This window comes from Panthera leo, chromosome B3 (assembly GCF_018350215.1).
Source record: "Panthera leo isolate Ple1 chromosome B3, P.leo_Ple1_pat1.1, whole genome shotgun sequence".
Taxonomy (NCBI): domain Eukaryota; kingdom Metazoa; phylum Chordata; class Mammalia; order Carnivora; family Felidae; genus Panthera; species Panthera leo.
This window is the reverse complement of record NC_056684.1, coordinates 5,172,960-5,317,138: the sequence shown is the minus strand read 5'-3', so window position 1 is coordinate 5,317,138 and position 144,179 is coordinate 5,172,960. Positions and strand designations below refer to the sequence as shown.

Here is a 144,179-nt window from a genome sequence, read left to right as displayed (position 1 = left end):
GCCATCCGCACAGAGTCTGACATGGGGCTCGAACCCACGAGCTGTGAGGTCCTGATGTGAGCCAAAGTCCAGCGCTTAACCGACTGAGCCACCCAGGCGCCCCCCTTTTTCCCAGTTCTTATGCAACCATCAATCCAAAATGATTCAAAGGTCAAGACTGTACAGAAAAATACACATAAAGCAACCCTACCTCTGCCCCTACTGTGTAGTCCCCCTCCACACCCAAGTACCAATTTTGACTAGATCCAATTTATCCTTCCAGTGTTTTCTTCCTGAAAAAAAAAAAAAACATACACATTCATCGCTCTCCATATGTATGCTTGTACTCTTTTTTTTTTTAATCAAAAGGTAGCATATAACAATTTGTTTTCTATCTAGCGATACACGTTCTGGAGAAATTCACATGATAAACATAAACAAGTCTACAAACCCAATACAGTTCAGAATGAACATCAGTCTAAAGGGAAGGATGATGTCGTTGGGCCGAAACCAATGGCCGCTTGCAGGGATGTGGGACGGACCAATGAGAGCGGGTCTCCTCGCGGCTGTGACATGCCTACGGGACGCCGCCTTGTGCTGGGCGTGACTCAGTTCTCCCACTACTTTTCTCTATTTGAATTACTGCAGTGGTTCTGTTTACACAGCGGGCTGTTACATCATTTGGCCCTCACTTGGCTTCAACGCATCATTGACGCATTAAATCCGCCTCTGTTCTTTTCTTGTTAGCCAGCAGCAATTAAAAAGGACTGCTGGATGCCAATACAATCATAAACACAAATGCAAACTCGGGCAGTGAAATCCCGTGTCAAAAGGAGATTGTAAGGCGGTCAGGCCGACAGTAATGATGATGAAAATAATCATAGTGGCCAACGTGTACTGAGTACTTGCTATGTGCTGGCCCTGTGCTACATGCTGGACAAAGTCTTATGTAACCCTCCAAAAACCCCATCAAGAAGGCACTACCCATTTTACAGATGAGAACATTCGGCCTTGGAGGGATTAAATCACTTGCTCCGGGTCATGTGTACAGGAAGTGTGGAGTCAGAAGTTTGAACCCGTGTCAGGCTGACCCCAGTGACCACCCTAAGGGCTGGTGGCCGGCGCAGGGGGCTTCCTAAGCTCTTTGCCATCAGATCTTGGGCGTAATTGCTCACCTTGGCCAGGCCCTGCTGGGCTGGGTGAAGCAGGATATACGGGGGTCTGGAGCAGAGGGCAAAAGGGGAACGTGGGGGTCACAGTCCCTGATGGGACCTAGACTCCCAAGGGACCGTCCCCCTGAAGTTCTGCGCACCGAGCCTGTTACGTGACCCTGCCTCCGCTCTCTCGGTATCAGAGCGAATGAACACACACACAGATGCCAAAAATACCATTTGGAAGAAAACGATCTATGTCCGTGACTGTTAACAATGACACTTTGTCAGGTCCTGGCAAAGGAACGGATTGAGAGTTCTAAATGTGCCTTAGAGTCCCCGGCCGGCCCTGCTGGGCTGGGGCCGGGCAGGGCCCAGGCAGTGCCCAAGATAAGAGGCAGACTCTGTGGCCGTCACCTCCCCGGTGGCCTTCTGCTTCCCCCTCCTCTTGCCCCGACTTGCCTCACCTCCCAACCCCCGCCCCTCTTGCTGCTGCGTGTTTGTTCTCTCCCTGTCCCCGGCCCGGGACAGTCAGGCTGCTGGGGCTGACTCACCCTGAGGTTCACAGAACGAATGGCTGGGTCCTCTCTGTGTCTGGACACTCCCACCCTCTGCCAAAAACTCTTCCTTGAGAGGCACTCACAGGCCCGAGGCAGCCGGCTTGGGGGGGGGGGGGTGGGCGGGGGGTACCATTCCACGCCCACCTGTGCACCCTTCCTCAGACCCAGGCCTGAGAACACGATACCCTCTCCCTCCCCCCAGCTAGGCCCATCGAAGCCCAGCCCTTTCTGTGAAGCCTCTTACCAAATCACGTAGTCATTTGCTTTCCATTTTCCCTACGTCAATACAATTGCTTGTAAAACGAAGTTGCCCCATCTCTTCGGCTCCAGGTGATGATGGGCCAGGCACCATGTGACTTCCAGAAATGCTGGTCCCGGCGTGCGGCTCCCAGTGCGGTCTTCACTTGGCTCGCCAGGATTGGATCAGGGCATTCTTTTCATCTGGGTTTGAGCTTCTATTCGATCCCCACCAACCCTTTCCTATTTAAAAAAGTTGGCTTCTTGCGTCACCAAAGACATCCCTGTGCCTTCCCGAGGTCCCATCTCCCAGTTCTCCACCTGGCTCGTTTGGCTTCAGCGCACTGGCCTCCCTGCTACTTCTCGGTCCCTCCAACAGCACTCCCACCCCAGGGCCTTTGCACTGGCCATTCCAGCTGGACTTCTCTTGCACAATGCTCATCTCTCTCAGGACTTTGCTCGACCATTGCCTTCACTGCCTACAGTATGTTAACATGCAAATGCATGCTCCCATCTCCCTCTCCTTGCTTCATTTTTCTCCAATGACTTTTCAGCACTGGACATACTCTATATTCTCCTTACGGGTTGATGTATTGCCTTTCTTCCCTCACTAGATTGTCAGCTCTGTGTGGGCGGGGGCTTTGTCTGTATTGTTCACTGCTTATCCCCAGGGACTACAACAGTGCCTGGCACACAGTAGGCCCTCCATAAATATTTGGTGAATGAGGGGCCCCTGGGTGGCTCAGTCGGTCGAGCGTCTGACTTCGGCTCAGGTCATGATCTCACTGCTAGTGGGTTTGAGCCCCACATTGGGCTCTGTGCTGACAGCTCAAGAGCCTGGAGCCTGCTTCGGATTCTGTGTCTCCCTCTCTTTCTCTCTCTCTCTGCCCCTCCCCCACTGGCTCTCTCTCTCTCTCTCTCTCTCTCTCTCAAAAATAAATAAAATATTAATATTTGGTGAATGAATGGTTTCATTCATCGTGGTAGAAAACCTGAATCTACATAAAGGCACAAAGAAGGAAGAGAAGATGCTTTAGAATTTCCATTCCTTTCCAATGAGCTCCCCATCTCTGGAGGCGTCTCAGTGCAAACTAAGCACCCGTTCCCGGACGAGTTGCGGGACGGTGAGCGCTGCGTGGAGGTGAGATTCCTACGCTCTGCAAAATGCTCTCTGCCACTCAGAGGCATCCTCTGCAATTTAGAGCCACTGGCCAGCACAGGACTTTCCCTTTGGTGCCCAGCACCGGGTGGGGAGCCCTCTGACCCAGAAGGCCTGGGAAACAGGGTGGGGCGGAGTCACCTATCGGAGCCAAACAAGACTGCCCCAGGAGGAAATACAAGAGACCTGCAAACGGTGACAAAGGTGGACGGAAGCCGGTCCAGACGCTCACCGGCTGGACTGATTTGAGATAGGTCAGGCCATCCCCCCATCACCAGTCACGTCCCAGCCGCCAGCCACGATGTCTGGAGCTCCGGCACTGGAGAGACCACGTGAGCCACAGAAACCAGGCCCGAATTTGCGTGTCGGCCCTGAACGGGTCATGGGGGGACGGCGAGATTTGGTAATGGGGGCATTTATTTATTTATTTATTTTAACGTTTATTTATTTTTGAGACAGAGCATGAATGGGGGAGGGTCAGAGAGAGAGGGAGACACGGAATCTGAAACAGGCTCCAGGCTCTGAGCCGTCAGCACAGAGCCCGACGCGGGGCTCGAACTCACGGACCGCGAGATCGTGACCTGAGCCGAAGTGGTAATGGGGGCATTTTAGAAGCAGGGGCGCTGCCAGGAAAGGAGGCGGCCCGGAAGCCCTGTTCTCCATGACAGGAGTCCCCAGCGTCGAAGACATCAAAGGGAGCATGACTTCACGGATACACCCCGGCGCAGGTACTGGAGAGCCAGTTATCTGGGACAGGAAGTGGCTACGAGAAACACGCACCAAGGCAAAATCCCCTCTCGAGAGCTGCGTAATCTCTCCAAGGAGTCCATCTGCACAGAAACGGGGTTACTGGGGCACATCACCCGTGGGGCGCGTTCGGGGAACTCCTTGAGGGTTCACTTGGGACACTTGGGGGATCACAGGTACGGCAAACGCACAGCACACCCGCCCCCTGCGTCTGTCCTCGCTCGTGGCGGACCCAGCTAAGCCGTCGCCACAAGGCCGTGGGATCCTTCTCTCTACCGTGTTCCGGTCACCGCTAACCCACCGGCGCCCGCACGGCTCTCCGCTGGCGGAAGGGTCGTCCCTGAGGGAGGAGCCGACGAACTGTCTTCACCTCGCCTGCCCTGCGAGGATCACGGGGTCAGGATACCTCAGATGAGGAAACCGAGGCTCAGAGAGGGAGTGAGACCCGGCCAAGGTCACGCCGGACGCTGGTGGGGAGAAGCGGGTCCGGAGCGCTGGTCTTCTCCCTGCTCACCCAGAAGCTGTCACCTATGGCGGGACAGTTGGTGCGGGAGACACGGCACACGTGTATGTCCCCGTGTCCCCGTGCCCGGTGGAAGAAAGCATTCCGGGTCTATCTGCCACCAAGTGCAGAATGTGAAGTCCCAGGGTGCTTGGGTTGGCCTTACAAAATTTGGACTTTCTGGGCTCCCTGGGTCAGCAGGGCTGCGGTGGGCAGGTGTTGGGGAGGCCCGGTGCCCGGAACGTGGCTGCTGGCTGGACATGTCCTTTTGAACCTTAGTCCCTGGCCTGTGTCCGGGGCCAACTGCCCAGGACCCTCAGACAGAGGCAGCCTGGCCCAGTCCAGGGGACAGGGCTTGCTTTAGGGTGGTGCCCATCCTGGGCAGGCCGTCTCTGCTCTCTTGGCCTCACACGCCTGATCCGTCGATGAGGAAGCTGACCTATGACTTAACTTTGCCGAGCCTCAGTTTCTTCATCCATTAAGTGGGGATAATGATACCTCCCTGCCGAGATGTCACAAGAATGGGATGGACTAATTCTATAAAATGCTTGGCACAATGCCCCGCACATGGCAGGAGCTGAAAGAAGGCAGCTGGAATTACCTGAGGACTTGTCCAGCTGTGAGAGCCCAGCCTGTGACCCACACCGTCCTGTGGGAAACAGGCCACCTGACAACTGGCTCTCTAGTCACTGGAACTGATATACCTTGGCCAAGCTTGGAGGGTGAGAAAATGGATTTCTCTTGGATTTGCAGAGCGGCCCAGAAGTCCCCAGACGGCTGCCCCTGGTGCCCACGGTCTGTGGCGAGAGCTGCAGACAAAGGGCCCCTTACATTCGTGGGCCGAGTGGCCGGCTGGCTGGGGACCGGGCAGGTAGGTCAGGGGATCTCCTGCTTGGAAGCAGTTTCTGGCAAGGAGAGGCCTGTGACTCTCCTTACCTCTGGCTTCCCAAGGGCCCTTCCTCAGTGACCTCAGCTCCTTTGTGCCCACCCACGTCACACGGGCAATGCTGGGATGGGAACTTTGGTGGCACTGAGTGGGAGAAGGACGAGCCGGCTGTGCCTTTTGTCTGTATCGTGTTTTCAAACAACAATATGGCTCATGCTGTAATTTTATTTTCTTAAAAAAATTTTTTTTTAATGTTTATTTATTTTTGAGAGAGAGAGAGAGACAGAGACAGAGCGCAAAAGGGGACAGGCAGGGAGAGAGGGAGACACAGAATTGGAAGCAGGCTCCAGGCTCTGAGCTGTCAGCACAGAGCTCGACGCGGGGCTCGAACTCACAAACTGTGAGATCATGACCTGAGCTGAAGTCGGACGCTTAACCAACCTAGCCACCCAGGTGCCCCCATACTGTATTTTTAAAAGAAAAACAAAAAGAGGAACTGGTTATAAAATAGTACATATAAATGAAGTTCATATGCATGCACCGAAAAAGAACTAGAAGGAAATACACCAATAGGCTGAGGGCAGTTGTCCTGGGTGACAGGCTTGAGGCTGGATTTTTATTTTCTTCCCCGCGCCTTTCAACCTTCTCGACCGTGAACACGATTTGCTTTTACCATCAGGGTAGCAACAACAAAACCTGCTACCTTTAAACAGTGTCCACGGGGCCGGCTGTTTAGGCCCCAGCTCTGAGCAGGGGGCAGACTTTGTCAAAGCACCCGCCCTCCGCCCGGGGCTGGGGACCCTCAGGCAGGAGCGGGGCCAGGTCCACTCCTCCAAAGGGTGAGATCTGGTTCTCCGTCCCTCAGGCTGGGGAGACGCCTCCTCCCTCTGGCTCAGGGATCAGAGCCAGCCCTCTGATCCCGAAGGTGGCAGAGGTCCCGGCAGCCACCAAGCCGGCCCGCTGGCCGAGCCATAGTTTGGACTCCCCCGCCACCCCGGGGAGGGGGGTGGCGACTCCCTGCCTGCCGGGAACTGGGCCAGGCGGAAGGACATGGTAACGGTGACGTTTCCCCCACTTCCTTTTACCTGCTCCACTGTGTCTGCTGCTGAGTCAGGGTCCCTTTGGGGACTGACCAGAGGATGTGGCATGACACAGCAGGATGTGGTGACGCTTTGGGCGGCCCCCTGGGGGCCAGGCAAGAAGTTCCAAGGAAAACGAGAACATGAGCGGAGACATCGTGTGTCCCTGCACACATCACCTCTTGGTCCTACAGTTGGTTCTCTCTCTGCCTTGGCCGTGGGCCCGCTCTCCAGATGCTAACATCTGCGTGTGCGTCGGCCTGAGCACTTACCCGTGCGCCTGGCAGCAGCCTGTGAGGGGAGGGTGGCCGCAGACACCCCTGGGCTGGCCGAATGGCCCACATTCCCAGCCCTTTCTGTTCCATTGCTTCCACTCTAGACACACAAGAGCTTCCGAGTTGAAAATGCTCGTGGCCTTTCCGGGGGAACGTTCTTCAGGTACAATTGTTCCATGAGCTGCGGTGCCCCACCCCGCCTCCACTAAAGGACCGGCCACTGTGACAACCTGAAACGTCCCTCCCACATTTCCAAACACCCTGTTGAGCTGCGGTTCCGGCCCTTGGTTGAGAACCTGTGAGCTAACCCTCCGGTCTTCATCCTCACTGATGGTGGACTGCTCACGTGACCCCACTAGGGGCAATGAGATCAAGGGGAGGTCTTGGGCTGAAGAGATTTTCCTTTTTTTCTTTTTCTTTTTTAAATGTTTATTTACTTATCTTGTGAGAGACAGAGTGTGTGCGCGCCAACAGGGGAGGGGCAAAGAGAGGGGAAGAGAGAGAGAATCCCAAGCAGGCTCCACGCTAACAGCACAGAGTGTGAGGCGGGCCTTGAACCCGCAAACCGTGAGATCACGACCTGAGCTGAAACCAAGAGTCAGACGCTCAACCGACTGGGACACTCAGGTGCATCCGAAGTCGGATGCTTCAACGGCTGAGCCACCCGGGGGGCCCCTGGGCTAGCTCTTTATGCCTGTGCCTGGGTGCACTTTTCTTCCCCCGAGGGGAGCATTCCATTCCTTCTACCAGATTCTCAAAGGGTCCACAACAGAACGGGAGCCCTCCTGCCTTCATGTTTTCATCTCATTCATGTTGTAGGTAATACAGGTAAGCCCCAAGGAGGACAGTGACTTGCGGCACTGGTGACCGAGCTGAAGTGATCAGTGGCCTCACCTGCAGTTCTGTCCCCTCCTCTTAACCGGCGGCCCCTCCTCACAAAGGCCTGGCCTCGTGCGGCAGCCTCCTCGCGGCCTCCCTGCCTCTGGTTCCCCTGAGAGGCCTTCAGGGTGCTGTGATTCTCCCCCAACTCAGTCCCGGCTCTAAATACTAGGGTTTTCCTATGTCTATCATCTAAAAGTGGCCACAGAAATCTCTTCAATCCCACGTGGCCTGAAACCTCGCTCACGGGAGGTGGAGTCAGTCCCTCTTCTCCTTGAAACAAAGGCAGGCCTTTGCGGCTGCCTTGAGGAATAAACTGTGGCGGGAGCGATGGTGTGTGGCCTCCACAGCGAGGTCATAAAGATAATAAGGCTTCAGCCTCTCTCTCCCCAAGTCTCTCCTGACCTTTGAACCCATTGCCACGGTGCCAGGAAGTCCCTGGCAGGGCCTCTCGGAGGCTCTGGCCAATGCCAGGCCAAGGTCTCTGCTGATCAATCACCTCATAGGAGTGAAGGGCTTTCAGGATTCCAGCCTCTGCTTGCAAGTCTTCCAGCTGAGGTCCCAGGTGTGGCAGACAGATACAGTTCTCCCCTCTGGGCCCTGTCCCAATTCTTGGCCCACAGACTCTACGAGGCCAGTTAACAGTTGTTCCCTTGAACGGGAGACCCCTACGAGCTTGGGCTCAGAGGTCAGGAGCCACGGGCGCTGCCGGATGCTTTGTAGCAAAGGAGCGTAGTGACCACAGGGCTAAGAGAGGAGGGGGCCTTCCCGATCTCCTCCTCCAGCCACGTCTGAGGCTGGGGTCCACATTTGGTAGCAGCAGTTTTTTGTTTGTTTCTTTTGCTTTTTTAAAATTTTATTTATTTTAATGTTTATTTTTTGAGAGAGAGAGAGAGAGTGTGTGTGTTCAAGCAGGGGAGGGGCAGAGAGAGAGAGAGAGGGAGACACAGAATCTGAAGCAGGTTCCAGGCTCTGAGCTGTCAGCACAGAGCCTGACGCGGGTCTCGAACTCACAAACCACGAGATCATGACCTGAGCTGCAGTGGGATGCTTAACCAACTGAGCCACCCAGGAGCCCCTTATTTATTTATTTTGAGAGAGAGCATCGCATGGGTAGGGAAAGGGCAGAGAGAGAGGGAGAGAGAGAATCCCAAGCAGGGAGTCGATGTATGGGGCTCGACCTCACAAAACGTGAGATCATGACTTGAGCCGAAATCAAGTCTGACGCTTAACCGATTGAGCCACCCAGGCGCCCCTTGCTTGTTTTCTTTTAAGTTTTGCCAATCTGATGGGGGAGACAGAATATCTTGCTATTGTTGTAATCTGCATTTCTCTGATATCAGTAAGGAACAGCATCTCTTCTCCTGTGGTTGGCCTTATGGACTTTTTTTTTTTCTGTGAGACGTTTGCTCACAACTTTTGCTGACTCTTCGGTTGGGTTGGTTGTCTGTCTTTTCTGATTTGCAGAAGTCATTTACATGTCCTGGAAACTAATCTCCTGTCGGTTGTATGTATTATAAACATCTCCTCCCAGATTGTGGCCTATCTTATCGTGTTGGTTGTGGTATGTTTTTGTGTTGAACTGAAGATTTGAATGTAAATGTTATCAGACTCATTTAATATTTTCCTTTATGGCTGATACTTTTTGTACCCAGGATAGTCTTCCTTATCGAGAGGCATGAGGGGACTTTCCAGGTTGCTGGCTGTGTCCTATTTTCACGGCCTGAGTGCTGGGTACAACGCTGGGTTCATTTTGTGAAATTTTATCACACCGCACACTTATGACATGCACTTTTCTTTATGCATGTTGTTAATTAACAAAAAGTTTATTTAAAAAAGAAATCAGGGGTTCCCGGGTGGCTCAGTCAGTTAAGTGTGTGACTCCTGATTTCGACTCAGGTCATGATCTCTGGATTGTGAGTTCCAGCCCCGTGTTGGGCTCTGCTCTGACAGAGCAGAGCCTGCTTGGGAGTCTCTCTCTCCCTCTCTCTCTGCCCCTCCCTCTCTCAAAATAAGTAAACATTTAGAAAGTAAAAATAAATAAAAAAGAAATAATTCTTTCCCCTGACGTCATAAAAAGATTCTCCTAAAGCAATACCTATCAAAACAACACCAGCATTCTTCACAGAGCTAGAACAAACAATCCTAAAATGTGTATGGAACCAGAAAAGACCCCGATTAGCCAAAGCAATCTTGAAAAAGAAAACCAAACCAAGAGGCATCACAATCCTGGACTTTAGCCTGTACTACAAAGCTGTAATCATCAAGATAGTATGGTACTGGCACAAAAACAGACACTCAGATCAACGGAACAGAATAGAGAACCCAGAAATGGACCCACAAACGAACGGCCAACTAATCTTTGACAAAGCAGGAAAGACTATCCAATGGAGGGGTGCCTGGGTGGCTCAGTGGGTTAAGTGTCTGACTTCGGCTCAGGTCATGATCTCACGGTTCGTGGGTTCAAGCCCCGTTTCAGGCTCTGTGCTGACAGCTCAGAGCCTGGATCCTGCTTCAGATTCTGTGTCTCCCTCTCTCTCTGCCCTTCCCCTGCTCGTTCTCTGTGTCTCTCTGCCTCTCAAAAGTAAAAATAAAGATTAAAAAAAAAAAAAAAGAATATCCAATGGAATAAAGACAGTCTCCAGCAAATGGTGCTGGGAAAACTGGACAACGACATGCAGAAGAATGAACCTGGACCACTTTGTTACACCATACCCAAAAATAAACTCAAAATGGATGAAAGACCTAAACGTAAGACGGAAGCCATCAAAATCCTCGAGGAGAAAGCAGGCAAAAACCTCTTTGACCTTGGCCGCAGCAACTTCTTACTCCACACATCTCCAGAGGCAAAGGAAACAAAAGCAAAAATGAACTATTGAACTATTGGGATCTCATCAAGATAAAAAAACTTCTTCATGGTGAAGGAAACAATCAGCAAAACTAAAAGGCAACCAACAGAATGGGAGAAGATATTTGCAAACAACATATCAGATGAAGGGTTAGTATCCAAAATCTATGAAGAACTTATCAATCTCAACACCTAAAAAACAGATAATCCAGGAAAGAAATGATCAAAAGACATGAATAGATACTTGTCCAAAGAAGACATCCAGATGGCCAACCGACACATGAAAAAATGCTCCACATGACTCATCATCAGGGAAATACAAATCAAAACCACAATGAGATACCACCTCACACCTGTCAGAATGGCTCACATGAACAACTCAGGCAACAATAGACGTTGGCGAGGATGCGGAGAAAGAGGATCCCTTTTGCACTGCTGGTGGGAATGCAAGCTGGTGCAGCCACTTGGAAAACAGTATGGAGGTTCCGCAAAAAATTAAAAATAGAACTGCCCTACGACCCAGCAATTACACTACTAGGCATTTATCCATGGTATACAAGTGTGCTGTTTTGAAGGGACACACGCACCCCCATGTTCATAGCAGCGCTATCCACAATAGCCAAAGTATGGAAAGAGCCCAAATGTCCATTGAGGGATGAATGGATAAAGAAGATGTGGTGTATATACAATGGAGTATTACTCGGCAGTCAAAAAGAATGAAATCTTGCCATTTGCAACTACGTGGATGGAACTGGAGGGTATTGTGCTAAGCGAAATTAGAGAAAGACAAATATCATAGGACTTCACTCATATGAGGAACTTAAGAGACAAAACAGATTAACATAAGGGAAGGGAAGCAAAAATAATATAAAAACAGGGAGGGGGACAAAACAGAAGAGACTCATAAATATGGACAACAAACACAGCATTACTGGAGGGGGTGTGGGAGGGGGGATGGGCTAAATGGGGAAGGGGCAGTAAGGAATCCAGTCCTGAAATCATTGTTGCACTAGATGCTAACTTGGATGTAGATCTTAAAAAGAAAATGAATTAATTAATTTAAAAAATATTCTCCTGGAGTTTCTTCTAAACGTGTTAAACTTTTGTTACTCACAGTTAAGCCTTGAACCCACCTGGAGTGTGTGTGTGGCTTGAGGTGGGGATCTCATTTTACTTTTCTTCCATATGGATCACAACTGTCTCAACACCACATATGAGTCTTTTCCCCACCTGTTGGTGGTGTCTCTCCGTCACAAGCACATGTTCTCCTTCATGCATGGTTGTGCCTCTGAGCTCTCCTCCTGTTCAGTTCCTCTCTTCATAGCCTGATGCCAAAGCTGCTGTGCTCAGTTTCTTTAAAAAGCTTGAATAGCTGACAGGATCTGGTGGAGGCCAAGAAGGCGGGTGGGGTGTGGGTGGGGGCCTCAGAAAGATGGTGTGGCACCGTCGTGCCGACGAGTGGAGAAGGATTTTAGAGGCCAAGGCTGAGGGGTCAGGAGGTGACCCCAGCGAGGTAGGGTGGCTGTCCAAGCGAGAGGCGAGCAGCTTGGGCGTGGGTGGCGGCGGCCAAGTGGCTGGAGGTAAGGTGGACGGGACTTGCCGTGGGTTGGAAAAATTAGGATCGAAGAGGACTGCTTGGCTTTATGGGTAAGCCTGGGGTACGGCTGACAGGTAGGCCTCCCAAAGTGCCCTGATGGACGGAAGGAAGAGCGGGGGTAGGGGCAGGGTGAATGAGCAGGCCGTGCTGTCTCACCTCTGGCAGCTCTAGAATCCTCCGGGGGAGGGGGGGTTGAGCACCGCCCTCCTTGTTTCACACCATTTGCTGTTCTAGGGCACCTGTGTCACACCCCCCCAGCGGCACTGTCCTTGTGGGAGGCGAGGTACACCTTCCCTGCCCTGCGAACTCCAGCTCAGGGCTGGGCCTCCCAGAGTTCTGGTCCCAGGACCCTGGCTCATGGACGGCTTCCGGTCCCACAGGAGGCCCCGGGGCATCCGGGAAGGACAGAAGCAGGCGTCTAGGCCACGGGTCTGGCTCTGTCACTCGCTTCCCTCCTGGGTTACAGATGCGGCTGGGCGCGTCTCCACGTTATTTTGGGAGTCTGTGCTGTTTGCCAGGACGAGCCCAGGGGCCCGTGGCCCCACCTGGGCGTGAAGGAAGCACCGCTGTGGAGAAGCTGACAACCTCGGAGGCCCTGCTTGTGGGCGGGGGCTCGGACCTGGGCGTTTCAACCAGATCACTGCTCTGTTTACAGCCTGCTGCTGGCTCATCACCCCCAGTTGTTATGAAAACACCTTTGGTTCATAAAACGTGGACAGGGCATCTGAGCACTCGGGCTGAGTCATTTCTCTGAGCAAGCCGTCAGCTGGGGCGACAGTGTTGGCCGGGCCTGGCGTGGGGCCCTGTGTGGGTCTGTGTGGCGCCCGTGGACGGCCCCAGGTGGCCTGGCAGGGCCACTCAAGCCCAGGCCACGGGCTTCATGCACTGAATCAAGGCCGATTTTGAGCTCCTCCTTTGTTTTGTCACCAGGGTGGCTGAGGAGAACAGAGGGGCTCCCGGGGTCCTCGAGTCACCAGATAACTGAGCGGGCACGCGGGGGGGGGGGGGGGGGGCGCGGCGAGGAGGAAGAGAAGAAGAAATGGAAGGGGGCACCTCAGCTGGTGGGGGAGAAGGTCAGGCCCGGCCTGGGGCTCTGTCTGTCCTACCACAGCCCTGGCCAGAGGTGACCTCCTGACTGGGGGCCCAGATGGCTGTTGGAAGGGAAGGAGGAAGGAATAGAAGAAACCAGTCTTTACTAAGCACCTACTTCATGCCAAGCCCTTGGCTGGCTCGTTCTGCGGGCCTCGTGCCTGGTCGGAGAACCTTGGCCCCCTGCCAGCTGCAGGGCCTTGTGGGCCTGTGAGTTCACCTCCCGAGCGAGCTGTCCTCGTTGGCCTTATCTTCCTCATCTGGCCTCAGCTGAAGTGAGGGTCAAGCAAGATGACACAAAGACAAGTCAATAAACGGCACGTGTTTTTATAAGTAATAGTGACACAGTTACCACTGACTGAGGACAGACTGTGCCAGGCTCTATGTTGCAAGTCTTCCTCCCAGAAATTCATTTAACCTCCTCCCCGCCCCCCGCCAGCCACTTTGAGGCGATTTCTCTTTCTAGTCCTGTTTTGGTTTTTTTTTTTTTTTTTTTTTTTTTTTTTTTTAATGTTTATTTATTTTTGAGACAGAGAGAGACAGAGCATGAACAGGGGAGGGGCAGAGAGAGAGGGAGACACAGAATCTGAAACAGGCTCCAGGCTCTGAGCTGTCAGCACAGAGCCCGACGCGGGGCTCGAACTCACGGACCGCAAGATCATGACCTGAGCCGAAGTCAGACGCTTAACTGACCGAGCCACCCAGGCACCCCTTGTTTTTTTAATGTTTATTTATTTTTGAGAGAGAGACAGAGCACAAGCGGGGGAGGGGCAGAGAGAGAGGGAGACAGCACCCAAAGCAGCTCCAGGCTCTGAGCTGTCAGCACAGACGGCCTGACACGGGGCTCCGACTCACAAGCCGTGAGATCATGACCTGAGCCGAAGTCGGACGCTTAACCGACTGAGACACCCAGGCGCCCCTTTAGTCCCGTTTTATGGATGGAGCCATTGAGGTGCGGAGACGTTAAGGAACTTGTCGAAAGCCACACAGGAGCTCTAACGCTGGGGCCGGCACTCTGACACAGGCAGTAATGACGTCTGCACCACTCCATAAATCAGGAGGGCTGGATTAAATTGGTCTTTCTCATTGTGAATTTTCCAGAACCCTCATCTTTCCTTCATTTTTAAAGAGTTGCTTCGCCATCAGATAAGCACGGAAGACGCCGGGATGTTGCCTGCTCCTTCTGAGACATTCACGGGGGACTTCGATACGGTAAAGGCTGTCGGAAGTGCTGTGGTGAAAGGGGAGAAGCAAACAACCCGTTCGTGTTTAACCTAGTACTTCTGAGCTTGTTTGCTCTCAGGGCTGTATTATCTGAGGGGCCCTGAGTAAGATCAAGCTCAAAACCGACACACTTCCACAACCTGCAGGTCTTTGCCTGTCTTACAGCGGTGCTCCACGACCCCCTGGTTTTAGGCCGTTACTCCTTTGTTCGCTCACTAATTCATCTATTCAACCATCTATTCAACCTCAAGTGCTCCCTCACAATCAGAGGTAGACACAAGTGGTGATTTTAAGCATCTTACAAGACCGATGGGGGAGACAGAACGGTGTGATAAGGAGTTCAAGGGACTGGGGGCACCCGGGTAGCTTAGTCAGTTGAGCATGTGACTCTTGATTTCGGGTCAGGTCATGATCCTAGGATCGTAGGGTGGAGCCTGATGTCAGACTCCGAGCTCAGCGAGGAGTCTGCTTAAGATTCTCTCCCTTTCTGCCCCTCCCCTTCTCCAAAAAAAAGAAAGAAAGAAAGAAAGAAGGAAAGAAAGAAAGAAAGAAAAAAAAAGAAAGAAGGAAAGAAAGAAAAAGAAAGAAGGAGGGAAAGAAAGAGAAAGAAAGAAAGAAAGAAAGAAGAAAGAAAGAAAAAGGAAGAGGTGTCTGGGTGGCTTAGTCAGTTGAGTATCTGACTCTTGATTTCAGCTCAAGTCATGGTCACACGGTTCAGGAGATCAAACCCCAAGTCAGGCTCTGTGCTGAGCATGGAGTCTGCTTAGGATTCTCTCTCTACCTCTGTCCCTCCCCGCTGAGTGTGTGTGTGTGTGTGTGTGTGTGTACTCTCTCTCTCTCTCAAAGTAAACAAACATTAAAAAAAAAAAGTTCAAGGGACTGGGGGAGTCCAGTGGATGGCATCATCCACTCTGGGAGCCAGGGGGGCCTCCTGGACAAGATGGGGGTTCAGTGGCCAGGTGGTCGGGATTGCAGGGAAATATTTGTACACCTGTGGAAAAGCGATGCATTATCTTGACTCTTGGGAAACACCTCTTGGATTATCTGATTCCATTCTATGAGGGTTATTTTACAACTCTGCAAATTATAGATAAGTAATGCAAAATTATTCTTGTTACAGACCTGTGGACTCTGGCCCGTCTCATAGAACACCAACTGACTTCCCTCCCCAGTGTTGCCTTCATTTGCGTGTTCATTTCAATATTGCTGATCGATAATTGTGCCTGTTCTTCAGATTCTCTTGTGAACTGGTAATAACATGTGCCTGGTTCCCCCATTGATTTAGGAGTTTAATAAACTTTAACACATGTTCAGTTTTATATGACAGTCATGAGTCTGTGTCTTTTTTTAAGGGCTGATAATAAGAGGTTCCCTGGGCAGAGAGACACATGTGCAAAGACCTGGAGGCTTGTTCTCAGCACCAGGCAGTGAGTAACAGGTAGCCTGACCCGGATCCTTATCAGCCCAGACCATCAGGAGCTGCCGAAATGGGCTAATTTTTCAGCCCCGACTCATGAGAGGTGGGGGCAGCTGGAGTCAAATGAAAACACGCTGGTGATCACTTGTCAGGTGTTGATGTGCATATAACCGGGGACGGCATGACTCGGTGTCACGTTGATTGGTGTGTGTGCAGGGGAACTAAATGCACTTCTGTGGTGGAACCCATCACATCTGACGCTGCCGTTGAGGCAGGCATCCCTCACTCGTCGGGGAGCACAGGCCACTTTGTGTAATGAGCTCATTCTGTGCACAAATGCAGGCAAAGCTCACCAAGAACAGAGGGGAGCAGGGACACAACAGCCTTGTGTCTGAAACCTGGGGGGATTCCACAAACGCTTATCAGAGTTGCCAATCCTAGGTGCAAGAGGCCTTAAATCGATTTGCTAAGAGGCCTGAAATGTTCAAAAGAAGGCAAAAGAGGGGCGCCTGGGTGGCTCAGCCGGTTAAGCATCTGACTCTTGATTTTGGCTCAGGTCATGATCTCAGGGTTTGTGGGTTTGAGCCCTCCGTGGGGCTCTGTGCTGACAGTGTGGAGCCTGCTTGGGATTCTCTCCCACTTCCTGCCCCTCCCCTACTCATGTGCTCCCTCACACACATGCTCTCTCTCTCAAAATGAATAAATAAACGTAAAAAAAAAAAAAAAAGCAAAGAAACTGGCATCTCCAATTTGGAACGCTAGGAGATGGATGCAGCATCTGAAGGAGACTGGCTTGGGCTCCTCCGGCCTCACCTGGACTGGCCTGCAGGCCCTGGTTAGCTTGAGGCTCTGGGGTGGGCTCCCTCTCGATTTTTGGTGGCAGCTCTGGCTAGGAACCCTGTTTCTCGTCATTCCCACGGACAGGCCCTGCGGGGGGCGGAGGGGGGGGCCCTCAGCCAGGCAGGCACCAGCAGCTCCTGGCCAGTGTGACTTGGTCATGATGTTCAGTGACAGGCAGCACTGGGCAGCTGCCACCTGCTGGGCCCCTGTGACCCACTCTGCTGTCCCGGAACTCACAGTTAAGGAGACAGTGTCACGCTGAGGGATCGGGGCTGGGATGGGTGCCCCGGGAGCTGTAGGCACCAAGGAGGCCCCACTGGACGTTCCTACATCACCGGTGGGCACTGTGGTGGGCAACCGGGATGCCAGCCTGGGCCCAGGGGAAGGAAACGGCCGTCCTATTATAGTATCTGTCCATACTGGACTCTGAGCTCAACACAGACACCCTGTAGGGACCTCTAGGAACACAGGGGATAGAACGGAGGGGCCAGGGCCACGGCAGGACCCATTCCCCTGGGAGTGGGTGGTCCGTGGGCCCTTTCCTGAACCCCTCAGGCCTCCTGCAGGGAGAGGGGATGCGCCTAGTTCAGCTTCTTCCCTGGCAGGGAGCCCAGAGCCAACCCTTCTGCTCCCCTGAGCCCTACTTCCTTGTTTGATTTGCATAACCACCTGCCCAGACCAGCTCTGTACCTTCTGCAGTTAGGGCTGGAGCCCAGCACTGCCCCCCCCCCCCCCCCCCCCCGGCCAAAACAACGACAAGGACAACCACAACAACGGATCCACCTATAAAAGGAACACCTGTTGGGGTTCCTGAGCGGTCTCTCTCTGGGGAACCCGCTCTTGGGAGCTGGCTGGCTCTGGAGGGGTCCCTGGTGAGGGGCCCTCCTCGAAAATCTGCATCCTCCGGCATCTCACCTGTGGGACCTCGCAGAGCCCTTGGAAGATTTATTCTCCACACACTGCCGTGCAAAGGGATGTCCTCACAGCACTGCTCGGCTTTGCAGAAGGCTGGAAATAACCTGCATGTGCCACAGCAGGGGGTTGGTGATCCTGAGTGTCCGTGCAGCAGAGTCCTCAAGAGCCCTTAAAAAGATCAAGGTTGGGACATCTGGTGGCTCAGTCAGTTAGGTCTCTGACTCGACTCCATCTAGGCTCAGGTCATGACGTCACCGTTTGTGAGATCGAGCCCTGTGTTGGGCTCTGCGCTGACAGAGTGGAGTCTGCTTGGGAGGCTCTCTCCCTGCCCTCCCCTCCCCCTCCCCCATGCTCGCTCTCTCTCTCTCTCTCTCTCTCTCTGTCTCTCTCAAAATAAATAAACTTAAAAAAAATGGTGAATATGGGGCGCCTGGGTGGCTCAGTCAATTAAGCGTCCGACTTCAACTCGGGTCATGATCTCTCATTCCTGAGTTGGAGCCCCACATTGGGCTGTCTGCCTTCAGCAAGGAGCCTGCTTTGGATCCTCTGTCTCCTTCTCTCTCTGCCCCTCCCCCGCTCATTCTCTCTCTCTCTCTCTCTCTCTCTCTAATAAATAAGCATTTAACAAAGTTAAATTTTGCCTAGTGGGAAAGACAGGGGTGCAGACAGGGGCAGGGCCGGGCTCAGGGAGGCGTCGCGAGTCGTCTGCTGGCAGGAGATGTGCCCTGCCTGTCACATGCTCTGTGTGAGTGTTTCGGGTGTTGGGCTGGGCTCCCCAGGTCGCCCCCACAGCAGACGACACGCCCCTGAGAGGAAGAGTTCACGCCACTACTTCTGAGGGCGGAGGAGGCACGTCAGGCCACACCGTGGTGACAGCCACAGCCCTCATCCCTGCCTGCCCTGAGGTCCCCCCCAGCACTGCTAGCGGTGGGGTGACCTCAGTTCACCACTGGTGCTGGGACTTGCCCTGGAGACGCGCTCACTTGCCCTGCGAGCAGAGCGTGATCTGGGGGGCTCTGTGGGAACGGTGGACACTGGGTGGCGGTGCCTCCCCAGGCCCTGGGGGGTGTGGGGGGCCGAGAGGGCAGCTCCCGCTGGGACTCAGCCCTGTCTGACCCTGCAGCCCCCACAGACCTTCAGCTGGCTCCAGGAAAGTGAGACCTTTCTCCCCATTTCCTATTACTTTCCTTCCCTTACTGACTTGATGATTCCCCCTTTCACTTCCCCCTCCTCCTTCACACTCATTGTCATTCTTTTAACAAACCTTAAAATAGAAATGCGCACTTTTTACTCCTTTCAACGACCTCAAGAGGAAGACTTGACTGTGACCCTATGTGGTCACTAGGCCACAGGAATGAGTAGAGCCATGCTGGCTGGCCTGTGGGGAGCTCATAGCTGGTGGTGGCAGGTGCCTGCCCTCTGGGCTTGGGAGTATGTCGGGAAGGCTTCCAGGGGAGAGACCTGGGATCTGGGGCAAGGGAGGGCAGGTGGGAAAGGGATTCTGTTGGAGGAGAAAGCATGTGCAAAGGCCCGGGGGTGTGGGGAAGGGGAGCTTAGGCCAGTGGGGCTAAAGTAAGGGTGCAAATGGAAAAGGGCAGGAGTCAGGGCTCCACCCAAGAAGTGAGAGCAGATGAGGGTACTGGAGTCAGATAGGGCTCCCAAGTCGGGAAGGAGGAGAGCCTTGGCTGTCAGGCTTGTCCCAGACACTCGTCAAGGCTGGGCTGGGCCCCCAGCTGCCTGGGTCCAGTGTCAGCTAGAACACGCATCTGTTTCACTGGCTTAGGATCCTAGGACAGGGACAGGAACCCCTGGCAAGGGGGGCTTGGGAGACAAGCTCAATAGTTCTTCCAGGCCAGAGAGGCTGAATTCCTCGGGGAGCAGCTCACCTCTTCAGTTTTTCCGAGGATTTAGCTGCCTGGGTTGGGACCCGCAGAGACTCTGGGTCCTCACACTGTCTTCCTGAAAACGTAATTCACACTAGAGTGTCAATGGCTCAAATGAAATGTAGCAGTCCTCAACTCTGGCTGTCTAGAAGAATCATCTGAAGTGTGTGTGTGTGTGTGTGTGTGTGTGTGTGTGAAGGTAATGGCCACTGCTTTTATAAAAATAATACATGCTCGTTCTCAAACAAGACAAACAATACAGAAAAGCACAAAGAAGGAAGCAACGCCCCCCAGCCCCACTAGAAGGCCAGCTTCCTGATGTCAGGGTCTTTACCTGTTCTGTTCTCTGCTGTATTCCCATCACCTAGAACTTCCCCCTGACACAAAGCAGATGCTTAATATGGCTCATCATCCAGTGTTAACATCTGGGGAAATGTCATCTACAGAGAACTTTGCAGACATAAAGAAGTTAGGTAGACAGGTAAATAGGTCCAAATAATTAAACAAAAATTAATGTTTACTTATTTTGAGAGATAGAGAAAGAGAGAGGGAGGGAGGGAGGGAGAGGGAGAGGGGGAGAGAGAGAGAGAGAGAGAGAGAGAAAACGTGAGTGGGGGAGGGGCAGAGAGAGAGGGAGTCACAAAATCTGAAGCAGGCTCCAGGCTCTGAGCTGTCAGCACAGAGCCCGATGTGGCACCTGAACCCACGAACCATGAGATCATGACCTGAGCCCAAGTCAGACCCTCAACCCACTGAGCCACCCAGGAGCTCCTGGTCTAAATAATTTTAAAAGATGGGATTGTACCATACATGTTAGATATAAAACTAAAAGCAATTTTACTTGAGTTGAGCAGAAAAAAAAAAAAAAAAAAAGCTAAAAAATTGCTGAATCTTAGATAAGTTTTTACTTTCCACAGAAATATTGGTTCATAATGAACTTCTCTCCTGTTAAGAGAAAAGATTATGAAATTCATCAAGAGATTGGAGTCTTGGGGAAAAAATAATAAATGCTTCACTTGGGCAGGCTCAATCATTCCTTGGGATGCAAAAGGCGATCACTTCCCTTACGCATCTTGCCTGGGTTCCTGACTTTGATTCTAATATTTGCCTTTTGTCAAGGTTTCTAACACTTAAATTCTGTTCTGCAACCATAATTCTCCTAGTATTTCATCTCAGTCCTGCATTTCAATAGATTCCTTTCCTTTTTTTTTTTTTTTTTTAAAGCATATTATGTCCCTGGATTTTGCACCCGGAGTCATCTCTTAGTTGTACCAAGAGAAATTGAGAGAGACTTTGAAAGCCACTCACCCCCGGGGGTCCTGTATTTCGTCACCTCTGAGCAAATCTAGGTGGTAGAAAATGCAAATCATTCTGGTTCCTAGAAACGCAAATGCATTTTGCCTGGAGGAATGCAATTGATTGATGCCCTGTGGCTACTGATCAGTTTTGCACCCGTCTGCAAATTCATTTCGGGGGTGTTCTAATTTTCCTTTAAACCAGTTGGAACGTATTGCTTGTTCCCTAATTATTTAATGAGTTAAATACAATTTTTGACAGGTGCTCATTTTACACTGTATCAGAGGCATGATTTTGCCTTCAAAAACATTGACCCTTTTAACTCTCAGCTAGATTTCATTGCTGAGTAATTTTTTTTTTTTTTTTCCAAAGGCAGCCCGAGGGTGCCGTTTTCCCCTGATCCTTTCCGTGTTGCCTATAAATCCGAACAACCTCATTGGGCGTAATATTCTCGGCGCCCCCCCCCCCCACCCCCCCGCCCCGCTCCACACACACACCTTTGAAGACTAAGTTCCCCTGTCTTCTCGTATTGAATGTTGCTGTGGAAAAATGTGAGGCCAGCTTGACTTTTTTCTCCCCTTGTTCGTGACTTGGTTTTTCCTCCTGGGCACCTGAACAGTTGTTTCCTTTATCCTTAGAGTCCATTAACTCAGCCCGAGTCAGCATGTTCCTGATGCTGATCATACCGAATCCCTCTTGTGTCCCCTCAATGTCTAAACATTCTTCCGCATTGCTGTTGGATAATTCACTTCAAGGACCCCGATCCCTCTATGCTGGAAGGTCTGGGCTCCAATCTCTAATTGTTGGGGTTTGTCCTTTTTCTCTGACTTCACTGTGATGATCTTGACTTTTTCTCCATGCTGTTAGTTTGCTTTTCGGATGTGCGTGCTACGTCATGACTCGGTTTCTAGATGCGCAGGGGTCCTGTTCGGGTTCTCCATGTCGGTTGGTCTTCTGGTCTTGAGCTTGCTTTGCAAGCCCTGATGTTGTTCCTTGACTGTCTATTCTTCCCTCTGATTCATATGCTCATGCACTTTCCTCCAGTCTGGGGCTACTGGCTTCTTGGCCGCTGCCTTTGATCCTGGGCCCCTGCTCCCTCTCGCTTTCGCACCCTCCTGTGATTTCTTCCCTTTCCTGGCAGTTGGCAGGGTGGCCTTGCAAGTTCTTTTCATCTGCATGGTTAACTGGAGCAAGACCCAAGTCCTGTGTCCTACGGGAACCAGCCTGCGTCCCCCCCCCCCCCCCCCCCCGGGACGGCCTCGAGGGCTTCGTGGTGTTCAGCCGCCTTCTGGGTAGCCCGAGTATCCAGGCAGGGGCTGGTCTTTCCTGCCGCCCTCTCAACACTCTGCACCCAGCCGGGGGTGTGCCCTTCTCCTGCCATGGAAGGTCCTGGAGGCAGCGGCCAGAGACTCTTCTTGGTTTGTGGGTCATTGTTTTCATAAACTGTCATTGTTAGTTGTCTGTATGGGGGAGGGGAGCCCAAGCTCTCCCCTCAGCCTGCCCTCCTGGGCCGCCTCCTAAACATGTCAGGCTCCAGGTCCTGCTGCCGAGGCCTAGAGAAGCTGATTCCGTGGGTCTAGGTGGGACTTCTCCCTCCCCAGGCAGAGGGATGAAGGTGTCTAGGCCTGGGGGTAAGACCTGCTGAGTCATCTACCAGGGCCATTTGCATTTTGGTCAAATTAAAGGAAGACAGACGGCTCTGATTATGTGAAATCACGTGGGTCTGAATGTTTCCCGGTTTTAGAACGTCTAAGTGGGTGGGCAAATTGGATCACTCGTTCTATTGCTGAGGCCTCTGAGGCCCAGAGAGGGGAAGTGACTTGCCCAAGGTCATACAGCAAGTTAGCAACAGGCAGGTTTGAAGAAGTAGAAATGCCAACCCCAGACCTGGGGCCTGGGGATCAGGTAGCCCACCTCTGAGGGCAGGAAGGCCTTTGTCCGCGGCAGGAGGAACCCCCTTCCCATCTACTGGCCTCAAAGAGAGGAAATGATCGTGGCCCTGCTCTGGGAAACTTTGGCCAGGAGTTTCCCTGGCGGTGGGTGGTCGCCCCAGGAGGCACACTATCAAATCCCAACCCTCCCAGAAGGAGTGGCCCCCCTTCCTCTCATGCCTGCCCCCGCCATCCACCCACTGCTCTGGCAGCTGAGCTGAGGGCCGGGTGATGACTTAGGGCCAGGCAGCAGGTGCAGCGGTCCTGGTGAAGAAGCAGCAACAGAAAAGGCCGGGAATCTGGGACTAGTGCTGGAGAGGGCTCGGGTCAGGCCTTTCTGAGAGGGTTCCTCCATCTGCCAGGGGAAGGGGCTGCCAGAGCAGTTAGGGCCATGACTGGGCAGTGCGGCTTCACCCTCCGACCAGAGGGCCAGGGCAGCTGGGGTGAGCCACTCGGCGACTACTGGGTATGGTTGGCCCCCGGCTCTGTTCTCATCAGGCCCCACCAGCCTGGTGACATCAGGCAGCCTGAGGAGAATCCCGGGGCCACCCCCTTACTCCTTCCACGGCCCTTCACGACTCAGCTGGCTTGGGAAAAGAACAGGACGCTCTCCATGGGCTTGTGGCAAGGATTAATTCCTGCAAAGGCACATGGGAAGCAAGGCGCTCGGGTAACGGAGCCACTGAGCCCAAAATAGATCTATTCCACAAGGTAACAAGAAATACTTCATTGGAGTTTTTCGGTGAGGTGAGGAGGAAAAGGAATCTCACCGTTCACCACAGGGCTGCAATTTCGTTTCTCTCTGGGGGCGCTTCTGATCTTTTCCCGCTCAATTCCCCTCCCCCTCTCCCAACCCCCACCGTTGCCACCGTCCCTTCTACTGCTCAGTCCCAGCCCCCTCACCAGAAGGGGGCCGACAGCGGCCCCCAGGTGCGTCCCGGCAGCGTGTGAATCAGCGCTGAGGGTGTACACGGCAGGGGACACAGGGGAACCCCGGGAGGGAGGGCCGGCTCTGGATTCAAACTCAGGGGCCCCGGGCCGAACACATCGCCCCCATTCGTGGGCTTCCTGACTCTTCACAGCAACCCCAAGAGGAAGATGGGCCAGGCAGCTACCACCGGGATTCTGGCCCCAAGGAAACGAGAAGTTAAGGGCTCGTGTGGCTGACGAGTGCAGGGCCCGGACCCACCCCATTCAGAAAGTCATCCAACCACTTTTGTCTGAGCTTCGGCCCAGACTCCCATCATCCCTCCACATCCGTCCGGCTGGCTCCGAGGCTGCCCGGCCATCCCACTGTGCTATTCATCTGCCGGGTCTGTGACGGGGCCTGCCTCCCGGACAAGGCCGCACATGCCTCTTGTGACCCCCAGCCATCGTCCCCCAGTTTTGCCTGGGATCTTACGCTCCGAATTTCCTCTCGCCATCTTAGTGTGGCGAGTGAGCCCTCCTCCCCCTTTGGAGAAAGCCTGACTCTCTAGGAAGGAGAGGCTGGGCCGAGCTGCTCCCATCTCTGCCCCGGGGCCTTGATGCCTGTGTGTCCCGAGGAGTGGCTATCCTGTCCAGGCCAGGAGGGGTGGGGGGCGGGGTGCTGGCAAGGACTTCAGCCTCTCTGAAGTGGGTCTGTTAACAAATCAGGGGTGCTGGCCCCTTTGACAACCTGATGAAAGTTGTGGCCTCTTTCCCAGAAATCTGCACCGACTTACAAACGTAAACCTGACCATTTGGAAGGGGCACCTGGGTGGCTCAGTTGGTTAAATGACCAACTCTTGGTTTTGGCTCAGGTCATGATCTCACAGTTCGTGAGTTCAAGTCCCAAGTCGGGCTCTGCGCTGATAGTGTGGAGCCTGTTGGGATTCTCTCTCCCTCGCTCTCTGCCCCTGCCCCACTTGCATGCACCTGCACACTCTCTTTCTCTAAATACATACATACATACATACATACATAAATGAGTATTTAAAAAAACAAAACCAAACCCTCTTATAATTTAGGAGGTTATACATCCTCTGACCTCTCCTTGAGTTCTCCAGGGGTTCCTGGTCTGGATTAAGGCCTCCTATGTTACGGGGTGCTGTCTGCCAATCTCCAGGACCCCAGAATCTGGATGCTTCTGATGGCTGGATAGCTGGGTGAGGCCATACTTCAAGGAGGCAGCTTGGTTTGAAAGAACGATTTTATGAAAGGATCAGGTTGAAAATGGCCGAGCCCACTGAGTGAGAATGATGTCTGGATTATTCTGCAGTCAACTTTGGCACAAATATACACCACAGACGACAAATACGCAGAGCAGATCTATGCCAGGGTGACGACGCCCATGTTCAGTGGGTGCCAGGCACCGTGCTGCGGGTGGCTCATGCATTATCTTGTGAAGTCCTTCTCACGCTCGGTCCCACAGGGTTATGCTATTAGGAGCTCTCTGAGGCGAAGGAAAGCTAAGTAAATGACTCAAGGTCACACAATAAGTTGACCTGACTGGCCTCTGACCTCAAGTACTCTGACCCAGCAGCCATTTGACAGTCTTCCTTCCTACGAGCTGGTGAGACTCACCACCAGGGGAGGCCGGGCCCCATTCTGTTCTGAGCCTATTTTGTTTCCAGCTCGGCTGGATCCTGTTGGGTTTGGGCAGAGAGCAGGCTTCAAGTCAACACCGAAATGGTGTTTTTCTGGAAGGCCTCTGTAACACACTGGTGCCCCAGCCCCCTTGTCTGAGTCCCCAGTGGACCGTATCATGAAGTGGCATTTGCCTGGCCTGGCCGGGAGACAGAACTCCACTCTCAGGCAATTTTGGGTGGTAACGTGATTCCATTTGACCCCACAGGCTGGCAAGGCCTGGGAAATGTCAGCTCACACTTGTTTCCACAATTTCTAAGGGGGTTTCCTTTGCCCTCAGTATATCCTGCAAAGTGCCTACAGGGAATGGCCGTCCTGCTTCCTTGCTGCCGAGTCACTCTTTAGGGTGTCCCTCGGTGCCAGAAGGGGCTGTAGAGCCTTGGCTCCTGTGACACCAGACCCCTGTCTACAAAGGGCTCCCACCAAACAAGGCCGTTCCACTGTCATCTTTTTAAAAAAATTTTTTTAGGGGCGCCTGGGTGGCTCAGTCGGTTAAGCGTCTGACTTCAGCTCAGGTCACGATCTCGCGCTCCGTGAGTTCGAGCCCCGCGTCGGGCTCTGGGCTGACGGCTCAGAGCCTGGAGCCTGCTTCCGATTCTGTGTCTCCCTCTCTCTCTGCCCCTTCCCCGTTCATGCTCTGTCTCTCTCTGTCTCAAAAATAAATAAAACGTTAAAAAAAAATTAAAAAAAATTTTTTTAATGTTTATTTACTTTTGAGAGAGAGGGACAGAGCATGAGTGGGGGAGGAGCAGAGAGAGAGGAAGACACAGAACCTGAAGCAGGCTCCAGGCTCTGAGCTGTCAGCCCAGAGCCCGACGCGGGGCTCGAACTCACAAACTGTTAGGTCATGACTTGAGCCGAAGTTGGACACTCTACTGACGGAGCCACCCAGGCGCCCCTCCACTGCCACCTTCTTAAACACCCTCCAGACGGTTCTGACCCACCCAACAGGCACGTCCGACAACATGGATGGAGGTAGCCTAGCCATCACGGGAAACCAAGAGAGAAAGAGAGGAGAATGCCTTGCCCAAGGCCCAGAGCTAAAATTCCCAGCAGCTGAGGTCTGTATCCACCCTGAGGGCTGACCTCAGGGCACCGTCTCCTCTACCTGAGGCCAGTGGTTCTCAAAATGTGGGCTGGGGGTGACTGGCAACTTCGGCCTTACGGGGGGGGGGGGGGGGGGGGAGCTTGAAAGGACTGCAGACCCTCGGGCCCCAGATCTTCTGAATCAGAAACAGATTTAACTGGCCCTCCAATGATGCTGGAGCTGTTGAGAACCACTGGCCTAAGCCTCTGCCTTCTCAGCTGGAAGGTGGAGCCCGATACCAGTAGGAATGACTGAAATTTGAATTCCAACCCCTCTATGCATCTTGGTCCTTCCCTGAAGCCTGCCCCACACGTGAGTGACACCAGATACACAGGGGGCTAGAAACAGACACTGGTGATCGTACAAATCTTAGCACATGGTGAATGATGCATTGCCAAATCAATAAATGGGGAAATCGGCTAGCTCTTTGAGAATAACACACTAACAACCAAAAACGTCAGCAAACACACACAAAAGGGAACCTAAGTGAAAACCAAAGCCAGCTTCCACTTGTCTTGGTGAATCCAGAAGTGGTGAGGGAAGAAGCCTTTAGGGACTGGTCTGCCACTGTGCTCCACAGGCCCGGAACTGCCAACTGGACTGTGGGAGTCTAAGGTTCAGCAAGCCCTAGGCCCCTGTCCCCACTCTCCTACCCTATCCTCCCATGAAGAGGGCAGTCTAGGCAGGTGACTTTACAGTGGCTCTCTTCATCCATCCATCTATCTACCCATAACCCATCCATCCGTCTACTCATCATCCAACCATCCATCCATCCACCCACCTATCTACCCATCACCCATCCATCTGTCCATCTACCTATTACCCATTCATTCATCCACCCATGACCCATCCATCCATCCATCCATCCACCTCCTGTCCAACAAATGTTATTAGGCAACTGCTGTGTGCCAGGTCCTCTGGCCAAAACCCCTGCCTGGGGCCAAGCACAAAGCTAAGCTAAGAACTATGTTGGAAGTGATGGGGACTTGTGTGGCGAGGGTCCTTGCAGGCTGACAAGGGCCCCCTCCCCCATCCCCTGTGCAGCACCTGCTCCTTGAGTGGGAGTTCCTGCTGTGGTCCTTGAGGTCACCTAAGCAGGTGACCCAGCCCCGGGCACTTGTCCTCTTGAAGTCAGGTGGCAAAGTGTCACTTTCTGCTCAGGAGTGGGTTCCTGGGGGGGCTCTTTGGCCCTGTCACCCTTCCCAGAAAGTGAGGAAGAGAGCAGAGGAGGGGGTACAGGGGACCCGCGTGGGGCTGCAAGAGCCTGGGACCCGTGACCTGGAGGCTAGGTGGCCACTCCAGCCTCCACCCCATGCAAGTCCCACGCCACTGGCGCGAGCAGGCCTGGCTTGGCCCTGGGAGAGGGTGGCTACCATGGCCCCAGAGCCTGTTCTTAATCCATGGGGGTCCTCCCCCATAGCCCTTCTGGAGCAAAGCTGAACCCCATGGTGGCTGAGCGGCTGTCTCCTTGCTTTATGTGATTATAAAAATGATACAGAGCTTGTTGTAAAAGTCAATCAAGTCAGAAAAGTAAAAATCACCTCAATCTGGCCACTTTTACTATTTGATGAGCAACTTTTTACACACACGCACCCCTCTTTAGCCTGTGCTGCTCTGTAGCCTGCTTTCAAGGAAAAAAGAGCTATTGTTTCCAAGGCGAGGACTTCTGAGCCCCCTGCGCTGGTGTGGCCCTGTGGCCCCAGGCTGGGCAGTGTGACGGGAGGGACTCCCCGTGAGGCGGTGGCCCCATCTGTTCCCCAACAACCACTGTGGGTGACTCTCCAGGCATTGCCCAGGGCATTCACCACATGCTCTTCGATAAAACATAAATTAGCACAGAGCTGGATTTCTTCCTGTGGGGGGGGGGGGGGTGTGTGGCCTTTGAAGGATTACTTGCCAAGCTTGGGGGAGGCAGCGTGGCCGAGAGAACGTGCACACGCACACCCCACACATGGTGGGAGATCTGGAGCCCAGGGGGCTGAGGTGGGGCCTGCTCCAGGGGCCCCCGGTTGGCCCTTCGGGCAACAGAGTGACCTCCAGCCTGCGGGCGGTAGGTACTGTTGATATCACTGTACAGACGTGCCATCTCGCCGGGATGTCATCAGAGCACATCGGCAACCCCTCTCCCTGCCCATTCCCCCTGCTTGGCCAGTGGGATCGCTCCTGTGGCCTGTGACCCTGGAAGCTGCCATAGTCTCTCCCTGGAGCCAGAGCCTTACTGTGCGTCTGCTGGCGTCCAGCTCAACCGCTCTGGGCTCTTCCGACCCTGTGGTCAGCTCAGATCCTAGACCTCCCCTCTTCAGTGCCTTCCCCGGGCACAAGGCCACGCCCCTCGGTGGCGACCACCCGGGCTGGCTTCTCCGCCTCCCTCAGCCTGTCTTGAGCCTGGGCAGGTCCCCTGTCAGGTTACACTCTGTCACACCTCCAAGCTCTTTCGCCAGGGGCCTCCTTGTCCTGTTCTGAATTCCTACTCCTTTTTCAGGGCTTGAGCCTCACTTCTTGTGTCCCCTGGACTGGACTAGGCCTCACCTGGGGGGGCTCCCCCAGCTGCCCCAATACTGCTTCTCTTCTCCTCCTCCTGGGCTGTGAGAGCATCTGTCCCTCACTGACTGAACCCTGCTGAGGGCCGGGGCCATGCTTGAGTCTCTGTGTTCCTGCCAGCAGGTGTTTGTGGAGCATCTGACCACAGGGGTGCCCACCACCACCTTAGGACGCAGGGGCCAGGTAGGTGGTCCCTTTCTTTCTTGTGTAGGTGAGAAACTGAGGTTCAGAGAAGCCACGGGGCTTGCAAAGGTCACTCACCTAGCGTGGAAGGAGCAGGGCTGCTCAGCTGGGCGCGGAGGAGCCGGCGGTGACAGATGGACCACAGTCCCCGTTCTTGCCTTGCACACGTGCAGTGAGGCTCGCGTGGGCGACTTCTCTCTGGCACTAACTGTCAAACCACAGCTGCCGCAGACACTCACGCTTCTGACTTGAGGTTAGCTGGGTTACAGCCTCCCGAGGGTCACGAGAGGCTCCGGGTCCCTCGCTGGGGAGGCCCCAAGGTGCTGGGACCGGGCAGGGCTCCAGCCAGAGGCCTCGGCTCCTCAGACATACTTCCTTCCCGGCTGGGATTCAGTCTGAGGCAGGCTCTCCGGACCCTTCCTAAATCAGCGAAGGTCTGCTGGGTCAGGGTTCGCAGCTACCCCCCTACCTCCCATTTGGGGGTTCACTGCTCTGGGTTCTGCCCAATGGAGGGGGTTTTCCCGTGGGAGGCAGGGCCCTGCGTGCACCACTCTGACCCAGAGCTGGGCAAAAGGCCAGGGCGTGACCTTTGTGGGGCCTCAAGGCTCCTGGCAGTGACTGAGGACATGGGGCCAGGACAGGCTGACGCTTGCAGCCTGTGTGTGCGCCAGGCTCGGTGTGGGACCCAAAGGGGCAGAGGCCCGCTGGGGTGAACTCCAGCATCCTGAGTAGGTCTAGGTCTTCTGAGTCACCGACGGTCACTGACAGCCACCGAACCCTCTGTGGGATGGTGGAACCACGCAGTCAGGCTGTGAGGACACCAAAGGCCCAGCCTCAGGCCCTCATCCCTGCCTGGGGGAGGCTTCCCCTTCCCAGCATTCTGTGGATTCAAGTTTGGACTTCTGTCTACCCCCTTATCCCGTCCTCTGTCCTCCCCCAACAACCAGGAGGACAGGGGCCCAGAAGCCACCCCAACCACTGTGGGGTTTGGTTCCCTCGCCTTTCTTTCCAGCCAGCAGGAAGCACGGGCCTGGCTGAGGAAGGCCAGTGGTGGTGGGGGGGGGGGCCGGCGGAAAGAACAGGACAATGAGTGCGCAGCTGCAGACGTCGAGGCCTTGCCTCACGGCGAGAGGGCTGAGCCCGCGGACTGAAGCGCCGAGTGGGGTCTGGTCAGGGCTGGGTTCCCCTGAGCGCGTCCCAACAGCTGGCTCGTTCCGACCGTCTGGGAGGCCATGTGGGGGCCGTGGCAGCTGCACTGAGGGAGAAGTGGCTGTCGGAGCCTCTTGGGGACTCCACCCTATGCTCACAAGGGGCCCAGAGGCCACGGTCTCTCGCCCAGATGCCTCTGCCGGGGTGGGAGCCCAAGGTTGGATGAGACCCGTCCGTGGCTGCTGCCCGCCTTGGCAGCTGCTCAGAGGAGAGACCGGGGTAGGTGGGCCTCGGGGGCTTGGAGCAGGTCCAAGTCAGAGGAGACGCCGTTTCTTGGGAAGAGCCAGGGGGCCTGGAGCACGGCCTCGGCTTCCTCTTCTCGCTTCTGGAGAAAAACCGCAGGCCAGCTGTGCTAGCTGATAATTCTGCAGCTCCACGCCCGCAGGCTCCCCCAGGGGCCTGGTGTCTTAGGTGGTGGCGGCAGGTGGCCCTCGGGGCTTTGGATGGAAAATCGGGGTTGGGAGAGGAGGCTGGATTGTCCAGGGAAAAGGGCACAGACCTGGATTCCTTACGGTTTATGGTCTAAACGGGAGCACTTTCCAGAATGAAAGTGAGCGGTCTTAATTACACCAGGACAGCAAATGTAAACTGGGACTCTTCAGGGCAAACCAAGGTGCATGTTACCCTACTTATCGGCCACTTCCTAGCTGTGTGGATTCGGGCAATTATATAACCTCTCTGAATTCTGGTTTCTGCATACAAAAAGCTCTACTATCATGTGCTTGCCTCTCAGGGCTGTCGGAGGGATTAAAGGAAAGAATGAAATTACGTGAAGATTTCTGGAAAAGCCTTTGGCATAGAGTGGGCTTTGCTGGTCTGTTCTCCTCCTGTGAAGAAGTGGGGTCCCCGTCCTTAAAAGTAAGCAAGGACCTGTCAGCTCTTCGGGGTCCTCATGGCGGGAGAGCCTAGCGAGGGTGTGTATACAGCTGGAGTCGGATTCCAATCCTTGTGTCCTCCAGGGGGCTGACGGCGGCAGGTGGTGGAGCCCCAGACTCCGGCCCTGCCCTCATAACTTCCTGTATCTGACCAGGGTGGGACTCTGGCGGACTTGTCCCCTACCTTCCTTCCAGGCCGTGGTGGCTTCTGTGCACGTGGAAGCCCCACCAGGGCCCAAGAGCTTTGCTGACAGCGGCTCTTTGGCCGCCAGGAGCACAAAAAAGCCTGTGTGCTCCTGTCGTCCTGAGATTGCCCCCGTGTGGAAGCAGCCGCCTTCCCCGCAGGGGATCTGGGAAGGCTGGAGGCAGAAAAGGAGGACGCTGCTTGCATTTTCTGTGCCCGTTCCTGGGGCCGGAGTTAGGGAAGGAGACTGTTCCAACCCAGAATTTTTAAAGGGCTGAGTGCAGGGTGCCGCTCTGCCATAGGACCCTGGGTTGGTCACACGTCTCCAGGCCTCAGGTTCCTGCTGGGAGGTGGGGTCAGGGTCGGCTCTGTCCGCCTCAGCTCCCCGTTCCCGTGGCCGTGTCCATCGCTCTGGGAACCTCCGGAGATAGGGGCGCTCCCTCAGACACCTCGGTCTCCTGTGTCTGTCTGGGCAGAAGCAGCCTCAGCGAAGGAACGAACGCGTGAGGCCGGAGCCAGGAAGTGAGCCGCTATTTGTGGCGTCGGCGCTGTGCAGAGGCCGCCCCCACTCCCAAAAGCCGAAGCTGCTACAGGTGGAAGGGTGTGACCCGCCAGACGCCCTCGTGCGTCGCCCACACTCCAAGGTGGCCTTATGCGGGGAACACTGTCCCAGCAGCCTCAGCCACTGGCTCCTTTGTCCTCGGTTTCCTTTCTTCACCCCGAGAAGGTTCTGCTGGCTACTGGAGTCCGTGCTTGCTGGAAAGACGGTTTCTCTGAAGATGTCAGCTCCGGGGAGGTCTTGAGAATAGGGTACGGCCCTCAGCAGACTCCTGCCTGGCCAGTCTCCTCCACGAAACGTGCAGCCAGAGCCCCAGGTGGCAGTCAAGGAAACAGGAAGTAGGTGTGCAGCCCAGGGTTGCCTCTCAGGGTGGGTGCAGAGTCCACCTCAGTGCTGAGCCAGCAGGTGGAGGCCACGTGGCTACCAGCCAACTCCGACTTCAAAACCTTCGTCCCAGGCAAGAAGGCCTCCTCACCCCCAACCCTCCGGAGATCAAGGAGAGAAACTGGGACACCAAACAGGTCACCAAGGTTACTTACAGCTAAGAAACAAGAGGTTTCCAAAAATGAGGCACTAAAGCTCCAAAGAGGAGCTAAAATCCCACTTTAAGACTTGCTGACCAGGGGCACCTGGGTGGCGCAGTCGGTTTAAGCGTCCCGACTTCTGCTCAGGTCATGATCTCGCCGTCTGTGGGTTTGAGCCCCACGTTGGGCTCTGTGCTGACAGCTCAGAGCTCGGAGCCTGCTTCGGATTCTGGGTCTCAAAATAAAACAAAAATAAACATTAAAAAAAAAAAACCCCAACTTTCTGACCAATCACCCTATCAATGGAAGGTCTTGAAAAGTCAAGTCTCCCTACTATTAAACATAAACAGCTCCTATATTCTTACCAAGAGAATGTTTGACCATTCTCAACAATCCCAAAAAACCACTTTTTGTGCCAGGGGGAAAAAAAAAGGCGATTCTCTTTGTTTTTTGGTACAAAGAGGTGATTTTATTAAAGCACAGGGACAGGACCTACAGGCAGAAAAGAGCTGCCAAAAAATGACCGTTCTCTTGTTGACCCCAGATTTGGGGATCTTCTCCACTGTTGGCAATGTAACTTATATGTTTTGAAATTTTACTTACTTTCATTTGAAGGGATGGGCAGAGGGAGAGAATCTCAAGCAGGCTCCACGTTCAGCGCAGACCCCGATGTGGGGCTCGATCCCAAGACCTGGGATCATGACCTGAGCCGAAATCAAGAGCTGGGGCGCTCAACTGAGCCACACAGGTGCCCCAGTTTTAATTTGTATTTTTAACTGGGGAGATTAGGTGTTTTCCCCATATTTGTGGGCTACTGTATTTCCTCTGGGAACAGCCTACTCACATCCTTTGTTCATTTTTTTCTACCGACTCTTTTTTTCTTCTTAATGATTTATAGGCACTCTGCATTATTGACATTGTCATGTATTTTTTTTTTCCTATTTTCTCTGTCATTTGTCTTTTAATTTTGTTTACGTCTCCTTCTGCAGTTTTACACTTTCACAGTGTCCCACGCGTGTCTCTTCCTGCGGCCTCAGTGTTTCATGTCGTGCTCAGAATCTCTCTGAGATGATTCAGCTGCTGCTTCAGACGTTCTGAGAAACAACGGCCACAAGGCTTGCCGTGGCGGCAAATCATGCTTATTCAAAAGAAAACGTTTATTTTAAAAATAAGAACTGTCACCCCAAGCATTTATTTAAATATTAATAGTTACGGGTAAAAATTACAAATGGTACAACAAAACTAACAGCTTTATGTTCACAGATGGTGAGACGCTGACAAACGAGAAAGGAGATCTATGTACATGGAGATTTGGTTGTTATGAAAATGCATACGAAGGCTTAAGAAACGGTCTATTTATAGGCTTTGGTGGAGCCATAATCCCCAATTTTCTACTGGCTCCCGGTGCTGCTTGGGGACCAGGCAAAGGCGAACGGGGTCCAAATATGTTGGAGGGTTTACTTTTAGCAGATATCCTTCTGCACGTGGTGGACCCCCTAAAATGTGACAAAGAAAAGAAAACGAAAATGTTAAATAAAACCAAAAGCGAACAGTCTTCTTGCTCTTAACCTGCGCGGACCTATATAATCAGTCCGTGATTTTCCTTGGTCTTCCGTGTCTGTGCATTTGCTGCCCGCAGGGGCCCCTGTAAGGAAGTTTCTGTTACAGTTCGAGGAATGAAGGATTACTGCCCTTCACACACTTTTGCCTTGAATTTGTCTTAGACGTTTCTTAATTCTGTGACTTGAGATGGACAGCCCTCCTGTGCCTGCCCCCACCCACCCCTTTCACCGCTGATCGTCAAACCTTCCCTCTGGACGACGACATGGCCCAGATCCATATTCCTTAATCTATTCTGACCAAGTGAAGGAAGCGAGAATACTTCGGCTTACGGTCCCAAATGCCCGGACAACAGACACTCTGGAATGACTGTGACTGCCCAGTTCGGAGAAAGGTAGCTGCGTGGGCGAGTGCCTGCCCGCAGGGCTGTGAGCAGAGCACAGAGGGGCCTCCTCCTGGACCCGCAAGGGGGAGGCTGCAGATGTGGCTCCCCGGGGAGGCGCTTGGGTCTGCTTGCGTGTCAGGGCCACGTCACCGGCAGCCGGCTCTCTAGCCCACTCTCACCTCCTGCTTGCTGCCTTTCGAACCAGGCAGGAGCCCTGGCCCAGCCAATTACAGAGTCCTTCCCGCACCTCACTTCCCTCACTGACCCAAAGATATCAGCTTTTCTTTTTCTCCCCACAAAGAAACCAAAGGAAAGGGTCAGGGAGCCAGCATTCTACTAGGATAACAGCAGAAGCCTCTCCCTGTGCGGGCATTTTCCAAGGCTTGTAACCGCGCTGAGTCTATGCCCAGAGGTAATTCCATGGCATCGGGGTATCCAAGTGGCCTCCTATCTCTGAATTTGGGGGCCAGGGTCTGAGGACATTCTGGTAGGGCTGGGTGAAGAGTGGTTTTTCCACATTTTTAAACTCTTGCTGGAGGGCAGTTTTACTGCAGAACTGGCAAAGATCTGCTCCACCGGCAGAGAAGCAGCCTTAAATTTCCCTACGCTGATTTCCTGCTGAGAAATTAAGCCCTGAGCGAAAACCTGCTGTTTATGTTGATTTACAGAATGAATCTGCCAACAGCAGTTTCCATTTCACCCGGGCCATCCATTTTACTCCCACTCAGAGGGCCCGGAACACAACCGGTTCATTGTGTGTTATTCTGGAGATGTAAAACTCTGAGGGCGGGGTGGGGACTTAAGGTCTCTGGCAAAGAGCCACTTGTATTCTGTTGCTGCGCAGACTCCCAGCCAGGTGAGCAGACTGGAGACTGGGAAACCATCACAGCAGTTTAGTGCAAATGAGGAGAATGAAGCACACGTTCGAGGCTGCTACAAGGGCGGGGGGGAAAAAAAAAGTTACAAAACTCCGTGGTTTTGGCCAGTAGGGATTAGAAAAGACTCCCATTGTAAACACGCAAGCTAATTAACAACCAGCATCAAAATTGGTACTGGCGTTTGGGTAAGTGTGAGTTTTACAGTTTCTTCTTAGGTTAGCTCTAACCCACAGGGCAAAGTGCTTCACTCTTATAAACAGAAGTCGGGAAAACTGGAAAGGGAGCCAAGGGCAACGAACACTGAAATATGGGGTGCTCTGTCCGAACAAGTAAGAATGGTCAGATCATAATCATGTGTGAGGGATCTCCGTGGGCGACGTGCAGAAATGAGGGTGCTCGGGCCAGGCGTGGGCCAGCCAGAGTCCAGTCCTACCTGGGACCTGGAGCCCCGGGGCTGGGGAGAGGCTCACGCAAGCCTTCCCCTCGTCATAAACCCCAGGGGTCTAGACCAGATGCCTTTTACATTCTCCTTCTACTCCATGAGCTCCTGAGGAAATGGCTATTTCCCCAAACGGAGGAGTAAATGAGCAAAGTACAAAAATGTCCCCACCAAAGAACATCTGCTGGTCACTTGCGCACTAAAAGCCACAAAATTAAAGTAACATTTACTAATGCCTTTAGCTTCTGTACCCTGGCAGAAGGATTAGCATGTACAAGATGCTTGTTTATGGACTTAACAGGAAAATGACAATTTGGTAACATTTGCCTTCCTTCCTCTTCCCCCAGCCCAGTTTTGTTTTTTATTACCCAGAAGGAAAGGAGGTAGAAAAACTGCAAAGAAAAACACAACAGCTTGTAAAAGTTTACCGAGGACTTGTTCCCTCTTTTCTGTAAGCCCTTTGTGTTGGAATGTGCAGGTAGCTGGGGGCCGGGTTCTCCAGACTGATGGGAAGGTCACGGTCCCGCCAGACCTTACTTACCCACAAGGCAAAGGCAGAGGCTGTCAGAAGAAGGCGCTGTCAGGACCAGTGCAATTACCAAGAATAAGGACACTGCACAGATCATCACCCAGGACCCGACTCCCTGCGGGCGTGCAAACAGCGCCCCAAAGTCACCGCATCCCAGCCCAGGGGCCAGGCAAGTGTGGGGGAGGGGAGACACAACCCTTAGAGGCCTGGTTGACATGACCTTTGGGTTCACCTGCTGTGGCCTCTTCTCTGCTACCCTGCAAAGGTGGGGAGATTGGCTCTCCCCAGGTATAACCGAACTGGGAGCGTGGAGGACTGCCAGGTGGAGGCCCGCACGTTCTGTAGCAGTGAAAGTGGCATAGCAGGTACTGATGGTCATAAAAAACAAAACCCTTTGTTTACTCAGCCAGGATATGATTTATAATATTTTAGGTGGAAAAGTCCCTTAAGAAGAGCACTGATAAAAAAAAATACCCCCCCCCCCCCCCAGGGTAATGTCAAAACGGGAGATGTTCGTGCAGACTAGAAAACCGAGGCGATAATCAATTTAGGAGTAGAGATTAAAAAAAATCTGAAACAAATGTTTCTGTTTGGGCTCAAACCTTAATCATCACCCCATTAACTGGAGAGGCGACGTTTAACGACAGTCTGTTTTAATAAGAGCTTCAAAGCGAACCGGGGCCGCTCCGCTTCTGGCCGCTCCTCCCTGGCCCGCCACCCCACACACCGCAACGCAGGACGGACGTACCCTTTTGTCTTGGAGCCACCGAAACCAGTCTTCCTCCTCTTAGACCTCTGGGAGGCTGGCATCCTCTTCCTCTTTCTTTCATTTCTGGTCTTATTTGCAAAGTAGTGAGAAGATACGGGCATTTCCTCATCGGACTCCACAGGGGCATTTCTTCTGGTGCCTCTGCTGCTGCCCGGACTCACCCGGGGGGAACCGTCATCGGCTGCAAGCAGACAAGGCAGACGTTTACACGCGATGCTGTGCTGGCCCGGGTGCGCTGACTGATGGTCCCTGTGGACGGACACAACACAGGGGTGCGGTCTGGCGGACACCCAGCTGCTTCCCGGGGGTCCTCCTGCCACACGGGTTCCACAATTCTGCAAGAACTGAACATTTCTCTTTCATGTCACAGAGCCCCAAAGTCCTCAGTGGAAATTTACTTTTAAAGCAAAAAGAGCAGAATTCATTAAAAAAGCTTGAGATACCTTTTTTTTTTTTTTTTAAAGTAAACTCTACGCCCAATGTGGGACTTGAACTCACAACCCTGAGATCAAGGGTCACTTGCTCTACTGACTGAGCCAGCCGGGAGCCCCAGAAGTTTGTGACGCTCCTGAACTTAACTAGAGACGTCAGGTCTAGCTCATACTCTGTTGTGTATGGCCTTCGTCCCTGTGATCCTTCGGGCAGCTAATCCCGTGAGGCTCTTCGAAAAGTAGGGAGTGCTACATAAGACCAATTTACCATTTTACACGTGCTGGAAAAAGCGCCCAGTGGAAGAGAAACATAACCAACTATGTTCTGCACCTCATCTTTGAATGGTTACTTAGTGAACGAGTGTCAGAAAACCCTGGGCCCCATTTATATTCTTTAAAGTCAGAAACCACTTCTTTACGTTATAGCTGTAAACATTTCATATACTATGCAGGAAACGGGTCTGCATGAAAGCGCCACTTTGCAAAAAAGGTGGCTATTTCCACAAGCACTGGCACCCTAAGGCACCTAAAAAGCATAAAACCTCTCTGTAGGTCAACAGGGATCCCAGCTACATCTCCTTTCCTTTCCTTCCCCTTCCTTCCTCTTCCTCCCTCCCTTTCCCTTTCTCCTTTCCTCCCTCCCTCCCTTCCTCTTTCTTTCAGTTTTAACTAGGCTCCATGCCCAATGTGAGGCTTGACTGAATTCACGACCCTGAGGTTAACAGTCTGAGGTTAAGAGTCACAGCCTCTACCGACTGAGCCCGCCAGGTGCCCCCCAGCTCCATTTTCTGAAGGAAGGTATTTCCTGGCCACTCCAGCCACCCTCCTGCCTGGCAGGAAGGGCCCTAATCCCCGGGCCTCCTCATCCGTCCAACACTGGTTCACACGGGGAGGCAGCGAGGCTCTGGCAAAGCTGTCGTCCCGTCATCCTAGCTGTGGGACTTGGACATAAAAAGGCTGTGAAATGGGCGTAGTTCTGAGGATTGAATGATACAAAACAGGCAAAGCTCTTGGCACAGCGTCTGTCCCTCAGTAAGTGGGAGCGATCGTCACCACACTGTGGGCTGTTTCCACAGAGCAGCCCGTCTTATGTGGGCAAGAATCCCCTTCCAGACAAGTTACTACACTAAACAAATGTTAAGTTCCTACCAATATTCAAAGCAAGGCTCTTAATGGAATAATTACCATGCAGAGGAATTTTTTAAAAATCCCACTTTTCAGCATTTTGTTAATGGATAAAAAACGAATGAGGAGAGACAGAACTTGAAACACAGGCTCACTCATTTCTCATCCTGCTAATCTTTTCCATTAGCCTTGAGAAGAACCCCCAGCCATTTGTTACAGAAACAGGAAAAACACTGAACTTGGCTTGTCTTTTGCGTCTCACTGCATGGCAATATGCTGGAGGAGGGCAGAGGAACCGGCATCTTCTATAACAAAACCTTCCTCGTGCCGATCTTCTCCTAGTTAATCCTGTCTGGTAGCTCAGTGATGAGGTTCACAAGGAGAGGGGCGACGTGACAGGCCGCATCCTCGGGATCGTCTGCTAACAACAAGCTCACTTGGGCAGATTCTTTCCAGTAACGATGAGATTATCTAGCATTCCAACTACACGTTCATTTTCCCCAAACATTTAAACTCCTGAATTTTATCTTTCCACGTGTTTGTCAGATAACGTGTGCCTTCCGCAGATAAGGAAACCAAGCACAACGAGGTTATTGTGGCCTGCCAGGGATAGCAGAGTGCGACGGTGGCAGATTTGGATTTCCTTGGGCACTTGCCTTTAATAGAACAGGAACTCCTGGGCCCAAAGGTTCTCCTCTGGGCCCTATTCCCAGGCCCAAGGACTGGCACTCCCCGGGGGGCTCACCAGTGTCCTCTAAGAGGTGCCTGGCACATCACAAACACCGGGGGCTGCTCTGGGCACTTGAGCGTCAGTGTGACAGGGTGTAGGAGGCACTGACACAACCCAGAAACCACAAAATTCTAATTCAGTGACATGCGGTGCTTCACGTTAAAACAGGCTTTTAGAAAACACGTATTTAGCTGCATACTGCACCTGGCAATGTCCACTCCAAGTATTTCTGCAATATTGGAATCACTTCTGCGCCGTATTTTTCCAGTTTGTCTTCAGTAACGCCATCAATTTGAAGCAAAACCTCAGGATCGGAAGATAAAGATTCTGTGCATGGGCATAAAATTAGGAATTTAAATGACCACCCATGGAAAAGCCACTGAATTCGTGCTCATTCGCTCATTCAGCGCATGTCTGTCAAGTGCCAGCTAACTGCAGGGCACCAGGCACCCGGGCCAATTTTCTGAAAGGCAGTTAGTGCCAACAGAGGCGGCAGACAGGTCCAGAGGACAGGAGCCCATCATGCAATTCCAGTAGCAAAGGTGCGTGAATCTGGGCAGACGGTGGGGGACAGCACGGGACACGAGGCGGGGGAAACGGGAGGTGGGCACCCGTGCAGCGGGTCTCAGAGCTGAAGCACACTTTGCTGTCGTCCACTGTTCTCACAACAAAGACTTGTCTAGCTGCGACACTGATGCTCCCTGTTTCGGAGGACGCCCACATTTCCATTTCCGGCTCTGACTTCTCCCCTGCACTTTAGACACGCATATCCAACCCGAGGCCGTCACTGAATTCTTACTCCATCCCCAACCCAAACCCGTTCTTCCTCCAGTCCGTCCGCAGGTGGGGTGAAGCAAGTATTTGGACTGGAACAAGCGGGCCATTAAGAGTCCTCTGCAGACAGACGGCACATCAGCCTTGTAGCTGGACAAGCCCGTCATTTTAAAGATCGCTCTGGCTGCTGCATGGAAAATGAATTGTGGGGGAAAGAGTGGAACCTGGGAGCCTGGAGGAAGCCACCGCAGGGGCAGGCAAGGGCGCAGGGGGCCACAGTGTGGCGGTGCACTCGCACGGAAGAGGGGGATCCAGGGACACTGCAGAGGCTAGGTCTGCAGGATTTATAGATGCACGGGGCTAGGGAAGGGAGGAGGAGATCATTCCTACTATTCAACTTGAGCAAAGGAAAGAAAGGGCAGATCTCAAATCTGTGATTTTCACATCATTCCTACGTCGAGAGGAGAAGGGGCAGACCAGCAGGATCACGGAGGGTTAACAGAAGACGAAGTCGGACCGGCAAGCAGAAATGCAGACCCTTGAAAGAATCTGTCCCTTTTCTAGAAAGATGTTGGAGTTATCGGCCGACTTTGTGGAAGATTAAAATGTGCAGAATGTTCACCTCTGGAGTTAAGGAGGCCAGGGAGGAAACTACGCTAAGAGCCTACCAACAAAATGCCGTATTCCATCAACTCTGAGACACACTTTTCCACGCTGTGGCGTTCCTGAGGTCAAGGTGCAGCTTACAAGTGCTGACGGCCAGATGCCTACTGCCGCCTGCACACGTGAGGCCTGGTCATGGCTGTCCGGGCTGTCAGCATGTGTGCAGTTCACCTGCCCCACGAGATGTCCACCAGAGAGCACAGGACAAGTGACTGTGGATGCAGAGAAGCTCCGGGTAACGGGGAACAGATCTGCCACTAATAAAACAAGTATCTGTCTTTGAGGAAATGGCCACGATTCTGTACCTTCTTGCAAGCAACAGCCAAGCGCTTCGCATGCCCTACAGAAGGGCCCCCAGAGCAGACAGAGCAGGGTCACATTCGTGCTTCTGAGATGTGCCTCCGCCCGCTGATGCTCTCTGGCATCATCAGGGAAACGCCACCATCAAATCAGCGTGGGTGACACGGGCTTTGATTAAAATACTGGCGAAAAGAGTGGACCATGCTAAAAAAGACCGCGTCACTAACATTCTCAATGACACGAGGGCAAACAAAAGACATGGACGACTGAGTCAGAAACTGATTCCGAAGAGTCAGGCTTTGAATATGAACTTTTACAAGTACCTAAATCAACTTGCTTTGATTCTATGCATTTTTCATATATGCAGAGAATTGTATAATGATAAAAATCTATATGTAAATAAGTAAAAAACAATTCTTTCAATAAAAGCACCATGTCACCACTTAATTAGCACCTTTTTTTCTTCCTTAATTGTCTATAAAATAGCAGTGTCTTAACATAGACGGTGGCTCAGAGTTGATGAAATGCTGTCATGCCCTACAGTGGCAGGAACAGGAATGGAAATGAGAGAAGGTGTTGATCATGGGATTTTATGAAGGAAGCGTCCAGAAGGTAATGTACACTCATCAGTCAACTATGTGGACGCCTAATTTTACAGGAGCAATCCTATTAGGATCGGAGCTATGGAAATAACTCAGGTCAGCACGTTTTTTTCAACTGAAGACCAGCAGTGTGCTAGGGCCGGGTTCAAAGAAGCATAAAACATAATGTCTTTTCATAAGGAACTTGGCTCCTCGTGGCAAAGGCATTTGTGCATAACATGGCCAAACATCATAAAGCGGGCAGATAATGGACACACAATCAACGAGTGACAGTTGGTGGTAGAGATTATAAATATCCACATCCCAATGTCTGGCATTAGAGGAAGAAGTATAAAATTAAAATTATACTGTATGTCTGAATAACAAAGTATTATATGTAACTTAAAGGCTGTATTTCATCTTACATTTGTTTTTCTGAGCTTTCAATTTATTTATTTATCTATTTATCTATCTATTTATTTATTTATTTATCCTTAGTCTGATCTCTATTATTTAGAGTCTCTTTTTTTTCAATATATGAAATTTATTATCAAATTGGTTTCCATACCTGAGCCTTCAATTTAGAGATTAAATAATGAAAATAAACGGAGCTATATCAGAGCACTTAAAAAGTTTCATAGCAGGATTAACTTTTGGTTTATTAATTTACGCCACATAACAGAAGACTCACACACACCCACCTGCAAGCTTCTTGAGAGTGACAGTATTAAAAATATTAAAGTAATGGACGCCAAAAACTTTTCCCAGAGATTTGCAGACTTCCGTCAGTTCTCCAAGACATTTCTTAACTATCTCTTCCCTCTGAGACATCTTTGCCACCAAAGCTTTCTGCTTCTTCACACTGCTGGAGTTTTCCGTTTCCATAAAGTCTACCTTTGTGAGAAAGAAAGTGATCATAGGAGTGGGGACACGTGCGCTTGTATCCAAATATAGGCTTCGTTTAATCCTTAACTGCATTTTTTGGCTTTTGTTTTTTTGTATTTCGGTTATGCCAAGTAGATACTGGAGGCCCCTTGGGAACAGGGGCTGAGCACTTCTCCTCTGTCCATCTCCAGTACCTAGCACAGAACGGCTTCTTAATAAATGTTTACCTAACGAATACAGGATGATTCAGAGATCGGACAACCCATCGAATTCACTTTGACAGGTACTACATTACTTGGGTTCAATTTTAAGATCTCTTTCCAAGTTAAGAGGAACAGAATACGTTCACATAGGACAGCATATAGAAATTTAGCATCCATAAGCTTTGGAAAAGATCTTTTAATGTGCGGTAATATATTTTCTGCCCACTCACTGTAAGGTAATAAAGTAAAATAAACATTTAAAATACCATACCTTTAAGTGCCCATTTAGTACAGTTTCGGCTTTATTTCCTGGCACCATATAGGCAATCGGTTGGTCATTAGCATTGATATATAAGTCTTCATCCAAAATCTTGTCAAGTATCAACTTTTTAAAAAGTCTTTCGGCATTGTGTCGTGAATAAGTAGATCCCTTTCCAAATATCCCCGACTGAATTTTTGCACTCTTACTCCCTGGTAAGAAATCCCGAGAAGTTAGATTAGTAAATATAGGTACGTCAGAAGCCTCCAGTAGGAGAGGCTGAAAAAGTCATTTATGTGACAGTCTGGATAAATGAGGTAGGTAATCTCTTCCACAGGAAAACCCATGGCACAAATAAACGCCCGTTCCCATAAAATGGGAATATTTGAGTAGAACTCTAAAATTTCGATGGTTATATGTACTTTTCCTCATCTTTTTATGATCTGCATTGGCCGAAACCAGCAGCAAAATAAAGCTTATCGTTTTAGGCTGTGGCATTTATAGCTTATAACATTACATTAGAGCAAAGAAATCAGAGAGAGTTTATATAAACTTTAAGCACTTTGTATCACTGTGCTACATCAGGATAACTGTGCATTACTGATCCAGTGACAAAAAAACGTGGACAATCATTTTTATAAATACTGTCTCTGGTCCTGTCCTGAAAGCACTTCTCACTTACAATCCCAGTATTTAAGTCTCTATTTTTTGTGACCCTCACAGAGGAAGCCTTCCCAAACTGTAAAACAAAAGCACATCAGGGCACGAGCCTACACCCTTCCCTCCTCCTCCTTCTGGCCGAGAGCACCGCACTGGGCTGGGTCCTGGGTTTCGAATCCAATCTGCTGTAATTATTAATGTCTTCATTGTAAACACAACTTTATTATAACAATCTACTTAAGAAGTCTTGTGACACTGATTATAACCAGAATGAACAGTTACTTTGTAAAGCTTTAGCTCTACTTTAAGAGTTTCAAATAATTACACTGTAAATGTCAGATGGGCTTCTGGTCATATATACTCAACGATTCAAGTTTTTCTTTCTTCAGGTGATTTTGTATCCCTGAATTGTCACACTGCAGATCAGACCACCGCTCTGGTATCGGTGGGCTGGGTGACATGGGCCAGCCCTAGTGCTGGGGATAGCTAAGAAGCAGGAAAAAGAAGTAAGCTTTGAAAGGGGGGAAGGGAGGAAAGCACCTGGCTGGCTCAGTTGGAAAGGCACGTGACTCTTGATCTCAGGGTTGTGAGTTTGAGCCCTACACCAGCTGTAGAGGTTATTAAAAAAATAAATAAATTTAAAGAAAAAAAAAAAGAAAGCAAAGTGAAACACAACTTTCTTAATAACATGTAAGAGCTAATGAGAAATTGAGTATGTCAGAAAAACGTTTGATTTAGTAATCTAGGAATTTACATGGAAGGTGCAGAGACATAGTTGAAGCTGTACTTAAAACACCATTTACTGCATCCTTAAGTACAACAGAAAAAGATGTCCTTAAATAAGACTACTTAAAAAATACATTTTATCAATATGACAACATATATATTACTAAAAACTACTTTAAAAGAAAAATTAAGAAATGCTTATATATCTGATACAGAAGTGATATAAACTATATGTACAGTATGATAAGTAAGTGGTTGTACACAAACATGTTAAAATATTAGCAGTTTGGGGGCACCTGGGTGGCTCAGTCGTTTAAGCATCTGACTTTGGCTCAGGACATGATCTTGTGGGTCTGTCAGTTCGAGCCCCGAGACAGGTTCTGTGCTGACAGCTCGGAGCCCTGAGCCTGCTTCAGGTTCTGTCTCCCTCTCTCTGCCCCTCCCCGGCTTGCACTCTGTTTCTGTCTCTCTCAAAAATAAATAAACATTAAAAAAATCAATTATTTTATCTGCAACTCCTTGTTCTTCCTGACCCACCGAAAGAGGCCCAAACTAGAAGGCAAGAATCCACAAAAAGAAGATCAGCCTGAAAAGCAGCTTTGGTCCTGAGGAACAAGCACGTTCAGAAGGAACAAATGAGGAAATGAGAAAACCACCTTCCTATAGGCTAGTAATGTCTTCCTGTCTTCCTCCCTTCCTTCCTCTCTTCCTTCCTCCCTCTCTCCCTTCCTCCCTTCCTCCCTTCCTCCCTCCTTCCCTCCCTTCTTTCCTTTCCTTCCTCCCTCCCTTTCTGGCATGTGTGCACACTCGTGAGTCAGTGAGGGGCAGAGGGAGAGGGAGGGAGAGAATCCCAAGCAGGCTCCCTGCTGTCAGCAGCGCAGAGCCCGAGGTGGGGCCCGAATCCACAAACCGCAAGATCGTGACCTGAGCCGAGATGGAGCTGGACGCTAAACTCGCTGAGCCACCCAGGCGCCCCTCAGCTATTAATGCTTTAAAAAATAAATACACCTATTAATTGCTTTATCTGGTTTTTGAATTAAAGTAAGGCACACATGTGGGAAAAATAAAATATAGTACAGAAAGGTTTAGAATGAAGACCAGCATTCCTGTGTCCCACCCTCTTCTCTTCTGGAAGGCAATCATGTTTTGTGTTGTTCTTTTTTTTCTTTTCTCTTTTCTTTTTTTCTTTTTCTTTTTTTTTTTAGTAATCTCTACCTCCAGTGTGGGGCTTGAACTCACAACCCTGATTTGGAGCTCTTTGGACTGAGCCACCCAGGCGCCCCAGGCAGTCATGTTTTAAGTAGCTTTTGCTTTTAGCCCTTCTGGTGGCAACCTCCACAGGCAACCCTCACTCTTGCTGTCATCCCACCAGCCAGAGCCACTGCCTGACAATTTAGCTGCTGACCCCCACTGTGAAAGATAAAGCTTTATCTCATTTTTACCTCTCACTTTCCCTTGCCCCAGATTTGGCTAGTTATACATTAATATTGGTTCATGTATTGATTATTTTCTAACTTTATTTATTAAAAAAAATTTTTTTTAATGTTTATTTATTTTTGAGACAGAGAGAGGCAGAGCATGAGCGGAGGAGGGGTAGAGGGAGAGGGAGACCCAGAATCCGAAGCAGGTTCCAGGTTCTGAGCTGTTGGCACAGAGCCCAACGCGGGGCTCGAACTCACAGACTGTGAGATCGTGACCTGAGCCGAAGTCGGACTCTGCTCAACCGAATGAGCCAGCTAGGCGCCCCTATTTTCTAACTTTAGATAGAACTTCTGGCTACTCCCTCTACCTTCTACCTCGGAGGTTATTAATACCTCGAGTATTCCAAGTACTTTCTTTTATTTACTGTACTTATATTTTTATATCATCAAGATTAACACATCCTGTCCTGCGCCCCACACGTTGAAGTCTGTACATTGCCTCTAACTGTTGTAGGTTGTCAGCAAAGTTTCCGTCCCTACTAAGAAAGTCCTGACTCCTGCGTAACCCTCCGGAGAATGTTTACTGCATCCAGACAAATGGATCATTTTTTTGGTACATTTTATCAATGACTCAAAATCGTGTGACAATTTCCTTTGTTTTATATTTGACCTTGGCTCTCTTTCCATAATCTTTCCCATGGAATTTCTAAGTGCCTTTCTCTTTCTGTTGAGAAATAATATGCGTCCTTCACTGTTCTCAAAAATTTTCATTTCTTATTCCTTCTCTACACTGCTTGGGACCTGTTTTTCTTGACTTTCTCTTACAATCTGCACAGACTGTTCATTGGACCTGCTTCACAGCTGTGGATCTGGGCTTTCTTCCCCCTGGACCCATCGGTCAGCTTCCCTGTTTATGGTATCACTTCTTTGCCTTCTAGTCTCTAGGGTTGCTGATATTAATCTGATGCCAGTTTGGCTTTGGTTTCTTTCTTTCCAGTTTTCAGGATTATCTCTGAAGGGGTCCAGAATATGCCACTGTGGCATAAAAATTACCTTGAGCAGAAGGCATCTGAGTTCCTGAAATCTCTTATCTGTAAAAAGCAGAGACCTCCCCCCAAAACTCCAATGTCATAAATTCTCTCCCTGGGAGTAACCAGAGAAGACCGGTTTTTATCACTGGAGATGAGAAGGCTCCATACCACTCCTAAACACTGTCACAAAACTATCTTATCTCCCTCTCTTCTATTCTAAGGGCCCATTCATCTTTCCAAAAACACCCCCAACATTTGTTTTCCTTTAAGTGTCCTTTCCCCTCTTCCCCTTCCCCTATTAAGACGGTATATAAGCTCCAATTTTTAAAAAATGATTATATATTTCTGAGAGAGAGAGCGTGAAAGCAGGGGAGGGGCAGAGAGAGGGGGACAGAGGATCTGAAGTGGGATCCATGCTGACTGCTGACAGCAGTGAGCCTGATGGTGACCTGAGCCAAAGTCAGATGCTCAACCAACTGAGCCACCCAGGCACCCCTAAGCCCCAATTTTAATAGGCCCTTTGAGCCACATTTTGATTAAATCTGTCTTTTGTCAGTTTAATTCACACGCCCCCAAACATTAAATCTAACAGGGTGGAGGAAAAGTTTTTCTTCTCCAACATCACTTTATTCTTGGTATTCTTTTTATCCTTTTTTTTTTTTTTAATAAGATTTGTTTTATTTTTAGAAGGTGAGTAAGCTGGGGAGAGAGGGGCAGAGGGAGGGAAAGAGAGAGAGGGAGAGGGAGAGGAGACGGAAGAGAGGGAGAGACAGAGACTCCCAAGCAGGCCCCATACACAGCATAGAGTCCAATGCTGGACTCGATCCCATGACCCTAGGATCCTAATCTGAGCTGAAATCAAGAGTCAGATGCTCAACCGATTAAGCCACTCAGGTGCCCCATACTCTTGGTATTCTTAAATCTCATAAAGCATCTCCTTTGGCATTCGGTGGACATTTTAATCTGAAAGCTTTTTACTCTTTCATTCAGGGAAATTTGATAATTCCTTCTAATTCTATTTCAAAAATTTTGTCAGACTTCACATCTCCTAAGAAGTGATCTATATTTTTTCTCATATTTTCCATATATCTTTTTGCTCAAGTCTTAAAAGATTTTCTTGACTTTACCTTCCAACATTTCCACTAAATTTACTATGTCAATCACTTAGAGTTTTTAATAGCTCTTTCTCATTCTTTGTTTCTTTCCCATAAATTCTAATATTACTTAAGTCTTTGCGAAGAAACTAAATTATGAGTTTGCCCTCCCTTCTCCCTAAAGCTACTACTTATTTTGTAAATTGTCTCTGTACTCAGGGTCAAACACTTACTTGGTTTCTCCTTTGACTGTCCAGTTGTAGTTAACCTTCAGGGATCAGGTTAAACTTCTGAAGTGGTTTGCCCCCCGTTATTTTGTATCTATTTCCCCCTAAATCCCTCCAGTGAACAGAGACATCCAGTTTGCAGGTTTGCTTTAGGCTGGGTGGTCCCCAAATGCCGCTTGGGGGCTCTGCCCCCTAACTCAGCTGCCTTTCTATTCCTCGGGCACTTGATTTTTGTTTTGGAATCAATTCCAGGCTGGCATTTGATGGAGTTCTTTCGTGGGCCGACTTTAACTGCCCCCTCCTGTTTGTGGCTCCTCTGCTTGCACTCCCACCCCCAGGACCTGGAGACTCAGTCTGAGGCCTCCTGATAACGGGAGTTCTGCCTGGTTGAGAGCCCTCCTCGTCTAAGACTCTCTCCTTCATTAATTTTGCACGGTGGCTTACTGTATTTCATTCCGCTCGTCAACATGCTTCCATTCGTTCCCTGAAAGATCTGAAAAATCTTGAATCTCACGATGGGCTCTCTCTGGTTACCGATGCCCTTGTGAATCAAATCCCCATTTTATTTCCACACTATTATTTTGACAGGGCCTCAAAACAAACAAAAAAAAGAAGACAGATACTTCTGCCCAGGCTGCCGTCCGGAAATGGGAGTCACTCGACAGGCGACTCTCCAAGCAAGTTATAGTCCATTCATTCAGATGAGGTTGTATACGCGTTAATATTTTCTTTGTATCTATTTTTATTATTCCTATTGTTTTTATTGGCGTATCGTTGACATACAACGTTATATCAGTTTTGGGGGTACAACATAGTGATTCAACAACTATACACATTATGCTCCGCCCGCCACGACACCGACTGACACCACACGACGTTTTTACGACAGTATCGCCTTCATTTCCTGTGCTGTGCTTCTCGTTCCCGTGACATCTGCATTTTCTAACTGTAAGTTTGTACCTCTTAATCCCCTGTACCCACTTTGCCCTATTACTTGCTTCTCTGAATGTGAAAACCTCACCTTAGTAACATATAAATTCTACACAAATAATTGTTATCATTCATAAAAGCTGATTTTCTTTTGTTACTCAAGAAGTTTTGTTCTGAAATCCTTAAGTTCTACAAGACAGACAAAAGAGATTTTTTTCCACGTACTTGAGATGATTTCTGTAGATGTTCAATTTCAACTGCTGTAACTGCAACTATAAAACAGAGGACTTACCCAAGAAAATGTCGACCAGCATATTCATAGTAAATCTCCCAGAAGGACCTGCAGGGGGCTTGTTTCGTGTTCCTTGTGCTGAACTATGTTCTTGAACAAATCTTACAATATCTTTTACATCATCAGTCACATCTCTTGTCTTACAATCCTATGAATAAAAAGAGATTACTTTCGGTGTAATTAAGATGATAACCTAGACTGCTAGGGTTTAACAGTAACAACGGTAGTCTCACAACAAACCGTTTCCACACCAAAACCAAGACCAAAACCCAAGTTCCAAATGTTCTTTCTTTTCTAAGTTCTTACACTGACCCTGTGTCTAGAACAATTAGCACTCCACTATGTATGTTTTATTGCTGTGTTACAGACATACCTCTCATCTTTCAATTACCCGATAGCATGCTGTGGGTGGGACTGTTGTCTACTTCTTTTCAAACCCTTCATACCTTCTAGAACAGTGCTCCGGCATTTACTTGGATGGTGACCTCTGATCACTTTTGGGGCTTTGATGGCACAGTCAACCCTTTTAATGGTCTCGTCAGTTTGCTCTTTCCTTCTCACTGGTCTCCCAACGCGGCCTACTTTTTTAAGCCCCCGTTACCACAGGACCTGTCTGCTTCATCTATCCTGGCTCTGTAAACTCGCAGTACTAACCACCCGCTGTTCTCAAAAGTGGCATCATGCTCCTGGCCTCCGTCTATGCAGCCCCCTTACCTTCTAACCCTTGTTCATCTGCTGCAGTCTAACAACCTCAAGACAAACAGGTTTCTTGTCTTATTCTACAAATTAGTGGTGATTCTGAGGCTCTGTCTGGGACCGTCATGAAACATGGCCCTGGCCCTCCCCTTCCACACCATTCCTGCCTTGATTCTTGGTGACTCAGCAGACAGATGATCCCCCACACCTTGGCCTCTGGCATCCTGATCTCCTCTGCCCTAGTGACCCTGTCCTCTGTGAGTGCCAGGTGCTCACGTCCACGGTCATGCCCACCACCTTGGCCTCACTAATAACGGCAACCCCTTCATTCTACGACTGCCACCTCACGCCATCTAGTACATTCTGAGCCTAACAATCCACCGGGCCTGCCCATCCACGGGTTCCCATCAGACGATCTCTTGACTCAGCCTAAATTCCACACCGGTCATTACAATACTACTGGTCCACATAACTTCAACTCCCTGGCCCTTAGGCCACCTCATCACATTCACTGCTTGACACACAGTAGATCCAATTCTTCACCACTCCGTGCCTGTACCTCAGTAGCTGAACTTGGCTGGAGAAACACACGCAACCACGCTGAATGTCTGCGCTTTCAGCAAATGGCCACAGAGCTCAGGGGGACCCTGACCGCGGCCAGGTGATCATCATACATCCCCAGTCTATCACTCCTCTGCTCTCTTAGAGCAGGAGTCGGCATACTGTGGCCTACGAGCTGGATGCCGGTTTCTGTAAATCAAATTTTACTGGAACGTAGCCATGGAAAATCGATGTATTTATGGTTTATGTCTGCTTTTGGGCTAAGAGAGCAGAGCTGGGTACCCGTGACAGAGACCCTGATACCGAGGCGCACAAAGCCTGACGGATTTCCTCTGGCCCTTTAAGATAAAGTCTGCCAAACTGTCCTAGCCGGCCACTTCCCATTCTGCTTGCTCTTCAATCACTCTCTTATCCTGGCCGCTGCCGACCTTGCCTGCTTCTTCACTGAGAAAACTGAAGCAGCCGGAAGAGAGCTTTTGCAGATTCCTTCACAACATCGATCACCGGTGCCAGTCCTGCACGGCCTTCTCTTTCCTCCTGCTATTTCAGATGAATTCTCTAGGTTCCTGCCTAAAGCCAATCTCTCGACTTGCACATTAGACGCACCCCCCCCCACCCCCCCCCCACCCCCCCCCCCCCCGTCTATTCAAGGACACTGCTCCAGCGGTTCTCTCCTCTCTCCTCACGTGTCAACGTTTCATCCCGGACAGGTGCATTCCTATCAGTGCAGCCACGGGCTGCTTCCCCTGCCAGCTGCTGTTTCGTTTCTCTGCTCATCCTTGAAGCACAACTGGTAAGAGTTCTCTATATTCACCGTCTCCAGTTTTGCCCCCATCTACTGAAACTGGTCAAACAAATGCAAGCCGCCTCGATTCCCGTGGCGCTAAATCCACTGGTGTCTTCCTGGCCCCTTCCCTGCTTAGCTTAGCGGCAGGGTTTGAGTGGCTCGCACACCCTCCTTTCTGAACCACTTTCTGGGCGTATTTTTGGTTTTCCTCTGACCTTGCTACTTCTCTTTCTTGGTCACCTTTCCTTGCTCCTCCTCTTCTCCTTAACCTCTTAATGTCCCAGGGCTCAGAGGTTTGGTTTTCTTCTCTTCGGTCTAAACTTAAATCCCGGAAGATTTCATCTGCGCACGTGGCTTCGAACACCACCTATATGCCCAAATCCCTATGTACCACAAGCCTCTTTCCAGAATTCCTCAGTTAACAGACACACCTAACTCGATATACCATAAACCTAACTGATCCATCCTGCCAAACGTCCTGCCCCAAATGTCCTGGCTGGGGTGGGGGGGGAGGGTCACACCACGCCTCCAGTTACTCGGCCCTCCATTCGCTGCTCTGGCCTGCCTTTTCCTTTCCCCTTAACTCTTGGCCCTGCTCAGCTACACGGGCTCCCCCACTATCCCCCCAATGCACAGGTATGCCCCCCCGCCCCACCTTGGGGCCAAGAATGCCCACATCCAGGGAACTGCATCTTTGCAATAAGACTTCCCTGGGCCACCTTACCCAATACCGCATTGTGCCCCCCACCCGCTACTCCTGACTCCTTATACTGCTCTGCTTGACACGCACTTACGCTTTTGTATTCAGCTTCCCTCTGCTAGAACATAAGCCCCACGAGGGCAAGGATGCTTATATCCTGTTCAGCGATGCATCCCAAACTCCTAGAACAGCGCCTGACCCAGAGCAGGCACTCAACAAATACTTGCTAAACGAGAAGTGATTGGCAGCATCTACAGGGCAGGGCTGGGGGCAGGCTGAGGCAGGGGCGGCGGGGGGGTGGGGGATGGCCGCCGATCCACGATTCCACCCCAAGGGAGGGTACATCACCCTCTGCTCTGGCCAGCGCTGCAGATCTTTGTAACTACTTTATTCTTCACATGGTATCACGATTATGTGAATCCATGTCTGTCTGTCTGTCCCCCTCCAGTCTATGGCCCACACCATGTTCATCTGTGAATCCCTAGCACCTTGCAGACGTTTCTTTGTTTTGTTTTTTTTAATTTTTTTAACGTTTATTCATTTTTGAGAGACAGAGACAGCGTAAGTGAGGGGAGGGGCAGAGAGAGAGGGAGACACAGAATCCCAAGCAGGCTCCAGCCTCCGAGCTGTCAGCACAGAGCCCGACACGGGGCTGGCTCTCGTGAAGCACGAGATCGTGACCTGAGCCGAAGTTGGACGCTCAACCGACTGAGCCACCCGGGAGCCCACCAACGTTTCAAATAATGTGAAAATGCTCTGTTAAGTACAGAGACATTAAAACACAGAATCACCGGGGCGCCTGGGTGGCTCTGTCGGTTGAGCGTCCAACTTCGGCTCGGGTCACGATCTCGCGGTCCGTGAGTTCGAGCCCCGCGTCGGGCCCTGTGCTGACAGCTCGGAGCCTGGAGCCTGTTTCCGATTCTGTGCCTCCCTCTCTCTCTGACCCTCCCCCGTTCATGCTCTGTCTCTCTCTGTCTCAAAAAATTAATAAACGTTAAAAAAAAAAAAACAAACAAAAAAAACAGAATCACCATGATAGGTCAAATAAAGTACCTGATGAATGAATTTAACAACTTCTCACAGTTATTTTTAGGACAGACAATAGCAAACAAACTCATCTAGAAGCTACTGCTATTCATTCTTTATAGGTTTTAAATAACCAATTTATAGAATAACGTAATTGACCTGATTCAAATGCACGGTCCACTAGTTAGTATAACTCTTTTGAAAAAGAGTTCTTCCAATATAAATTGGAATTTGATTTAAATATTCTACCTGTACATGTCAGATCTTTTTGGGTTATCTACAGATTAACGGTATTTCTAAAATATTCTGTAACCTTTGGTACACATCTATAACCTTAGCATTTTGGACAGGTCCAGTAAACTTTTCATAGGCTTCTAATTTGAAAACTATTCCACAGAATTAATACTAAATGTTTCCATTCCAAATTACTATGGGGAAGAAGCCACCTTCCCCAGTTCAGTCCCCGGGGGCCCACGTACGGTAACCTAACTTGGCTAAATTAAGAAAGAAAAAACGAAGTCCTAGCAATTTCCTGAATTACAAAGAATTTAAAACTTTCTCATTTTACCTTGGTTTTACAGCAATTATCACAAGAAACATCTGGGTATTTCTTACAAAAATCAGGATTAAATCCATTTTCACCAAAGTAAGCCAAAAGCTGTATTCTCCTGCATTCTGTTATATTTTCACAGTAGTGCACCATACTATACAAATTGTTGAAGTGAGTCTCTCTTGTATGACGGTTTCCATCCTTCTCCACTGAAAGAGGTGAAGCACATAGTAAAGACACTTATTAGAGTAGAAAAATAGAAGAAAACACTACAAAAATGTTTAGAATAATGTAATTTTAAATCTTAAATGAAATAAAATTACTAGTAGCCATTATATATCAACATAACATCATTCTATAGTATAATCAACTGAGTATGTTTATCCCTCAAATTTTTAGTTTCATAGGAATAAATGAAGATTGTCATCAAGAGTGGCTGAACAATTTTTTTCAAATCTTCGTTGTTCCCAACAGTGAAAATCTGACTGAACTTTACTGTACTTATCAGACACTCATGTACTTGACTGCACGTCCAAAGTCAGCAGAGCACGGAACTATGGCGGCGGGCCGCACGCCTCCCTGGGCATCTGGGATGGAAGCAGTTAAGCCAGTGGCTCCAGAACCGTGCTGAGGAGCCCCGGGGTGCTGCGGTGAATACTGCGGGGTATTTTAAAAGTCAGGGAAACACAGCAGTACCTAACATCTCCTGGCACCACACAAAATGCTAGTCTGCGGGGCCGCCCCATGTTCGTCTCTGTGAAACTGAAGTGTTGGAGGCTGTTGGGATAAAAACAAGTACCTCCAGAAAACCCGTGTGAAACAGGAAGTAAGGGTAGCAGCATCTAATCTAATTTCAAGGTTTGAGAATGACGCACACATACTTACCATTGGCAAGCAACTGCGGTTAGTTAAGAAAGAAAATAAAATTTGTTTTTCTAGTTTACGAGTACTATTTTTTTCCAAAATGTTGCTAAGTGTTTAAGACTTTAAATGCTTATTAAACTGTTTGGACCTAACTTAATACAGGTTCTGTTTAAAAACACACATGGACACACTGAGTTTAAAAGTTTCATTTTTTCACCGAGAATCGTCTCGTTACATAGAGTGCAAGGGGCGTGGGCTTTGGGGGTCAGGCAGACCCGGGCCCCGACAGGGCGCTGCCGCTTACTGGCTCGCATCTCACCTCCTCGTCCGTGAAATGAGGGGAGAAATGGCAGCACCTGTCAGGCTTGTCGTGCAGCCTGAGCGAAGGGATATAATCAAGCAGTGAAGGTGGCAGCATACGGCGGGTGCCAAGCGATGCCCTCTGTCAGTATCGCTACCACTGTCCTTCCACTTGCCCCCCATCCTACTGCTGCTGCTGCTCACGGGGGCTCCTGGGGGCAAGTTACAAAACCTTAACGAAGCTCCCTTTTTTCATCGGACAAACTCTGCCTGAAAAGATAGGGACTATGAGCAAAAAAGGTGATACAATATTTGGCACGGTGCCTGGTAATTGTCACATCCCATATGTAGTATCTCTGGCGGGGTCCGTTCAAAAGCAGTCTCAAACTAGAAAACGTACTTAGGAAGTACATTTAACTAGCACAGAGTAATAGAAAAACGGGCAAAGGGCATAACAAAACTCTGAAATACGTATCGGCTTTGACCTGGCAAGTCTAAGTCTGGAAACGTACCCTATGTACACAAGCGCACAAACGCCCCAAGATACCCGTACAAAGATTTTGCTCGATGTTGCACTGCTGATAACGTGAAAACCAAGAAATAATCTAGGTCTCTATTCAAAGAGGACTGGTTAAGTGGACATGGAATAAACCGTACTATGGAATTCTCGGTAGTCAAACCACACGTGGCTACATCTTAGCGTAGAATGAAAACAGTAAGGTCACTGTACGTCTACGTAAGAAAGGCACATCCCACTCACATTGCAAAATACATGCACTTGGCAGGGGTAAACAGCAAATACAAAATACTGCTTATCTCTGATGGGGGGTGGGTGGGGGGTTGAGATGGGAGAGGGACATACGGGGGGTTTTATTTCTTAACCTGGTGGTACATGAGCGTTTGTTACTCCTTCCATTCTACCATTCTGCGTGTTTGAAATATGTGTTACACGCAAGGACGCATGCAGAGATTGAATCTGGAAGGACAAAGGAGACCAACAGCTGGGGTTCTTTCCTAGAGTAGAACTGTATACAAGCATGCTTTGGAAACTTTCTGCCTCATGCACGTCCATATACACACGCCTGCATCATTTGAGTTTTACATGACAAGCGTGTAATACTTGTGCGATAAAAGTGAACTGAAGTAAAATTTCCATATCTACATAAACACTTCTAGTTTTCTACGACTATTTGAAGGAAACTGGACCAGAAGTACCACAACAGCAGGAGGAGATTACTATCACGAGGCTGAAAAGGACAGGATGTCTCTACAACGGGGCTTGACTTACTCAAGATGAGTCTCTTCAGTCTGGTCACATCATGATAGGTATAGAACAGCAGGCAGTGAGATATTTCCCCATCTCTCCCCGCTCTGCCCGATTCCTGGTAGTAACCCTCCACGGATTTAGGGAGAGACGCGTGGATCACAAATCGCACGTCGGGTTTGTCAATCCCCATTCCGAATGCTATTGTTGCACAGATAACCTGATGGGAGAGCAAAAGCCTGTTAGACTCATGACAGACCTAAAGACACATTTTAATCACAGATGCCTCTAAAAGCTCTATCCTCTATTTTACTTTAAAATGCACTCTATACAACTATCTAGTTTCTTCCTTCCTTCCTTCCTTCCTTCCTTCCTTCCTTCCTTCCTTCCTTCCTTCCTTCCTCCCTTCCTTTCTCCTATCGGTAGAGAATCATTTATTCCAAGAGAAACTGAGATAACAAGGACTGGAGACAGGAGAGCATGAGACAAATACATGAGTGGAGAAACAGGTGAGGGCGAGGGTATGTGTGTGGGTACCTTTAGGGTAAAAAATAAGTACTTCTGCTCTTACGGGAAGTGATTTCCTATCTTACTTGTATATCAAAATCAACATAAATATACTCGCCAATGTTCAGAAGGATTCTGTATCATCTTAAAGACTAAAGAGAAGCACAATATAAATTTAAAAAAATCCCGCTGGGCAAAGTGACCCCAGTCGTCTTGACTGCTCTGGGGTTTGCAGGGAACATTTAAGCATCCTTGCTCATGGTGGTTGTCAGCGTGGTCTTCTACTTGGGGGTGGGGTATTTTCTACCCAAGTCAGCACTCTTCTCCGCTGGGACGCTAAACACACGTCCGAAGGACTCCAGGAAAATGGCACAGCTGGGTTCAGGTACTGCTTCACGATGTGCTTTTTCCTTCAACTTTGACAGTAGTGAATGCGCTAAATGTCTTGATAGAGAAGGTCACGTCTGGGAATATTCTTGGGATCAGTAAGACTTTGGACAATAAGCTTTCCCCTCACTGCTCCTCGATAAATTACTTCAACCACATCTATGAAGTCTTGCTTGGTTTTGAAACTTCCCACAAACTTAGTGTGATCAGAAGACCCCTAATTCACTTTCATGTGCTGCCCATCGAAGAAGAACACAGTAGATGGAATATAACTGATGTCAAAATAGCGCGTGTGAACGGGAGTTCGGTCCACATCTACCAGATACGTGGCAGCCATTCTACTCAGGTCAGAAGACGTCTTAGAAGGAATATCATCTGGCTGCAGACAGACAGGATCCTCATCTCTCCCAAACCTGAGAACCAACGCCTTCTCTGCAGTACTTTTTATTGCTTGGTCTTCTTCTTTTTTGCTAGTTAGCTTGGGCAACAGGAAGCTCACCTCGACATGATCCAAATGTTTATCCTCACCGTCACTCTTTATTTGTGCAAGGCACCTCCTTCTCTTCCACTCGAGGACTGTCCTCAACCCCGACCACTTCTCCGAAAGGTTGGTACCCTGGCAGTTCCCTTCTTCTACACCAAAAGCAGCGACCCTAACTCAAAGTAACCCAGGGGTTACTGCCTCCCGACTCTGGTGGACCACTAAAAAAATATATAACAACAATCTAGTTTCTTAAGTTGGTCCCATTATTTTGCGTGACTAATGTGAGATCTTCATATTGATAATTTGCAATTACTACTGAGACCCAAAAAGGTAAAGAGAGGCTCGTGTGGTGGGGTGGCAGGCACTTTCTCATGGATTTGGTATTGTCACGTAAGGGGCCAGACTCAAGAGCAATCAGTAACCTCCGAACGTGCTGCCACATCTAGTTCTCTTACGTTTTTTTTTTTTTCAATTTTGATTTTTTTTAATGTTTATTTTTGAGAGCGACAGAAAACAAGCGGGGGAGGGGCAGAGATGGAGGGAGACACAGAATCCGAAGCAGGCTCCAGGCTCTAAGCCGACAGTACAGAGCCCAATGTGGGGCTCCAACCCACGAGCCGTGAGATCCTGACCTGAGCTGAAGTCAGATGCTTACCCGATTGAACCACCCAGGTGCCCCTCTCTTACGTTTTTGATATGGAGGTATGAGGGGCACTGCCCACACAGCCGTAGCACCGAGGTCATGGTCATGATCGGGTCGCTCAGGAGCTCCAGGGTGATGACCACTGCCAGTGTCTCTGATGCTTCAGGAAACGTGGCAATGTCACCTGTGCCCGTGTTTACCATCTGTTTTTCCCTAGTGGGAGCAGCTGATCAATCACACACCAGCTTCTTTTCCTCAACAGCTGATTTCAAAGTAAAAACTTGTGAAATTTTTATTGGAACTCACATGGGTAAAAGTCTGAGAGTTGCTTATATTAGGGGGAAAAAAAAAGACTGGAGACCATGCATCGTGGCTGATGCAAATTACTTAGGAAAACCAAGGTGACAGTTGAACTTCAGGAGCTTCATAAATTGATTTTTAGTAAAAAAAACCATTTTCAAGAATAACCATGGCAGTTGCAAACTTAGGGCTTATTAACCCAAAAACATTACATCTCCAGGCAAAATTATATTATACAAATAAAGCTGCGAGACCAGTATTTCAAAAGCAACCAAACTACCTGGCAGCCAGACTGAGGCCGATGACATGATTTCGGTCACTGGGCACCAGGGAGAGGAACGGCATGCGGTGGAGTAGGCTGACAGCAAACGGGCGTGTTTGTCCACACTGGTGACGGCTGTGGCCTGAACTACAGGCTAGTCGTCCCCCCAGATCTATGGCACTTTTATCGAAGGAAATGTCCTTGGAGAGAGAAAGTCTGCCAGAGCCTCTAGTGGCTGAGAGCAGGTGGGGAGGCTGTGCAGAGTGGGGTGGCAGCCCACAGGCCCACAGGGCATGGTCTGCAGCGGTCCCACAAGTAGGGGGGCTCCCAAGGGCAAGTCTCCCAAGGTCAAGGTCTCCTGAGGTCGAGGGGTGGGCCAGGGGCAGTCTGCAGGCTCCCAGGGAGGTGACCCTGAAGCCAACTTCCCCTGAAAGCCTTTAGCCTTGTCACTGGGAAAACTGGCTTAGTCGAGCTGTTACTTCCTTCTTTATTTCTGTGTTGCTCTTAAAACGCCAGACTATAATAATTTCTTTGTGAAGAAAAACAATGAAGTTTTTATTCTATCTCACAAATCTAACAAGATCAAGGTTGTCCAGTGACTGTATTATTATACCTGAACGGTAAGGATTAGCTAGTCTGAAAACAAACAAAAACTCACCAATTTTTTAAAACCATATTTTTGATCAAGTGTTTTATGTACATATATACAAATACGTTATCTGTATGCATGTGTACTGTGGAATAGTTATACTATACGTAGAGATTTAAAGAACTTGAAAATATTTGGCTTTTTTCTCATCTATTTTTCTTTTCTTTTCTTTCTATTTTTCTATTTCTTTCTTTTCTATTTTTCTATTCAATTTTCTTTTCTTTTTTTTTTTAAATTAAAAAAAATGTTTATTTACTTTTGAGAGAGAGAGTGAGTGTGAGTGAGCGAGGGAGGGGCAGAGAGAGGGAGACAGAGAATCCCAAGCAGGCTCTGAGCTGTCAGCACACAGCCCGATGCGGGGCTCAAACCCACAAACTGTGAGATCATGACCTGAGCTGGAGTCAGATGCTTAACTGACTGAGCCACCCAGGTGTCCTTCAATTTTCTTTTTTATGGTTGAGATCTCACACTTCTGGATTCTATTTGTCCCTACGTTTTTCCATTGTTGACATTTGAACATTTTCAAATCATTATGAAATTCTTCACAAACCATTTTCAATGTCAGGAATGCTCTATAATGTACCCAGTCACTCTCTCAGGACATTTAGGCTGTTTATATAACACTATCATACAGTTAACAACATTGCAATAACCTTGTGTGGTGATAAGTGGTAAGTACAATCGTCAAATCACTGTGCTGAACTGAAAGTAATATAATATTGTCTGTCAGCTATATTTCAATTAAAAAACAACAAAAAAAATGTAAAAAAACAGCCATGTAAATTCCATGCCCATATTTCAGATCTGAGGCTCTTGTACAGTCTACAGTATTCTTTTCCAGAAAGGCTCTCAGGAGCACTGTAGGAAATTGCCTCTTACAGCATTGACCCCAACAGTTAATAGAAGTCTGCTAATACTAGAGGTGAAAATGGTCGCTCACTGTTTTTAAATTTGGATTTAATAATTAGCAAAGTTGCACTTTGGGATACATTTGTGCTTAGACTTTGCTGGCTCCTTTTTTCATTTTTTATTAAAAAACATTTAAGTTTATTTATTTATTGAGAGAGTGCGTGTGTGAGTGAGGGAGGGGCAGAGAGAGAGGAAGGAGAGAGAGAATCCCAAGCAGGCTCCTCACTGTGGGTACAGAGCCAGATGCAGGGCTCGAACCTGGGAATCATGAGATCGCGATTTGAGCCGAAGTCAAAGGTCGGATGCTTACCCGACTGGGCCACCTAAGCACCCTCAGCTCCTTTTCGATGTCTCTTGATAGCGTGGGGTAATTTACTATTTGAGATTCATGTCTTTATCAAAGTTTTACACTCTATGGGATGTTTTATTTGCTGAAGACATTATTTCCCCAGTTTGCTGTTGCCTTTAATTTTGCTCACCAACACGCAAGTGTTTAGGTATATAGGTTTTTAATCATTTCTATCAATTCCTTCCCTTTGAGCTCTTTTTAAGCTCAGGTTCTCTTCCAGCCAGGGCTCCTACATTTAAAAATACCAACAGCTTTACTTACCTGTGATTTTGATAGGAGGATCCAAAACAATCCCTCCCAGTAGGTAAGTGGTACCTCTGGTTGGATCACCCTCCTTTTTTAATTTTTCAGTGCCTTCCTTGCCACACACTGTTTTTACACGTTTTCCAGGTGAATTCTGGATTTCTGTGTCACCGATGTGTCTGTGATGTACTGCAAAGCCAGTGTTCATGTGTTTTCCTTTTCTTGCCAAATTCCTTCGGTTATTTAAACCGGGATATTCTTCCAGGCAAACTTTAGAAAAAGTCTATCAGAGGAATAATAATAAAAAAAAAAAAAGCCCACTGGAATTTTGCTGAAATATACAAGGTAGGGAGGACTGGCATCTGTGATTACTCCACTGACGACAAGGCAGTGATCTGCTTTCTGGACTTCACAATCTGAAAGTGCTCTTCCGTTGTGTTCAACACACGTGACAATGAGCTGGCTGTGAAATTCTTCAGTCCCAGGCTTCCCTTCTCTGATTCTGAAGACCGCGTGTCCTGCTTCTGTCATTTAGTGAAACAGTCTCAGGTCTGTCTGGTTTCTGTAGAGTATCTTATTTCTTTATCTTGGTGAATGTAATTTCTTTTAGCTCTTCGTTAATCCAACAAAGCGGTGAACTGTGTCTACGTTTACCTTTTCCCCCAGTGACACGGAAATAAAGCTTTTACATTGGTTAAATATTTCTTATGTACTCATTTAGAACACATCTGCCTGTTGTATCTACCCCAACTGTCCTGACTTCCTTCTTGGACACACTTATTATTCTTAGGCGGATGCCCTGACACCAACAAATACCATTTTCCTCTTTTCCCCTAATTTTAATCTGTTTTCTTTCCTTCACATTTTCAAGTTATTCGCTACCTCATTGATGCAAATGTCTGCACTGATCTGAACCATTTGTGTCCTGATACATAATTCTATTTGTTTTGCCTTTCGTGCATTTTCTTATCTGGATAAATTTCATTTTTATTTGTGCCTTCATCTCAGCCTGTAATCTTCCTATGGTAGAGTGCGTCTGGTTCATATAAGTCAAGTCTTCTGACATCTTTCCAAGGACACTAGGCTAATATACTCTAAGATTTCTTCTGTTTTCCATTAGAAAATACTTTTGAGAGATGTTTTTCCTCTAAATCTTCAGGGTAATTTCCCTTTTTGTGACCTGAAAACTTCATAGGCTAAAAAAGTTATTTAGTTGTTTTCCTCAAAGTCATCCATGTTACTGAGAAAGATCTATCCAAGGCCGGCACCTGCTGCTATAGGAGATGCCTAGAGTGTTCTTAGTTGTCTTCCTCTTGATCCACTTGGGTGATAAATCTGTCATCTCAGAAATCTCAACACCATTAGTTATTATGGAAATGCAAATTAAAATCACAATGAGATGCCACTTCACATCCCCTACGATGGATACAGTAAAAAAGACAATAATGGGTAGTAATAAGAAGGCAGAGACACTGGAACCTCACACGTTGCTGCTCGAAGTGTAAAATTCTGTAGCTGCTTTGGAAACAGTTTGGTAGTTCCTCAAAAAGCTAAACGTACAGTTACCGTATGACTAGGCAATTCCATTCCTAGGTACCCACCTGAGAGAACTGAAAACGTGTTCACACAAAACACATACACAGACGTTCACAGAAGCATTACATTATGCGCCAACAGCCAAAAAGCGGGTGCAACCAAATGTCTACCAACTGATGGATGGATGACAAACTAGGCTATATCCCTACCATGGAAGCTACTTGGCCACAAAAGAAATAAAGTATGGATACATGCTGTAATGTGGATAAATCTTAAAAACATTATGCTAAATAAATCAGCCACAAAAGAACACATACTGTATGATTTCACTCACGTGAAATGTCCAGGAACAGGAAAACCTATAGACAGACTAGCAGTGGTTAGGTTAGTGGTTGCCAGGGGCTGGGGGGTTGGTGGAATGGGGAGTGGCTGCTAATGGGTATGGAGTTTATTTTGGGGATGATGAAATACTCTGGAATTAGACAGTGGTGGTGGTTGCACAACCTTGTGAACATACTGAAAACCACTGACTTGTAAACTCTGAAAGGGCGAATTATAGCTGAATAAAAAAAAAATTTTTTTTATTTAAGAAAAAGCAACTTTGGAAGTCTCAAAAAGATGTTTTTAAATTTCAGTCTTCTTTTGATGTTTACGGTATTTATTTTTTATTTAGTTATGTTTATTTATTTCGAAAGAGAGAGGGAAAGAGAGCATGAGCAGGGGGAGGGGCAGAGAGAGAGACAGGCAGAGAATCCCAAACAGGCTCCACACTGTCAGCAAGGAGCCCGATGCGGGGCTCGACCTCACGAACCATGAGATCATGACCCGAGCTGAGATCAAGAGCTGGATGCTTAACCGACTGAGCTGCCTGGGCGCCCCGATGTTTACTGTCTTTAAAGTAAAAACAATTTTCATCCTGTGTGTGCACGTTTGCTCGTGTCCTATAAAAGATCATTTCCTTGATTTGTTTATTATAGAAAATGTTACCTGGCAACCATCCTGATTAATCCACTTGTGCTGTACTTCATCCCTGGCAGAATCGCTGAGGCCGGCGTGATAAGCAAGAGCAGCGAGACCATCCTTCTGTAAAGTGTCAGCCATTGTGTCGCATTCTCGCCTGGAGAGGCAGTAGATGATCCCAGAGTCATCTGCCGAGAAACCAAAACAGAGTTTTAATCGTAAATAACAACACAATTTTCATTGTGTTCGTAGAAATATGTGCACCGCGAGCAGACCTCCAGGGTATTGCTAGAGTAGAGGGTGGTGGTCACAGACGTAGAGTGATTCAAGCGACGAATTCACACGCACTGGAGAAGACAGGATGGGACCTTCCGTTCTGCCCCCAGATGACTCCTTAGGTGGGCCTGGAGGAAGCCCGGGCTGTTTCACACTGGCCGTGCAGCGGGAAGGCACCCTTCCACGAACATTGTGGGAAGCGTAAGGCAGTGTGCATCAGCCTTAGAAATGCTTCTGCCTTTTGACCCCGTTCCTTCTATGAAACTCATCTAGGAAATAAAGGGGTACCACGGCTTCTGCCAAAAGTTTTGTTTCTACTTTTGAAAGTTAGAAAAACTTCAATGGCCACCATCAGGGGATTAATTAAGAAAGGACATCATGAAAAAAACTATACCGTAATTATTAAGTGGTTTCCAAGTTTTCTGAGGAACCCTGACGATGTTCAAGGTACAGAGCGGGTTAAGGGTAGAAAAAGTGCACACACAGTACGCTAATGGAAAGAAACACACACAAACAAGTGCTGGAGGGAAGTAAACTCCAGATGGCCCCGGCGACTTGTCTTGAGGTGACTCTTGTCTTTTGCTTCTTTCTTTTTGTTGCTTTCTTGGTTTCTTCAAGGAGCACGTATTCTATGTGTCGTTTTGAAAACCACAAAATGAGAGGCGTTAAAGAAAAAGCCCTCTCTCCGTGGCAGAGCCAAAGGTGCAGACAAAAACGTGCTATCTATATTCGCCACCCGGGACAAGGGGGTCTGGAAGGGAAATCACAGACGACTTCTTGGTCTACCTCTCTGCACGGTCTGATTTGCTCAAACAAACACGTATACTAATTTTCAAAACATGAACCAGAGGTGGTCACCAAGAACAATTCTCTCTGGGAAAGGAGCAGGGGGGGTTACGTGGAAAACTACCACGAGTTTCGCAATCTCTCATCTTAGGTAACAGAACTCCGAGGCAGACCCTCGGGAGAAGCCCCTAACACAGAGACTGCTAGAATCCGTACCGACAGGGACCAGAGGAGAGACGCCGAAACCACGAACTACAGCACGGGTGTGTGTGTGGAGGGTCATCTCATATACTTCTTCTTAGGGTTTATTGTTATCAAACCAAATGGGATTTTACAATTTCCAGCAGGGAGGCAGTTGTGATTTGCTGTTCTATAAATAGCTAGTTAGTGCTACTGTCATGGGAAAAGCGATGTTTAACATGCACACACACATTCTATCGTGGTACCAATACCACAATATTTACTTATTACTTCTAGACATAATTTGTCACATGTACTCACGTGGGTGATGCTTTCTGATCCACTCTAAGCAATCAAACGCCACCTTTTTGGGTTTTTTCGGTAACACGTAGTATTTCAGATTATGTCTGTTAAAGCTCATGCTAAACCTAGAAGCCCCAAAGAGAAAATTTTGTTATTAAGAGAAAATATAGTTTCACTCACTTTTATACATCAAACACCGATTTTCCACAATGCGAATCTAATGATCAAGCCACCTGAGCGGACGATGGTCCCTGGCAGCTTGCGTTACACGACGCTCGAGGGGAAGTCAGGTTAAGAGTTTGCGGAGGGAACGGTGATAGGGAACAAATGTCTGTGGGACGAGATGACAAGGAATCAGGAGGGCTGTGGAAGATAACACGTAGAGAGGACAGGTGAGTCAGGAGCCCGGTCCCTAAGACGAGGTCAATTACAAGCAGAGGTGGATAAAACTGAAAAGTCACAGAGAAAACACACACTTTAGGGCGCCAATGTTCCCAAAATTTGATGGCGGACATAAAGAGCTGATTGCAGGGCAGCAGCGGGAGCCAAAGCCCTCCGGATCACGGATCGCTGCCCTGTGCTCTGCGCCCCAAAGGGCATGGGCTGATTCTGACACACATGTGCCCCCTTGCTCTGCTGGCTCACCTGCCTCCTCCCTCCTGCTTCCTCAGGGGGCTTTTCTCCATTCTCTCTGCTCTTGTATTTCAGGCCCGTCTGCCAATTCTTCCCCTTTGTCTCTGAATATGTTCTAGGGCCACCAATACCCCCAACAGCAGAAGCTTCTCTTGTCCCTGCGCTCCCCTGTGGGTGGCACCTCACCTCTGCCTTGCCCGCCAGTGGCAAATTTCTCAGAAGACACTCACGCCCCCAACCAACTGACCACACAACCAATTTCAATTCTCGTCACCTCCATTCTGGCTTTTGCCATTACCATGCTACTAAGATTGTTTTATCTAAGCTTTTAAATTTTATTTTTGTATTTTTGAGAGACAGAGTGACACAAAGTGAGAGTGGGGGAGGGGCAGAAAGAGGGAGACACAGAATCTGAAGCAGCTCCAGGCTCTGAGCTGTCAGCACAGAGCCCGATGCGGGGCTTGAACCCACGAACTGTGAGATCATGACCTGAGCCGAAGTCGGACGCTTAACCGACTGAGCCACCCAGGCACCCCCCCCGTATCTAAGCTTTTATTATTTATTTATTTATTTATTTATTTATTTATTTTTTTAAACTTTTATTTATTTTTGAGACAGAGAGAGACAGAGCATGAACTGGGGAGGAGCAGAGAGAGAGGGAGACACAGAATCCGAAACAGGCTCCAGGCTCCGAGCTGTCAGCACAGAGCCCGACGCGGGGCTCGAACTCACGGACCGTGAGATCATGACCTGAGCTGAAGTCGGACGCCCAACCGACCAAGCCACCCAGGGGCCCCTAAGCTTTTAAAACTAAAGAAAGGTGAGGGGATTGTTACGGGGTCCCGGGCCCTGCAGGGACTCCCCCACTAACCCAGGCTCCAAAGGATCAACTTCTTTGGTTTTAGGATGAACGAACGACTTCCATGTGGGGGGGCAGCCGCGTTCCTGACGGGACCGCCCTGCAGGTATGACAGCCGGAGAGCAGTGGGGCTGCCTGCAGGGTGTGCGCCGGTCTCCGTTCAGACCTCACTCTCCGGCCCCTCTGTCACTCCGTGTCGTCGGCATCGTCCCTGAAAGCCTCCACTGGCACCGACCGTTTCAGGTCCACGGGCTTGCTCCCTCCCTGCCGAGCCCTCGAGTTTCTCTGTCTCCTTCTCTGCTTCCTACGCTTGCTCCTGCAGTGGGGGCCTCTTTGCCTTCTTTAAGCAGCACTGAGTGTCGGCCCTACCCGCCCCGACTCAGGCTTCTCCTCACACTTCTAAACCGCCGTCCAACTTCTTTCTCAACCAGTGGTCTGAAACAGGGGTACGCGTACCCCAACTTCACAAAGATCTTCTAAAGGTACATCAGCAAAGACAACGACTGCCAACGAGTCAGTCTGCGGGTCCTCCATTTGCACGTGGACTGTCTCCCGAGAAGACTGATCTGAGGACACTCCTGTGGCCGAGACACCCTGCGCGTTACCCCCGCCCCGCCTGCCCCCTTTACGCGGCCGTCCTCTCACCTTATAAAAACCGACCGACCAACCAACCCTGCTCTTCACCTGTCCTGAACTTCACGGCCGCGCACTGGTCTGGCGGTAAAAACCTCCAGGACACCACACGGAGCAAACTGAATGTAGTGCGGGTGTGCAGGTGAAATTTTCTTTAATCAAAGTACGAGAAACGCTTGGTAGGGCTTCATGTCTCGTGAGGGTTTTCCAGATTTGTGTTGGGAGTAAAGTGCAGCGCCCTTGGCTGCTGTCACAGGATGCAGCACTCTGGGAGCCTGGCAAGACTGCTGCTAACCGGCACTTTGAACCTGCCTCTTAGGCTGTTCACGTGCACACAGCACGGAGTCCTCCCTTCTAGTGCTTGAAATGGCCAAAGAATGGGTGGGTAGTGGATCACAACGGGGGCGGGGTGGAGGCAGGAGGTAAAAGACTGCCTCATCCATGGACTGTTTTGATCGTTCTCAGTCAATTGTTTATAATCACTGCCACAGCAAAGGAAACCACGGTCCTGATAAAACGATGGCATAAAAAGAACGGCCCAGGAGTACCAATGATGTAGATAATGTTACAACTTATTTGAGTTACCTTGGGCGCAGGCTGGGAATGGTGCAGGAGCCCCCCACCCCAGCATGACGCTGACATCATGACTACCATCAGGAAGTGTCTTGTCACCTACACTGTAACCTGTGACTGCACAACAATGGTTATGGATTTAAAAAAAAAAAAAAAAAAAAAAAAAGGAGCTCGGGGTCAAAACGTAGAGGTGGAATCAGAACCCACTTATGCTGCCGGTGGGCATGTTTGGAAAAGTCTGGCAGTTCTTCAAAAGGTGAAAATCAGGGATACCGTACAATTGGGCAATTCCACTCCTGGGTACAGACCCAAGAGAAATGAAAACAGGGCCACACAAAAACCTGTATGTGAACAGAGCGATGTGTAATAGCCCCAAATGGAAACAACACCAGTATTCGCCAACAGATGAAGAAAATGTGCCGTAGCCAGACAAAAAACAATATTACTCAACAATAAACTCTGAAAACATTGTGCTAAGTAAAAGAAACCACTCACAAAAGACCACAGATCACATGATTCCATTTACATGAGATATCCCCAAATAGGCAAGTCTATAAACAGAAGGTGGGTTAGTGGTTGCCACGGGCTGAGGGGGCTGTGAGGGGGAGACGGGTGAGTACTACTGGACGTGGGTTTTTGTGCAGGGTGATGAAAACGTTCTAAAATTGATTGTGGTCATGGCTGCACAACTCTGAGTACACTAAAAACCACTCAATTGTGCACTTTAAATGGGAGAGTTGTATGATACATGGACTACCTCTCAATAAAGCAGTGATCGGAAACTGGCATGTAATCTGAAAAAGTTTTAAAACCTGTGACCTAACTGAAAAAAACTTAGAAATGTTTAACTAATTAACTTAGTCAAATTACTAAAAATAATAAAGTGACATGAGATTAGGAAATAAAGTTGCAGACCTCAGACTCAAAACCAAAACAAGAATCTCCACTGCAAAACGACTGCCCAAGCCCAGCACAGGGGCCACTGACTAAATGCAGCAGGTGCACCATGTGCTCTGATGAAAATGTTAACAGTCTCCTCGAGTTTGTCTTATTGGCCTGTTGGAAAATGGGATGTTTGGAATTTCCAAATATTCAGTCAGAGACCATTCCCACCAACTAAAGAATACGTAAGTGAATGTGGAATGCCCACACAACAGATCATTCAGCCATAAAAAGGAACGAAGTCCTGATATATGTGGCAACACGGATGAGCCTTGAAAACACCGCTCGGGGGGAGATGATGGACACGTGAGATGGGAAGAATGGGAAGTGACTGCTGGTGAGTGCTAGCTTCCTTTTTTGGGGTGACAGAAACGTTCTACACTTAGATATGGGGGGTGGTTGCACACCGCTGTGAAAATACCAAAACCCTACTAAATTCTAACCTTTAAATGGGTGAATTTTATGATGTGTCAATTATCTATTTTTATTTTCTAAGTAGGCTCTGCTCAATGTGGGGCTCAAACTCACGACCTGGAGGACAGAGGGTCACATACTCCACCAACTGAGCCAGCCAGGCACCTTGACTGTATCTCAATAAAGATTTTACTTTTTTAAAAAAAAGCTTGAGATTCCATTGTATCTTCACTGAGGGAGTACTGATATCAACTGACATTAACATGGTAACTATGATTAGGTCCAGGGTATCAAACTCCTGTCATTTTAAGTGATGTGTCGGGAAATGGAATCAATTTGTGCTCAAGCTCTAGTTGCTTTTGAAGCTGAGATAGTTGTCATGGGAATGTGCACTAAATAGTTCATGTGAACTGAGAAACCAAGACAGACTCTTCCCTTTAAATAAATGGAAATAACTTTAATGTAGGGGATTGGTTTGGCAATGAACACTTGCTTGGCCAATTACATTCCAGAGTCATGTCCCGGGATCTGAAAGAGCTAACTGGCAGCCACAAAGTTCTGATAAGGCTGTTATTTAAAAGTGTATCCTACAATAAAAACACACGTCAAAATGTATTAGAAAAGGCCTACTGAAACTAACAGCGTTTTGATCTCCCCAACTCTTCCGAATATACTGGATACAAGACTCATTTAAGTGAAGGGGGAACAAGAACATGCAATGGTCATTAGATAAATCTTGGGAAAACCTTTTTATAGTATGTTTCCCAGAAAAAGTAAAGTGAGTAATGATCTGACTTATTTTGCCAGTCAGAGAGTTTACAGGTCTTTGCTTCTCACAAAATTTAAAGGACCTAGTTGAGTTGTCAGCTGACAGATCATAAAAAATAATTTTTGATGACAGATCATTATGTAATTTTGGCATAGACGTCAGAAAAAACTCAAATAATTGAGTGTCGCTGCTAAAATAAAATGCTTTCCATTCCCATCTACAAGTTTACGTGAGTAACAGTTCTCACTGCTTACATCTACGAAAACAAGAAATATGGACGGAGTCGATTCATCCACAGATGTATCAGCTAATTGAAAAAAATGTCTATTCTGATCAGTTATATATAACTAATCATTATAATAATTCAATCTGGAAGAAAATTTTAGTATGGGAAATTTAAAAGCAACTTTTCATTTATATACATACATTTGTATACATATTTTTCTTATAGATATGATAGAGTAAACAAGATTTCATGCAGAAAAATATATCACCTTAGGATAAAAATCTGTGAGGAAAACTGAAGAGAAATAGGAATTCAAAGAGGAAGAGGAAAGATGTAAAATATCTGTTAAAGATATTTTTAAAGACGTGTAAAATTAAACATTTTAATGTGTTTTGTGAGTGAAAGTAGGTATAAAATTGCTATTATATTTATATTCTACTGGATACATTTAAAAGGGCTAGGTAACAATTTTACTTAAAAATGTTACTTACAATAGACCTCATTCTCTTTATTTAAAACTCGTGTTGAAACATTTTTGGTGTCTGGTTAGAGATATACAAGGGGTACAGCTTTCCAATTCTTTCAGGAAGCACATTGTGACCAAAGAAAGTATGAAGACCGAGGACGTGGCCACGTCTACTACCCCTTGAACACCCCCCACACCACAGATCTAAAAATCACATTCACCACCCATCCCATCCCTCCACCCCCTCTCCTGCATGTCCGTGGTCAATGGTACCAGAAACTAACATAAACTTCCACCGTTCACCTTTCTGACGCCACTGGTTGCCAGTCTTACGGACGCAACTGTGCTTTCCCTTGACCCTGTCCCCTCCGTCCTCTTCCCGTTTCCACCACCGTCCCCTCTCTCCTAGAACGCTACGGTGGGGTTCCTACGGGCCGTCCTGCCTCTGATCTCTTGTTCCTCTGTTCCACCTTCTGTTCCACTGCCAGGGTCATCGTTCTACCATCAGATTCAGGTCACCACTTCCCAGGTCGAGCTGTCCACAGGATAAAGTCCACACGCTTCAGCATCACAAAACGCCAAGGCCCCCCCACGATATGGGATCAAGCCTCCTTCCCGGGGTTGGCCCTTCCCTGGGTTGCTCTGCTTATCCTACCGATTATTCACCGCTCCTTGGATCTGATCTGGACTCTGATGCCAGGAACTTCAGCCCTGAATTCTCACTCTCCACCTGTTAAAATGTCACCACTTCATACCCAGTAGGATGGGTACCATTGAAAAGACACGTGGTGACATGGATGGGGAAGGGGAGGGTGGGGGGAAACTGCACCCCTCCCCCCCCCCCCCACACACACTGAAGTTAATGTAACGTGGTGCAGCCGCTTTGGAAAATGATCTGGCAGCTCTTCAAAAAGTAAAACAAAGAGTTACCATGTGACCCAACGATTCCCTGCTTGATATACGTCCGAGAGAAATGGAAGCGCGTGTCCGCGCAACAGCTCAGACACAGACGCTCGTAACGGTTTTCCTAAGAGCCAAGACGTGGAAACAGCCCAAATATCCACCATGTGATAAATGAATACGTAAGATGTAGAGTACCCATACGCTGGAACATTTTTTTGTCAATAAAAAAGAATGAAGTACTGATATACGCTACAACACGGATGGACCTTGAAAACATTACACTTAAGTGAAAGAGGCCAGTCGCAAGAGGCCACGTTTTGTAAAATTCTATGTATATGAAATGTCCAGCAGAGGCAAAAACCTATAAATACACAAAGCAGATTAGTGGTTGTCTAGGGCTGGGGAGATGGGAGAAAGTGGGAACTGACTGCTGATGGGTATGGACTTTCTTTCAAGGGAGACAAAAATGTTCTAAAATTAGACAGCGGTCGGGATGCACAACCCTGTGGGTAAACTAAAAACAATCATAGAATTGCTTGCTTTAAATAGGTGAATTTCAAGGCATGTAAACTATATCTCACTACAGCTGCTTACAAAAAAGACTACTCATCCTACAAAGCCCTCTTCCTTTCTATGAAACCCTATCTGACCCCCGCCTCATTAACAAGGAGTTGTTATTCTGGGTTATCATCAATCTTGCCTTCCTGAGTTCCTGCAGTCATAATTTACATCTCTAATTACCACTTACTTCACTCTGCAATTTATTAGAAAGTATTTCAAGGGCTCTAAAACCAGATTGTTTGGGTTGAAGTCTCTTCACTCCCACAGTTGTGAGGCATATGACCTTGCTTAAATTATTTAATTTCCATGTGCCTCAGTTTCCTCATCCACAAAGTGAGGAAAACAGGAGAACTTACCTCAGAAGCCTTTTGTGTGGGTAAATGAGTCAATACACATCAAATGTCAAGAACAGTAACTGGCACGTTGTATAGGCTACATATGTGACTATTAGCTGTTATTATTGTTGTATTCTAATACTGTTGTTGTATCTACTGTCCATACATGGCTGTCTCTCTTCTCTTTCTCAGTTTATATTTTAAGGTCCTAAGGAAAAGGGATAAAGTCTATTTTATTATCCACCCTCGTATTTCCCAAAGAGGAAGAAGATTATCACAGACTAGCAGTAGGAGAAGACCATGGGGGCCAGGACCCCACCTCTGGGGACACCTGCCTTCAGCAGGGCCGTGATGCAGCAGCAGTTGGGTAAATTTAATCCAAACAAGGGGCCTACTGGCAAAAAAGATCAGGAAAAAATGTACCAGAAAGTGTTTGTTAAAAATCTTTTACTTCCACTAAGAGATTTAAACCCTCCCAAATATAGAAGTACCAAATATATTAAGGAATCAACAGACTTGCCCAAATTTTCATATTTTACCCACATTTACCAAAATTCCTCCATATGTTCCATTTATTCATTCTTACCGAGTGCCAATTATGCACAGGGCACCACATGCTAGACTCAGGAAATGTACAATCTATTGCTTTTCTAGGCTGATCTCCCCACAAAACTAGGAAAAGATATTAAAGGTGTCTGTCTCTAAATACATATGTGCAATGTTTATTCAAACAAAAATGACAAATTCTATACTTACAAAAAGTTACTCAAAAAGTGAATTGAATTTACACAATTTTAGTTCCATGGATTTAGCAATTAATATTACTGGCCTAGAAGAACGGTAGGCTGTATCTGGTATAAATTGATGGAAAAAAAAGCTAAAACATTTGCCTATAAAAAAAAAAAAAGCTTTCACAGATAAATGTAGTACTTAAAGAAGCAAATCTCTAGCATGTAAGTTATTCACTAGAACCTGAAGTATGACACCTAAAATAATGTAATGCATATCAATTACGGAAGCAAAATCTCCCCGTCCCGCAAATTCTACACAAACATCCTTCCCGCAAGTGAGATTAAATGAAAACCTTCCATTCCAAATTTGTGACTTCACACACAAAATTTGGAGGACTCTAAGATCTGTGTGCTCAAGAATGCCAGTTTAATCTGCAAAGGTCCTTACAGCTCTCTTCCTCTCCTGACCCCCTCACACCCTCCACATGGCCTTTCGGTTCTTCTCATAACCTGCTGAGAAATGCTGCTTTTACTGATGACAGTGTTGACAGAGCCGGCTTACTGTCTTTATTTCCAAAGGAACAAAAGAGGTGCTTTTAAATATTCACCCCAATATACTAGTCATTCCTTCATGCATTCCTCAAACTCAAAGCACCCACCAGTAAGTTAGAAGGGAAAAATATTTTAACCTTGGCACACAACAGCTGTTAAGTAAATACTTGCTGAGTGAATGAGCCTATCAGAGAATGCACCTGTCCACAAACTCACACAGAGGTAAGAAACGATCCAGTACAACCTATATATGTGGTGATAATGTTTACAGTGGTTTCCATTACCAGTGATTATGGATTTGGTGGCCAAAAGAAGCACTCTGCTGTTGAGATGAAAACAAAGTATAAACGTTGTCATATACACAGTTTCTGGACTGTTTTCAACATCCTGGGACTTCAGGAAAACGACAAAGCAGGGTCATCCGATTATTTCCTGATGTATACTCTAGAATACGTAGGAGCCGAAATTCGATAAATCAAAGATAATTCGCTACCGGGACGATAACAGGTCCCATAAATTATTAACAGGTACAGTACATACTTTGTCCCTATTTCCAAAATAGGTATTTAGGATAGTTTTAATTTCAGTAAGTAAAGAAAAGCCCGAGGGCTTTGGTTCCCAAATTGTGCTGAGCGCTGGAATCGCTTGGGGAATTTTAAAAACATAAAGGCTCCCAGCCCCCCAAATTCTGATCTAATTGACATCGAGTGCAATCTGTGCACCAGGATTTTTAAAGCTCGGTACGTGATTCTCGCGTGCAGTGCTGTGGGAACCACTGCCCCAGGGTTTTTAAATTCATGCCTTCCAGCAACTTACACCTGAGGCTGGAGAATCTTCAGCTGAGTGAGGATGTCCTTCTGTACCCTGGGGTTAGCTGTGGCAGTAAGGGCCATCACTGGAACAGAGGGAAACTTCTGGCGAAGCATATTCATTCTTTTATAGTCTTGGCGAAAATCATGCCCCCACTAGTTGGAAAGAAAATACTGCTTTTCAGACTATTTGCATCTTTCTTACATAAACAGCTAACGCTGCTCACTGTATTCAGAACCACCTTATTCTTCAGCGAGATAGAATAATTCACTGTTCCCTTCTCTATTCTGCAAATATACAGACCATTGGCAGTACGTCTTTACTGATATTTCAAGATATAAAAGCTGGTGTTTACCTGACTGACACAGTGTGCTTCATCAATCACGAAACGTGCCAAGAGCTTCCTCTCATACAGATTCTCCAGAGTGGAAATCAGTCTATTACTCGCACACACCTAGACCAGAAGTATATGCGTTAGAGATGTGAAAACATTACACACCACATCACCTTAAAGACTTTGCTGTCTTCAAGCTCCACTATAACTGAAGCTGTATCACAACAACCTCCACATAAACGAGCACTTAACTTCAATGTACCAAGAGAATTAGCAGGAGTAATGGAAACTTGCAAATGAGACCTTCTAGCATATTCACTACATTTAGCAAGCACTGAGGTTTACCACACGTTTACACTGGTAACAGGGTTACAGATGTATATTGCAGGCATACACGTTGTCTGGGGACACATGCACACATGCACATATGGACCTGTGACAGGGCCTAGAAGCAGTGACCTCCCAGTAGCCATGACCACATCTGGCATCCATGTCTTGACAAGCATCCGACTTGTCTTTTGTCTTAAGTTCCCGAGTGGTTCAGCTGGTTACATGTCTGACTTTTTCTTTTTTTTTAAAGTTCATTTACTTGAGAGGGCAAGAAAGCGGGGGAGGGGCAGAGAGAGAGGGAAAGAGAGAATCCCAAGCAGGCTTCAAGATGTCAAGGCAGAGCCCGACTGGGGCTCCATCCCATGAACCTAACCAGGAGATCGTGACCCGAGCCAAAATCAAGAGTAGATCCTCAACCGGACTGAGCCACCCAGGAGCCACTCCCTTCTAGATTCTCAAGTAACAAGAGCACTAAGAGCGTCTTTTGTTTTCTGGAGGCAACTCTGGGTGGGCTCCTAGACGGCTTCTGCGTAGGAGCTGGTCATCAGAAAGACCAGGCCATGATCAGAAACTTGGAATTTTCAGTACCACCCCCATCCTCTAGAGAGGAGACAGGGGCTGGAAATGGAGTTAATAACTGGTCATGCCTACATGAGGAGGCTGCCATGAAGTCCCAATAGCGCAGGGTTCGACCAGCCTCCAGGTTGGTGAACACGTCCGCCGACGTGGGAGGGTCACACATTCCCAACTCCCTGGAGACAGAAGCTCCTGTGCTGAGGACCTTCTCAGTCCCCGCCCTGTGGACCTTTCATCGGACTGTTCATCTGCAGCCTTTAGCACATGCTTTAACAAACTGGTAAACGTGTTTCCCTGAGTTCTGTGGGCCACTCTAGCACATTAATCCAACCTGAGGAGGGAGTCACGGGAACCTCCGATTTGTCAGCCAAACTGGACAGAAACTGTGGGTAACCTGGGGACCTTCTACTTGCAATTGGCATCTGAAGAAGGGTGGGAACCATCTTGTGGAGCCGATCCCTTAACTTGTGGTGTCTGACACTGTCCGTGTAGACCATGTCAGAATTGAGTTAAACTGCAGGACACCCTGCTGGGGTCACAGAGAGCTCGGTGTGAGGAAAAACCTCTACACATTTGGTCACCAGGAGTGACATACTCTGTGTGATGGTAAAGGAGGAAGACACAGGAGGGAAACTGGGTGTTTCCCTACTCAGGGTGGAGAACCAGATTGTTTTCCTAACACAGCTCTAGTATATTTTAAAATAATGACATCAATACAAACCTTCTCAGGAGTAACATACAGGAGTTTTATGATTGGGTCTTTTTTTGATAATTGCAGGTAAATACTTGTAGCTTCCGAGTCAGTCTTATCACCTGTCAGATAAGTAGCTGGAATCTAAGGATAAAAGTAGTAAACAATTTATATTTTATACATTAATCTGACTTAAGCATATATTTATCCTTAAGTTTCATAAATATTTCACAAGTCACATAGCAAACCTGTCAAAAGGAGAGACAGTCTCAATATAATTAAATAATTGGCACATATTTAAAAAGAAAACTTTTCTTAGCATAAGTCAAAATATTCCCATTGTTTACTTCCTTCTCTTTTTTTTTTCTATTTTCTTTACTGCTGTTACTTTTCCTATCTGTAGATATGAACTCAGTACCCCGGAGATTCCCATCCCAATGTACGGCTCTTGTTGGCGTAGGTAAAGGCATCTCCAGCATTTTCCCACACAAGGACACTGGAAGGGCCACAGGAAGCATCACGGATGGCTGCACAGTGGTGACTGGCACGGCACAAAGACATTCTTGGGAAGAAAAATCAAACCAGTGGTCTCGAGGGGTGGTGGCTCATAACCTCGAAAATCTGTGGGATTCGGGAGGATGCATTCATATACTTCCTCAACCAGAGCCAAGAGGAGGAGGGCACGTGGGCGGGGCGCTCACGTGATGCATTTTAAGGTATTAAGGGACCAGCCAGTATGCTTATCTCGCAGGAATAAAAGAAAGCCTCACATTTAGTACAAGAAATTCACATCAGCAAAACACAGGTTAAACGTTCTTGCTAAAGTACATTTTTCTAGACTCAACTACAGAAGGTTATCTCCTTAGAATTTTCAAAGACTCGCTCACATGCGTAACTGCTGATTGATTCTTATAATCCAGGAACTACTTAATAAAAAAGGTGTTACCCAGAGTACTGACATATAACTATTTTCATGTTTTTATGGGTATTTTTTTAGTTATAATTGGTAGTGTTTTAACTTACATCCAAGGAAGTCAGCTTTTGGACCTGATCAACGATAAGTGATCTCAGGGGAGAAATGACAATGGTGACCCCAGGAGAAACACAGGCAGGGAGCTGGTAACACAAACTTTTACCACCTCCTGAAAGGACAAAACAAATAAACAAAACCTATCAGGTTCTATCTTGAGAGCTGAAGGCAAAAGTTGAAAAGTAAATCACAGAGTAATATTTAGAAGTAATTAACAGGACACCAAGTGATAGTCACCATGGTGCCAACAGTTTGCTGTATTAGAATGAGCCAAAATATTTAGACAATTTAAGTGTGTGAAAATTATCAGGACATCTTATGTAGGTACACGTGAAGCCAAAAGCAGGGATCAGGGCAGGGAACTGAAATGCAAGACAATTGCTTTAAAAGTCTACTTGAGAAATCCAAATGCAGTACAAGGGGTACTCTATCACAGTATTAGGGTGAAAATAATTACTTTAGATAATATTCAATATTTAAAGAGTTAAAACGTGATAAAATATACAACACTAAAGACCATGGTGAACACGGTTTAATATTTCTCTGATGATCCAGAAAGCGCTTTCAGGATCTCAGTTTTTTAAATCACTAGTAAGAACCTTTCAACGCTTAAAATCTGAGATTTTATTCGCTGTACTCTTTTATCGATAAGGAAATATTCCCAATCTTCCTTTGAGATCAAAGAAGGGTAGAACTACGCTTGTGTGTGCCAGCAGAAGATGAAGAGAAAGAAATTCTGAGATGCGTCCCCATCTCTCCGTGTAGCTCCAATTCAAAACGGTGAGACAATCAGTACACATTTAAGGATAACTAAAAAGATTCGTCTCTGATTTTCAACCTCCTCCATTCGCTAATGGTAGAAGCCCATGCCAGGCAGTTTCTAGGACTTCGACTGTTTTTGTTTGGTTGGTTGTTTAGGACTATCCACCACATTCCCCTCTTCTGCACGTGGAGTAAGTACATTTCATTCTGGCGTATACGTGTAAATGTCAAGGAAAGATCCGGAAGCTGAGTTCTCGTTTCTGCTCTGCCACTTTACAGGCTGTCTGACTTAGACGTGCCATCCAACCTCTCCGCACCTCAACGTCTTCACCTGCAAAATGTACTACATCGGCGGTTTTTTGGTTTTTGTTTTTGTCTGTTTTGTCTAAGAGAAACCTTATCTGGAATCTTTATCTGCATAAATCCAGAGGTTGAAATTGGGATGGGAAGACCCTTAAAAAGGCCCCCCAAACCCTAAAGAGGACCATGAAAAGCCCTGAAACCATGGGACTGGATCACTGTCAGGGTCCTTTCCAGCTTCAGTTCTGAAATAGCAAACAAGTCAAAGCATGAGACAGAGTGAACAAGTTAATGAGATAAGAAATGCTGATTATTGGGGCGCCTGGGTGGCTCAGTCGGTTAAGCGTCCGACTTCGGCTCAGGTCACGATCTCGCGGTATGTGAGTTCGAGCCCCACGTCAGGCTCTGTGCTGACTGCTCAGAGCCTGGAGCCTGTTTCGGATTCTGTGTCTCCCTCTCTCTCTGCCCCTCCCCCGTTCATGCTCTGTCTCTCTCTGTCTCAAAAATAAATAAACGTTAAAAAAATAAAAAAATTAAAAAATAAAAAAAAAAAGAAATGCTGATTATTAAATCAGCGTCGTCTAAATTTTAAAATCAGTTTGAAAAAAACTCCAAAGCTCGGTCAACATAATTTTTATAACGATGGCTGTAACCAACTACTAAAAGTCACAGACGAGCTGAGTAAAAGGCAGAGGGAAGTCTACATCTAAGTCCGCAACTCCGATTCCTGTGCTTCTTACCCAGACTGCATCTTTAATATTCTTACTTGGACACGACGGAAAGTCCTAGATCTCTTCAACACTGAGGCCAAGGAAGAACCACGCTAAATGCTTTTCATTTAATCCCCAGGACATTCTGTGAAGTAGGCAGTTTACTATCACCCCTGCCACACACTCGAGGAAACTGGGGCTGGGGGTGAAGTGCCTCGCCCAAGGTCACATGGCGAATAAGTGGCAGAGCCGAGCGTTAAGGCCAGGCCATCACCCCACAGTTGACGGTCTCGACCACCCTTCAACATCAGACTGTACTGGATAAAGTGCCAGAGATGGTCGAGGTCTCTGGTGGTAATTTTTTTTATTCATGTTCCAGACTAATTTAGACCAGAGAGAGAGAGAGAGAGAGAGAGGGCGAGAGGGGGAGAGGGCGAGAGAGAGAAATTCCCCAAGAAAAATTCTAGATCAATTCAACACAAGCAGCCTTGACGTGAACACCTTGAAAGGTCTAAATGTTATCGCGTCAACAGAGGACGGAAGTAATACTGTTTCTCACGACGGCATGGGAGGTTCAGAGGTCCCTTAATGACAGAAATATCGTGTGGGTGTTCATTTTATTTCTATTAAAGGGTTTTCATTTAACATCTGCCAATGGACTCCTGCCAATTTACATCTAAAAATACCTACCAGTGGGCATTAAGATAAAACAGTCTTCACCCAGCAGCGCAGCATTGATCGCCTCTAGCTGATTAGTTCTAAAATTATGCAGGCCAAATTTTTTATGAAAAATCTTCATCATTTCTTTTGTATGAGGAAAACTAAGACTTTGGAAACGCTCACGCTTCAGATTTCTGGATGCTAAATTTTGCGCCGACTTGTCTGAGAAAATAATCGATGTTAAGAAAAATCAGTGCATTATTGTTAACAAGTCAGTTTTAGCATTTACCCTTTGCCGCGTAATCCAAGGCATACATTTCCCTGCAGCACGTCGTTCTTTAACCATTTATCAGGGTTTCATCCCCACCAAAAGTTAAAGCCACCAGAGACGTCCTGAGGGCCAAATTCAGCCTTTTTCTTGGTTTTTCGGTAGCACCTACCACTAACTATTGCATTTATTCCCTGCTTCCTGCTCTTTTGACCTTCGAGACAATCGTGGGTTTTCTATTTTAATTCTCTTCCCTGGCTCCACTTCCTCCACCTGCCCCTTAACTGTGGGAGTCTTTGCAGACCCTTGGGACCGGGCTCTTCAGCCATCCTTTCCTAGAATTTTCCAAGCCCTCTGATCTTCAACATCACCTGTGTGCACAGAATGCCCAGATCTCTTCCGTAAGGCCCCGCTGACGCCCTCCTAAGCTCCAGCCCTGCGCGCATCTCCAAAAGTCTGCAAGACATTTCTACCCGAACGACTTACCAACACTTGAAGCTCAACAAGTCTTAAAATAGCCCCCCTCGGCTTTCCTCCCAATCTGCTCTGCCTCCCGACTCCCCTGCTCTGCTAATGGTGTCACAGATTCCCCAGTCGCCGGGTCTGAAACCTCGGAGTCATCTCAGCCTCCCCTGGTTCTTCCGCTACCGTGTGTCTCACGTCCGCCCCCCTGCTTGGCACAGAGGACAAGAGGTGCTCACGCCAGCTGGGGCAGCCTCTCTAATCCCAACACTCGACTGTCTCAACGATAATTGCGAGCATCAAGTATGACACATTCTAACATGATATAAAAATAAATCCATTAATGGTTATTTTAAAGGTCAACGGCATAACTATGAGAACGACCTCCATGGTGTTAAGTCAGCGATGGCAAAAACAGGGAAGGCTGTACTTTATCAAACCTTACACATAGAAACTTGTTCCGGTTAAAACACACTTTGTGGCAACTTTATACGGTTGACGTAAGGTTTTAAAATTAATTTTGGCTTCTCTCTGCAGCCTTTACAGTGGCTAACTGCACTCCTCCCAAAACTTCTCCTGCTAAACTGGGAGCTCCAAGAGGACAGGAATGACCCGTTCTTCACCTCTTACCAGAACCTGACACCGAACGTGGCACGGAATGGCTCTCAATACATATTTGTTGAATGAATTAAAAGGATTTTAGGCCCAAAGAAAGAATCTGACTTAAGGAATTTCTGACTTTGTGTCTTTCTTAGATTGCCCTGCATTTTAATATTTTAAGACAGAACACATGTTTCTCTACTTCATAAATTGATCAGTTCTCATCATCAGAGTTCTAAAAATACACAATTACATTTTTAACATATAAATTGTTTTGCTTTTTACTCATCCCTCAAATCATTAAAAACTTGGCCCTTATGAGCTTTATTGTTTTAGGGACGAATATATGTTAATTTAGAGGCAAAGCACATTTGTAATGACTTCAGAGCTTTACTACAATAGGTTATAATTACGCGTTGTATAAAACTACAGCTGCCGCAGAGACAAAGGAGCAACCTGCTTTTGAAACGGTGATTTGGAATTCATATTATCAGCAGAAATGTGCATAGAGACAATGTACTTTTCAGGCAAGGACGATGTGCTATCATTTTTCTTACACAATTCCGATTTTGGACAGTTATGTTTTCATATAAAATATAAGCATCAATTTATTTTAAACTTACCAGCGTAATTCTGAATTGACTCTGAGTTTTTAATTTGAGCAGCAGATGCCAATGGAAGACAGTTTGTCTTGGCTGAAGAAATTCTTTCTGATACTGGTTTAACTGGCCGACCTTCCTTAATAGGTTGATAGGCAGCTGTGGAAGATTTGCTGGCTGCTAAATTATGCATTATATTTTCCCAGTCATCATCATCATCAAAGTCATCTATGTCAAAATTATCAATATCACAGGAAGCCTGGATTTCTCTTTCTAAGTCATTTAGTGAAGCAGTGTGTTTATTCTGATCTTTCACAGCCGTGCTTGTGAGAACATTTCCCGGGAAATAAGAGCTTTCATTTCTTGTTTCTATCCTTGGTGTTTCAGCCCAGTTGCTACTTACAAAGGACTTCTGTAAATGGGGACTGAATAACGGTCTTTCAAAGGGATTCTTCGTGGTGGCTGAGAATCCTGTCTTTCCTGGGGTAGTGGCCAGGACACATTCCCTAGCAGCGTTGGAATTTGCGGGAAGGTGTGGAAAATGTAACTCCTTAACAAAAACACAACTTCCTGTAGGACAGGAATCACTGTTTGAAAATGCCTCCGCAGAGGAAAGAGACGCCATGTCCTCCGGGGGGCCACCAAGTGCATCGGGCCCGCACCTCCACACTGAACCAAGAACACGGGCATCGCTTGTATTTGAGTCGGCGTCGGCCAGGAGCTTCCTTCTGAAGGGAAAACAGAACACCACATTCAATGGGAGTAGTCTACCACGGTAGGCCGCACAAGTATATCGTTAGTTTCCATCCCAAATTGTGGCAAAACAGAGTCTCTTTTTCTCAATCTCTAAAGGGGCAGTTTGAAAACAACAAATAAATTTATAAATAAATAAGTTTAAAACACAAAACAGAGTGACAAGTATCCTATTCAATTTCCCAGCCAGAATGCCTGGAAATTCTGCCCCGTGTGTTTCTGACTTACGTTGGTGGGAGGCAATCAGATATATATTCCAGAAGAAAACGTCAGATACCTTATGTCCCGATGCTGACGCAGTTCCTGTCCACAATCCAGAGCTGTCAGTTCATCGTCAGGAATAGTATCAACTAATTTACAGATGTGGTCCATCACGTGAATAAGCTGCTGCTGTAAACTGGTCTGTCTAGCTATAAAATTTTATTTTGTCAATATTTTTCCTTGAAAAAGACTTAAAATTTTATAAGTCATGCATGTACAATTTGAAGTAGTTTAAAAACAAGATTGTAAACTACCACGTATTGCCCTATTATCTGCCTGTGAAATACTCTGAAATCACGTCATCTCCATTCTGTATCATGAGAGCCCGTAACTGTGTGACCATCGTTTCATTTCAGGTTAATTCTTACTATTTCGCTTAGGGTAACCTACGTCATTGTAAGCTACAAAAGTTGATCGATTTAGGAAAGTTTTTAACTAACCTCAGGGGTAAATCTTACCAGGCCCATAGAAGGTATATCATACAGGGCTGGACAGGCAAGAGCCCCGCCTACTGTTCTGGTCCGCCTGGCATCCACACTTCCTTTCAGTGGTAACAGACTTAGACCTTCTTTGGGGAGACCCCTGCCCCTCTCCCTTGGTGGGCATCTGGTGTAAGGCAGCTCAAGAGAGAAACAGGTCTGGGAATTCTGTGACTGGAAAAGGAGACTTCTCTTTTCAAGAAGCTGCACAGGCTGCTGGTGGCCGCGTCCTCCGCCACCACACAGGGAAACACAGCCTGAAAGGAAGACCAACACGAGGGCAGCAGAAAACGGAGATGGAAAGGAGTGGGGGACTGAGATGGAAACATGGGGTAGAAGAGAGGCAAGCAGGTGTGAGAGAGAGATTCCTGATCAATTTCCCCATTTTCAAAATTTACGTTACATAACTAAGAAAAAGGACGTCAAAGGAGGTGAGGCTTTAGACGAAGGAAGAAAAGACTGGGTCGGGGTAGAAATGGGAAGCAAGGAAGATGCCTCCTCCACCCCTAAGGCCTCAGGTTAGCAGGAGAAATAAACAGGAAATCAACGGTTTAGGTGGGCTGCAGAGGAAGCTATTCTCAGGAGACAATGTGACAAGTAAGAGGAAAAGAATGTGCAGAGAAGAGAACGAGACTGCGGGAGGACAGCCAGTCACAGGCTCCGAAGGGCAGGAGGGAGGGGAAGAGCAGACGGGCAGAGGCTCGGGGGACAAGCATCCGTGCGACAGTGACTTGGGAAAAGTGGACTTTTACTAGAGACTGGCACGAATAAGGACGTGAGGTATGAGACGGTCAAGTGGAATTGCTGAGTCCCCATTTTGCGTGTTTGCGCGTTTTCTCTGCATGGCGAACCGGGTATCAGATTGGAAAGAGGAGAATAAACACTGGGCTGAAGGAAATGAAAGCCAAGATAGGCTCAGAGGTAGATACAGCTATTGAAAAGGAGCTCGAGTCTTCTTGTCTAGACAGGTTACACCTCAGAATACAAAGCAAACCCGCAAAGAAGATCCCGCTGATATGTGAGGAATCCAGTGAATAGGACAGTTAGTTGATGGAAGAGTGAAGACAAGCAGACATTGTTCTAATTAAAAAAAGAATTCTAAACAGATTGCCAAAAGCTACAGCCTGGTGATGTGGATGTTAATTCAAGGCAAAATTCTAGAACATGTTATCAAATGGCTGCTTTGTGAGCTTCAAGAGGAGAGGAAACAATTATAGAGTTAGCAAGAGTTCATGTAAATAAACCAGTAATCTTAATGTATTTCCTTCTTTGAAGGGATTACTAGACTGGCAGATGATAACAGCTACCACTTACTGAAGGCCTACAGTACTCTGGCACTTAACCTTGAATCCTGACAAATACCCAGCAAGATACCGGTCTCATGTTATAGAAGAAACTGAGGTTCAGAGAAGCTTAACTAATTTGCCATAATCACACAGCCAGGGGTAGGAGAAGGCAGGGTTTTGCACCTGAGGACCGCGTCACTCTAGAGCTGACGTCCCAGGCTCTTTCTCTTGCTGCCTTAGACCCTGGACCTGCGGAGCCACATGACCGAGTCTTCTGCAGCAGCCCCCCACGCCCCCACCGTGGACAAGGGAGAGAAACACAGTCTGGAGGCAGATGTGAAACAAGTTGAGCAAGAAGGGATGAATGGACTGATGTCACCTGAGAGACCGCTAACGACATTCCATATGGCTCTGTCCTTGTCCCCGTCCTAGTCAACCATTTTATCAGTGAAACAATGCCACAGAACAGCACAGTGTGGCGGCTACCGGTGTCAACTCAAGAGCCTCAGGACTGCTGGATTTCGATCCTTGCTCTGCTGTTGTTTAATTCCACGACCATGTGTAGTTCTATTTCATTCTCCTGGGCCTCGTGTCCTTATTTGTAAAACGGGGATAACAGAAACTGCCTTCAAGGCCACTGTGAGGATTAAATTAGTTGATATTGTCAAACACCCAGAAGAGTGTCCTACTAGGACATCAGGTATTTCAGGGACTTCCCTAACAATAAATTCAGAGACCAAAATAAAGAAAAAGAAATTTGGAGGAAACAGAAATAACGCACACCACCGCACACGTGCATGTACATGTGCACGCTACACATGTGCACATATACACACAATACACATGCACACACACACACCACTATGCTCATGCGTGTGCACACACACTACACACGTGGCTGTGCAAACACACACACCACAAGTACAGGACCCACTAGAAAAGACCGGAACAGGGGCACCTGGGTGGCTCAGTCAGTTGAGCATCCGACTCTTGATTTTGGCTCAGGTCACGAACTTATGGTTTGTGGGATCGAGCCCCGCGTCTGTCTCTGTGCTGACAGCATGGAGCCTGCTTGGGATTCTCTGTCTCCCTCGCTCTCCGCCCCTTCCCCAATCATGTGCATGCGCTCTCTCTCTCTCAAAAAAAAAAGACCAGAACAACATGTTACAGAAATACTCAGAGAATAAAACAAGTGCTCTTGGAAGACGGCTTGATTAAATGGAAAAATCCCATAGACGAGTTAAAGATAAAATTGAGTAAATCTCCCAGAAAGCAGAGAAGCAAGAAGCGGAAAATACAAATGATAACTCATGGAGGCCTACAATCCAAATTACAGAAGTTCCAGGAAGAGTGAAAGAGAAAAGAGAAAACAAATAAGAAAAGAAAAAGAAAAATTCCAAAAAACTCCAGGACAGAAGGACACAGATCTCCAGACTGACAGAGCCCCTGGGAAATAGAAATCAGGAGCAGGAAAGGAGGCTGCTGCGTTTCAAAATCTTGTAGTGCGTCTAGATTATTCGTATTAGTTAACAGAAAATTTAAAAATGAATTAGAAACATCAAATAAACAAAGTACTAAACTTTGTACGGACATCAAGATGCAAACCCCAGAGTACATACAAGGGAGAATCAGGAGGATGTAAGGTGTAGGAAAAAGAGTTAAAAGACCTGACAATATTTAGCCCTAAAAAAAGCAGGGGGTGGGGTAGGGAGAGAGGCTTCTAAGAACTTTAGACTTATTTCACGAGGATTAAAGTTACAGGAAGACAAATTCTGGCTCAGTATGAGAAATGATTTTCTAACAAGTAGTGTTTTCAAAACACAGTATGAATTATCTTGTGAGAACACAAGTTTCTGAGTCGTCGAAGTCGATGCTGGCTACACAGCACCCAGGGGCGGGCGGTTCTATGTGGGGGGCCCGGTCCTGTAGGGGGCCCAGTTCTGTGTGACAGCCTGGTTCTGTGTGGGGGGCCTGTTCTGTGGGGGGGGGGGGCCCGGTTCTGTGTGGGGGCCCGGCTCCGTAAGAGCCATCTCACGCACCTCATGCTAGACAGCCACAGATTAAAAATATAATCACGCTTTGTTTTCAAACGTAAGTAGTTAAAATACGCGCTATGTCTAAAATAATTTTTGTACCCTCATAGTCTGTGCTGGTTTCTCGATCAGGCCGCCACAGTGTCGTCTCCTTGGGTTTTGCCGAGTCCTCTGATGCGCTAGGACCATCCTTTGTGTCAGAGGCGTCAAGGTCCTTTAATATACTGCAAATTAAAAAATATAAAACCAACCATAATACAGACTTAGACCAAATGCATAATTCTTTCTGTGATGTTTTTCCACCACTGACCGGACAATATGGAACAGAACAGAGAAACATGTTTTTTGTCTCTTCCATTCTAGAACTTCTTTGGCCGGCTTTCAAAGTCTCCCATCTTCTGGCCCCAAGAGACCTTTCAGCTCTACCTCCAAAGGTGTCCTTTCAGTAACCCCAGGTGGCATCACACGGCATCGCTCCCACTCCTCACAGAAGCCCGGCGTGGTCTGCCTCGGGGATTATGCCTCGCTCTCCTCTCAATTTGGCAACCCCACCGTCTAATCTCTTCCGACCCAAATCACACTTTTCTTCTAGGCCTGGTCCAAGTCTTACTCTTCTGCTTCCTCTAGCACGTAGTTATTCACATTCCTCTCTTCTGAGGTTCCAAAGCATTTTTCCAGATTCTCTTGCTAGGCCAGCATGGCGAATACATTATCTGTACGTAAGATCAACTCATGCAGATTATACGAAAATTATCAACACATACAAACGTGGTCAGTCTGACTAGATACAAGAAATACCTGAAACAAAATAAATGCACACTAAATGGTGTTAGAGAGGGTACCATGGAAATACAGTGCCTTCTGGAACGTGAGAAGGCTTTGCCAAGGAGGGAGACTTGAGGAAACCTTGAATGGTGGGTAAGGGAAAGGTGACGGACCATGAGGGGAGACAATAAAGACAATTCTCTTTACTTGATATTCAGGAATCACTATACGTACCTAAAGCAGGATTTTAGAATGCAATCTTCTAAATAAATCAAACAGTGAGGAATAACTATGCTTTACACAGTCTTAAAAAATGATAATATAGGGGGTGCCTGGGAGGCTCAGTCGGTTGAGCGTCCGACTTCGGCTCAGGTCATGATCTCACGGTTCGTGAGTTCGAGCTCCGTGTCGGGCTCTGTGCTGACAGCTCAGAGCCTGGAGCCTGCTTCGGATTCTGTGTCTCCTTCTCTCTCTGCCCCTCCCCAACTTGTGCTCTGTCTCTCTATGTCTCTCAATCAATCAATCAATAAATGTCAAAAAAAAAAGATAATATAATCAAAGGAAAGACATTCTATTTTTAGCAACGTTTTCCGGATTTTCAGCTCGTCTCATTTAGCTCTTTGGAACTTAGAGCTGTTGTACGGGCATAACTGGAGACAGAGCTCAAGAGGTGACGTGGGACCTGAAGGCAGAAGTCTGGGGGCCAGCTAAGGAGGTTTAGGCACACAGGAGATACAAAACATGTTTCTCGTTTGGTTATTTACTATCTGACCGTTCCACCTTGGAAGTTAATTCAGAAGTCACAAGCAGTGTTTTAAAACAAGATAAAATACAAAAGAAAATTTACGTGTGTACTGCCCACGGTTAGAGTACTGTCTGTGAACATTCTGTTTTGGTTTTAAAATATACACAAATATATATTTGAGGTTGCAATGGAAAACACAGAGAGAGAATCTACGCTGGGAATAACCTTGGAAATAAACATTTTCTAACTGCGAACAACCTATAACCATGGTATGACAACTCAAAAGATCACGCAGCCATTAAAAAGAATAAAGACCACGTAGAAACATGGAAAATGTTTTTAAAATAACGTTAAGAGCAAAGCAGCAGAATAAAACATTATAGTTACATGTTGATTACAGCAATGCAAAAATCACACACACATGCAGAGAAGGATCAGAACTTAACACGGGTAAAGAGAATGTCTGGTCTGAGGGAACCGCAGCACTGCAAGTGTCCCGTTAAACAGGCTGCAGTGTCATCTGGGCCACACACACTTTTTTGATGAACAGAGGAAAGAAAGGCAGGCGTTCAACGGGAAGCGGTCTGGCCCGGGGAACAGCCTTACACTGGATCTCTGTCCACCTGCCATTAAATGTACCATCCCAGGCAACGCCTGCTCCTCCCCGGGCCTTGGCTGCTTCACTGTTCTAGGAGAATCTGGTTTAGAATCTACGCCCCATATGAACTTTCGCTCAGTTCCTCCACTTCCTATAGCTCTGCCTGAATTTCTATGGGAAGGGCAAAGAGGACAGGGCAGCTCTTACAGTTTTTTAGTTTTGTCATCAAACAGTAATGACACTGTGACCTCTCCCATCTCTTCAAACATCCCAACCCACCTGTGAAAACACAAGCCCAGAGAAAGAGGTTATGCAGGCAAACACCTCCTTGTTGATGAAGGTGGGATCCTAGACGGACCTGCTCTCATTAAAATATTGATTAACAGCACAGTAAATCCTCTATCACTCAACTGGACTGTGGTCCGGATTGGGTGGGAGACAGAGGTAATGTGGACTATTAGTTTTTTAAGCTATTGACGGGCTATATGTACCATCTTTTTCCCACACTACCAATTAACCACAACCATGTCACCGATTTACTAGAATTCAGAGAATGACAAATACAATGGCCAATTCTATACTGCAAGACCAAAAAAAAAAAAAAAAAAAAGGAAAAGAAAAAGAAAAAAAGGGCATATTATTTACTAAGTCACTTTCCCAATGAGTTCATTTTATGTCATTTCAGGTCTAAGAGTTTGGAAATATAGTATTTTTAGGAATATATTCCACCTGTAAAAATCAACTCAATAAAACTGTTCGGAGGTCCCATGTAATTAAGAGTAATGGAAGTTTACAGCTTTAGAATGCCATCAATTAAATAAAATGTATAAAGAGGGATTTTCTGACGCTTTCATTGAGATATAAACTGTGCAGAAGCAGGATATAAATCTATACAGATGCTACCAAGCTAAAGAGGATTGTTTCAGACATCCCAGAAATAAACAACGTTTATGAACTAGCTGTTTTACCTGAGACATTTTAAAGCGGAAGAAGAGGCAGAGGTGACTTCTTCTGGAGAAGGTGGAACGAAATCTGCATCGTAATCCTCTTTGTTGAGCTCAACACACGGAGACTTCTCAACTGGATGTAATTCCGTTTCTTCCGAGATCTTCTTTTCGCTACTCTCTAAAGTAAAACCGGGGACATGGGTTACTTTCATCACTCCAGAGACGTCACTCGAGTGAGCGGTCCGGGCGAGTCACACCAGGCGAGGGCACCCTCCTTTCACACCTGGGTGCGGGGGGGGGGGGGGTTCTTCCTGAAGAATTACTGAGTCAACCGGGTTAAGTCCAATGAACGTGGGAATGAGGCTAAAGATCTGCTTAAGGATTTCCACGTCTGTCTCCAGGTAAATTACGGATCCCAACTGAGCGTCGGCACTTCCGTTTTGCTCTTTCGCTCTTATTTAAGAGGGAAGTAGAACAAGTCAGTATGATAAGTGCACAAACGCGGTTGACCGTACCGCCAAGGCATCCTAGTCGCTTGCGTCCTGCCGGATTCAGTGTTTCTCCCTCTCTCTCTTGACTGTGTGGGATAACGATGCCACATGGTTGCTTTCTAACTCACCTTTTACCCAATTTTCTATCCATGAACAGCAACGCATTTGATTAGACTTTAGTTTTGCTTGCTGTCGATCATTTCTCCGTCCCCCCTCAGCCGCTAGTAACCTTGATGGGATTCAGGTATCTAAAAGTGTTGGTCTCGTATTTATACCTATTTCGTACGTCGGGTACTTCCACATATGGCTAATCTTAGCTGGTAGGTTCTGGACACCTAATAATTATGACAGCTACACAGAAAATGATTTGAATGTGTAAAACTTTAATAGCAGAATTAGGTCATATTCTACATTAATTTTAGGTGGGAGCAAGCCATGAAGGAATTATAACAGAAAGGCTTAGTTCCACATCCCAATTCTACCACTAACTAGCCAGGAGACCATTAAGAAACCATTTAACCTCTATGGACTTTATTTTCTTCACAAGTAAAATTATAGAGCTATTTTTCGTGTTTATATAATAATATTATCAGAATAAAATCTTTTCATTTCATCTGTAGGTCCTGCCTCAAGAACGTGGCCAACACATTGTTCAGTAAGTTCCTCCAAAGGGCCTAAGGAAAACAACTGTATCTCCTTGCTGTCGTTCCCAACGCCTGGCTTTGAATAAATTAATACAATCAACATACTAAAATGAGATAAAATATAATTTTTACCTCTTTCTTTTCCCAAGTGAGTTTTTACAGGGTGCCCATCCTGAGCATCTCCACCTAGAAGCTCTTCGGGAATAGGGTCATCGTCAATGCAAATCACGTCGTTACTTAACCATTCCGAGTAGTCGTTCTGTTCCTTAGTCACACATGCTTGCTCGCTTGCAGAGGAGGACGGAGTCACATCAGCCTTTATTGTATCTGCTTGAGATCGCTGTGCTTGAAAAAAGTTTCTCTTGCTCTTTTTCAATTTCTGAGCAGTGCTTACCCTTACCACGTGACTTTTGCACGGTGTCACAAATGCTTCTGAATTTCCAGAAATATCAAAGTCGTCCATATCATCCCAATCATCGACAGTAACAAAAGAATCTGATGAAGAACTAAATTCTAATTTCTTGAAAGTAGCATTACTGGGTTTCTTTACCACCGATGTGTTCCGGGTATTACAAAAAACTCCCCGTGGAACCTGTGGCAAATCTGGCAATGATGGTTTTGAAAGAGCTCTCCTGGTTTGCTGTCCTGCTGGAGCATTTTTAAAGTCACTGACCCTTGTCTGCTGACTTGTGACACGAGGTGAAGGTTCACTAAAGGAAAAGGTCTCAGTAACATTAACGCTTTTATCACTTAACACAGGTGCTTTTGCTACTGATACGCTAGTGACAGATACATCGTTGGCTGAAGATATTTTCTTTTTAAAAGTGAAACCTCTGAAAAATAATTGGAAAACCGAATTAGACTGACGAGTTTTAACAAACACACCAACTATACAAAACTCTAAAATCTGTTCCTGATTTATACAGCAACTCACCTTAACTATATCACAAGTGATCAAAGAACCTCTTCCCTCTCTGGTTTTTAAATGTGTAAGGTAACTTAAATTTTATTTTGTATGAGCTGATCTTTCTTTTTTTTTAAAGTTTATATTATTTATTTTGAGAGAGAGCGAGCGAGCGAGCACGGAAGGGGCAGAGACAGGGAGAGTGAGCCAGAATCGCAAGCAGGTTCCACACCGTCAGTGCAGAACCTAATGCCAGGCTTGAACTCATGAATTGTGACTTCATGACCTGAGCTGAAATCAAGAGTCAGACACTTAACCGACTGAGACACCCGGGCACCGCAGTATGCTCTGATCTTTCTAATGCAGAAGCTAATTATTCAGTTTTGAGAGTGTCGGGGCCATTCCCACTACTTTATTTCTCAGGCTGGCCATCCTCAGCCAGCAGCACCTCCAGTGGGAGGGGATAGCATCAAAGAAACAGAGAAGAAACTCGTATGTGGCAACTTGTTGCCATTCTGATACAAGTTTTATGGGGAAAAGAGGCAAAACCCAAAGAGGCTCCACTGAAATCTGAAAAACAAGTAAAAGAGACAGGTATCCTGGGTGTCTGTGAGGTTTAGTGACATGAAGGTCAATGGTAACTTTAAAGCCAAGCACCCAGAACAGTGTCTAGTCTTGGTACAGGCACAGTTAAGAAGAGAAATCAAGTATCACTACAAGCAGTTTGGAGTCTAGCTTAGAGGAGAGAACAGAACTGGAGAGCTGTCATTTCCATATAAACTGTTCTTGGAATGGATATAAAATTATATTAAAATATTAAAAATACCTGTTTGCCCAAATTTATAGGATTCACTATTCATTCATCCCACAAATATTCACTGAGCAAGCATTATGCACCAGGAACAATGCAAAGTCACTGAACAATTTAGCACCTGGTGCTGCTAAAACATGTCCTACCATTAATTTGCAAAGTAGGAGAGTCACTGGCCCTCTCAGCTTCATTTCCTGATGTGCAGTGAAAGGGTCGAAAGGGAAGAGATCTCATCTGTATGATACTGTGGGTCAGTGTCTGTATGACAGCCAAAATACTTACGAAGATTTCGGTTTTGCAAGACTTAATCCGTTATTGAGTTTTCTGGCTGAGTGGCGTTCCAGTTGCTCCTGTAGATTATTCTGGGGAATAGCAGCCATGATCCTAAACAGCGAGGAAAAGAACTATCAGCAGAGTTATGTACATCACATTAATCATAGTATTCCTTGGGGGTGGGGGTGGAGCACTGTCTCAACTGTTCCCAGATTAATCAGGGTTTTTTGGGTCAATAAATTGTTTTGACATTTTTTACGAATGGTGAAATTTTAAATATATAATCTTTAGAGAACTCAGTGACTCATTAAAAAGGAAAAACATCAGAATCGTAGGGGTCTCAGAAGATGAAGAGAGAGAAAAAGGGGTAGAAAATTTATGCGAGCAAATCATAGCGGAAAACTTTCCTAACCTGAGGAAAGATACAGACATCAAAATCCAGGAAGCACAGAGAACTCCCATTAGATTCGACAAAAACTGACCATCAACAGGCATATCATATAGTCAAATTCACAAACACTCAGGCAAGGAAAGAATCATGAAAGCAGCAAGGGAAAAAAAGTTCTTAACCTACAAGGGAAGACAGACCAGGTTCGCAGCAGACCTATCCACAGAAACTTGGCAGGCCAGAAAGGAGGGGCAGGATATATTCAATGTGCTGAATCACAAAAATATGCAGCCAAGAATTCTTTATCCAGCAAGGCTGTCATTCAAAATAGAAGGAGAGATAAAAAAGTTACCCAAACAAAAATGAAAGGAGTTCATGACCACTAAACCAGCCCTGCAAGAAATTTTAAGGGGGGACCTTCTGAGGGGAGAAAAGACAAAACAAACAAACAAACAAAACAACAACAAAAACCCCAAAGACCAAAAGCAACAAAGACTTGAAAGGACCAGAGAACACCACCAGAAACTCCAACTCTACAGGCAACATAATGGCAATACATTCGTATTTTTCAGTACTCTAAACATCAATGGTCTAAATGCTCCAATCAAAAGACACAACGTAATAGAATGGATAAGAAAACAAGATCCATCTATATGCTGTTTACAAGAGACCCATTTTAGACTTAAAGACACCTTCAGATTGAAAGTAAGGGGATGGAGAACCATCTATCATGCTAATGGTCACCAAAAGAAAGCCAGAGTAGCGATACTTATATCAGACAATCTAGACTTCAAAATAAAGACTGTAACATGAGATGAAGAAGGGCATTATATCATAATTAAGGGGTCTATCCACCAAGGAGACCTAACAATTGTAAACATTTATGCTCCAAATATATAAATCAATTAATCACAAACATAAAAAAAAAAAAAACTCATTGATAATAATACCATAATAGTAGGGGATTTCAACACCTGACTTACAGCAATGGACAGATGATCTAAACAGAAAATTAACAAGGAAACAACGGCTTTGAATGACACACTGGGCTGGATGGACTTAACAGATATATTCAGAACATTTCATCCTAAAGCAGTAGAATACACATTCTTCTTGAGTGCACATGGAACATTCTCCAGAATAGATCACATACTGGGACCCAAATCAGCCCTCAACAAGTACAAAAAGATCGAGATCATACCGTGCATATTTTCAGACCATAATGTTATGAAACTTGAAATCAACCGCAAGAAAAAATTTGGAAAGATAACAAATACCTGGAGACTAAAGACCATCCTACAAATGAATGAATGGACTAATCAAGAAGTTAAAGAGGAAATTAAAAAGTACATGGAAGCCAATGAAAATGATAACACCACAGCCCAAAACCTCTGGGATGCAGCAAAGGCGGTCAGAAGAGGGAAGTATATAGCAATCCAGGCCTTCCTAAAGAAGGAAGAAAGGTCTCAGATACACAACCTAACCTTACACCTTAAAGAGCTGGAAAAAAAAACAGCAAATAAAACCCAAACCAGCAGAAGACAGTAAAAAATAAAGATTATAGCAGAAATCAATACTGTTGAAACCAAAAAACCAATAGAACATATCAACGAAACCAGGAGCTGGTTCCTTGAAAGAATTAACAAAATTGATAAACCCCTAGACAGTTTGATCAAAAAGAAAAAGGAAAGGACCCAAATAAAATGAAGAATGAAAGAGGAGAGATCACAACCTACACTGCATAAATACAAACAATAATAATAGAATATTGTTAGCAATTATATGCCAATAAAATGGGTAATCTGGAAGAAATGGACAAATTCCTAGAAGCATATAAACTACCAAAACTGAAACAAGAAGAAATAGGAAATTTGAACAGAACCATAACCATCAAGGAAATTGAACTAGTAACCAAAAACCTCCCCAAAAACAAGAGTCCAGGGCTGGACGGCTTTCCAGGGGAATTGTACCAAATGTTTAAAGAAGAGTTAACACCTATTCTCTTGAAGCTGTTCCAAAAAACAGAAATGGAAGGAAAACTTCCAAACTCATTCTATGAAGCCAGCATTACCCTTGATACCAAAACCAGACAGAGACCCTAATAAAAACGAGAACCATGGACCAATTTCCCTGATGAACATGGATGCAAAAATCCTCAACAAGATATTAGCCAACCGTCTCCAACAATACATTAAAAAAAGTATTCACCACAACCAAGTGGGATTTATACCTGGGATTCAGGGCTGGTTCAATTTCCACAAAACAATCAATGTGATTCAACACATCAATAAAAGAAAGGATAAGAACCACATGATTCTCTCAATAGATGCAGAGAAAGCATTTGACAAAATACAGCATCCTTTCTTGATTAAAAACCCTCAAGAAAGCAGGGAGAGAAGGATCATACCTTGGTCATAAAAGCCATATATGAAAGACCCAACACGAGTATCATCCTCAACGGGTAAAAACAGAGAGCTTTCCCCCTAAGGTCAGGAACAACACAGGGATGCCCACTCTCACCACTGTTATTCAACCCAGTATTGGAAGTCTGAGCCTCAGCAATCAGACAACACAGAGGAATAAAAGGCATCCAAATTGGCCAGGAGGAAGTCAAAACTTTCACTCTTCGCAGATGACATGATACTGTATATGGAAAACCCAAGAGATTCCACCAAAAAACTTCTAGAATTGATCCATGAATTCAGTAAAGTCGCAGGATATAAAATCAACGCACAGAAATTGGTTGCATTTCTATATACCAATAATGAAGCAGCAGAAAGAGAAATCAAGGACTTGATCCCATTGACAATTGAACCAAAAACCATAAAATACCTAGGAATAAACCTAACCAAAGAGGTGAAAAATCCATACAATGAAAACTATAGAAAGCTTATGAAAGAAATTGAAGACACACAAAAAAATGGAAAAATATTCCATGCTCATGGATTGGAAAAACAAACACTGTTAAAATGTCCATACTACCCAAAGCAATCTACATATTCAATGCAATCCCTATCAAATAACACCAGCATTCTTCACAGAGCTAGAACAAACAATCATAAAATTTGTATGGAACCAGAAAAGACCCCAAATGGCCAAAGCAATCTTGAAAAGGAAAACCAAAGCTGGAGGCATCACAATCCCGGACTTCAAGCGGTATTACAAAGCTGTAATCATCAAGACAGTATGGTACTGGCACAAAAACAGACACTCAGATCAATGGACCAGAACAGAGAACCCAGAAATGGACCCACAAACATATGGCCAACTAATCTTTGACAAAGCAGGAAAGAATAGCCAATGTAATAAAGACAGCCTCTTCAGCAAGTGGTGCTGGGAAAACTGGACAGCGACATGCAGAAGAATGAACCTGGACCACTTTCTTACACCAGACACAAAATAAACTCAAAATGGATGAAAGACCTAAACATAAGACAGGAGGCCATCAAAATCCTAGAGGAGAAAGCAAGCAAAAACCTCTTTGATCTTGGCCGCAGCAACTTCTTACTCAACATGTCTCCGGAGGCAAGGGAAACAAAAGCAAAAATGAACTACTGGGACCTCATCAAAATAAAAAGCTTCTGCACAGCAAAGGAAACAATCAGCAAAACTAAAAGGCAACCTACAGAATGGGAGAAGATATTTGCAAATGATATATCAGATAAAGGATAGTATACAAAATCTATAAAGAACTTACCAGGGGCGCCTGGGCGGCTCAGTCAGTTAAGCGTCCAATTTTGGCTCAGGTCATGATCTCCCTGTTTGTGAGTTTAATCCCCATGTCAGGCTCTGTGCAGACAGCTCAGAGCCTGGAGCCTGCTTCAATTCTGTGTCTCTCCCTCTCTTTCTCTGCTTCTCCTCCCCCCTCTCAAAAATAAACGTTAAAAAAATTTTTCAAAGAACTTATCAAACTCAACACCCAAAAAACAAATAATCCAGTGAAGAAATGGGCAAAAGACATGAATAGACACTTCTCCGAAGAAGACATGCAGATGGCCAACCGACACATGAAAAAATGCTCCACATGACTCATCATCAGGGAAATACAAATCAAAACCACAATGAGATACCACCTCACACCTGTCAGAATGGCTAACATGAACAACTCAGGCAACAATAGACGTTGGCGAGGATGCGGAGAAAGAGGATTCCTTTTGTACTGCTGGTGGGAATGCAAACTGGTGCAGCCACTCTGCAAAACTGTATGGAGATTCCTCAAAAAATTAAATGTCCCTGACAGATGAATGGATAAAGATGTGGTGTGTGTGTATGTATATATATATATATATATATACATACATACACACACATACATACACAATGGAGTATTACTCGGCAATCAAAAAGAATGAAATCTTGTCATTTGCAACTACATGGATGGAACTGGAGGGTATTATGGTAAGCAAAATTAGTCAGGGAAAGACAAATATCATATGACTTCGCTCACATGAGGACTTTAAGATACAAAACAGATGAACATAAGGGAAGGGAAACAAAAAGAATATAAAAACAGGGAGGGGGACAAAACATAAGAGACTCAAATATAGAGAACAAACTGAGGGGGTGCTTGAGGGGTTGTGGGAGGGGGGATGGGCTAAATGGGTAAGGGGCATTAGGGAATCTACTCCTGAAATCATTGTTGCACTATATGCTAACTTGGATATAAATTAAAAAATCAATTAATTAATGTAAAAAAACCAGGATCAATGAAATAGAATAGAAAGTCATTAAACCAAAATATCCTACTTTGAGAGGAGGGATAAAACGTCCTCAGAGACTTAATGAAAGATATTGGAAATATGAAGTTGGATATTCAGTTATAAAAAAGAAGAACTAATTGTTTTAAAAAATAAAGTAGTTGCTACAAAGCCGTCAGTGGATGAGCTGAGTAGCATGTTAATCAGCTGGATCAGGCCTAGGAAATCTGTAGTCCTGTTACATGATGGTCAGAAGACACAGCAAAGAGGAGGAAGTGGATAGGAGAGATTATGCAAGGATGTCACAATGTAAATTTGGTCTCATAAGAATGACATGAGGAATTAAACAGATGGAACGTACTTGAAGACAAAATAAATAAATAAAATGTATAATCTTTAACTCACTGAAGGCTTAGTTAAATAGCAAAATGACCTGGACTCCCCCAATGCTAAAATAAGCACAAAAGACATCAGAGAAGAGATTATTTGGAAATGATCTGGAGGAAAACCGGACCCGGCTTGGGCCTGCGGAGCAAGCAGAAGCTGCCCGGGGAGGGCGGTGTGAGAAACTGAAGAAGGCACCCTGAAAACCCAAAGGACAGATGAACGCAGTTCTCGGCCCGAGGGGAAAATCGGGAAAAGAAGAAAGGGATCACCAACGAGAACGACGGTTTGCCAGCAAGAGGCCAGACTTCACCATTATCAAGTCTCAGCCTGAAAGAGTACTCTTTACCAAGCAGATTTACATCCCTCGTGTGACAAGCGTGAAATCGCTGAACTACAGCACAGGGTAACGCACGGCCTCAGCGACCCGAAAGTTCCTGGGGCTGAAGGAAGACGGGAGAGCTGAAATCTAGGCTTAAAAATTCTCATTCCAGGGCACCTGGGTGGCTCGGTCAGTTAAGCATCCAACTCTTGATTTTGGTTCAGGTCACGATCTAACAGTTCACGAGTTCAAGCCCTGCATCCGGCTCTGAGCTGACAGTCCGAAGACTGCTTGGGATTCTCTCTCTGCCTCTTCCCCCAAATAAATAAACATTAAAAGAAAAGTCTCACTCGAGCTGATAGTTACAATCCCTCTCCCATTCCATCTTTATCAGAAACCTACTTTTATTTAATGCCATGTAACTGAGGAGGAAGGGTTAACAACACCAGATGATACTCACGGAAATATGACGCTCTGCATAAATCACAATCCACTCACTGATCATTAAAATAAACTATGTTTAGGGGCGCCTGGGTGGCGCAGTCGGTTAAGCGTCCGACTTCAGCCAGGTCACGATCTCGCGGTCTGTGAGTTCGAGCCCCGCGTCAGGCTCTGGGCTGATGGCTCGGAGCCTGGAGCCTGTTTCCGATTCTGTGTCTCCCTCTCTCTCTGCCCCTCCCCCGTTCATGCTCTGTCTCTCTCTGTCCCAAAAATAAATAAAAAACGTTGAAAAAAAAAATTTTTTTTAAAAAAATAAACTATGTTTAACAACTGTTTCACTTGTTTTTTTTTTAAGTCTACTTATTTATTTTAGTAATCTCTACATCCAATGTGGGGCTCAAAACTCGTGACCTCAAGAGCAACATGACTCCTCTGACTGAACCAGCCACCCCTGTTTTCCCTTATTTTCATTTTTTCAAAAAATGTTTATTGATCTTTGAGAGAGAGAGACAGAGAGGAGAGCACACATGCACGCAAGTGAGCGGGGGAGGAACAGAGGGAGGGAGAATCACAAGCAGGCTCCATGCTCAGCGTGGAGCCTGACTCAGGGCTTGATCTCACGAACCTGAGATCATGACCTGAACCAAAATCAAGAGTCAGATGCTTCACTGACTGAGACACAGGTGCCCCTAAAATGATGTATTTGAATCCTGTCATCCCTCCTTTTTCATTATCTTGAATATTTCTATCAAGAGAAGCCTTCTCTAATCTACTATTTTGTTACCTAGTATACTACAGTTCACGTGGGAAAGACAGGATGTTAGAGTCTTGCCTTTATTAATTTTCAAAATAACGACTTGATTTTCTAACAACCTTCAATTATGCTCAATTATCTTTCATTATTATTATAAACTCATAGGTTAAACATATTTAGTGTATTTTATTTTTTTTTAAGTTTATCTTTTGAGATAGAGAGGGCACACATACTCACACACAAATGGGGGAGGGGCAGAGAGAGAGGGTGAGACAGAATCCCAAGCAGGCTCCACATGGCCAGCACAGAGCCTGACTCGAACTCACAAACCATGAGATCATGACCTGAACGAAAACCAAGAATCAGATGTTTAATTGACGGTGCCACCCACGTGCTCCCGCTTTAGGCATATTTTAGTCCAATACACTTATCGTCCTTACTGATTCTCCAATTGTTTCATGTTTGGCCAGCGGGAGCCTTTTTAGTCTTTTTGACGTAACCTTGATAGTCCCTGCTAAAGTAGTCCTAAAATAGTCTTTGCGAGCTCCCTCACTATCTGGAATGAAAAGATATCCCAGGCTAATCTTCTGCATTTTTTGCTCCAGACTTAGAATCAGCCATTTCCCCAAAGGGCCCTGATTTCTTTTTTCGTGGTGTATATATATATATATTTTTAGTTTATTTGAGAGACAGAGAGAGCGCCAGACAGAGAATCCGAAGCAGGCTCCGCACTGTCAGGGCGAGCCCAATGTGGGGCTTGAACTTGTGTAACTGTGAAATCATGAGCTGAAACAAAGAGTCAGACGCTTAACTGACTGGGTCACCCAGGCACCCCTCGTAGAGAATATGTTAAGACCACAGTCTCTGTGTGTCCAAAGGCACCTTCCCATTTCGGTACCTTCTTTTTTTTTTTTTAAATGTAAGTTCTATGCCCAATGTGGGGCTCAAACTCATGACCCCGAGATCAAGAGTCACATGCTCCTCTGACTGAGCCAGCCAGGCATCCTGGCACCTCCCCATTTTGCATCTAGTTTAAAAGGCTTAGTATTTTGCTTAAATATGCTCTCTCCAAGGTCCGTCCAACGTGGAAGTCTTTCACAGTCTAAATGAGAAAGACTGAAGTCACACTGCTGCCTCTCAGAATTTCAACCTCAGCAGCTGATGTGGGGGGCAGAGGCACACAGACCTCCAGCCTTAAGACACTAAGAACAAAATGGTCCATAGTATCATTTACTTAACCTTGTCCTCTATTCCTTCTAAGTTTTCATAGTTTCTATCGCATCCTTCTATGAATTTTCCATGTCTTACTTATTTTTGGATCAAAACCAGCCATGGTATTCTTTTTTTTTTTTTAATTTTTTTAAATGTTTTTATTTATTTTTGAGACAGAGAGAGGCAGAGCATGAGCAGGGGAGGGGCAGAGAGAGTGGGAGACACAGAATCTGAAGCAGGCTCCAGGCCCTGAGCTGTCAGCAGAGCCCAATGTGGGACTCGAGCTCACGGACCGTGAGGTCATGACCCAAGCTGAAGTCGGACGCTCAACCGACTGAGCCCCCCAGGTGCTCCAAAACCAGCCATGGTATTCTAATAGAGATTTCTAACATTACTCCGCAGCATGATGATATGTGTATATAGCCATCTTGATAGTACAAATTTTGATGAAATATTTCATAACTGTAGTGATAACATTATGGATTTATAGTTGGCACGCAGGCAGCCTTAACCCTGGGCTATTCTCTACTTCTAGTTTTTTTAATGTTTTATTATTTATTTCTTTTGAGAGAGAGAGCGCACGTGTGCGCATGCAAGTACAAGTGGAGGAGGAGCAGAGAGAGAATCCCAAGCAGTAAGAGAGAATCCCGGGATGTAAGCACAGAGCTGGACGCGGGGCTCGATCCCACGAACCTAAGCCAAAATCAAGAGTCGGACACTCAACTGACTAAGCCACCCAGAGGCCCCTACTTTTAAGCTACATGACTCTGGTTATTGCTACAGGGTAGCAACCTTTAGCCAAAGACATACTCCAAAGCATGGTAGCAAGTACACAATTTTCTGCTCCAAATCCTTCAGTGAGAACACTTCGAAGACGGCGAACGGTGAGAAGCAAAAAGGGGTCTCCTTTGTACACTCCATTAAAACATCGTTAAGTTGTCTGACACACACAAAATTATTTACCAACAACAGCAAGTATCGGTGGTATAAAATTAAAGGAGGAGAATAAACTGAAACTAGAGACCAGCGAAAGGCTCTACAATACTGAAGGAGAGGAACAAAGCAATGAGCCCAGAAAACTTTAAAGTAACTCTCCGAATTAGACCACCACAGGAATCACAAGTATAATTTGGAAAATGATCACAATTTTCTCTTACTTAAGGGGGGAAGTTATCCTTAAGCCATTGCAATAAACAAAACACTAATTCAACAGTGCAAAAAAATTTACCGAATGAAACATAATAAACCAGAAGACCATATCCATGCACAGACAGAATAAATAAATCAGTGAAAAGAAGGAAGAGGATGATAACAATCCAGTGCTGGAATACAAAACATACACCCAGCAAATGAGACTTAAAGTCTTTTGAATTAAAAGAAACCAATGGCAGGGGCGCCTGGGTGGCGCAGTCGGTTAAGCGTCCGACTTCAGCCAGGTCACGATCTCGCGGTCTGTGAGTTCGAGCCCCGCATCAGGCTCTGGGCTGATGGCTCGGAGCCTGGAGCCTGTTTCCGATTCTGTGTCTCCCTCTCTCTCTGCCCCTCCCCCGTTCATGCTCTGTCTCTCTCTGTCCCAAAAATAAATAAAAAACGTTGAAAAAAAAATTAAAAAAAAAAAAAAAAAAAAAGAAACCAATGGCAAAGAATAAAGGATTAAGAGTCCCATCTGAACAGTGTCTTGAATAAACAAAAATAGTTTAGGCCAGAAACTGAAAGGGCCTTTATTTAACAAACAGGTCATGATACTAAGAAGTAGTCTAAGGGCATTAAACTGCAAGGAACATTTTTATTTAAAAGATTTTATTATTATCGTTTTTTAAGTACGCTTTACCTCCAATGTGGAGCTCAAACTCATGACCCCGAGATCAAGAGCTGCACATTCTACTGACTGAGCCATCCAGGCGCCTCCACAAGGAAAATTTTTTTAAAAAATTCTACAAGTAGCTTAGAAAAAAAGTATCACATTTGTAGTAATAAACAGAATTACTTCCGACTATTTGAGGGACACGGCATTTATAAGATCCTCAGCATACAAGACCCAAGCAACTTTCATTCACATGTGACAGGAGAAATACCTTTTTGGTTTGAACATTGTAAGATTGAAGCCTTACCTTCAAAACTGGCTGTTAAGAAACGTACAAATAGCAACACTGATTTTAAAAACAAAAGCTTAGGTAGATGGAAGCGGGCAGCAGATTCTACGCCCCGGCCTCACCAGGAAGCTACTAACATCTCTGTGGATTTGAAGCAGAATTTCCTAAGAACCCTTAATGGATGGAGGGGCGCCTGGGTGGCTCAGTCGGTTAAACATCTGACTTCAGCTCAGGTCACGATCTCACAGTCCGTGAGTTCGAGCCCCGCGTCAGGCTCTGGGCTGATGGCTCAGAGCCTGGAGCCTGCTTCCGATTCTGTGTCTCCCTCTCTCTCTGCCCCTCCCCTGTTCATGCTCTGTCTCTCTCTGTCCCAAAAATAAATAAACGTTAAAAAAAAAAAATTTTTTTTAAAGAACCCTTAACGGATGGAGAAGAGAAAACTGACGATGTCCTTTAAGGCCCTGACATCACGTGCCAAGCTGCTATCTTTGGACGGTCGTGGACTTACCCTAACACCTGGAACAATAAAAGCCTCTTTGCGTGGCCCAGGACAGTCTGCTGCGCGGGAGGCTAATGAAGTCAATTTCGGAGGGATCCCTCCACCGGCGCTATCAAAAGTACATGCGGATCTCACCTACACGGTTCGCTACACTCACAGCTCCAACAGAGACGCCTGAACTCTCCCCACCCCTGAAATTGCACTGGAACTGCTGGTGGCCACGAACTTCCTCGGTTGTTAAATAAAAGAAATTATAATAAACTGTTAACTTTTTCCAGCATTTAAAAACCAACAAAAACAAAAATGTAAGAAGTTAGTGGAAGGAGCACATGATCTGAGTTAACCAGGTCCGTCAGACAACGTCCTAGTAACACTAGCAGGAAAAGCATTGTTATTGCGACACGCAGTTATTACAACAAAAGGTTAAAAAGAGACTGCAGGAAAACAGCAAGACATAGGACAAAGGAAGCAAAGTTCTCTTTCTTTCTTTTTTTAAAGGCAGAATTCCTCTTCTTTCAAATAAATGAGACTATTGCTCATTTTGGGATCAAAATAGACTATTGCTATTTTGGGATCTATCAAAATCCGTACTACCTTTTCTCTAGGTCAAGTCTTCCTTTTATTCTTTTTGTTGTCTTGAGATGGCTATTTCAGGACCGGGGGACAGACGGCCAAAAAGACCGCTCTTAAGAAATTCAGCGCCAACTAACATTCAGGTATGTCTTGCACTGCTTCCTGTCTTCCGCTAGAAGTGGAGGTTTCGGGGGTGAGCTCCATGTGGTTACTGTTCAAAGGCTAAGCTACCTTCTAGGGCAAGAGCGGGAGCCAATCATAACCTTATGAACCTCAAGGTCACCTCGATGGGGCACCAGGGGAAAGTAACACCTCTCTCCTGTAATCAAATCAAACATCAAGCAAACACAATTTCTAGACAGAGAGAGACTTTTGACTAGGATCTTGTAAAAGTGTGTTTTCTTCCATTTATTGCCATACATAGTTTCTTCTGGGAAGAGGCATAGCTCCGTATGACTTACCTAAGAAAAGCAGAGCTGTCAAAACTTGTAATCCCACTGTATCCCACAAGAAGCAAAATTTATTAATTACTGGGTATCAGGTGGTTGCTGGGTCCATTTGCCCAAAGATCTTCTGTATCACTGTTTTTATTACACGGGTTTTTAATGGTCTCTCTTTTTAAAATCAATAGTAAAAATGTATTTAAATTAACGATATATCATTTTAACAGTTTAATCAATAAAAATCAGTGTGATCAGGGGCACCTGGATGGCTCAGTCAGGTAGGCACCTGACTTTGGCTCAGATCATCATCTGGCGGTTTTGAGTTTGAGCCCCACATTGGGCTCCCTGCTGTCAGCACACAGCCTGCTTCAGGTCCCCTATCTCCCTTTCTCTCTGCCCCTCTCCTGCGTGCGAGCACACATGCCCACTCTCTCTCTCAAAAATAAACAGAAAAAAAATTTTTTTTCAATCAGTATGATCAGATCAACAGATTTTAAAAATACCTATTGGGGTAAAACATACATGCAGTAAAGTGCACTGATCTTAAACATCTCAATATGGTTTTACTTATATATTTGCCTATAAAAGCAACACTCAAATCACAGTACAGAACATTTCTAACACAATATGCTTTCTTGTTCCTTCTCCCAGTTAATATATGCCAGATGTAACCACTATCTGACTGTATCACCAATGATTAGCTTTGCCTAATTCACATATAGAGAATCATACAGTATGTACTATTAGTACATTTTTGAAAAGCCATTTGATAAAACTCAAACCACTTCTGAGACATTAAAACACAGAATTAAAGTTAAAGTCAAAGGGGACCTGGGTGGCTCAGTCAGTTAAGCATCCAACTCGATCTCAGCTCAGGTCTTGATCTCAGGGTTGTGAGTTCAAGCTGCACATTGGGCTCTGTGCTGGGCATGAAGCCCACTTAAAAAAAAAAAAAAAAAAGACAAAAGACAAAAAAAAAAAAAAAAAGAAGTTAAAATTGAGACCCACTGTATTATCTTGTATTTTACAATAGGGGTGAATCCATGAAAAAATAGGGGCAAAAAACAAGGCTGTTCTCCTATTTTCACTCTCATAGTGGACATTTTTGCCAATTCAAAATTATTCAAAAAGGAAATACTAGAAAAGAACAGATGAAAATATCATTACATGCAGACAATATGATTATATACCAACACAATCCAAAGAAAATCAGTCATAACAATAGATAATTAAAACTTCAGCAAAATGGTTAAATAAAAGATAAATATAAATCCACAGAAGTCAGATGCATTCTCATGTAGTGGTAATAACTAACCCGAAAATACAATTTTTAAAAAAGCATTCAGTTAACAATAGCAATGAGAAGTATTAAACTACCAATTAACCTAGCAAAAGACATATATCTTCATGATATAAAGAAAATGACCAAATATTACTGGGAGAAAAAAAGAAAAATTTAGAAAAATAGAGAAATATTTCATGTTCTTCAATGAAAAGGTTTAAACATCATTAAGATAACAATTTTTCATAAATTAATTCATGAGTTTAACAAAATTCCAATTAAAACACCACAGAATACTTCACAAAACTCAACAAAAATGCTTCTAAAGTTCATCTGACAAAAGCACAAGACAAGAATATTAAGTAACACTGGGGTTGTAACTAGCATTAGAAATACAATCATATTAAATGTAACAGTCATTTAAATGTCATGGTACTCATCTTTAAAAAAGAAAAATAAGGGTGCCTGGGTGGCTTAGTTGGTTAAGTGTCCAACTCTTCGTTTTGGCTCAGGTGATCTCAGGGTTCATGGGATCAAGCCCCAGGTCGGGCTCTGCGCTGAGGGTGTGGAGCCTGCTTGAGATTCTCTCTCCCCCTCTCTCTCTGTCCCTCCCCCACATGCTCTCCTTCTCTCCCCCCTCTTCTCAAAATAAACTTAAAAAAAAAAAAAAAAAAGAAATACAGGAAAATCTAGTCTCTAAAACATGTTTAATGTGTGATGAAAGAAACACAACAAAACAGGGAAAGTATTCAGTATTTAACAAGTGTTACTGGGATGTTCAGTAAGCAATAGACTCTAGATCTGGAGCTGGCAAACTATGACTCACGGGCCAAATCTGGCCTGCAGCCGGTTTTTGTAAAAAACATTTTAGTGAAACACAACCATGCTTATTTGTTCACATACTACCTATGGATGCTTTAGCACCACAGCTGGGTAGTTATCACAAAAGACTATCTAGTCTGCAAAGCCTAAAATATTTGCTACCTGGCCCTTTATAAAAGAAGTTTGAGAGTTGCTCTAGATTATTGTTGAGTAAAAAAAGGACTTATTAAATACATCAAATCTCTGATAAGAAGTTAAAAAAATTATCAGGCCAAAATGTAAACGAAAGCGAGCAATCAGAGAGTTACGGAAAGCCCTGAAATTGCTTTTATCCTAAGACGGTTGTCTAATTCCGAGAATCGAGACATCAGTTTTGACAGCCTTGGAGTGAAAAGATGGACAAAGTCCGAGTTAAGGCCTAACCAGGGTGGGAAATGTTCTGCTATAAAACCAGCACCCCAAAGGGGTAAAGTAAAATTAAATGCCATTTCTATCGCTGGTATCTGTAAGTGAAGGAAAGTCACCAGTTGTTGAAGGACTGAGAGGGAGAGACCCTGAACCCACAAGCCCGAGAATATTTTCAAATCAATTTTTACATCTGAATAATTTTATAAAACTTTGAGTCATGAATTTAGAGTAAAGCAATCCTAATGCCAAAGCATCCTAAAGCAAAGCAGAAACAAATGCAAAAATGTCTCCGGAAGAACGTACCTTTACCTTAGGCCTTAAGTAATTCCCACAAATAATTTTTCAAGACAATATGTAGCAAACACAGACAAAAAACAGCCAAGCACACAAGGAAACGAGGCACCAGGAAGAAGAATTAGTTGTACTAAGAAAGCCAAACAGTATTGGGCATAAAAGTATATAAAGCAATTAAACTTACTGTGCTTAGAAAAATCAAAGACAAGCTTGGAATTATCTGCAGTAACCAGAAAACTATAAAAATGACCTTGCCAAGAGAACTTCTAAAAATGAAAAGTGCAATAACCAAAAAGAAGAATTCAGTGAATGGATTTACCAGCACGTTACACACAACTGAAGGGGTACTTAGAAAACGGGAGGGAAAATCAGAAGAACGTGTCCAGGATCTGTTTCCAGGGATTTCTCACATTCCTACATGGTCCAAGTCTTTTGAGCAAAGGACATGTTAAGTCTTTGGCAGCTAGAGACGGCATATCCCTCCAGAGAGATCTAGAGTCATATTTCCCCAGCGACATGCCACAGTAACAAAGACAAAGCCCTCTCCTTCCTCTCCCTGGAGACATTTCCTTACATTTCAGGGTAATAAACCTTGAGGCACCTTCCCCATCCCATCCGGGAGAGATGCGCCCACATCCTAGGGTAAGGAGCAATCTCTCTGGAGGGAGGATGTGCAGGTGTGCCAGCAACCCTTAAATGCCCAGAGTCTCTAAGTTTTGGTGTTCCTTTTGCTGGGATGCGCTGGACTGTATGCACTAGTATCATCTAGCCCCTATCACCTCACCTCGTGGGATTTAGGGCGCGGGGAACTGATGCAAGACATCGCGGGCTGTTGTTGCTGTAATAAACCATCTGTGTCTCCGGTCTTGTGTTCTGTCAGTACATACATAAAGGCGAACGTATGTGTGTATAAAAAAAACTGTAGCAGGCTAGCTTGCTAGTTTAAAAGTAGGGCAAAATCTAAGATCCCTCACAGTAAGTTGTCGACTTAACAAATGGATACACACAGAGAGAGAAAGAAAACAGGTGGATGCGGGCCTGGGTGGCTCAGTCAGTTGAGCGTCCGACTCTTGATTTCGGCTCAGGTGATGACCTGACACTTTGTCGGACTCTGTGCCGACAGGGCAAGGCCTGCTTGGGATTCTCTCTCTCCTCTCTCTGCCCCTCCATCACTCACTTTCTCTCTCAAAAATAAGCAAACAAACAAACTTAAAGAAAAAAGAGGTGGAAAATACGAGAAGTAAGAAGACATGAAGGTACGGTAAGAAAGTATTACAGAAATCTAAACAGAAATCTAGTTCCAGAAAGAGAGGAGAAACTGGGTCAGAATTAATACCTGAAAAGATAACCGCTGGGTGTTTCCATAATGAAAGACGAATCTTCAGATTCAAGAAAGCAAACAAATTCTGAGCAGGATAGATAAAAAGAAATCCACACCGAAATACATCATTGTGCAACATTTGGATAGAAAATTGATTTCTCTTCAAAAATGAAAATCAGAAGATGGCAGAATGTTATTTTCAACGTGCTGATAGAAAATAACCTAGAACTCTTTTCCCAGCAAAAACGTCCTTCAAAAATTGAGACTGAATTGTATACTTTAAAAGGATGAATCTTGTGATATATGAATTACATCTCAATAAAGCTGTTACTTTTAAAACTGCCTGTAACAAAAGCAACAGATAGTAAGTGTTGGTGAGGATGCAGAGAAACTGGAATCTTCATACGCTGTTGTTGAGAATATAAAATGGTGCAGCTGCATTGGAAAAGTCTGGCAGCACTTTAAAAGATTAAACACAGAGTAACCAGCCATTTCACTCCTCGACATATACTCAAAAGAACTGAAAATACATATTCAATACTGATAAATGCTACGATAATGACGAACCTTGAAGTACTAGCCGAGTGAAAGAAGCCAGACACAAAAAACCACACATGGTACGATTCTATGTATATGAAATGCCCGAAATAAGCACATCTGTATAAAGAAAGTGGATTAGTAACTACCTGGGGGGAGGAGGGGGAGGGTGGTGGTGAGCAGATTGGGGGGTGACAGCAAGGGGTGTGGAGGTCCTCTTTGGGCTGATGGCAATGTTCTAAAATCAACCGTGACGATGGCTGCACAAATCTAGGAATATAATAAGAGCCACTGAGTTGTACTCTTTAAATGGGTTAATTTCGGACTACGTGAATTACAAGTCAAACTTGTTATTAAAAAAAATCAAGATGAAATAAAAACATTTTCAAATAATCAAAACCAAGTCTGCCACCAGTGAGTCTCATTAAATGAGATTCTGAAGGATGTATTTAATATTTAAGGTAGTTGAAAAGTGAGCCTAGATGTAAGTTCTCAGATGACGACGGCTGGACTGAAAGAATCAAGGAGGTGGTGAAATATGTGGCTAACTCTAAACAAACTTTGACTGCACAAAGCAACAGGGCTAAAAAACCAAACAGTTACAATACCCGAAGGTAATGACACATAAGTGAGGTAAAGAGATTTAATATGCTCCAAGGCCTCTGTGTTATGAGGGGTGGGAGGTGCTGATTAATTGCCGACTTGAGAGGACAGATACGCACGCTGTGCTTTCTAGGTAACCACTGAAGTATAAAAACAGAGCATGCACCTTAAAATCTAGAAGGGAAAAATGAAATGATCTAAAAAAAAAACTCACTTAAAAGGAAGCTATTAAAAAGGAAAGAAAGGGAAAAAAATACAAAGTACAAAAGAAGGTAGTAGATTTAAGTCAAAATTTCTGTTGATTACAATAAATATAAACTGAACAATTACTTTGGCTAAAAAGTTTATCAATCCGAACTTAAAAAATGAGATCTAACTACTGTATTTGCTGTTTGTTAGAAACATGTCCAAAACACTGGGTTGTATAGAGAGGTTAAAAGTAAAAAGATAAGGAGCATCTGGGTGGCTCAATCGATTGAGGGTTAAACTTCGGATCAGGTCATGATCTCACAGTTTGTGGATTCGAGCCCCACTTCAGGCTCTGAGCTGACAGCTCAGAGCCTGGAGCCTGCTTCGGATTCCGTGTCTCCCTCTCTCTCTCTGCCCCTCCTCCACTCGTGCTCTGTCTCTCAAAAGTGAGTAAGAAGATTAAAAACACGTGAAAACTCACCAGAAGACAGCTAAGGTTTTTATATTAGTAGCAGACAAAACAGATTTTAAGACAGAAAGCCTTACCAGAGATAAACAGGCCACTGTTATAATGACAAAGAATTCAATTCACCAGAAAGATATGACAACTTTAAATTTGTATGGCCCATAAAGTAACTGCAAGACACGTGAAGCAAAACTGATAGAATGACAGGAAACAGACTATAATTCTAGATTTAAAATTAGCTCTCAGTAATGGATAAAACAAGCAACTACAAAAATCAGGAACCACCCAGAAGACTTGAATAACGCCACCTTTGCAACTACAAGATGTACATTCTTTTCAAGAACAGACACTTACACAAGCTGACCACGAACTAGGCCATAAGGCAAGTCCCAACTATTTCAATGGATTAAAGTCACATGTTCTCCAACCAAATGTAGTTATGCCAGAAATCAATAATAAAAAGATAATTGGAAAAAAGTAACTGTTTTAGTATCCGCTAATGACTCATGACTGAAGAAATAATAGTATGACTGTAAACAGTATGGCCGTATAATGATGGTTTTCATAACCCCATCCATCACTCTTGTAGCTGGCATGCTACTGGAAAGAACTTTCCCTTTTCCCCTATTCGCTTTTTATCAGTAAGGATTGATTCCTCATGTATTTGGTGGGTTGTAATCTATTGCTGTCATTATTTTCATGCTCAAATGGTTTTGTACTTGATTAGGAGTAGTGAGCTCCTTCAAGCTGGCTCGTGCACTCTTTTTTATTTTTATTTTTTAATTTATTTTTTAATTGTTTTAATGTTTGTTTATTTTTGAGAGAGAGAGAGAGAGAGAGACAGAGTGGAAGGGAGGGAGGGGCAGAGAGAGAGGGGGACACAGAATCCGAAGCAGGCTCCAGGCTCCTAGCTGTCAGCACAGAGCCGGACACGGGGCTTAAACCCACCAACCGTGAGATCATGACCTGAGCTGAAGTCGGATGCTTAACTGACTGAGCCACCCAGGCGCCCCTCTTCTTTATTTTCAAAAGCGCTAAAATACACATAATGTAAAATTTACCATCTTAATCATCTTTAAGCGTGCAGTTCAGTGGTATAAAGTGCGTTCACGCTGTCGTGCAACCAACTGCCAGAACTTTTTCATCTTGCAAAACTGAGCTTCTATCCCTGTTAAATAATAATTCTCTCCCTCCCCCTCCCCCAGTCCCCGATCATCACCATTCTTTCTGTTTCCATTTGATTATGTTAGTGGAACCATACAGTGTTTGTCTTTTTGTGACTGGTTTGTTTCTCAGCATATGGTCTTCAAGGATTATTCACGCTGTAGCATGTGACAGAATTTCCTTCCTTTTTTAAAGCTCAATGATATTCCATTGTATGGATCTCACAGATTTTGCCCATCCACTCTTCTGTCCACAGACATCTGGGTTGCTTCCACTTTTTGGCTATTGTGAATAATGATGCTGTGAACACGTGTGTACGAGTATCTCTGAAACCCTGCTTTCAATTCTTTTGGGTATATACCCAGAAGTGGAATTTGTAGATCACACAGTAATTCTATTATTTTTCGTTTTTTTTTTTTTTTTTTTTTTTTTTCAACGTTTTTTATTTTTTTATTTTTGGGACAGAGAGAGACAGAGCATGAACGGGGGAGGGGCAGAGAGAGAGGGAGACACAGAATCGGAAACAGGCTCCAGGCTCCGAGCCATCAGCCCAGAGCCTGACGCGGGGCTCGAACTCACAGACCGCGAGATCGTGACCTGGCTGAAGTCGGACGCTTAACCGACTGCGCCACCCAGGCGCCCCATATTATTTTTCGTTTTTTGAGGAATAGCCATACTACATTCCACAGTGTCTGTTCCATTCTACATCTCCACCAACAGTGCACAATTTCTCCATATCCTCATTTCTCCACATCCTCACCAACACTTGTTATTTTCTGTTTGTTGTCTTTGTTTTGTTTTTACAGTAACCATCCTAATGAGTGTGAGATGATATCTAGTGTTTTCGACACGCATTTCTCTAATAAATTAGCGGTGGTGAGCATCTTTCCATGTGCTTTTTGGCCATCTGTGTATCTTCTCTGACAAAATGCCCATTCAGATCCTCTGCCCACTTTTAATTGGGTTGTCGTTTGTTTAAGAACTATAGGAGTTCTTCATTCTGAACTAGGGGAAGGAGAGCAGGAGGGAGGCGTTACAAAGGGGCACGAGGAAGCTTCTGGGAGAGATGAGTATGTTCATGAACCTGACTGCAGTCATGGTACCTCATAGCAAAACTGATCAAAGTGTATGCTTTACATATTTGCAGTTTATTGTAGATCAATAAAGTTGTTTTTAAAAAAACAAAACCCAACGACATCTTAGAAGACTGAAAAGTTTTGGGCAAATTTTATTTCACTTTAGCCCTTCACCAACTAAAGACGACTAAACTGATGATTGTAATAATACAAAGTAACTAATAAAAAAAATAATTTGGAAGTTTTCCTTCATTTCCTATGCTCTGAAACAATGTATTTAGCACTGGGATTATCTGGACTCTTAAAATTTTCAACAGAATTTCTCTGTGAAACCATTTACATCTAGTGTGTTTTTCTGCTTCCAGTGAGACAGTTTTTTCATAACCACATGCTATGAAAATTGAGTTATTTAACTTCTAATCTTTGCTGGCATCAATTTTGGTAAATTGCATTTTTCTAAATAATTATCCATTTCATTTGAATTTTCAAATTCATTTAACACAGAAGTATGCAAATTAATATCATTAAAAAATTTTTTCCCACTTGTCATTTGTTATTTTGTATTTGTGATTTCTCCCAATTTTCTTCAATTAGCATTAGCTTACCTGGTTTGTTAAACTGTCTAAGATCTAAGATTGTGATTTCTCAATCAAACGTTTTTCTGTTCTCCATCTCATTGACCTCTGCTTCGATCTTTATTTCTATTCTCTTGTGCTTTCTCTTGTTTTACTTTGTTGTTTTTATTCTAACTTTCTAAGTCTGGAATTTACTTCAGGTGTTTTCTTCCCTAAGTTTATAATGTGTTTAAGCCAATAAATTTCCCCCCAACCACTACTTTATACGTATCTTACAGAATGCTATTTGTTAGGTTTTCATTTCATTAGTTTTCAGGAATCCTTTATTTCAATTTGTATTTCCTTTCCAGCCAATAGTTCTTTATTCATTCTTTATTTATTTTTAACGTTTATTTTTGAGAGAGAGAGGGAGAGAGGGTGCCAGCAGGTGAGGGACAGAGAGAGAAGGGGGCAGAGGATCTGAAGTGGGCTCTGCACTGGCAGCACAGAGCCAAAATCGGGGCTCGAACCCACGAACCATTTAGATCATGACCTGAGCTGAAGTCAGACAGTTTACTGACTGAATCACCCAAGTGCCCCAACATCTAACAGTTCTTCAATTAAAGGGTTTTAATGTTCCATATGGGTTTTAAAATTTCTTTTTAAATTTCTAGTTTTGTTGCATAGCGGTAAGGATTGTTTGTAACATTTCTACTTTATGGAAATTACTAACCTTTTTCTTGCGACCTAACATACGAACTATTTTTATGAATGTAAATGTACACTTAAGCAGATATTTCATTACTGTACTGATCTTGCTTTGCCATAGATTTTTTTAAAAATAAAAAATGTAAGGGGCACCTGGGTGGTGCAGTCGGTTAAGCATCTGACTTTGGCTCAGGTCATGATCTCACGGCTGTGAGTTCAAGCCCCACATCGGGCTCTGTGCTGACAGCTTCGAGCCTGGAGCCTACTTTGGATTCTGTGTCTGCCTCTCTCTGCCCCTCCCCTGCTTGTGCTCTGTCTCTGTCTTTCAAAAATGAATAAATGTTAAAAATATTTAAAAAAAAATAAAAATTTAAAAAATTAAAAAAAAAGAAATCTCATGTTTGGAAGTAAATATACTTGCAAATAAACCATGGATCAAGTAAGATATCACAGTGGGTACTGGAATATATTTGGAACTGAATAATAATGAAAGTCCACATATAAAAATGTGATATGCAACGTAAGAGGTAGTGACAGGGAAATGTACAGCCTTCATTGTTAGAAAAGAAGGCTAAATATGAGCAGAAAGCATCTATTCAATGAAGTTAGAAGATATAAAACAAACTAAGCCTGATGAGAAAAGAGAAAGAAGTGTTTCTGTGAAAACACTTAGCAAGAACAAGAGAAAAGACACAAATCAGTATCAGGAGTGAAAGAAGAGACTTAAAATTAACTACATTCCCCACAGACATTAAAACATCGTTTTCAGGGGCGTCTGGGTGGCTCAGTAGGTTAAGCGGCCGGCTCTTGGTTTTGGTTCAGGTCATGATCTCACCATTTGTGAGTCTGACCCAGCACTGGGTTCCACACTGACAGTGCAGAGCCTGCTTGGGATTCTCTCTCTCCCCCTCTCTCTCTGCCCCGCACCTCGTGCTTCCTCTCTCTTTCTCAAAATAAATAATAAACTTAAAAAATGTCGTAACAGATTCTGAATAATGTGCCAATAAAATTAAATTTAGATGAAATGGACAAATTTCTTTAAAAATTAACTTGCACTCACAAAGAAACAGAACTGTCTGTGGTCAAGGCTTGCCCTGCCAGACATATAAAGATTTAACAACACAAACAAAAAAAAGTCTTTAAAAACATAGGGGTGATGGTGTAAGGACAGGAAGGCCAGTGGAAGAGAATAAAGCACCCAGAAACAAGCCCGTGCACAATTTATAACAATTTATGACATTTATCACCACAGAACACTAGCAAATGAGTCTTTTCGGTAGTTGGTGCTGGTACCCTGGATATCTACATGGGGAAGAAAGGAAATTTACACCCTACTTCACTCCAGACATATAAGTCACTTTCAAGTGAATAGAACTTGTCATTTTAAGGGATTTCTCAAATAAGATACAAAAAGCACTAACAAAAAAGAAAAAAATAAAATTGAATTATTTAAGAATCTTTTATGTGTCATTTAGCTTGGAACAGCACCAAGACTTTTGAAACAGCTGAGTACAGAGAAAAGCAAGGTACCGATTACACAAAAGTCAGGATAACGATTATCTTTGGGATAGAGGATGAACAGGGCACACACAGGGCTTCTGAAGGTGTTAGCTATGCCCTATTTCTTACCCGAGACATAAGTACAGGGGTATGTGCTTTGATAAATACATCATTAAGCTATTTCAGGAGTCCCCAGAGACCTCGCCCTAACATTCGCTGATTTGCTGGAATAACTTACAGGACTCAGCACATAGTCCTACCAACAGCTAAGGACACACAGCCAGATCAGCAAGGGGAAAAGACACACCAGGCAGAGTCTGGGGGAATCCAGGTGCCACCTTCCTGTGCTCTCTCCTCTCACGAGGGCACATTCTCTCAACGAAGACGCAGCTACGTGCAACATTTCTGCCCCAGGAAACGTGTCAGAGACTCAAAGTCTAGGGTTTTTATTGGGGGCTGGTCCCAGAAGCACCCTCTGCCCACCAAAAACGTGGACTCTCAGAATAAAAGCAGGCGTTAGAATTCCAGGTGGGCAAAACAACCATGTTGACGTAGGAGAGGTTTCAAAAGCCCAGTTCCCACTCGCCAGCCAAGAACCAATCTTGCAAGCAGGACTTTCTAAAGAGAAGTCTCAGGCCTGCGATGTTAACTCATACACAGGTGTTCTTTGCACTTTTCTCTATGAAATAGAACATATTTCACAACAAAAGATATTTTAAAAACAGGTGACCAACATACTATTAAATCTGTGTTTAAAAGCCACAGAGAAGACATTTGCAATATATACAACTGACAAATAGTGTAAGGAACGTATAAACAATTCCTGTAAGACAGTTGCAAAGAAAGACAAAAAACCTGAACAGGCTCTTTTAAAATGCAGAAACAGTCCATAAACACAATTAAGGTCCTCAACTTCACAATAGTCTAGGGGATTGAAACCACAAGAAAATACTACTATACATATACCTACTAAAGAGGCAAAAATAAAAACACGATATCAAATGGGGGGCACCTGGGCGGCTCAGTTGGTTGAGCTTCCGACTTTGGCTCAGGCCATGATCTCGTGGTTCGTGAGTTCGAGCCCCACGTCAGGCTCTGTGGTGACAGCTCAGAGCCTGGAGCCTGTTTCAGATTCCGTCTCCCTCTCTCTCTGCCTCTCCCCCACTCGCGCTCTCTCTCAAAAATAAAATAAAAACATAAAAAAACATTTTTTTAAACACAGTATCAAATATTAGCAAAGATGTGGGACAATGGTTAAGTCACACACTGGTGGAAGGGAGGTGCAACCACTTTTGAAAACAATTTGGCCTTTAGGAAGGTAAAAGGTACACATATTCTTTGACCCAGTAGTTTTCTGAGTTACGTGTACAAATTCATGAACACGCACCCGAGGACATATGCACAAGAAATTTCCAACAACATCAATAGCCAAAATCTGAAACCAATCCAAATGCCATCAAAGCAGGAAGGATAAAAATAAACAAACAAAAAAACTCCAGAATGGATAAACGGTAGCAACAATCACATAAAGGAATATTCTATAGTGATCACATAAATTTTTACTAAAAATAATTTAAAAAATTAAAAAAACCTGTATCTACAATATGAAAGAATCTCACAAACATAATGTTGAAGCAAACAAGACAAAGTAGAATACGTAAATTATCACCCTATTTGTAGATCTCAAAACCAGGCAAGACTGAACTATATTACTTATGGATGCATACACAGGATATACCACGAAGACAAGAAAATTACCACAAAATCAGAGTAGTTGTCTCTAGTGTGGGGAGGAAGTTACGATGAGGGGAGCCACACTTCTGGGGTACCAGTAATACCTATTTTTCGATCTGTTTGAGGGTTATGTGCAATTGAAACTTTATAATTATCTTTATGTTTACATAATTTTAACGTGTAATTAAACTTTATAATTTTTTAATAATTATTCTTTAAATTATATATACTATGTACTTTCTAAGGTATTACGTATCTTTCTCAAAAAATTTGAGAAAGAAAAATCAGCAAAAATAACAAATAAAGGATTAACATTACAAACATACAAAGAAGGGCACATGGGTGGCTCAGTCGGTGTCTGACCCTTGATCTCGGCTCAGGTCTTGATTTCAGGGTCATGAGGCTCCCATGTTGGAGCCTACTCAAACAAACAAACAAACAAACAAACAAACAAAACCATACAAAGAACATCCAAGTTGCCATGAACAAATGATTCAGGAGTATAAACACACAGTTCACCAGAATATATAGACATTAAATAAACTTAGGAAGAAACATTCAACTTTTCTAGTAATTAATAGTATGAAGCAACATTTCATACCTATTAAATCAAGGAGAGTGGAATACTGTGATAATTTATAAGGTAAATGGCAACCATGAAGACTGAGTAGCTGCATGGAATAATTTAATATTGGGAAAACAAAAGACTAAATCATGAGTGCATTATGCTTACAGCTAAGAAGGCTGCATAGCTAAAATTTGTAAAGGACTCATGAAAAAGGAAAATAGCTGATACGATTTAAAGACACGATCATGACTGTAGTATTTTCCTGGATACTGCAAATATGTTTCATTAAGATACAGGAATTTTTAAACAAAGAAAACTCAATAGTTCCTTGTGATTCTAGAGAACAAAGTCCACATCATAACCCCAAGACCTTTCACAAATTGACTTCAACTTGTATTTTTCACTCAACGCCACGCATCGTGCTAGGCACTAGAGTACAGAGATGGGCAAGACATAATTACTCCCCTCAGTGAGCTCCTAGGCTGGCAGGAAACAGACATGCCAACAAATAATTACAACTTAGTGAAGTAAGTCCCACGAGAAAAGGTTTCTTCTTAAAAGTCTAGGACTTCCTGGAGCACCTGGCTGGCTCAGTAGGAAGTGCACCCAACTCTTGATCCCGGGCTTGTGCGTGCGAGCCCCACGCTGGGTGTTGAGATTACTTAAATAAGACTTAAAAAAACAAACAAACACAAAATGTGACTTCCCACAGAAACAGACACACAAATACGGAGAATAAACTCATGGCTGTCAGAGAGGAGGGAGGGACATGGGCAAAATGGGCAAAACAGATGAGTGGGAGGTACAGGCTTCCAGTAATGAAATGACTAAGTCTAGGGGTTGAAAGGTACAGCCTAGGCAATAGTCAATGGTACTGTAACAGCCTTGTGTGGTGACAGATGGTAGCTATGCTTGTGGTGAGCTAGCATACAGAGTCGTCAACTCACTATGACGTACACCTGAAACTAATGCAACACTGTGCTTCAACTATACCTCAATTTAAAAAGGAGGTGGGGGTGAGTCTATGGCTTCCCAGATGAAGGAAAAACTCAAGAAAATCGTAGAGAAGCTTTCCAAAGAACATTGAATTGGAGCCCAGGTGAAACCTTCCAGACAGGGTGCAGATGTGAAGGGTAGTCTATGCACTATTTGTACCAAGTCTGAGGCACATAGCAGGTGGCTGGAGACTGTTTAAAAACCTCGGGGATCCCACTACGGGCAATGGGGACCCACTGGGGCTTTCAGCATTTAGCTCCCGAGAGTATTTTGCAATTACTTTGGACCTCTTTGTTCTATTCTTTTTTCCCTTAAGAGAAATATATATTGGGGTGCCTGGGTGGCTCAGTTAAGCATCCAACTTCGGCTCAGGTCATGGTCTCACGGTTCACAAGGTCAAGCCCGACACTGGGCTCTCCGCTGTCAGTGCAGAGCCTGCTTCGAATCCTCTGTCCCCGTCTCTCTGCCCTCCCCAGCTCTTGCTCACTCTCTCTGAAAAATAAATTAACATTAAAAAAGGAAAGAAATATATAAAAATATAAAAAATATATATTGATGTTAAAATATCTATTTAGTTAAAATTAGTATTTTTAAAAATATTTATTTATTCATTTTGAGAGAGAGCAAGCAGGGGACGGGCAGAGAGAGGGAGAGACAGAATCCTAAGTAGGCTTCATACTGTCAACACAGAGCCTGACTTGGGGCTCGATCCCACGAATGATGGGATCATGACCTGGGCCGATATTAAGAGTCAATGCTTAACTGACTGAGCCATCCAGGCACCCCTTAGTTAAAATTAGTATTAACAATATATTTATGTTTAACTTTTATACATATTCCTTTTAATTTTAAATTTCAAACATACAATAAAAAGTTGACACCCATGTATTCACCAACCAAATTTAAGAAGTTAAATTCTGTCCTGTTTCTCTTTCAAAGACATAAAACGTTTTGGATGTATTTAAAATCACACACATCCATCATTCACTCCACTCATCTCCTTCTCTTCCCTCCCTCCTCACAGATAATACTGACTACCCCAAAGTGGATGCATATGATTTATCTGAATGTTGTTCTTTTACTACACATCTAACACTATGGGCTTTGCCCAGTTTTTTAACTCTGGGTTTATCAGTAAAATGAAGGCAAGAGCTACCTTTCCCAGTCAGTGGATTAGAAATAGAACGCTGAAATGCCTGGGTGGCTCAGTTGGTTGAGCATCTGACTCTAGATTTCGGTTCAGGTCATGATCAACCCACGGTTGGTGGGTCTGAACCCCACATCGGGCTCTGCGCTGACAGTGCAGAGTCTGCTTAGGATTCTCTCTCTCTCTCTCTCTCTCTCTCCCTCTCTCTGCCCCTCCATCATTCTCTCATTAAAAAAAAATTAAGAAAAAAAAAAAGATACAGAACGTATGTGGTAGCTATCATCATCACGACTGCCACTGAAAGGAAGTCAAGACCCAGAAATTTTCGCTTCTTCCAAGGAGACCATAAGCTGCTTTCTGATGTTTATTTATTTTGGGGGGAGAGAGACAGAGAGACAGAGCATGAGCGGAGGGGCAGAGAGACAGAGACACAGAATCGAAGCAGGCTCCAGGCTCCGAGCTGTCAGCACAGAGCCCAAGGAGGGACTTGAATCCACTAATCATTTGATGGCGACCTGAGCCGAAGTTGGACGCTTAACTGACTGAGCCACCCAGGCGCCCCTATAAGCTACTTTCTGACAGCAGCCTAGCTAACAAAATGTTTGTTCAATTTAGGTCTATTTTCATTTCCCATACGGAATACTTCTGCCTTCTTTCCCAATTTCTGACCTCTAACCCAGGCTCTGCCATTACTGTCCCTTAACCTTGACAGGGGCACAGGAACGCTACTTATCTACATTGGTGGCACCAGGAGCTGTCAGGTGCCTGCTCCATCTCAGGCCAATAGGTGCCCAAAGTTCTGAGTAACCTGAGGGCAGGTGAGGACTATGAGAGGAAGCCTGGTGTTGTGGCAGATGCCTGGGAGTCAGGCAGCTCCTTCCACACAGGGACAAGCTCTTTGTGCTTTAGATTCTCCCTGTCAAAAATGAGGACAATTTTACCTACTTCTCCGGGTGATGGTGATAATAGAACCCTTACCATGTAGCAAGTCCCCTTTGGAGCATTTATTGCATATATTAAGCCACTTAATCCTAACAAAACCTGCAGGGTGCAGAAGACATGATTTCCCCTACACGACAGAAGGAAACCGAGGCACTTAGTTTAAATGACGAGTGGACAATCACAGAGCTAGTAGGTGGAAGAGCCCGGATTCGAAGCCAGGAAAAGTGATGCGGTCTGTGTCCTTAACCACCTCCCTCTGCGGAGGTATTGTGGGGCTACGATTGTAAGCAAATGGGTCCCAGGCACGTGGCACACAGTACGCCCAAAATACAGTAGCCCGGCTCGCGACCGTGGAAAGCTCGAGAAAAAGTACAGTTTCGGTCTTCACCGGGGAGATGGGGGAAGTGCCAGAGGTCTGGGCTGGTATCATCCACAGACTGCAGTGTGCCTGGCCCTGTGGTAGGTACCGGAGTACACCAACAACAACACAATGGGTGCCAGGCCGGCTCTTCCACCGACACCGGGGGCGATCCCGGCCCCACCCCCGGGGCCTGTTTCCCCATCTGGGAACACGCGTGCTTTTTCTCGCGTTCTCTCGGGCTACGGGCCGCGACAGAGGGCTCCGCGGGCCTCGCCCAACCGGGACGGGCAACGGAGAACCTTCCTCTCCGGCCCCGGGCCGGGTCGCCGGGAGCGGGGCTGGGCTGGGCGGTGCCGGGCCCGCAGTCCTGTCAAGTTCAAGCGCGCCGCACTCACCTCTCCGGCAGGCCCGCAGCGGGCGGAACCCCGGTCCAAACTCCCCGCGCCGCCGCCGCAGCCCCCGCGCCGCGCGCCAGCTCACTTCGCGCCGGAAGCCGGCCGATTCCGATTGGTTGCTTCCTGAGGAGACCGACCAGTGCCCTTGCCCCGTGGTACCTGTCCCCGCCCCCGTGGGCTGCTGGGGCGGGGTGTTCCCAACGCCCAATCAGAGTCTGAGATCCGAGGTCAGGTGACCGTGGTTCAACGTGGGCTTCCGGCACGCTCGGGATCTTTGTTGTCCTTGTGTTTCTTAGCCTCGGGGGAGGCTTTAAAGAAGACAGGCGCCTAGAAGCGAGCTGGGGTGAAAAACCCCGGAACTGAGAGGAGCCTGAGACTAGGCAGTTCCCACAGGCCAGGTCAAAGCTCTGCACCCCTGCCTCTTTGGCTCTTATCCGCTGTCTCTGTGAGACTTGGGGGGATTCTGCTCTCCACCCCCTTGTAGAGCTGGCCTCTGCCCCAATACGTGAGCGACTGTAAATTGTCATTGACGGGGAAAGGGATCTCAAACTCGGATGCCTCGGTGGACAGGTGAGGTACCTGAGTGAGAAGCCATGCTGCTGTTCCAGTTGATTGTTGACACGCGCGACTGTGGGCTCTGTGATGCCAGATCTTTTTTTTTTTTAATTTCCTTCCCTTCCTTCTTTTCCTCCCACCCTTCCGCTTCCCTCTCTACTTTTCCTCCCTTCCTTACTTTCCTTCTCTCCTAATAAAAATTGAAAACGTGTTTATGTGTGAAATCCGCCGATTTTAAAATGCTACAAAAATAACACTGCAGTCAAACAAAACACATTATTGCTAAATTACTGTCTACAGGAAAAAGCAAAAGCAGGTTTTTAATAGCCAAATGGCCAAATAGGAAGCAAGATGGAGACAAGGTACAAGGTATGAAAAATCTACCAAAAGAGAAAGCTGAGTACACTTAGACTCAAAAGGAGGGTACTACCCAGAATGATCGGGTCCTCTCAGAACTCAATGAGGTGTGAAACCCAGCTGAAATTGCCTGGGCCACACACTGCCTGAATTCTCCTTTAGCTTTTTTCTTCATTGTCCTTCACATTTCTGCCTTCCCTAGTGCCAGTCATTGTGCTAAGCTCTTGAGAACTTTCTCATGGAGCGCACAGGATGTTAGATGTAGACGTCGGTGAAGGAGGCGGACACTTGCACATTGATGACAAAAGCGATAGGAATAGTGATTATGGGAGTACCTAGGAAGGACACATCCACAGAGTGGCAGCTTTAGGTGGGATTCTGAGAGATGAGTAAGAGGTATGATTTGGAAGCAAAGGCCAGGAAACTGGAAAGACGACAATAAGGTACCTTTGAGGAAATGGCAGGGAAGTGAGCAATATGGAGAGATGATACGCGAGAGGAAACGGACCAGATCTCGGTTTGGACTTCACCCTAAAGGTAAGTGGCAATTGTTGGATGTGGCGACAAGTGGGATAGGGGAGAGCCTGGTGCCATAATATTAAGTGAAATCAATGATTTTACATATACGTGTGTATGTATGGATCTCCACCACCCAGATCAAGGTATGTACCATTTCCAGCACCTGGTAAGATTCCCTTGTGGAGCTTCCCAGCTCGCTCTCCCCCCAGCAGCAACCTGGTCTTACACAGCATATATTCTTCTGTTAACTGCTTTTTTTTTTTTTTTTCTCAACATAGTATCTGTGAGCTTTATTTATATTGTATGTACCAGAGACTCATTCTCTTTTATTACTAATTTTGTGAAAACTGTTTAATGGCCCCCAAAATCCTTTTTGTCCAGTGAAAAATAAGGTGTTGTCTAGCACACCCTCAGGGGTATCTGATCCCATGTAGGCTCTATGCCTTTCATTGTCTTCGAGGTAAAGAACATCTCTAAATTGTTTTAAAGACAGGTTCTTGTCTATAGAAATGCAAATTGTGTCCAGAGGAACGCATTTAATTATTGTCAATTTGATCAGTTCTGCCAGTTTTGCATCTATTTGTAAAGTATTTCATTATTTCTCTATAGTATATATGTGTGGTACTTTGAATTTTCCTTTGTACTATCTTTCTGGATCTCATTCATTAATGAGTTAAATAAAACCTTTGACATGTGTTTATTTTATGTCTTTATAAGAGTCATGATTATACTTGATTTTAAAAACCATTCTTTTATCAACAGTATGCAATTGTATGAGCATGCTACAATTTATTTATCCATTCATCTAATGATGGACATTTGAGTTTTTTCCCTTTGGCTATCATAAATAAAACTGCTGTGGACGTTTTTACATAAGTCTTTTGTGATCGTATGCATCACTTCTTCTTGGGGGGTAAACAGTATCTAGGAATAGGGTTTCTGGGCCATAGGGGTAAGCGTATATTTACCTTTGGTAGAAACAGTCATGTTTCCAAAGCGGGTGTATCATTTTATACTACCACTAACACCGTGTAAGTGTCCCATTATCTCTATCTTCATCAACATTGAAATCGCCAATCCTTTTCATTTTAGCCATTCTGCAGGATGTTTAATGGTATCTCCTTGTTGTTTAACTTACTATAGAAGGTTTTCAGGAGAAGAGTAACTTGGGATAGTTCCTTTCCAACCCTGGGCCCAGCAGAATGGCTCCTGCATAGCAGGGTGGTGAGAAGGAGACGGGCCATTCTGCCATCACTGAGGTACTGACCAGAGAACACATCATCAACATTCACGAGCACATCCATGGAGTGGAGTTCAAGAAGCGTGCCCCTCGGGTACTCAAAGAGATCCAGAAATTTTCCAGGAGGGAGATGGAAACTCCAGATGGAAACTTTCTGGGCTGAAAGGTGTAAGGAATGTTCCACACCGTATCCGTGTGCGGTAGGCTAGAAAACATAACGAGGAGGAAGATTCACCAATACAGCTCTATACGTTAGTTGCCTATGTACCTGTCACCACTTTCAAAAATCCACAGACCAGTAATGTGGATGGGAGCTAATCGCTGATTGTCAAATAAAGGTATAAAACTGCAACAAAACAAAACAAAACACAAGTAACTTAAACAGATTTTAGAAAGCTCTTTTTGGTTATGTGGAGAATGACATTTGTACACCAATGCTCATAGCAGTGTTATTGACAATAGCCAAAAAACCACATCTATTGGCAGATGAGTGGATAAACAAATATGATATCTATAGGCAATGGAATATTATTCAGTCTTAAAAAGGGATGAAATTCTGACACATGTAACAATATGAACCTTGAAGAAATTACACTAAATAAAATAAGCCAGGCACAGAAGGACAATTACTGTGTGATTCCACTAACATCAGGTACCCAGAATTCGGAGGCAGAAAGTAAAGTAGTGGTTACCAGGGTTTGGGGCAGAGGGTATAAGAAGGAGTTACTGTTAAACAGGTAAAATTTGTTTGGGATGATAAAAGAGGTCTGGAGATGGATGCTGGTGATGGTTGCACAACACTGTGAATGTAACTGATGTCACTGAACTGTACACGTAAGATGTTTAATGTTAAATTTTATGTCCTATACACTTTGACACACACAGGGACACACAGGTATGCACACGAGCCTGGTATTCTGGGTCTGAGAACTGAGCAGTGGCTCCTGTCTCCATTGAACCTGTAAAATTTTAATTTATAGAAGTGACTGAGTGAGGACACAGAGAGATTTTATTACTCTGTGTTTCCTGAGAGGAGGAAGCATGCCACACGGGGCCACGTGGGGAAGCGACAGGTGTGGTCAGGACGCAGAGAGGAGCAAGGAGAAACCTAAGCCAGACACTTAATCGGGGTTCGTACAGGGAAGGCAAGCCAGGGCAGGGAAAGTGGCTTGGGATTGGCTAGTGTGAATAATCCTGTGACGTGTGAAGGCCCCAGGCTTGGGGACTGTTCCCAGATGTCTAGTACCTGGCCCTGAAATGATTTCGTCCAGGGCAAACATTGGCATAGTGTAGGAGAGTCAGATAAGGAGGCGGCTGTGTTAGGGACTTGAGATTGGCTGCAGGGTTTCTGATATGACTTTCCGTGCTTGAAAAAGTAGGATCACACGCTTTGGCTCTTCATTTGGCAGTGTGTTTAGTAGATGTCAAAAGGGCAAATACAGAATGTAAAAAACAAAACAAAACACAGAACAGTTGGCCCTGTGGCTGTCTGGTACCAAGTAAACTTTCAGGTGACAGTAGCGGAGACTTTCAGGAAGTAGGGCCTAAGTTGCTCGAAACAACACAGGAAACATTTTCAGAACATTTTACTATGAGCGTGAAAAAGAGGAACAGGTGGGAAGTATAAGGAGTCCTTCCAGGCCAGCCCATAACTCAGTTTTCCATTTATATGGCATTAGCCAAAAAAAAAACAGACTTGAAATTTTTGGCCTCTAATAATGTATTTTTAAATTTTTTTAATGTTTATTTATTTTTGAGGGAGAGAGAGAGAGAGACAGAGCACTACCAGGGGAAGGGCAGAGAGAGGGAGACACAGAATCCAAAGCAGGCTCCAGGCTCTGAGCTGTCGGCACAGAGCCCGACGCAGGGCTCGAACTCACAAACCGCGAGATCATCACCTGGGTCAAAGTCAGCTGTCCCACCGACTGAGCCACCCAGGTGCCCCTCTAATAATATTTTTGTCAAATTTGCAAACTGTATTAAAAACATGTTGAAGGGGTGCGTGGGTGGCTCATAGGGTTAAGCGCCCGACTTCGGCTCAGGTCATGATCTCAGGTCATGAGGCAGGTGTCTTGTGGGAGTCAGTCTCCATGACCCAAAGCACAATGGGTGGCCCAGCTGGATACGGAAGGTCACAGCCTCAGGGTCTATGAGAGCCTCTATTCCCAGGAGAGTCCAGTGTGTAGCCAGTTATCATTGTTTTAATAGCGTACAGCATGAGGCTTAGAGGGCTCGTTTCTTGCATCACAAGCCTTTGAGCAACTTATTGCCATCGTAAGTAGTCTAGAAACTCCAGGAGGCATAAGAAGAGGTTGCCAAAGACTCTACAGTGAAGGGGTTTCTGAGGGCATTAATGGGAGTGCCCGCTGATTTTAATTTGGAAGTAAAACTTGTAAATGAGGAGTATGTCGCCACCAGCCCCCCAAAGGACTAAAAGGTACAGGAACTATATGTCCGCAATGAGCGTGTCAAATGAGTCTCCTTGGAGAAAGATGTCATCATGGCATACCTGTGCTCCTGGTGGACACGGTGAAGATCTTATCTGCACAGACTGCATGCAGTGGCAAATCTGTTGAGGCTCCCCATGCCTGGAAAAGCTACGTTGTGTCCCCTCCGAGGTGAAGGCAGGGCACAGATGAGAGGCTGTTGAAACGGGGATTCGATGTAATGTATTAGCCACATTTATAAGAGCAAAATATAAACCCATTACTGACTGGATAGATTCAGTAAATTTATTTTTGAGAACGAGTGAGAGTGAGCACAAGTTGGGGAAAGAGGCGGGGAGGGGGGAGAGGGGGAGAGAGAGAGAGAGAGAGAGAGAAAATCTTAAACAGGCTCCACGTTCAGCACAGAGCCCCACTTGGGGCTCAATCCCATGACCCTGGCAACACGACTTGAGCCAAAATCAAGACTTGAAATGCTCAACCGACTGAGCCACCCAGGCACCCCTAGATTCAGTAATTTTAATAATATTAGATGTTGGGTATGAGGGCCAGAGCATTAATGATGCAGTAACCCACCACGAGTCACCTGTTGTAGACTGAATATTAGTCTCCTTCCAAAGCTGATACATTGAAGCCCCACCCCCACTGGGACTGTATTTGGAGATAAGGCCTTTACGAAACAACTAAGATTAAATGAGTTCATGAGAGGGGCGCCTGGGTGGCTCAGTCGGTTAAGCGTCCAGCTTCAGCTCAGGTCACGATCTCGCGGTCCGTGAGTTCAAGCCCCGCGTTGGGCTCTGGGCTGATGGCTCAGAGCCTGGAGCCTGCTTCCGATTCTGTGTCTCCCTCTCTCCCTGCCCCTCCCCGGTTTGTGCTGTCTCTCTCTGTCTCAAAAATAAATAAAAACGTTAAAAAAAAAAATGAGGTCATGAGGGTGGGCCCCTAGTCCAACAGGACTGGTGGCTTTACAAGAAGAGGAAGAGAGAGATTTCTTTTTCCCTGCACCACACACGCAAGGCCACGTGAGGACACAGTGAGAAGGCCTACAGGCCGGAGAGAGAGGCCTGACCAGAAACTGAATCAGCCAACACCTTGATCTTGGACTTCCCAGCTTCCGTAACTGTGAGAAAATAAATTCCTGCTATTGAAGTCACCCATTCTGTGGTATTTGGTTATGACAACCCAAGCTGACTGATACAGCACCTTTTGTATTTTCCAGGTTTAAGAAACAGGCGAAATTGGCCTGTCAAACAGAGAAGCAGTGGGGATCATCACCCCTTTGTTAATTAGGTTTTAATCCTTGAAGGCCCTACTGTAACTTACATTGGGCCATAATAGCTATTTCAACTAAGGGGTGTCTGGAGTCCAGTGTATCGAGCCAATCTGTAACTGCTAAAGATTTAGTTTGTTGGGTTTTCAAAAAATGTTTATTTATTTTGAGAGCCAGAGAGAGAGCACACACAAATGAGTGGGGGAGGGTCAGAGAGAGAGAGAGAGAACCCAAGCAGGCTCTGCACTGTCAGTGCAGAGCCTGGCTCGGGGTTAGATCTCTCGAAACACGAGATCACGACCTGACCTGAAATCAAGAGTCAAACGCTTACCCAACTGAGCCACCCCGGTGCCCCAGCCAAGGATTTAGTTTTAATTTATTGTTGATTGCATTAGAGCGTGTGTGTCCAATATGGCATATTTTTAGGGCAATGGGTATTCTGACTATGGAAAATTTAGGCAAGGCTATAAAGTGAGACATTCCTAAGTTTTGTTTTGTTTTTTTTTTCCTCTAGCTTATATTTAATTACTTTCTTAAGATTATAGCAGGCACGATGTTTAAGTTTAGTGGAATCTCTGGCTCTAACTACAATTTGAGCCCCAGTATTAAAACCATAAAGTTTTGTCAATTGGTACATTTTGCAACTGCTAGAGTTAATTTAGAGCTTGGGCTGCAGACACACAAAAGACAATCATCCCTGTTTTTATCTTTTTGTTATACAAATTGTTTTAGTATGTAAGTTTTTCGTACATAAACTTTGGATTTCCAATTGGGTCAAATTAAGGAAATGTCTTTTAGTTAGATATCATGTATACATATGTAAAGTATCTGTTATACATTTGTGTTAAAATATTATATAGATACATAATCTATTTAGTTACCTTTTATTTTCTCCCTCTGCATCTAGGGATGTTTTGTTCTTTTTTCTCTGCCTACCGTTTTTCTCCTGTTTCAGGCTTCTAGCTGCCCAAAAGAGTGGTTTCTAGTTTCTGTCTCCAGCTGGTAAGAGGAAAGACGGAGAGAGAAGAGCCCCAATGTTTCCACAACCTAACCTGTCCCTTTCTTGGAGGATTCCCAACACACATCTTTTTTTTCCTCTTAAAATCTTTTAGGGGCGCCCGACCTTGTTTTTTGGCTCAGGTTATGACCTCACAGTTTGTGAGTTCAATCCTGCTTGGGATTCTCTCTCTCTCTCTCTCTCAAAATAAATAAATAAACTTAAAAAAAAATCTTTCAGAACAGCCAGACAGCTGTATCTCTAGATAGGTAAAGTTTTTCCTTTTTTTTTTTTCCCTGTCTCCTGGCTGTCCCAGACCTTTCCCTGCTCACCACCCCCCCCCCCCCACCTCCTCTGTTTTGCTTTTGAATGTTTACCTGATAAAGTCCTAGTCTGAATAATTCCAGCAGGATTGGGGGCATAGGGGCTGTCCCTAGATGTCTGGCCCCAAACCCTGGGTTGATCTAGGGCAGGGGAAATATTGGCAAGGGATCGAGGGTTATATAAAGGAGGGGCCTGTGGGTGTGGGCGTAGGACAGGCGGGAGGGTTTGAGTAGGACTTTCAGAGCTTGCAAAAGCAGCATCGCACGCGAGATGTAAACAACTTTGGCTGTTCGGGCGGGCCTGTGGTTAGGAGATGTCAGGCACTCAAATACAGAATCCAGAAAAACGGTTCGAGCAGCGCTTCTCCACGCTGGGACACTCTCCAAGACGCTAGTGTGTCACCGCGGCCACGTGTGTGTTGGGCATACCATAAGAGCTTCCAGGCATGAAAAAGCTCCCCCCTCCCCCCCAAAACCCCAAAGGCAACAAAAGAGAACCTTCCGCGGTAAACATCTGTCGTTTTCACCCGTGGAGGACCGTCTGTTCGCCGCATCTCGATATCCCTTCGGAGAGCCACCCCTTCCGACTCCCAAGCCACGCGGCTCTGGCCGTTGTGGGAATGGCTTCTCACGCCTGGAGCCCCAGAGGCGGTCACGTGACTTCCTCCTGGCCAATCAGCATCTCCCGCTGTCTAGGCCTCCGTGATTGGTTCAGGGATGGGCTCGTGGTTCCAGCCGGTCGGTTGCTAGAATGTACTGGGAGCAGCGCAGGTGTCCCCTTTCTGGTGGGGTTGTCAACCTGTTAGGGTGTCATCTTGGAGCTGGGACTGCGAAGGGAGCACCAGGTGGAGGAGGAGTGGGAGCTAGCCTGGGAAAAAACCACCACAGAGGAGAGTACAGGCAAGATAGGGAAAGAAACTGGGTTCTGATTGGATTGTCCGACGCCCTGGATCCTGCAGTGCGATCAAGTTCATGAGATGTTAAGTTCCCTTTCATACTTAAAAAATTTGCAAGGTGCAAACTATAGGCATAATATACTACTGTTTATGTAATAATACGAGGGGAAAATAGTGTTTCTATGTATCGGCTTGCAAATGCATTTAATTTTTTCTGATAAGAAACTAATAATCAAAGATACCTGTTGTGGAACGGTAACTCAGTAAATGGGGGAAAGAATCGTAGAAAGACTTCTCTGTATATCCTTTTCTATCTTTCGACATTTACACATCTGAGAGTGTTACCCATTCATAGTATTAAATACAGACTTCTAAAAATACAAAAACTAGAGGCTGCAATGGTATTTTATAAACCTTAGGAAGAACAAATCCTATTACATCAACAACATTGAATTTCCAAAGTATGTTCTAGTAAGATAAGTATATTTACACTCCTAATCACTCAGGAGCAAAGTAAAAAACATTAACAGTTAAGAGACCAAATAGATGAAGCAAGATCTCAACTGAATTTAAGGTTAGGGGTGCCTGCTGGCTCAGTCAATCAAGATGCAACCCATGATCTAGGGTCGTGAGTTTGAGGCCCACATTGGGTGTAGAAATTACTAAAAAAATAAATAAAATTTTAAAAATAAGTAAATAAAGTTAAGGTTATGTATACACAGCCTGCCTTGTGTTATGTTTGCTGAGAAGATTTAGGAAGCTTTCTGAGATATCCAGTGATAACTGCAAAGTTCTTCCAGAATATTCGGTGTTATCCACAAGGAACTTCTGTCTCGGAGTAGGATGTAGTAGGTATCAGTACGTCATCATTCCTGCTGCAGCAATTGGGGGAGAAGGATAAGCTACAAAAATCATATATATTTGTTTAAGTTTATTTATTTATTTTTGAGAGAGAGAGAGAGAGAGAGCGCGCCCGCGCGCGGGGTGTGGGGGGGCAGAGGAGACAGAGACGCAGAATCCAAAGCAGGCTCAGGCTCCATGAGCCCCATATGGGGCCTGAACCCACGAACCGGGAGATCACGACCTGACCGAAGTTGGATGCTCAACCAGCTGAGCCACCCAGGCACCCCTCCCCGACTCATCATATTTTTAAAGACATCAAAGAGCAGTGGAAAACAGAGAAGGAAGAGCCCATTCTGGGTGAGCTGAGATTGTTGGTCATTTTTTCCCCGGGTCATTTGTGAAGTCTGGTCATAGGCTAACGACTGGGCTTGGTTTACACTGAACTGTTGAGGCCACTCAGGCTATTGTTACAGGCTAGAATCTAGATATGAGGCTCTTTTGCCCACGGGATATTTGGTAAGTGCTGGGGTAGACTGGGGGCAGGGGATAGGGGAGGGCCTGGCTGGGGCCTTGGCTGGAAAGGCAGGGTAAGATCTGCATTCTCTTAGTGTTTAGAAGGCTGAGTCCCGCTAAAGGGAAGGGCCTGCAACAAACACAAGGCAGATCTCATTCTCATGGTAATTAAAAACAGGGGTGGACAGAGTCTAACTAAAGTTGCCACTCACTTCAACTCAGCTCCATTCTGATTGGGTTGAGGCATCATCCCTTTAAGCTATGGTGCCTTCCGGAGGATGGGTAAACCCTCCGGGGGAAATATAATTAACTTCAACTTCTGTGACTCTTTTATACACAATATTTGGCATATAATAGAACATTATAAGTCATCGAAAAAGCAGGTTATCGTAGACTGAACATTGGCCTCCCCAAGATATGTCTGTCCTAATTCCTGGAGCCTGTGAATGTAGAGACTTTGCAGATGTGATTAAGGATTTTAAGATGGAGACATTATCCTGGTTTATCCAGGGGGACCCAATAAAAGCACAGGGGTCCTTATAAGGAGGCAGGAGGGTCGTAGTCAGTAGAAGGAGGCATTAAGATAGAAGCAGTAAGTTGGAGTTATGGGGAGACGGGATCACAAGTCAAGGAATGCAGGTCCCCCGAGAAGCTGGAAAAGACAAAACTGGATGCTTCCTTGGAGCTTCCAGAAGCAACCAGCTCTGCCAATACCTCGACTTTAGCCCCACGAGACTGATTCTGGACCTCTGACCTCCGGAACTATAAGATAATAAATCATCATTGTCTTAGACCACTACATTTGTGGTCATTTCTTATAGCAGCAATAGGAAACTGATACAGCAGGGCAATGCACCTGATCATCAAGAGGGGAAAAGTGAGGCAACAAAAGTAGACCCACATCTAATCTGGATGTCAAGGATTTAAAATAACTATTTAAGGGGCGCCTGGGTGGCTCAGTCGGCTAAGCGTCCGACTTCGGCTCAGGTCATTATCTCGCAGTCCGTGGGTTCGAGCCCCGCGTCGGGCTCTGTGCTGACAGCTCAGAGCCTGGAGCCTGTTTCAGATTCTGTGTCTCCCTCTTTCTCTGACCCTCCCCTGTTCATACTCTCTCTCTCTGTCTCAAAAATAAATAAATGTTAAAAAAAATAAATAAATAAATAAAATAACTATTTAAATATGTTAAAGAAAATAGTGGGGGCAACGGACAAAATGGGGACCAGATGGGGAATTTCAACAGAGAACTGGAATCTGTAAAAGCCAAATGAACATTCCAGAATGGACACATGTAACATCTGAAATAAAGAATTCCGATGGGCTGAGCGGCAGAGTTGGACACAGCAGAGGCAAGAGGTTGGTAAACTTGAAAACGGGCCAATGGGAAATATCCAAACGAAAGTACAGAAAGATAAAGTAGCAAGAACAATGTTAACTGCAAAGAATATAATATTTGGCTAAGAAGATTATTCATTCCTTTAATCTTAGAACGTTTGCTGTAGAAAAGAAAACGGAATTTGTGTATTTAAACTAAAAAGAAACTCACTTTATAAATCATATTGTAGATTCTCCTATTAGCCTCCTGGATCTAGTAACATAAAATAAAGCTTCTAGCAGTTTCGACTCTAAAAACTGAATTTGTTTTCACATTTGTAGAATGGAGGTGGTGGTGCACGTCTCACAGGATTAGGATGAGAATTAAGCGACACGAGGCCCTTAGCATAAGGCCTGGCACAGAGTAAATGCCCACTGGGGACATCTGCCCTGTCACGTGTCGTGAACTCCCATCACATGAAATGAGGTTAAATGAGATAATGGATATAAAGTGCTCTGTCAAGTCCTTACAAACGGTGGTGTTTCCTATCATAGCATGAATCTCAGTTTACCAACTCAGGTGTGTGATAAATGGTATTTTCTTTATTTAAAAAAAGTGTTATTTTTAATATTTATTCATTTTTAAGAGACAGAGCAGAGACAGAGCATGAGTGGGGCAGGGGCAGAGAGAGAGGGAGACACAGATTCCGAAGCAGGCTCCAGGCTCTGAGCTGTCAGCACAGAGCCCGATGTGGGGCTCGAACTCACGGACCGCGAGATCGTGACTGGAGCCGAAGTCGGACGCTTAACCGACTGAGCCACCCAGGCGCCCCAATATTGTCTTTATTTTGAGATAATTCTATGTTTTGGGCTCCCAACTGGCTGGAGTGACAGCAAATTAATCTCAGGAATCGGGGCTCTTCTTTCCTTTCTGCTGAATGGTACCTGTGTTCTAGAGGCTCATGTTGTGCCAACGTGGGGAGGGTGGGTGGTCCTTATGTTTCCCCAGAGTCAGCCAGAAGTATCTTGTTCCTGTACATGTGCCTCTTCCGGACTCTCTCCTCAGCTTCCCTTCCCACTTTGGGGGCCATGGGGATCTTTCTGCCGCTATGGTGCCAGACGAGGGCCTGGGGGTCTTAGAGGGGCTGCCTGGGGCACAGCTTGCCCTGACACCCTAGACAGTAGTGTCTTCTCTGCCATCGTGTTCCCTGGGGTGCTGCCCGGGAAGCAGGGCCCCTGGCCTTTCTTTCTGGAACCCACCTCATCACCGTTCTCACAAATTAATTCCTCATTTATTTTTCCTCTGCGTGAGGGGCTTTTTATCTGGTCTCCATAGAGAATTCTGTCTTCTTCTCCTTCTTTTTTTTTTTTTAACGTTTATTTTTTTTGAGAGACAGAGCATGAGCAGGGGAGGGGCAGAGAGAGGGAGACACAGAATCCGAAGCAAGCTCCAAGCTCTGAGCTGTCAGCACAGAGCCCGACACGGGGCTCGAACTCATGAGCAGTGAGATCATGACCTGAGCGGAAGTCGGACGCTTAACCGACCGAGCCACCCATTTGCCCCTAGAATTCTGTCTTCTTATAGGTGTAGGCCCCTGGAAACTATTGTTTTGGGACTATAGGATCCCCCCCCCTTTATCTCTAGGGAGTATGTTCCAAAACCACCCCCACCAAGGGATGCCTGAAACCACGGATAATTCTGAACCCATAAACTATTTTTTCCTGTACATACATACATACATACACACATACTTAGGGTACAGTTTCATTTATAAATTCAGTAAGAGATTAACAACAATAATAATAAAATAGAACCATCTAACAATGTACTGTAATAAAAGTTACAAAATACTCTCTCTCTCAAAATACCTTATTGTACTGTTCTCGCCCTTCCTCCTGTGAGGATGTGACATAAAACGCCTACATGATGAGGTGAAGGGAGGTGAGTGACGTAGGCACCCTGACGTGGCGTTCGCCTACGCCCTCCGCTTCTGAACTGCGCTGCCCGTGGATAACTTAAACCGTGGAAAACGAAACCGCGGATAAGGGGGGCCTACTGTATCGTTTTCTCCTCTCATTACCGCTTCATCTCTCATCGGAGCCAATAAACAGAGAACTGGCTTAGATGGATGAAGAAGGGCAGGAGGGAGGATATAACAAGAAAATAAGAATACATCCCGGAAGGGTTCCAGTGATGGTGTCGTCCGGGTACCAGATTAGCCTTCCTGCCATAAAGCAACCGTGACACTGGACAAAAGATACGAGCAACCATTCTCAGGCTCTGAACAACAGGTAGTGCATGACAGTGATCTCAGAGGGGGAACAGGAGATAGACCCCAAATCGTCTTGGCTGTCTGCTGGGGAACAGGTTTCCAACCCCATCGTGGCACACGGTGGTGCCCGGCTGTGTTGAAGAAGCAGAGATCACGGTCCAGGGCTGCCGAAGCAGCTTCAAGCTACAGGTCATGGCACTGGAAGGGACGCTGCTTCATGTGTGGGGGGCAGAAATCTCTGTGGGAGGTCCCCCGTGAGCCGCTGGCTGACAGCTGGGACGCTCGTGTGTAGGGAAAGGCTACGCGGGGCTTCCGGCGAGAGGCTGCTACAGGGCTGAGAATTAAACAGATCCTGGACGTCTGGCAGACAACTGAACCTAGAGCACCTCCAGGGTATCATCCGCAGGGGCCACTAAGCAATCTAAAATCCCTACACAGGCAAGAAAACAGGACAGTGTGACCCAGATGAAAAACAACAAACAGTCGGTAGAAACTGACCTCAAGATGGTCCAGATGTTGGATTTAGCAAAGACTCTAAGTAGTATAAGTATGTCCAAAGATGTAAGAGAGAGTTACGTTCCAAAGAACTAAAAGAAAATATGGTCAGAATGAGCGTGCCAATGGGAAACCGAGACCAGCAGGTAAGGAGATCCAGGGATCTAAGCGCTCTCAAATTGATCTACCCAATCCTCATTATCTTAGACCCTCCTTCGCTCCTAATTCCTGGGATTCCTGGTTCTTTTGGTGGTTGTTCCTTTTTAGGATTCTGTGGTATAATATAAACTGCGTTGGTTTTTACCGAATCCCACTTCTGGCTCGGGAATGGCTGCTTGGATCTTCTAAGACAATCACCATCCCTCTTCTGTTGTCTGGCCTCCAAAATTGCGTTACCATTGTCTCCTCTGTTCTCCTTGTCCTTGTAGATTTATTGCAGTTTGTTAAAAATCAGTTTACTATGGTTTTAATAAGGGTTTTAGAGGGAATGAATGTAGATGTACGTGTTTCATCCACAGTTACAGCCCGGAACTCCTGCATTAAGTCTTAAAAGTGATTTAAATAGCATAACACTTCCTGGAAACCGTTCTCATCCAATATGTGAACAGCCGTCTGTTGGCCTCCCCCTCACTAAAAGGCCTCAAATGAGATTTCTTAATCTGTCTGTCTTCTTGTGCTCTCAAGGGCCACCAGACCTCTGAAATAAATTAGAGTTATGCTGGTCCCCAGCCCATTACTTGGACATGATAAATCAGGAAGAGGGAGACACTCACTTTCTTCTAAGGAAGCAGCCATCCTCGGGGGGGACCTGCGCTCACCACAATTTTACAAATGCATACCTTCTTAGACACGCCTGGCTTTTGATGACAGCAAATATTAAATTATGCTTCAACTATAAAACCTCTATTGCATCGAGCTCAAGCTAACAACATTAAGTGATTTCCTAGGTTTAAAAATCTAAAAGGCTTTTTCTTCCCTTAAACAAGTCCTGCCAGCCCCAGCATTAATTATTCTTGATTCTAGTAAGCACCTCACTCTTTTGCCATGGGGGGGGGGGAGTACCTTTGTTGTACGGAGACTGACGGGGACAACTCCCCTTCTGCCTATTATAGTTCTCTATGCGGTTGGTAGCTCCCGACGTGCCTCCAGCCTGTGTTCTGTGACCGGGACATCTATGTGGTTGGAACCTTCTTCCGTTTTTTGTCTTGGCTCCTCTCTCAGTGGCGAGGGGGCTGCTCCACTTCAGGTACAGAACTCCTTCTAAAAACCAAACTATAATCCCTACCTGCTGTCTAAGTATGCCAGTATTCATTTTATGTATCTTGGCTGGCCACATTACCCTTCTACATCGCGCCCAAGCAAAGCCCACACCTTTATCCCCAATTCCAACATACTAAAAAAACCTTATAATTGTGCTCCTGCTTTTTGTACACCCCTCCGTTTGCCTTCACACAACGTTTCTCCCCTCTTTTTTGTTAACAGTATCTTGATTTCGTGCAAACATCTATGTACCTCCCGCCTCCCCTAGAAACTGGCTCAGGGGCAAATTTTGATTAGTTGGGTATCATTTCCCTAGACGAGATTGTTCAGACTTCTTTTTTTGTTGGTGGTGAAAGGGCGGGCCTACGCCGGCCGACTCCATCTTGTTCTGTGTCCTTCACCTTGACCACACCTCCTCCCCTTGAGTAACCCCCCCCCTCACCTGTCTAACAGGACTCGGACCCTTCCCCAGCCAATCGGCTGAGGCCACAGCCGTTACCTCACCAACTGCCCCTGGGCCCCAATAAAACCTTTGTCCTTTTGAAACTCGCTCTCTCTCCCTGGTATCTCACCGCTGCGTCGGTGCAGGTAGGGGATTGAGCTCGAGCTAGCTCGAATAAAGGTTCTTTTGCTTTTGCATCGGACTCGGCTCCCTAGTGGTCTTTGGGGATCACGAATTCTGGGCATAACATTTGGGGGCTCGTCCGGGATCCCCAAGACCCCTGAGGGACCCCCGACCCGGAGAGCCTGACTGGCCACGGTTAGTGTCTGTTTGTTTGTTCTGTCTTTTCTGTGTGAGCTCACTTCTGGAGTTCTGGTAGTGCCCGACGCGGTCTAAGTGGACGCACTGGAGGACCACGGGCCGGGAGTTTCGGAAGACGTTCCGATTCTCCCTTCTGGAGGGACGTGGAATCCCCTCAAAGGTCTGAGACGAGGCGGGTCGCTCCCGCTGGTCGGCGTGAGGCCGTCGTCTTTGGAGGGACGTGGAATCCCCTCATCGGTTTTGGAGGGACGTGGAATCCCCTCAAATGTCTAAGCTAGCTTTCAGTGTTGCTTCCATGGAGTTGGAAGATTTTCTAGGGGCCCTCTGTTTGTCTGTTTTTGTGTTTCTCTGTTTTGTTCTGTGGACTTACTGGACGGACGTTATGGGACAGACTCAGACTACTCCTCTAAGTATTATGATTGATCACTTTAAGGATGTGAGGGGAAGAGCTAACAACCTCAGTGTGGAAGTCCAAAAGGGTCGGTGGCAGTTTTTTTGTTCTAGCGAGTGGCCAACTTTCAATGTCGGATGGCCACCAGAGGGGACCTTCGACCTCCCTACCATCCACCGAGTCAGGAGTATCATCTCTCAGCCTAAGACGGGCCATCTTGATCAGCTCCCTTACATTATCACTTGGCAGGACCTTGTGGAAGACCCACCCTCTTGGCTTAAGCCCTTCCTAGCCCCGCTCCCTCCGGAGCCAAAACCCATTCTTGCTTTGCAGGGGACAAAGAAGAAGAAAAGTCTTATCCAGCCTTCAGCACCCCTCTACCCTGTCTTACAGGGGGGTACTGAAGAAGAATTAATTTTTCCTCCCTCGTATAACCCCTCTAGGATGCTGGAAGAACACCATCCTCCCCCTCCGGGGGAGGCAGATGCTGTTCCGAGAGCGGGAGGCGGAAACGCTCCAGTGGGAAGCCCGCCCTTCACCAGACAAAGGGCTCAGAGGGAGCAATCCGCCTCCGCCGCCGACTCCACTATTCTGCCCCTGCGAGCCACCGGACCCCCAGACGCGGAGGGGAACCAGCCCCATCACTATTGGCCTTTCGCCACTAGTGACCTCTACAATTGGAAAGCTCAGAATCCTAAGTTTTCCGAGAAACCGGCAGGGCTTATTGATTTATTAGACTCTGTTCTTTTTACCCATCAGCCCACGTGGGACGATTGCCAGCAGCTTTTGCAGGTCCTGTTCACGACTGAAGAAAGAGAAAGAATCGTCAACGAGGCCCAAAAACTAGTTCCGGGCACAGACGGGAATCCCACCACCAACCAGGCTCAGATAGATGCCTCCTTCCCCTTAACTCGGCCCCAGTGGGATTTCAACACGGCAGAAGGTAAGGAGAGGCTCCGGGTCTACCGCCAGACTCTAATGGGGGGTCTCCGAATGGCTGCTAGAAAGCCAACCAATTTGGCCAAGGTAGGAAATGTACAACAGGGAAAAGATGAATCTCCGGCTGCCTTTTTAGAACGGATCATGGAGGCATTCCGTACCTATACCCCCATGGATCCAGAGGCTCTGGAAAGCAAGGCAGCTGTTATCATGGCCTTTGTAAACCAATCGGCCATAGACATTAGGAGAAAATTACAGAAAATAGATAGACTAGGAGAAAAAAGTCTGCAGGACTTACTGGTGGTAGCCGAAAAGGTATATAATAACCGGGAGCTTCCTGAGGACAAGCAGGCTCGCGCCATGGCGGCTGCCAGCAGTAAGCAGACTCGAGACCTGGCGAGAATACTACTAGTTACCACTGCTGACTCCCCTGAGGAACGAGACCGCCGTCTCTGGCAGCTGGCAGACGACTCAAGAAAAGGTAAAAGAACCACCAAGGGGGGGAAGCAGAGGCTGCAGAAGGATCAGTGCGCATACTGCAAGGAGATAAGGCATTGGGCCCGAGATTGTCTGAAAAGGGCCGGCGGGAAAGGAAGCAAGACTGATCGAGTAAAAGTCCTAGAGCTAGATGAACTAAGTGATTAGGGGAGTCGGGGTTCGGACCCTCTCCCCGAACCCAGGGTAACTCTTAAAGTGGAGGGGACCCCTGTTGACTTCCTTGTCGACACCGGAGCACAACATTCGGTCCTCTGCACCCCACAAGGAAAACTAGCCAGCAAGAAGTCCTGGGTACAAGGGGCAACTGGTATGAGCCAGTATTCATGGACTACCCGAAGAACAGTAGATTTGGGAACGGGCCGGGTATCCCACTCCTTTATGGTAATACCAGAATGCCCCTACCCGCTGTTAGGACGGGACTTACTGACCAAGATTGGAGCTCAGATAACTTTCAGACAAGGGGGGCCTCAGGTCACCGATGGCAAGGGCCACCCCATCCAGGTCCTGACCATGAAACTGGAGGATGAATACCTCCTCCACCAGGAGGCGCTCCCGAGAGAGGATAATATAGACAGATGGCTACAAGAATTCCCCTCGGTTTGGGCAGAGACTGGGGGGGGGATGGGACTAGCCGCTCATAGGACCCCAGTCCTGGTAGAGCTCAAGCCAGGAGAGAGTCCGGTAAGGATCAAACAATACCCCATGTCACAGGAGGCCCGGAAGGGGATCCAGCCACACATCCGGAGACTACGAAGCCTAGGGGTACTAGTTCCTTGCCAGTCTGCCTGGAACACCCCCTTACTGCCGGTCAAAAAGCCTCACACAAATGACTACCGACCGGTACAAGACCTCCGGGAAGTAAATAAGAGGGTCGCGGACATACACCCAACTGTTCCCAACCCATATACTCTCTTGAGCTCCTTGGCGCCCTCCAGGGTCTGGTATACTGTACTAGATTTAAAGGACGCCTTCTTCAGTCTGCCGCTGGCACCCCAGAGCCAACCCCTGTTCGCCTTCGAGTGGCATGATCCGGAGGAGGGCTACAGTGGGCAACTCACCTGGACACGGCTACCTCAGGGATTCAAAAATTCACCCACCATCTTCGACGAGGCACTACACGAGGACCTGGGTGAGTACAGAAGGGAGCACCCTGGCCTCACCCTCCTACAGTACGTAGATGACATCCTGATTGCTGCTGACACGGCCAAAGACTGTGAGCGAGGGACCCAGGACCTGCTGGCTACCCTGGGAGCTTTAGGGTACCGGGCATCCGCGAAGAAGGCTCAGATATGCAGGGAGAGGGTAAGTTACCTGGGATATATCCTGGAGGGCGGACAGCGGCGGTTATCAGATGCCAGAAAAGAAACTGTCCTAAAGATCCCTACTCCCACCTCCCGAAGAGAAGTGAGGGAATTCCTAGGATCAGCCGGCTACTGCCGCCTCTGGGTTCCAGGTTTTGCTGAGATCGCCAGGCCCCTATATGAAGCTACCAAAGAAGGGAAAACATTTAAATGGACTGAAAAAGAAGAAATTGCCTTTAATCAGTTAAAAAAGGCCCTCCTAAGTGCCCCAGCCCTGGGCCTACCAGACATTATGAAACCCTTCCACCTCTTTGTAGACGAACATAAGGGAATAGCAAAAGGGGTTCTAACTCAAGCCTTAGGCCCCTGGAACCGCCCAGTGGCTTACCTGTCTAAGAAACTAGACCCAGTGGCTGCCGGCTGGCCGCCATGCCTAAGAATTATTGCGGCGACAGCACTCCTAGTCAAGGATGCAGACAAACTGACCCTAGGACAGGAGATCTGGATCACAACCCCACACGCCATTAAAGGGGTCCTGAAACAGCCTCCTGATAGATGGATGAGCAATACACGTGTGACTCATTACCAGAGCCTCCTACTCAACCCTCCACGAGTGCGGTTCCACCCCAGTGCAGCCCTCAATCCTGCAACCCTGCTGCCCGACCCTGACCTAGGTGCTCCACTACATGACTGTGCGGGAATCCTGGAACAAGTACATGGATTCCGGATGGACCTGACCGACCAGCCCCTCCCCGATGCCGAGGCTACTTGGTTCACTGATGGCAGCAGCTTTGTGCGAGATGGACACAGGTATGCGGGTGCAGCGGTGGTCACCGAAATGGACACCGTATGGGCGGAGGCTCTACCCTCCGGAACGTCAGCCCAGCGAGCGGAGCTCATAGCCCTCACCAAGGCGCTGATGCTGGGAGCTGGAAAACGGCTTAACATCTACACAGACAGCCGTTATGCATTTGCCACAGCTCATATTCATGGGGCAATTTATCAGGAGAGGGGGTTACTGACGGCAGAAGGACGGACTATAAAAAATAAGCAGGAGATACTTAACCTGCTTACGGCCTTATGGCTTCCTGCCAAGCTAGCCATTATCCACTGCCAAGGGCACCAAAAAGCTGATAACCCAGTAGCTAGAGGTAATCGAAAGGCTGACCAGGCAGCCAAGGCAGTAGCCCTTACTCCAGTCCCCACCATGACCATACAACTACCAGACCCGGGAGACCCAGTTTTACCAGACCAGCCCAAATACTCCCAGGAGGAGTTACAGCGGATCAAGAAACTCCCCATGGCCCAGGAGATAAAGGGATGGTGGTATACACCTAACAAGGAGCTCGTGCTGCCAGACCGGCTCGGAGTCTCAATATTAGAGCACATGCATCGGTCTACTCACATGGGGGCCCGAAAATTAAAAGACTTAATCCGACATGCCGGAATCAAGATTCACCAACAGGACACCAAAATAGAGCAAGTTGTATCTGCCTGCAAGACCTGCCAACTCACCAACGCGAAAGCCACATCAAATAAAAAAGGAACCAGGCTCAGAGGCACCAGACCGGGAGCCCAATGGGAAGTCGACTTCACTGAAGTCAAACCAGGAAAGTATGGTTATAAATATCTTTTAGTATTTACAGACACCTTCTCTGGCTGGGTGGAGGCATACCCAACCAAGCATGAAACGGCTCAGACGGTGGCTAAGAAGCTACTAGAAGACATCTTACCCAGGTATGGTTTTCCTGCCATGGTAGGATCAGACAATGGACCAGCTTTTATCTCTCAGGTAACACAGGCAGTAGCCAAGGCGGTGGGGGCAAACTGGAAATTACATTGTGCTTATAGGCCCCAGAGCTCAGGACAGGTAGAAAGAATGAATAGAACCCTAAAAGAGACCCTTACCAAATTAACCATGGAGACTGGCGGGGACTGGGTGACTCTCCTACCGTACGCCCTTTACCGGGTTAGAAACACTCCTTACACTCTGGGTTTTACTCCCTACGAGATCATGTTTGGCAGGCCACCCCCTGTTATTCCCAGCCTTCGAGCTGAACTTCTTGCAGAGTTTAAAGATCAAGAACTTTTTCTTTCCTTGAGAGGGCTCCAGAGGGCGCACGAGGACATTTGGCCGCGCCTCCGTGCCATCTACGAGGCTGGCCAGACCCTGACACCTCATCAGTACAAGCCGGGAGACTGGGTCTATGTCAAGAGGCACCACCGAGAGACTCTCGAGCCGCGCTGGAAGGGACCCTACATTGTAGTGCTGACAACCCCCACCGCTCTCAAAGTAGACGGCATCGCGACCTGGGTCCATCACACCCACGTTCGGCCAGCGGACCCCTCCTCGATCCGGAAGGACTTCGTCACGCGATGGGCCATCAGTCGGGACCAACACAACCCGCTCAAGCTCAAGCTCAAGCTACAGCACATTCGACCCACCTAATATTGGTAACTCTGTTAACTCTGCTTGTCATTGCTCATGCTACCGGGAGTCCCCACACCCCCCAAAACATCACCTGGCAGATCATAGATACCAGCTCAGGGACAATACTTAATTAGACCTCCCAGAGCCACCCCAGGGACACATGCTTCCCAGAACTTAGCGTAAACTTCCAAACTGTTCCCCTTGTCACCATAAATGCAGCCGGTCCCATGATTGGGTCCGTAAGTTACATGACAAGGGGGGAATGAAAGGGCGGGCCTACGCCGGCCGACTCCATCTTGTTCTGTGTCCTTCACCTTGACCACACCTCCTCCCCTTGAGTAACCCCCCCCCTCACCTGTCTAACAGGACTCGGACCCTTCCCCAGCCAATCGGCTGAGGCCACAGCCGTTACCTCACCAACTGCCCCTGGGCCCCAATAAAACCTTTGTCCTTTTGAAACTCGCTCTCTCTCCCTGGTATCTCACCGCTGCGTCGGTGCAGGTAGGGGATTGAGCTCGAGCTAGCTCGAATAAAGGTTCTTTTGCTTTTGCATCGGACTCGGCTCCCTAGTGGTCTTTGGAGATCACGAATTCTGGGCATAACAGTGGTAGGTTTTTTTTTTTTTTTTTAGGTTTATTTATGTATTTTGAGAGGGAGAGAGAGAGAGAATGAATGAGTGGGGAAGGGACAGAGAGGGAGAGAGAGAATCTCCTGGGGAGACTTCTGAGAAAGGTTTCCTCATTCCCAAAAACAGACGCCCAGGAAGAGTCATCCTCTTTTGCTGATCACTGTTGGGTCTGAGTGTGGCACCTCGAGCAACAGCAGCCTTCTCGTGACTGAGACAGAATCTAGCCTGGGGAGAGGAGAGGAGACAGATGAAAGACTTTGGGTCCTCCATGACGTCCCCAATTATACTAACCACGGAGCCTTCCCCCCTCAGGGAATCTTGTTCAATAAAATACTCTTAATTTTTAAAGCCAAAGTGAAGTTGAGTCCACTAGATTTTTTCTCTTTGGCCCTTCGGGTCCACTGTCCACTCCTCTCTGAATCAGGAAGTTGGGTTTGCCGATGGCGTGCATCAGCGGCAGATCGACGTGGAGGGATAGAGAGCAGTTTCCATAACCACCCCTTCCCTTTGCCCTTCCAGGTATGAGGGTAGCTTCCCTCTGTTGCTAGCTCCCCTCCCCGTTGGCTTCTGGAACCCTGCTCAAACTTCCGTAATCCCTCCATTAGCCTCTCTGAAATGTCCCCTTTCCAGTGTGTCGCCTCTTTTCTGTTGGGATCCTGCCTG

The 144,179-nt window shown here is 46.3% G+C and overlaps 1 protein-coding gene, 2 long non-coding RNA genes and 2 pseudogenes across 3 annotated transcripts; 2 read left to right on the top strand and 3 right to left on the bottom strand.

Annotated features, from left to right (window-relative positions):
* Window positions 1-33,405: 33,405 nt before the first annotated feature.
* Window positions 33,406-121,365, bottom strand: BLM (BLM RecQ like helicase). Its single transcript, XM_042940934.1, has 22 exons — window positions 121,270-121,365; window positions 92,406-92,507; window positions 90,541-91,241; window positions 89,295-89,451; window positions 86,321-86,442; window positions 82,437-82,569; window positions 81,431-82,134; window positions 79,508-79,699; window positions 77,039-77,157; window positions 76,046-76,159; window positions 74,440-74,538; window positions 74,091-74,239; window positions 64,696-64,802; window positions 63,160-63,320; window positions 55,928-56,123; window positions 53,494-53,684; window positions 49,156-49,303; window positions 42,787-42,986; window positions 42,129-42,321; window positions 39,314-39,436; window positions 36,803-37,004; window positions 33,406-33,759 (listed from the first exon to the last, which is right to left on the bottom strand). Exons 2-22 carry the CDS (start codon window positions 92,501-92,503, stop codon window positions 33,582-33,584), a joined length of 4,287 nt encoding a protein of 1,428 aa, XP_042796868.1. The 5' UTR covers window positions 92,504-92,507; window positions 121,270-121,365; the 3' UTR covers window positions 33,406-33,581.
* Window positions 56,133-57,793, bottom strand: LOC122221589 (annotated as a pseudogene).
* A 2,537-nt stretch (window positions 121,366-123,902) lies between the features above and the next one.
* LOC122221110 lies at window positions 123,903-124,258 on the top strand (annotated as a pseudogene).
* A 572-nt stretch (window positions 124,259-124,830) lies between these two features.
* On the bottom strand, window positions 124,831-129,639 carry LOC122221111. Its single transcript, XR_006203076.1, has 4 exons — window positions 129,473-129,639; window positions 128,536-128,653; window positions 126,450-126,583; window positions 124,831-124,899 (listed from the first exon to the last, which is right to left on the bottom strand). It is a non-coding gene; the product is annotated as an uncharacterized LOC122221111 (long non-coding RNA).
* Window positions 129,640-132,537: 2,898 nt separating this feature from the next.
* Window positions 132,538-143,838, top strand: LOC122221587. The gene is made up of 3 exons (XR_006203317.1): window positions 132,538-132,579; window positions 136,418-136,551; window positions 143,643-143,838. It is a non-coding gene; the product is annotated as an uncharacterized LOC122221587 (long non-coding RNA).
* The last annotated feature ends 341 nt before the right edge of the window (window positions 143,839-144,179 follow it).

Bases quoted from the DNA above. Each gene is read 5' to 3' on its own strand.
- BLM (XM_042940934.1), bottom strand. From the start codon at position 92,503: ATGGCTGCTATTCCCCAGAATAATCTACAGGAGCAACTGGAACGCCAC. The intron at 77,158-79,507 runs GTAGGTATTTTT...TTGTCCTTTCAG, and splicing joins TTTTATCTTAATGCCCACTG to GAGGTGGTAAAAGTTTGTGT. The intron at 49,304-53,493 runs GTAAAATGAGAA...TTTTATTCATAG, and splicing joins ATAATTGCTGTAAAACCAAG to GATTGTAAGACAAGAGATGT.